Source organism: Scyliorhinus canicula, chromosome 2 (genome assembly GCF_902713615.1).
Source record: "Scyliorhinus canicula chromosome 2, sScyCan1.1, whole genome shotgun sequence".
NCBI lineage: Eukaryota > Metazoa > Chordata > Chondrichthyes > Carcharhiniformes > Scyliorhinidae > Scyliorhinus > Scyliorhinus canicula.
The window spans coordinates 246662238-246806416 of NC_052147.1; positions in this window are offsets into that span (position 1 = coordinate 246662238).

Consider the following 144179-nt stretch of genomic DNA (forward strand, 5'->3'; position numbering starts at 1 on the left):
GGACATGGCGGTGACCATGCACCGAGCCCCATTAGGGCGGCCATCTTGTTGGCCACCCACCCCGGCCCCTGGGTAAACGCAGGGTTAACGGCCGTATGGGAGGATCCTGCACGTCTGCGTCCGATTGCCAGGCACTGTGCATGACTCGTTCGTGTTGGCACAATCTGTGATCCCTGGCATGTTCGTTGGAGCCCGCCCCCCCCCCCCCCCCCCCCACTCCCCCCCACTCACGCTGCGGGGCTTGTTGCTGGGTTGCTGGACAACAGGGGTTACCAGTCGCGGTCATGGCTGATGACGCCTGTACAGAGGCCACAGTCCGACGCGGAGACTCGCTATAACGATGCCCATTATGCGACCAGCGGTGTGATCGAGAGTTGCTTTTGGATCCTGAAAATGCGCTTCAGATGCCTGGACCGCTCTGGAGGGGCACTCCAGCACGAGGCCAGCAGGGTTGGCTGCATCGTGGTGGTCTGCTGTGGCCTCCACAATATAGCCCAGCAGAGGGGCAATGTGCTGGAGGAGGATGAGGAGCAAGGGCAGGCCTCATCAGACGAGGAGGATGATCGGGAGGGGAACAATGAGCGGGACATGGGGGCTGGCCAGGCACTGGAGGCTGCACTACGCTATCGCCAGGGCCAGCGTGCATTGGACGCATTAGTCGGCAACTGGGGAGGGGCGTGTTGCTCGGCAGGGTCAGAGACACCACAATACGGCACCCCTTCACCACCGAACACCCTCACCTTCTACACCACCGAACACCCTCACCTTCCTCACCACCGAACACCCTCACCTTCCACAGCACCGAACACCCTCACCTTCCACAGCACCGACCACCCTCACCTTCCACAGCACCGAACACCCTCACCTTCCACAGCACCGAACACCCTCACCTTCCACACCACCGAACACACTCACCTCCCACAGCACCGAACACCCTCACCTTCCACAGCACCGAACACCCTCACCTTCCACAGCATCGAACGCCCTCACCTTCCACACCACCGAACACACTCACCTCCCACAGCACCGAACACCCTCACCTTCCACAGCACCGAACACCCTCACCTTCCACAGCATCGAACGCCCTCACCTTCCACAGCATCGAACGCCCTCACCTTCCCACACCACCGAACACCCTCACCTCCCACACCACCGAACACCCTCACCTTCCACAGCATCGAACACCCTCACCTTCCACACCACCGAACACCCTCACCTTCCACAGCACCGAACACCCTCACCTTCCACAGCATCGAACACCCTCACCTCCCACAGCATCGAACACCCTCACCGTCCACAGCACCGAACGCCCTCACCTTCCACACCACCGAACACCCTCACCTCCCACACCACCGAACACCCTCACCTCCCACACCACCGAACACCCTCACCTTCCACACCACCGAACACCCTCACCTCCCACACCACCGAACACCCTCACCTCCCACACCACCGAACACCCTCACCTTCCACAGCACCGAACCCCCTCACCTCCCACAGCACCGAACACCCTCACCTTCCACTCCACCGAACACCCTCACCTTCCACACCACCGAACGCCCTCACCTCCCACAGCACCGAACACCCTCACCTTCCACAGCATCGAACACCCTCACCATCCACAGCACCGAACACCCTCACCTCCCACAGCATCGAACACCCTCACCGTCCACAGCACCGAACGCCCTCACCTTCCACAACACCGAACACCCACACCTTCCACTACACAGAACACCCTCACCTCCCACAGCACCAAACACCCTCACCTTCCACAGCACCGAACGCCCTCACCTTCCCCCACCATCGAACACCCTCACCTTCCACAATATCGAACACCCTCACCTTCCACACCACCGAACGCCCTCACCTTCCACACCACCGAACGCCCTCACCTTCCACAATACCGAACACCCTCACCTTCCACACCACCGAACACTCTCACCTTCCACAATTCCGAACACCCTCACCTTCCACACCACCGAACACCCTCACCTCCCACAGCACCGAACACCCTCACCTCCCACAGCACCGAACACCCTCACCTTCCCACAGCACCTAACACCCTCACCATCCACAGCACCGAACACCCTCACCATCCACACCACCGAACACCCTCACCTTCCACAGCACCAAAGACCCTCACCTTCCACAGCATCGAACACTCTCACCTTCCACAGCACCGAACACCCTCACCTCCCACACCACCGAACACCCTCACCTCCCACACCACCGAACACCCTCACCTCCCCCACCACCGACCACCTTCACCTTCCACACCACCGAATACGCTCACCTCCCACAGCATCGAACACCCTCAACTCCCACAGCATCGAACGCCCTCACCTTCCACAGCATCGAACGCCCTCACCTTCCACAGCATCGAACGCCCTCACCTTCCACGGCATCGAACACCCTCACCTCCCACACCACCGAACACCCTCACCTCCCACAGCACCAAACACCATCACCTCCCACACCACCGAATACCCTCACCTTCCTCACCACCGAACACACTCACCTCCCACAGCACCAAACACCATCACCTCCCACACCACCGAACACCCTCACCTCCCACAGCACCAAACACCATCACCTCCCACACCACCGAATACCCTCACCTTCCACAGCACCGACCACCCTCACCTTCCACAATACCGAACACCCTCACCTTGCACAATACCGAACACCCTCACCTTCCACAACACCGAACACGCTCACCTCCCACAGCATCGAACACCCTCACCTCCCACAGCACCGAAGACCCTCACCTTCCACAGCATTGAACGCCCTAACCTCCCACAGCACCGACAACCCGCACTTTCCACAGCACCGAACACCCTCACCTCCCACAGCACCGAACACCCTCACCTCCCCCACCACCGAATACCCTCACCTTCCACACCCCCGAACACACTCACCTCCCATACCACCGAACACCCTCACCTTCCACAATACTGAACACCCTCACCTTCCACAATACCGAACACCCTCACCTTCCACACCACCGCACGCCCTCACCTTCCACACCACCGAACATCCTCACCTCCCACAGCATCGAACACCCTCACCTCCCACAGCACCGAACACCCTCACCTCCCACAGCACCGACCACCCTCACCTCCCACAGCATCGAAAACCCTCACCTCCCACAACACCAAATACCCTCACCTCCCACACCACCGAACACCCTCACCTTCCACAGCACCGAACACTCTCACCTCCCCCACCACCGAACACTCTCACCTCCCACAGCACCGAACACCCTCACCTTCCACAGCATCGAACGCCCTCACCTTCCACAATACCGAACACCCTCACCTTCCACAATACCGAACACCCTCACCTCCCACAACACCGGACGCCCTCACCTCCCACAGCACCGAACACCCTCACCTTCCACACCACCGAACACCCTCACCTCCCACACCACCGAACGCCCTCACCTCCCACAGCACCGAACACCCTCACCTTCCACACCACCGAACACCCTCACCTCCCACACCACCGAACACCCTCACCTCCCACACCACCGAACACCCTCATCTCCCACACCACCGAACACCCTCACCTTCCTGCACCACCGAACACCCTCACCTCCCACACCACCGAACACCCTCACCTTCCACAGCACCGAACATCCTCTCCTCCCACAGCACCAAACCACCCGCATGCACACCCTCGTCCATTATACATACCTACAGCACCAAGAGCTGGTGGCACTGGGTTGGCAGTGACTGTGGGTCTGGTCCATGGGATGGAGGATGATGATAGTCCGCTCTGCAATCAGCTCCATGCTCCACATTGTTAGACAATGTCTGACTCATGCCCACAGTAGCACCTTCCACCTGGATGAGCACTGCCTGCGGGCTGGCCAGTCCATCACATGGTCCTGTCGAATCGCTGGGGACGGGGTAATGAGGATAGTCGGGTGAGAGGGGCTGCGCGGTTCACCCACTGGGCTGCACTCGTCCATCAATCCTCACCCCCAGTGGCCATCACTGACTACCCCGCCCCCACACTCATCAGACAGAGAGGCAGGTTTGAACAGTGTTAGCAGGTGTTTAATGTGAAGAGGTATATACAGTCTTTGCCCGAGCCCCTACAACTAAACTGTGCCCTGCACCCATGCCAACTTAACTGTTGTCTAACTTTCTGGCCTTCCGGGCCCTAACACTGCACCTAGGTGGTTCCCCAGACGGTACAGCAGGAGTGGAGGCGGACTGCTGTGAGCCCTGTCCTGCGACGAGGGTTCCCGATGGCTCACGTCTCCTGAGGCTGCCCGGCCTGGGTGAACCTGGCTGCTCCTCAGACGTTCCGGGTGGCGTGATGCCGCCCTGTTCTGCCCGCTGCCTACCAGATGCACCAGGGACAGGAGGGGGGGGGGGAGTCTGAGGTGCTGAGGTGTTCCGGCATCTCCCCTGCAGGGGTCACAGGCACAGGCCAGTACCCCGTCCTCCCTCGGGGTGCCCGATGGCCCCTGGGTTTCTCCATGGGACGGGGTGCGAATGGAACCAACCCCCCCCCCCCCCCCCCCCCCCCCCCTCCCCCACGACACCTGGCACTGCCAGTCCTGGATGGTCTCAGATAGTCTCTGAGATGCTTGAGAGTGTTGGAGACGGCAGTGACGGAAAGTCAGTGTCCTTATCTGACCCGGAGTCCGGGGTCTCCAGGGTATTGGTCCCTGGGTAGTGGCCTCCTGGGTAGTGGTACCCTGGGTAGTGGCCTCCTGGGTAGTGGTCTCCTGGGTTTTGGTCATAGGGTAGTGGTAGCTGGGTAGTGGTCCCTGACAATTGATCCCCAGGGTATTTGTCCCCTGATTGGTGGTCTCCTGTGTATTGGTCTCCTGGGTAATGGTCTCCTGGGTATTGGTCTCTGGGTATAGGTCTCAGGGTATTGGTCTCCTGGGTATTGATCCCTGGGTATTGACCCCTGGGCATTGGTCCCTGGGTATTGGTCCCTGTGTATTGGTCTCTGGGTATTGGTCCCTGGGTATTGGTCCCTGGGTATTGGTCTCTGGGTATTGGTCCCTGGGTATTGGTCCCTGGGTATTGGTCCCTGTGTATTGGTGCCTGGGTATTGGCCCCTGGGAAATGGTCTCCTGGGTATTGGTCTCTGTGTATTGGTCCCTGGGTATTGGTCCCTGGGTATTGGTCCCTGGGTATTGGTCCCTTGGAATTGATCCCCTGGGTATTGGTCTCTGGGTATTGGTCTCTGGGTATTGGTCTCTGTGTATTGGTCTCTGGGTATTGGTCCCTGGGTATTGGTCCCTGGGTATTGGCCCCTGGGTAATGGTCTCCTGGGTATTGGTCTCTGGGTATTGGTCTCTGGGTATTGGTCTCTGGGTATTGGTCCCTGTGTATTAGTCCCTGGGTATTGATCCCAGGGCATTGATCCCTGGGTATTGGTCCCTGTGTATTATTCCCTGGGTATTGATCCCTGGGTATTGATCCCTGGGTATTGGTCCCTGGGTATTGATCCCTGGGTATTGGTCACTGGGTATTGATCCCTGGGTATTGGTCTCCTGGGTACTGGTCCCTGGGTATTAGTCCCTGGGTATTAGTCCCTGGGTATTGGTCTCTGGGTATTGGTCCCTGGGTATTGGTCTCTGGGTATTGGTCTCTGGGTATTGGTCTCTGGGTATTGGTCTGTGGGTATTGATCCGCTGGGTATTGGTCTCTGGGTATTGGTCTCTGGGTATTGGTCACTGTGTATTGGTCCCTGGGTATTGGTCCCTGGGTATTGGTCCCTGGGTATTGATCCCTGGGTATTGGTCACTGGGTATTGATCCCTGGGTATTGGTCTCCTGGGTATTGGTCCCTGGGTATTGGTCTCTGGGTATTGGTCCCTGGGTATTGATCCCTGGATATTGGTCACTGGTTATTGGTCTCTGGGTATTGGTCACTGGGTATTGATCCCTGGGTATTGGTCCATGGGTATTGGTCCCTGGGTATTGGTCCCTGGGTATTGGTCTCTGGGTATTGGTCCCTGTGTATTGGTCCCTGGGTATTGGTCTCTGGGTATTGGTCTCTGGGTATTGGTCCCTGGGTATTGGTCTCTGGGTATTGGTCCCTGGGTATTGATCCCTGGGTATTGGTCTCTGGGTATTGGTCTCTGGGTATTGGTCCCTGGGTATTGGTCTCTGGGTATTGGTCCCTGGGTATTGGTCTCCTGGGTATTGGTCTCTGGGTATTGGTCCCTGTGTATTGGTCCCTGGGTATTGGTCTCTGGGTATTGGTCTCTGGGTATTGGTCTCTGGGTATTGGTCCCTGGGTATTGGTCCCTGGGTATTGGTCCCTGGGTATTGGTTTGTGGGTATTGATCCCCTGGGTATTGGTCTCTGGGTATTGGTCCCTGTGTATTGGTCCCTGGGTATTGGTCCCTGGGTATTGGTCCCTGGGTATTGGTCTCTGGGTATTGGTCTCCGGGTATTGGTCTCCGGGTATTGGTCTGTGGGTATTGATCCCCTGGGTATTGGTCTCTGGGTATTGGTCTCTGGGTATTGGTCCCTGTGTATTGGTCCCTGGGTATTGGTCTCTGGGTATTGATCCCCTGGGTATTGGTCTCTGGGTATTGGTCTCTGGGTATTGGTCCCTGGGTATTGGTCCCTGGGTATTGGTCTCTGGGTATTGGTCTCTGGGTATTGGTCTCTGGGTATTGGTCTCTGGGTATTTGTCTGTGGGTATTGGTCTCTGGGTATTGGTCTCTGGGTATTGGTCTCTGGGTATTGGTCCCTGGGTATTGGTCCCTGGGTATTGGTCCCTGGGTATTGGTCCCTGGGTATTGATCCCTGGGTATTGGTCCCTGGGTATTGGTCTCTGGGTATTGGTCTCCTGGGTATTGATCCCCTGGGTATTGGTCATAGGGTATTGGTCCCTGGGTATTGGTCTCCTGGGTATTGGTCTGTGGGTATTAATCCCCTGGGTATTGGTCTCCTGGGTATTGGTCTCCTGGGTATTGGTCCCTGGGTATTGGTCCCTGGGTATTGGTCTCAGGGTATTGGTTTCCTGGGTATTGGTCCCTGGGGATTGGTCTCTGGGTATTTGTCCCTGGGTATTGGTCTCTGGGTATTGGTCTCCTGGGTATTGGTCTCCTGGGTATTGGTCTCTGGGTATTGGTCTCTGGGTATTGATCCCTGGGTATTGGTCACTGGGTATTGGTCACTGGGTATTGGTCTCTGGGTATTGGTCCTTGGGTATTGATCCCTGGGTATTGGTCCCTGGGTATTGGTCTCCTGGGTATTGGTCCTTGGTTATTGATCCCTGGGTATTGGTCTCTGGGTATTGATCCCTGGGTCTTGGTCTCTGGGTATTGGTCCCTGGGTATTGGTCCCTGGGTATTGGTCCCTGGGTATTGGTCTCTGGGTATTGATCCCTGGGTATTGGTTCTGGGTATTGGTCCCTGGATATTGGTCCCTGGGTATTGGCCCCTGGGTATTGGTCACTGGGTATTGGTCCCTGGGTATTGGTCTCTGGGAATTGATCCCTGGGTATTGGTCTCTGGGTATTGGTCCCTGGGTATTGGTCCCTGGGTATTGGTCCCTGGGTATTGGTCCCTGGGTATTGGCCCCTGGGTATTGGTCCCTGGGTATTGGTCCCTGGGTATTGATCCTTGGGTATTGGTCCCTGGGTATTGGTCTGTGGGTATTGATCCCCTGGGTATTGGTCTCCTGGGTACTGGTCTCCTGGGTATTGGTCCCTGGGTATTGGTCCCTGGGTATTGGTCTCTGGGTATTGGGTCTCTGGGTATTGGTCACTGGGTATTGGTCCCTGGGTATTGGTCCCTGGGTATTGGTCTGTGGGTATTGATCCCCTGGGTATTGGTCTCCTGGGTACTGGTCTCCTGGGTATTGGTCCCTGGGTATTGGTCCCTGGGTATTGGTCTCTGGGTATTGGTCTCTGGGTATTGGTCTCTGGGTATTGGTCTCCTGGATATTGGTCTCCTGGGTATTGGTCTCTGGGTATTGGTCTCTGGGTATTGGTCCCTGGGTATTGGTCTCTGGGTATTGATCTCTGGGTATTGGTCTCCTGGGTATTGGTCTCCTGGGTATTGGTCTCTGGGTATTGGTCTCTGGGTATTGGTCCCTGGGTATTGATCCCTGGGTATTGGTCACTGGGTATTGGTCCCTGGGTATTGGTCGCTGGGTATTGGTCCCTGGGTATTGGTCCCTGGGTATTGGTCCCTGGGTATTGGTCCCTGGGTATTGGTCTCTGGGTATTGGTCTCCTGGGTATTGGTCACCTGGGTATTGGTCCCTGGGTATTGGGTCCCTGGGTATTGATCCCTGGGTATTGGTCCCTGTGTATTGGTCCCTGGGTATTGGTCCCTGGGTATTGGTCCCTGGGTATTGGTCACCTGGGTATTGGTCTCTGGGTATTGGTCCCTGCGTATTGGTCTCTGGGTGTTGGTCCTTGGGTATTGATCCCTGGGTATTGGTCTCTGGGTATTGGTCCCTGGGTATTGGCCCCTGGGTATTGATCTCTGGGTATTGGTCCTTGGGTATTGAGCCCTGGGTATTGGTCTCTTGGTATTGGTCACTGGGTATTGGTCCCTGGGTATTGGTCCCTGGGTATTGGTCTCTGGGTATTGGTCCCTGGGTATTGGTCCCTGGGTATTGGTCCCTGGGTATTGGTCCCTGGGTATTGGTCCCTGGGTATTGGTCCCTGGGTATTGGCCCCTGGGTATTGGTCACTGGGTATTGGTCCCTGGGTATTGGTCTCTGGGAATTGATCCCTGGGTATTGGTCTCTGGGTATTGGTCCCTGGGTATTGGTCCCTGGGTATTGGTCCCTGGGTATTGGTCCCTGGGTATTGGCCCCTGGGTATTGGTCCCTGGGTATTGGTCCCTGGGTATTGATCCTTGGGTATTGGTCCCTGGGTATTGGTCTGTGGGTATTGATCCCCTGGGTATTGGTCTCCTGGGTACTGGTCTCCTGGGTATTGGTCCCTGGGTATTGGTCCCTGGGTATTGGTCTCTGGGTATTGGGTCTCTGGGTATTGGTCACTGGGTATTGGTCCCTGGGTATTGGTCCCTGGGTATTGGTCTGTGGGTATTGATCCCCTGGGTATTGGTCTCCTGGGTACTGGTCTCCTGGGTATTGGTCCCTGGGTATTGGTCCCTGGGTATTGGTCTCTGGGTATTGGTCTCTGGGTATTGGTCTCTGGGTATTGGTCTCCTGGGTATTGGTCTCCTGGGTATTGGTCTCTGGGTATTGGTCTCTGGGTATTGGTCCCTGGGTATTGGTCTCTGGGTATTGGTCTCTGGGTATTGGTCTCCTGGGTATTGGTCTCCTGGGTATTGGTCTCTGGGTATTGGTCTCTGGGTATTGGTCCCTGGGTATTGATCCCTGGGTATTGGTCACTGGGTATTGGTCCCTGGGTATTGGTCGCTGGGTATTGGTCCCTGGGTATTGGTCCCTGGGTATTGGTCCCTGGGTATTGGTCTCTGGGTATTGGTCTCCTGGGTATTGGTCACCTGGGTATTGGTCCCTGGGTATTGGGTCCCTGGGTATTGATCCCTGGGTATTGGTCCCTGTGTATTGGTCCCTGGGTATTGGTCCCTGGGTATTGGTCCCTGGGTATTGGTCACCTGGGTATTGGTCTCTGGGTATTGGTCCCTGCGTATTGGTCTCTGGGTGTTGGTCCTTGGGTATTGATCCCTGGGTATTGGTCTCTGGGTATTGGTCCCTGGGTATTGGCCCCTGGGTATTGATCTCTGGGTATTGGTCCTTGGGTATTGAGACCTGGGTATTGGTCTCTTGGTATTGGTCACTGGGTATTGGTCCCTGGGTATTGGTCCCTGGGTATTGGTCTCTGGGTATTGGTCCCTGGGTATTGGTCCCTGGGTATTGGTCCCTGGGTATTGGTCTCTGGGTATTGGTCCCTGGGTATTGGTCCCTGGGTATTGGTCCCTGGGTATTGGTCTCTGGGTATTGGTCCCTGGGTATTGGTCTCTGGGTATTGGTCTCCTGGGTATTGGTCTCCTGGGTATTGGTCTCTGGGTATTGGTCTCTGGGTATTGATCCCTGGGTATTGGTCACTGGGTATTGGTCACTGGGTATTGGTCTCTGGGTATTGGTCCTTGGGTATTGATCCCTGGGTATTGGTCCCTGGGTATTGGTCTCCTGGGTATTGGTCCTTGGTTATTGATCCCTGGGTATTGGTCTCTGGGTATTGATCCCTGGGTCTTGGTCTCTGGGTATTGGTCCCTGGGTATTGGTCCCTGGGTATTGGTCCCTGGGTATTGGTCTCTGGGTATTGATCCCTGGGTATTGGTCTCTGGGTATTGGTCCCTGGGTATTGGTCCCAGGGTATTGGCCCCTGGGTATTGGTCACTGGGTATTGGTCCCTGGGTATTGGTCTCTGGGAATTGATCCCTGGGTATTGGTCTCTGGGTATTGGTCCCTGGGTATTGGTCCCTGGGTATTGGTCCCTGGGTATTGGTCCCTGGGTATTGGTCCCTGGGTATTGGCCCCTGGGTATTGGTCCCTGGGTATTGGTCCCTGGGTATTGATCCTTGGGTATTGGTCCCTGGGTATTGGTCTGTGGGTATTGATCCCCTGGGTATTGGTCTCCTGGGTACTGGTCTCCTGGGTATTGGTCCCTGGGTATTGGTCCCTGGGTATTGGTCTCTGGGTATTGGGTCTCTGGGTATTGGTCACTGGGTATTGGTCCCTGGGTATTGGTCCCTGGGTATTGGTCTGTGGGTATTGATCCCCTGGGTATTGGTCTCCTGGGTACTGGTCTCCTGGGTATTGGTCCCTGGGTATTGGTCCCTGGGTATTGGTCTCTGGGTATTGGTCTCTGGGTATTGGTCTCTGGGTATTGGTCTCCTGGGTATTGGTCTCCTGGGTATTGGTCTCTGGGTATTGGTCTCTGGGTATTGGTCCCTGGGTATTGGTCTCTGGGTATTGGTCTCTGGGTATTGTTCTCCTGGGTATTGGTCTCCTGGGTATTGGTCTCTGGGTATTGGTCTCTGGGTATTGGTCCCTGGGTATTGATCCCTGGGTATTGGTCACTGGGTATTGGTCCCTGGGTATTGGTCGCTGGGTATTGGTCCCTGGGTATTGGTCCCTGGGTATTGGTCCCTGGGTATTGGTCTCTGGGTATTGGTCTTCTGGGTATTGGTCACCTGGGTATTGGTCCCTGGGTATTGGGTCCCTGGGTATTGATCCCTGGGTATTGGTCCCTGTGTATTGGTCCCTGGGTATTGGTCCCTGGGTATTGGTCCCTGGGTATTGGTCACCTGGGTATTGGTCTCTGGGTATTGGTCCCTGCGTATTGGTCTCTGGGTGTTGGTCCTTGGGTATTGATCCCTGGGTATTGGTCTCTGGGTATTGGTCCCTGGGTATTGGCCCCTGGGTATTGATCTCTGGGTATTGGTCCTTGGGTATTGAGCCCTGGGTATTGGTCTCTTGGTATTGGTCCCTGGGTATTGGTCCCTGGGTATTGGTCCCTGGGTATTGGTCCCTGGGTATTGGTCTCTGGGTATTGGTCCCTGGGTATTGGTCCCTGGGTATTGGTCCCTGGGTATTGGTCTCTGGGTATTGGTCCCTGGGTATTGGTCCCTGGGTATTGATCCCTGGGTATTGGTCTCTGGGTATTGGTCCCTGGGTATTGGTCTCTGGGTATTGGTCCTTGGGTATTGATCCCTGGGTATTGGTCTCCGGGTATTGGTCCCTGGGTATTGGTCCCTGGGTATTGGTCTCTGGGTATTGGTCCTTGGGTATTGATCCCTGGATATTGGTCTCCTGGGTATTGATCTCCTGGGTAGTGATCTCCTGGGAAGTCTCGGGCAGAGGGCTGGCATTCCAGCTGCTCTCCCCATTGGTGCTTGAATTTCTGGGACCCGCTGGGGGTAGGAGGCCCCGGACGTGCTGGGACCATCCCTGGCTGGTCCTGTAGTACACAAGACAGCATGTATAGTTAGACAGCCAGACGGGGGTGAGGCGTGAGCTGGTGAGTGCTGTGGTGAGGGGGGTTGAGGTTAAGGGGGTTGGGGTGTGGGTCAGGGGTGTTAGAGTGAGAGGGGTTGGGGTGTGGGGTGAGGGGGTTTAGGGTGTGGGGTGAGGGGGGTTGGGTGTGGGGTAAGGGGGGTTGGGGTGGCACACATGCGTCGTGTTGAGCCGCGAGCAGACCTCCCTCTCCTCTGGACCGGCAACAATGTCTCGTGCCCTCTGCTCGGGCATGGTGAGGTGATGCAGGTCTTCTGGTCCCCCTCCGGTCTTCTCCCGCTTCCGGCGGTTGTGCGCAGCCTTGTCTGGGAGGGAGGGGGGGGGGGGGGCTGAAGGCAAACACACAAACTACAACAGTGTTAGACGGTCTGGCGCAAGCAGTCTATGGGTTGGGTCTCTGATTGCATTGGTGCACAGGGCACACGGCTGCTGCAGCTGGCATGGATGGGTGCAGCCATGTCGGTCAGGGTGGGGGTGGGACCGTCCCCCTGGGGGTGGGGGGGGGGGGCGGGTCAGATGCGTGTGGTGGGTAGGGGGTTGATGCTAGGGGTACAGTGCAGGGTACTCACCCTAGCCGCCCTGAGGAGGTCGTGCAGTTTTTTCCTGCACTGGTCTGCAGTCCGGGGCACCGCCCCGACGGCGCTGACGGCGGCTCCCACCTCTGCCCAGGCACGGTGAACAATGGCACCTGCTGATCACCGTCCCTGCCCGGGGTACAGTATCAGCCTCCTCTCCTCCACGGCTTCCAGGAGGGTCTCCAGTTCGGCATCCCAGAATCACGGTGCTGCTCTCCTTGCGGCCAACTTGCCTGCGATGCTTCTGTGTGTGACGGGGAGAATCCATTATGTGAAGCCACGGCGTGGCGTCATTCAGGGAACTGGTGAATGGGCCGCCGGTCCGTTAACGCAGTGTTGTGATTCATGATCCGCCCAAGCTAGCCCCTTGTGAGTGGTTGAATCGCTGCAGCTGGTGACCCGATGACACCGTCATGAAACTCCACCGTTTTCACGATGGTGTCAACACTTAGCCTCAGGAATGGAGAATGACTTCCGGTTGCGGCTATGACCAGCTAAGTCGCACGTTTGGCTGCTCCTGCTACAAAGGTGTTTTCGGGCCGATTGGAGGGCCCCAACGGCGCTGTAAGGACAAATCCCGGTGGGGGAAGGCTCCCTGAAGAGAACCAGACCAACTTTATGGTCGGTACCCGGAGTGGGGTGGTAAAGAAAGCAACAGCAGCTCCCAAAAAAAAGCGGGGGAAGAAGACCAAAATGGCGGCCGGTGGCGCACCCGAGGAATGGAGGAAATGGGCGGAGGAGCAGCAGGCCGCTCTCCTGCGCTTCTTTACGGAGCTGAAAATGGAGCTCTTGGAGTCAATGAATGCGACGACCACCAGGCTGATGGGAGCCCAGGCGACCCAAGAGGCGTCGATTCGGGAGCTGCAACAGGAGATGACTGTGAGGGAGGAGGAGGCCACGGTCCTCGTGGGAAAGGTAGAGGTGCACGAGGCACTCCACCTGAAATGGCAGAGCCGTTTTGAGGAGCTGGATGCCCGAATGAGGCGGAAGAACCTGAGGATCTTGGGCCTGGCAGAAGGCCTGGAGGGGTCAGACCTCCCGGGATATGTAGCAGAAATGCTGAGCTCCCTGATGGGGGCAGGGGCCGTCCCTTCGCCCCTGGAGCTGGAAGAGGCCTACAGGGTCATGGCTAGGAGGCCAAGAGCAAATGAGCCCCCGAGGGCGGTGCTGGTGCGGTTCCAGCGACTCAGCGACCGTGAGAGAGTGCTGGAGTGGGCCAAGAGGGAAAGGAGCAGCAAGTGGGAGAATTCGACGGTGAGGGTCTACCAGGACTGGAGTGCGGAGGTGGCAAAGCGGCGGGCCCGGTACAACCGGACGAAGGCGGTGCTACATGCAAAACGGATCAGGTTCGGAATGCTGCAGCCAGCGCGCTTGTGGGTCACCTACAGGAACCAACACCACTATTTTGAGTCCCCAGAGGAGGCGTGGGCCTTTGTACAGGAAGAGAAACTGGACTCGAATTAGACCCAGGGGATACTTGGCGGCCGTAGCCGCTCGGGTACTTTCAGCTGAATTCTTTGTTTGGATTTTGAACTCTTGCTGTGGTTTTTCTTCTGATGTTTTTTCCCCCTTTGCCAACTTCCCTTAGTTATTGTTATTGTGGTTATTCATGGTTATTTATGGTTATTTATGCTGTTTGGTAGAGGGCGACTGTTAAGTACATTGTTATTTGTTATTTAGCTGTTATTTATAATGTTAAGTTGGGGAGGTGGGACGGGGGGGAGAGCAGATCGGGGATATGGGCCCCTAGGGGGGGTTCTTTTACAGGCATGGACGGGGACGGGGGTGGAACTGAAGATGGCGGGGTGGGGTGTGGCAGGGCGAAAGCGCGGGCTTTCCTCTGTTTTCCCGCGCGCGGGGCAGAGGAGGGGGGAGGGGAGGAGTGCGGGGCGTGGCTAGCAATGGCGACCTTTCCCGCGCTGGAGCGGGGCCAGGGAGGAGTGGCAAGGGGGGGGAGGCCCCCCCCCCGAGCCGGGGGGAGTCGGAGTGTGGCAGGAGCAGCCGGGTCAGCGTGAACCAGCTGACTTACGGGAGTACGATGGAGGGTACATCGCGGCTAGGAGGGGTCCTAGCCTGGGGGGGGGGGGGGGGGGGAGGGGGGTTAGGGAGGGACACCGGGTTGCTGCTGAAAAGACCAGAAACGGGAAGTGGAGGACTGGAGAGGTGGGGGGAGGGGGACATCGCCATGGGGAGCGGGTCAGAAGGGGAGGGTCGACCCGGGGCGAGCAGGGAACAGGACATGGCTAATCGGCAGGGGAAGGGGGCGGGTCGTCCCGCGACCCGGCTGATCACTTGGAACGTGAGGGGGTTGAATGGGCCGGTCAAGAGATCAAGGGTATTCTCACACCTGAAGGGACTGAAGGCTGATGTAGCAATGTTACAGGAGACCCATTTGAAGGTAGTGGACCAGGTTCGCCTGAGAAGGGGGTGGGTGGAACAGGTGTTCCACTCTGGATTGGACGCAAAGAACCGGGGGGTGGCGATTCTGGTGGGAAAGAGGGTGTCGTTCGTGGCGGAGGAGGTGGTGGCGGATAAGGAGGGTAGGTATGTGATGGTGAAGGGTAAGCTGCAGGGGGAGAAAGTGGTGATGGTCAACGTATATGCCCCGAACTGGGATGACGCGGGTTTTATGAGGCGCCTATTGGGCCTCATTCCGGGACTGGAGGCAGGGGGCTTGATCATGGGGGGGGACTTTAACACAGTGCTGGACCCCGGGCTAGACAGATCGAGCTCAAGGACCAATAGGAGGCCGGCAGCGGCAGAAGTGCTGAGGGGGTACATGGAGCAGATGGGAGGAGTAGACCCATGGAGGTTTGGTAGGCCGAGGGCGAGGGAGTACTCCTTTTTCTCCCACGTCCATAGAGTGTACTCCAGAATCGATTTCTTCGTGTTGAGCAGGGGGCTGATCCCGAGGGTACGGGAAGCTGAGTACTCGGCCATTGCGATCTCTGATCATGCACCGCATTGGGTGGATGTGGAAATGGGGGAGGCGCGGGACCAGCGCCCGCTGTGGCGGCTGGATGTGGGGTTGTTAGCGGACGACGAGGTGTGTAAAAGGGTCCGGAAGAGCATTGAGAGCTATCTGGACTTGAATGACACGGGTGAGGTGCAGGTGGGATGGTCTGGGAGGCCCTGAAGGCAGTGATCAGGGGAGAGCTGATCTCCATAAGGGCGCACAGAGAAAGAAAGGAGAGGCAGGAGAGGGAGAGGCTGGTGGGGGAGCTATTGGAAGTGGATAGGAGATATGCGGAGGCACCAGAGGAGGGGCTGCTGGGAGAACGGCGCAGCCTGCAGGTCAAGTTCGACCTGCTAACCACCAGGAAGGCAGAGACGCAGTGGAGAAGGGCACAGGGCGCGGTCTATGAGTATGGGGAAAAGGCGAGCAGGATGCTGGCACACCAGCTTCGCAAACGAGATGCGGCTAGGGAGATTGGGGGAGTGAAGGAGAGGGGCGGGAAGGTAGTGCAGAAGGAGCAAGAAGTGAACGGGGTCTTCAGGGATTTTTACAAGGAGTTGTATCGGTCTGAGCCGCCGACGAGGAGAGGGGGAATGGAGGACTTCCTAAACAAATTGAGGTTCCCAAGGGTCCAGGAGGGGCTGGTAGAAGGGCTGGGGGCGCCAATAGGGCTAGAGGAGCTAGTCAAGGGAATAGGTCAGATGCAAGCGGGGAAGGCGCCGGGGCCAGATGGGTTCCCGGTGGAATTCTATAAGAAAAATGTGGACTTGGTGGGACCGGTACTGGTACGAGCCTTTAATGAGGCGCGAGAGGGGGGGGTTCTGCCCCCGACAATGTCGCAGGCTCTGATCGCCCTGATATTGAAGCGGGATAAAGACCCCGTGCAGTGCGGGTCCTACAGGCCTATCTCGCTTCTGAACGTGGATGCCAAGTTGCTGGCAAAGATCCTGGCAGCTAGAATAGAGGATTGTGTGCCAGGGGTAATCCATGAGGACCAGACGGGGTTCGTGAAGGGGCGGCAGCTCAACACGAACGTGCGGAGATTGCTGAATGTAATTATGATGCCGGCAGTGGAGGGGGAGGCTGAGATAGTGGTAGCGCTGGACGCAGAGAAGGCATTCGATAGGGTGGAGTGGGAGTACCTGTGGGAGACGTTGGAACGGTTTGGGTTTGGGGAAGGGTTTATTAAGTGGGTGAAGTTGCTCTACTCGGCCCCGACGGCGAGTGTAGTGACAAACGGGAGGAGGTCGGAGTATTTCGGGCTCCACCGAGGGACCAGGCAGGGATGTCCCCTATCCCCCCTACTTTTCGCACTGGCGATTGAACCGTTGGCGATGGCACTGAGGGGTTCAGGGGGGTGGAGAGGACTGACTAGGGGAGGGGAGGAACATCGAGTATCGCTGTATGCGGATGATCTACTGCTGTACGTGGCAGACCCAGAAGGGGGAATGCCGGAGATAATGGAACTATTAGCAGAGTTTGGGGACTTTTCGGGGTACAAACTAAATTTGGGCAAAAGCGAGGTTTTTGTGATACACCCGGGGGACCAGGGAGAGGGTATTGGGAGACTCCCCTTCAAGCGAGCAGGAAAGAGCTTTAGGTACTTAGGGGTGCAGGTGGCAAGGAACTGGGGGACCCTCCACAAGTTGAACTTTTCCAGGCTGGTGGAACAGATGGAGGAGGAATTTAAGAGGTGGGACATGGTACCGTTGTCGCTGGCGGGGAGGGTGCAGTCAATCAAAATGACGGTCCTCCCAAGGTTCTTGTTTTTATTTCAGTGCTTGCCCATCTTCCTCCCTAGGGCCTTCTTCAAAAAGGTGACGAGTAGCATCATGAGCTACGTGTGGGCGCATGGCACCCCAAGGGTGAGGAGGGTCTTTTTGGAGCGGAGTAGGGACAGTGGAGGGCTGGCACTGCCCAATCTCTCGGGGTACTACTGGGCGGCAAATGTGTCAATGGTGCGCAAGTGGATGATGGAAGGGGAGGGGGCAGCTTGGAAACGAATGGAGAGGGCGTCCTGTGGCAACACAAGCCTGGGGGCCCTAGTAACGGCACCATGGCCGCTCCCCCCCACGAGGTACACCACGAGCCCGGTGGTGGCGGCCACCCTCAAGATATGGGGGCAGTGGAGGCGACATAGGGGGGAAATGGGAGGTCTGTTGGCGGCGCCAATAAGAGGGAACCATAGATTCATCCCGGGGAACATCGACGGGGGATTTCAGAGCTGGTACAGGGTGGGCATACGGCAGCTGAAGGACCTGTTTATAGAGGGGAGGTTTGCGAGCCTGGGAGGGCTGGAGGAGAAGTTTGAGCTCCCCCCGGGAAACATGTTCAGATATTTACAAGTGAAGGCATTTGCTAGGCGGCAGGTGGAGGGGTTTCCCCTGCTCCCCAGTAAGGGGGCGAGTGATAGGGTGCTCTCGGGGGTCTGGGTCGGAGGGGGGAAGATATCAGACATCTACAAGATAATGCAGGAGGCGGAAGCAGCATCAGGGGAGGAGCTGAAAGCCAAGTGGGAAGGGGAGCTGGGAGAGCAGATAGAAGACGGGACGTGGGCGGATGCACTGGAGAAGGTCAACTCTTCCTCCTCGTGTGCGAGACTGAGCCTCATTCAATTTAAGGTGCTGCATAGAGCTCACATGACGGGGACAAGGATGAGCCGGTTCTTTGGGGGTGAGGACAGGTGTGTCAGATGTCTGGGAAGCCCAGCGAACCATGTGCATATGTTCTGGGCATGTCCGGTGCTGGAAGGGTTCTGGAAGGGGGTGGCAAGGACTGTGTCGAAGGTGGTGGGGTCCAGGGTCAAACCAGGATGGGGGCTTGCGATCTTTGGGGTCGGGGTAGAACCGGGGGTACAGGAGGCTAGGGAGGCCGGAATACTGGCCTTTGCGTCCCTAGTGGCTCGACGAAGGATATTAATTCAATGGAAGGACACGAGGCCTCCAAGCGTTGAAACTTGGATTAACGATATGGCTAGCTATATTCAGCTAGAAAGGATCAAATTTGCCCTGAGAGGGTCGGTACAGGGATTCGCCAGGCGGTGGCAACCTTTCCTTGACTTTTTAGATCAGAGATAGACGTTCGGGGTCGTGGCAGCAGCAACCCGGGGGGGGGGGGGGGGGGGGGGGGGGAGGGGGGGGGGGGGGGGGCAGCAAGGGTCGTGGGGGGACATGCACGACTGTAACGCGGGCAAGTCTGCTCGCTGCTCATGTCTGAAACTGTAGGCTGCCTTGTTTGTTAAGGTTGCCTGGGGGGGGGGGGGGGGGGGGGGGGGAGGACTGGTGCGCGCGAGAGGGCGGGCGAGGGAGGGACATTTGCCTAGAGGGATTGTGTTGTAAATAATTTAAAAATTAGTAGGGGTAAATGTCTGTATGGAAAAACTCTTTCAATAAAAATTATTTAAAAAAAAAAAAGGAATGGAGAATCCAGCCCCTTGTCTTTCAGGACTTGTGGGAGGAAACCAGAGCACCCGTAGGAAACCTACGCAGACACTGGAGAACGCGCAGACTCCGCACAGACAGTGACTCGAGTGGGAATCGAACCTGGGACCCTGGCGCTGTAAAGAAGCAGTGCTAACCACTGTGCTACCGTGCCGCTCCTTTTGGTGAATTGTGTCAGAAACAAACTTGTTCATGGTAGCAGATTGTACAATCTGAATATCCACTGGGCATTAGCTCCTGCTATGTATCAGTGTGTCCTGCAAGAGAGAGAGAGATGTGTTCCTGAATGTGGTGCAATATGTTTGACTGATGTGACTAACGTGGTTGAATAGTCGCCAGTGTGTGCACATTGTGAGATTTGGGTGTAAGGCTTGCTGGCTGCGAGGGAGGATGAGGCAGAGCATATGAATGTTAAGCATGAATCCTGATGGATAGATGACTGTTAGGTGAGTGATTGGGGTGTGGTGAATTGAGCACCTTCTGAGGTTAGTAACTGGTAGAATATGGCATTGAAAGATATGTCGACTGACCTTGACCACATATAGGAGGTCATCAAACTTTTTGTGGCACTGCATCCAGCTCCTCAGGGCTTCACCCTGGCATTGACCAGCACAGTTATATGTTGCCACTGCTTTCTGAGCGTGTGTCTGCAGAGCAGTCTGGCCTCCTGCAGGTGCAGATCATCTTTCCACCTCCTCTACCAAAGCCTCAAGTGCAGTGGTCAAAAACCTTGGACTTTCTGTCCACTATTTGTGCCTCTCTTCAATGTTTTCAAGGTCAGATTCACTTCCTGCATGCCTACCAAACCCTGCTACTGTCACATTGCACCTCTCTTGTGCAGTCTAGCTTTATCGGGCACTAGTCACTCAGAATATGAATCCCCTAGCCGATGCATTCTGTTGGCCAGCAGTATGATTATGCTGGTGGACACTGAAATCATCTGAAGTTAACATGCTGTTGACATTGAAATGAGTGGTTGAGGGATAATTACAATCATGATCCCTGTGACCATATTCAGGGGAACCCTATTTAGCAACTGAGCTGCTCTAAATCCTACAAAATAAATGTAAGAATATGGCTATGACATGATCTCTGTGAGTAATGTCGAATACAAAAAATCAATGCATTTCGTAGCATATCTGGACAGGTAAAAATGATGGAATTATTCGCAAGGTACAATGAATGTGTAAATATGAGAGAATATCTAACATATAATAATGAGATTAAATTTTACATTCCTATGCTATTATAATATGCATTTTTTTTACTTTTAACCAACTCTATATATAGCTCAGAATTGTTCATATTGCTTTCTTAATGATATGTGAAATGAGCTATGAAGTACGGTAAAAAATGCCAGTGGGCAATGAAACATGGGAGCATCTGCTACAAAATTTTCTACTGTATAATCACAGATCTCATAAAATCATTACCAGAACAAATAATCGTTTTATTCTCTTGAACACAGCTGCTTCCATACAAATACCAGGGATTGAACAGCTTTTTAAAGAATCTACGACAAACCAGTTGGAGTTTGATTGAACCCTTTTGTTATTATCAATTACAGATTTAACAATTGCAGATTTATGACTTGAAATGTTGAAATATTGAAAATAACACGACAAGGTTTTCTCGCAGCATGTTAGAGGTTGTAACCATTGGTGAGGGGATTCCCTCCAGTCACCATGGGCAGACCTTTCCCAGCTCTGCGGTGATAGGCTTGGAGGCAGCAGGGCGAGGAAAGATGTGGGGGTGATTCTCCAAAATGGAGACTAAGTGTTTGCGCCGTCGTGAACGCCATCGCATTACGGGGGATACGGGGACGACCGATTCTGTCCCCCACAGGGGGTCAGCACGGCGCTGGAGCGGTTCACACCGCGCCAACCCACGCATGCGCAGTTGGGCCGCGCCAACCTGCGCATGCACGGGGGACTTCTTCAGAGCGCCAGCATCTACGCAACATGGCGTGGGGGTTCAGGGGCCGGGCGCGCGACAATGTAGGCCCGGGGGGAGAGGCCGGCCTGCCGATCGGTGGGCCTCATCGGACGCCCCCCCCCCCCCCCCGGTGAAGGAGCGCTTTCCCCGCCCCACAGGCCGCCCCCCCCCCAACCCTTCGCGTAGAGTTCCCGCCAGCAGCGACCAGGGGTGAATGGCGCCAGCGAGTCTCTGCTTCTTCCGCACGGCTGCTTGGCCAGCGCCACGTCAAACTCGCCACCCCAAATGGCGCCGCTTCTCCGCACCTCGGAGAATCGCGCGCCGGCGTCGGGGCGTCGTGGTGCTTTTGCGCTGATTCTCCGATAACTCACACACGACCTATGGGGCTGGAGCAATCAGTCTGTCCATGAGTCTTGCCGGCTATGAGCTCCCCCCCACCCCTCCAGCTAAAGGGGCAGGGAGCCCGATGACCTTCATGATTAAGTTCTATATAAAGTCGGCCAGGTATGAAACCGACAGAGCAGGACCCGGTGGAATGTATATTGTAAATTACTTTGCAATAAATCTAGTTTTCTTTATACTAGCTCCATTCGGACTCTTTTGTTGCCAACAAAACTGGCGATGAGGATAAAACTGGATGCCTGTCAATGTTGCTGCACCATCGGATGAACAACCATCTCCTTTCCACTGTTGGATTAAGGTTGCAGTAATTTTTTTTAGAACGCAAAATTTCCTCTGTTCAGAAGATTGGACATGGTCAATGTGCAAGCATAAAGGATTGGACACAGTACGCAGAAAGCATGCGGATAAATTCTGTCACAGACGATGACTGACAGACATTGATATTGCTGACTGCCTGTGGAGCTCATACATCTGGAGTGATACAAAGTTTTACATACCCTGCAGCTCCGGACACTCAGACTTTTGAAGAATTGAGTCTATAGAGGGAGAGACCCAGCATTCATAGAATCATAGAATTTACAGTGCAGATGGAGGCCATTCGGCCCATCGAGTCTGTACCGGCTCTTGGAAAGAGCACCCTACCCAAGCCCACACCTCCACCCATACCAGCCTCACCAGACAGGCGCCGGAATGTGGCGACTAGGGGCTTTTCACAGTAACTTCATTGAAGCCTACTCGTGACAATAAGCGATTTTATTTATTTTTTATTTATTTTATTTTATTTATTATCTCCATAACCCAGTAACCCCACCCAATGCTAAGGGCAATTTTGGACACTAAGGGCAATTTATCATGGCCAATCCACCTAACCTGCACATCTTTGGACTGTGGGAGGAAACCTGAGCATTCGGAGGAAACCCACCACGCACGGGGAGAACATGCAGACTCCGCACAGGCAGTGACCCAAGCCGGGAATCGAACCTGGGATCCTGGAGCTGTGAAGCAATTGTGCTCACCACTATTCTACCATGCTGTGGGTCTTGTGCATGCAGGATCACCAGGGAGTGCAAGGCACAGGTCAGCCAGCAACCCTGGTGCCCCGGTAGAGGCAGGCGCCAACCAGGGGCTCACACCTTCCACTTGGAACAGCCAGAGGACAAGTGCATTTGCTGAATTGCATTACAGCACCCCGAGTGACCCACTACCAGGGAAGCCTTCCAGGGTGGGCAGGAATGTGGTCACTGCCCACGCCTCCCAATTTAAATACTTAAGGCCCACCAGCATTTTCCTACTATGTACAGAGGTTGCCAGCATAATGAAGTGGGCAGAAGGGTGACAGGTACAATTCAATGCTGAGGTACATGAGGTAGTACATCTGGGAAACATCACCCTCAGGTGTAAGAGTGGAACATTGATCTTTAAAGGAGAAGTGAAGAGAGATAGACCATCATATGGCAAATGGGATTCAGTCATCATATATTGAGCAGAAAAGCTAGGATTTGACGTTGAATTTGTACAACAGATTGATTAGCTCATGGTTGAACAACCAAATCAAATCAGAGCAGGACCTACTCTGTTAATGGTAGGGAGTTGGGGAGAGTTACAGAACAAAGAGATCTAGGGGCACAGTTTCATAGCTCCTTGAAAGTGGAGTCGCAGGTGGACAGGGTGGTGAAGAAGGCGTTCAGCATGCTAGGTTTCATTGGTCAGAGCATTGAATACAGGAGTTGGGACGTCTTGTTGAAGTTGTACAAGACATTGCTAAGACCAGACATGGAATACTGTGTTCAGTTCTGGTCACCCTATTATAGGAAAGATATTGTTAAACTAGAAAGAGTGCAGAAGAGATTTACGCAGATACTGCCAGGACTTGATGGTCAGAGTTATAAGGAGAGGCTGGATAGGCTGAGACATTTTTCCCTGGAGCGTAGGAGGCTTAGGGATGATCTCATAGAGGTCTATAAAATAATGAGGGTATAGATAAGTGATGTACCATCAATTGGACACGAGTCGAGATGAAGATCCAAACATTAGGCTTTAATCGACTAGTTGTGTGCCCGGCAGTCGACTTACAGAGAAAGGCCGACTGCTGGGTCCTACGGGTTCTTATACCCCACCTCGTAGGCGGGGCTACTTGCCTCCCGACCAGTCGGTGAGCAGTCACATGGCTAGTCTCAACCAACCAGCCGAGAGGCACATGACCTGCCTGAGCCAATGGGCAGCGAGTGTTCTGCACCAATGGCAGATAGATACCGTAAACCTCCTAGTCATATCACCACAATAAGGTAGATAATCAACATCTTTTCCCAAAGGTAGAGGAGTCTAGTACTAGAGGGCATTGGTTTAAGGTGAGAGCGGAGAGATACAAAAGAGACCAGAGGGGAAATTGTTTCGCAAAGAAGGTGGTGAGCATCTGGAACGAGCTGCCAGAGGCAGTGGTAGAGGCAGGTACAATTTTCTCCTTTAAGAAACAGTTAGACAGTTACATGGGCAGGGTGGGTATAGAGGGATATAGGCCAAATGCGGGCAAGTGGGACTAGCTTAGTGATAGGGTGACATGGACAAGCTGGGCTGAAGGACCTGTTTCCATGCTGTAAACATCTATGACTCTATGACTCTAAATGAGGTTTTGGCACCTCAATATGAAAAAGGATATTAAAGCCCTGGAAAGGGTGCAAAGACTGGCAAAAGCAATTTAGCAAATGTATTTATGAAGAAAGGCTTGTAAAACTAGGGCATTTTAACTGGAATGGAAAAGGTGAAGATGGGATCTGATAGCTGTTTTCAATATCACGAAAGGCTTTGAGAGGATAAACAGGGAAATATTGCTTCTACTGTTTGCTGAATTGATTAAAAAAAGATCTAAACACAATAATTGCCTTTAGAGGAACAAAGGGAGGGGTTAAATAAACATTTTTCATACAGGGGCATGGAATGCCTTATCACACATTTCTATTAAGGCAATATTACATCATCATTTAAAAGGAAATGGATAACCAATGACACACGTTAATGTGCTGCCTGACATATTTCTGTGCTGTCATTTCTATAATCCTCTGACTGACTAACTGAAGTATTTTCCTTTATTTTTCTCCACAGAAACATCAATTTTAATAGAATCATTCATTACTTAATGGCCAAGGCCAAAATGGTAGCTGCAGCATGTTTAAACAATGCATTTTTCATAAAGTTCTCATAAGAGTTATTGCTAAACAGAGAGTGTTTGAAGTGCATTCTTCCTTTAGCTGGAGTATAATTGTCAAACGTGAATGTATCCCTTCTGCAGCTTAAGGGCCAATGTGTGTTTATGTGCTGTTCCAGAAAAATATTACAAATGGTGAACATCTGCCAGACCACGGCTTAGTGAGCAAAGGCAATTAAAATCATCCACTGTCCTCATTTTCAAGAACATGACAGACAAGGCCCTAAAACTCTGTTCCTGGCCCAACATTAGCTAATAGGCTAATCAGAGCAGAACATTTTGCTTCCCGCAATCATTCAATGGCATGATATTTTGCAAATCAAAATATGCCATTGGCAAAAGAAAGTTTTCGACCAAAGAGACAATGGTGTGTATTTAAAAGCTTTTTGGGTTTCACATTGCCGTTAAATCGAACATATTTGAGCATCAGTGCATTGTTGTGCATTGATGCATTTTATGCCTATTTTAATTGAGCATTACTTTGCGAAAAACACCGCTCCATAGTCGGTTCCGTAATAGAGTAACTGATGATCAGGATATAAATGGTTGCCTTTTCAAAATGTGTATGAGCATGCTGGAAATTGGGGGGGGGGGGGGGGGGGGAAACCTCATTTATACAGTTTATTAATTAGGCAAATACCCAATGATATTTGAGAAAGACATTTATCTGAATTTTTTGACTTTACATTTAGTTTATTAATTTGTCAAGAGCCCATTATATTTCAGTATTTAAGTTCAATGAGTCAGTGCGGGTAATGAGTTAAAATCTGGAATGCCAGGTTGATACCAACGTTCTGGTTTTTTAAAATTCTTCCTTGGGACATGGACATCATTGGCTGGGCTATCATTGGTTCCCATCTCTAATTGCCCTTGAACTGAGGTCATTTTAGAAGTCAATTAAGAGTCAACCAAATTGCTGCGAGTCTGGAGTCACATGTAGGCCAGGCCAGGTAAGGATGGCAGATTTCCTTCCTTAAAGGACATTATTTCACCATTTAACAAACTTATTAGCACTCCCAACTTTTGTCTCCTTCTTGCTTTTCATGTATTTATGAAACAACTTTGGTTTTTTTTTGTTGATTTTACTTCTGATATTTTTTCATGCCCTCTCTTTCATAGAATCATAGAATCCCTACAGTGCAGAGGGAGGCCATTTGGCCCATCAAGTCTGCACTTACCCCCTGAAAGAGCACCTTACCTAAGCCCACTCCTCTGCCCCACCCCCATACCACCTAGCTTGCAAATCTTTGGGCACTAAGATATAATTTAGCATGGCTAATCCATCTAACCTGCACACCTTTGCTCTCCTAATTTACACTGTGGATGCTCAGAGTAAAATTCATTCCATATGAATAGTTAGTACTTCAATTATTCGTGAGAAAAGAGTTCAGAAGATGCCACTTACAGTGTACAACTTCCCCTTAAGGTCCTCATTGCCCAGGTGGCACACCTCAGTGATAACCTCCCTGGTAACGTTTGGCCTCTTCACGCACTGCCTCTGCCTAGCCCAGAACCAGAAAACCAAGTGGCACTCCCCACAGGCACATTACACCTTAGCACACTGTGCCTGTACCAAGCGTGGCCCAGAGAGCGCAATTATCTCCCAGGAATAAGATACTCACTTGCTGATTTGCCAGTACAGTTGCAAAATGTTGCATTATTTCACCATTTAACAAACTTATTAGCAGTCCCAACTTAAATTTAATGATATCTGTACTTTCATAAAATTAACCTGGTGTTGTAAGACTTCTTACTATGTTCATAAAATTTGTGATTTGAGGAAAATATATCCCGATGGCGTAAGATGTCAATCATGAGTTACATAACATCTCCTGACACTGCTGGCTGAGTTACTTCCACCTAAATGAATTAAGCGAGAACTAAAGACAGTGACTGCTGATGTCGCAATGTTAAGACTATTCCCTGATAGGTGTTAGAGTTCTAGCTAGTACTGGATTTTGGTCCACATGCAAAAAAGTAAATACAGAAAATGCATTTTGCTGCCAGAAATGCTGAAATGTTTAGACTGACGTTTGAAGAGTTCCTCATACTGCTGCTCAGTGCTGCATAGCTATAAAAATATAGATTCCTGTGCAGCTGCCCTAAGAAATCATTAGAAATTGCACAAAGTCAAATTGAAACACATTATTTAATATTAAAAGCAACTGGCCAGCTCTGAGAAATGAGAGCTGCATTCAGACATTTCGAGAAGGTGTTTCTGAGATATGTGACAAACCACAGTATAAATCACGTTATTTAATTTTAACTTCACCCACACTATTTGTTTCCTACATTCTACTTCATTTAGCTCCTATGTCATTTTCCTCTAATAATTCCACCCCTAATTTGGGTTTTCTTATTTTATACGTTCTTTGATTTTATTTAACCATTGTTGACTATTTGTTTCTTTTTACTTCAATTCATTTTGATTTTGTTCTACTTTGCAGTTGTCCATTCTGTGAGAATTATTTCACCCTAACTGTGATACCTTAAGTTCCTTTTTAATCCTGGAAAGGGAGGATTGGGAGAGGGTGCAATTCACAGTCGGCCCATGGCCATTCCTAATGAGGCAGATAGTAAACTCTATGCTATCTCCTTATTTCCTTGATTTTTGCAGTTAAGGATGCCCTGCTAGCTGGCTGATGCACAACAGGGGACCTGACAGCACATAGGATTAGCAAGGTTGTAACTATCCTCCAGCTCTTAAAGGCAGTCTGTCCCTCTTGAAGGGGAGCTACAATGAATCAAAGGGGGCTGCTGCTGCCTGTCACTGCTACAATAGAAGAGAAAAGAAATGGAGCACCAGGACAGAGCGAATATACTGCAGTTCACAAATGCAGCTGTGAAAGATGTCTTGTGGAAGATGATGGAAAAGAGACCCCATTTAGCCACAGGTGCCAGGAGACCCGCAAGGCAAGCACTTTGTTGGGAATGGGAGTATGTGACTCCGTAAGTCTGACCGCGAGGACAGGCAGCAGTGCCAGGAAAGGCTTAATGACCGTATAAGTGGTCAAGGACAGTGAATGCATACTTACATAACACCTCTTATCCTCCAGATCAAATTCTTACACTGCTCAATGCACAACAAACACCCCCATCACTCAACCACCAGAAATGCCTGAAACTCAGGACTTACAACTAACATTCAGATGCGCCTCCTCACCTTCACATACATTTCAATGATGCAAACCGCTCACCCGCCTCTTGCTCCCTCCACATGTCTGCAGCTATTCAGAAATGGTGGGAATATCACCCAAATTCAGCACAATACCATCACTGACCTGCTTCTCTCTCTATCACAGGACAAGGTTTCCCACAATAGGTGGAAGCAAAACTTAATAGTGGGGGAAAGGCACGCCTTCATCCCCGAGCCTGACAGAGGAGCATAGGGCCACTCGTGACCGAGCCCGTAGCACCAGCATTACTAAGAGCATTCAGGAGGATGGTGTGTCACTGTCATCGGGCCCTTCTCAATTTCTGAAAGTGATGTGGCCACGGCAGATGGTAGCAACATACTGTCATTTTGCAGCTCTCAGTCACACTGGGTGCTACAAGCTCTTTGCAGCTGGCCCCATGTTGTGCAGCACCACCTCCTCTGCTGGGCTCAGGGAATGAGGCATGTTTTCCAACCCACCTCCACACTTCCCCACCATTTCTGATGTTAAGCTTTCAGAAAACCGAGAGCCGACGTCGGCCCAGCTGAAGCAACCCCAAGAGCAGCAGACTGATTTGGAAGAAACACTGTCACCTGACTGGCTCTCGCAGTCATCAGTTTACCCACTGACACCATATAAATTTTAGAGTCGAAAATAAGATTGGGACCACATGGGGTGAATCAATGGGCATTTCTTTAGTCTCCCCTGCAGACCATCACATTTCCCTCGCTTTGCTGGTCGCCAGCTGTTTCTGGGTGGTCCCGGGATCCGATGGAAAAGGTCTAATCTTGATGAAGGTAGGTCACTGCATCTGGTGGGGCCGGTGCGCAGGTTTCGTTTTCGGGGTCTTGTCTGGCAGGGTCCCGGTTGCTGATTAAGATTTTGGGTTACCCGTGGACGTGTTCGCAATTCGGTCGGGCCCTGGCATTTTGCGAGGCTGGGGCTGCCTTATGGCATGCTCAGGTCCTCGCACAGAGTCTCTGCTCTTTCCGGGATCTTTATTCCAGGCTTGGGTCACAGGCAGGTGCTTCCTGGGTCAGGTTGGGCCAAGTCCTGTGTTTTGTTCCAGCGTTGGTCGTCCTGGAGTCGGGCCCTGGTGTAGGCCTGGTCGGGCCTCCACATGGATTCTCCTTCCCATCCCCCGGTAAGTCAGGTCGCTGAGCGGGCTTCTCCAGGTCGGATCGAGCCAGGTCTCATAGTCAGGGGTGGGGTCTGGTGCTCCGATGGCTGGATTGGGTTCAAATCGGGGTTGGGTCAGACTTCCGGTTTAGGCCTCTTCAATGTCCAGATTGGCTCATTGGAGTAGTCAGGTCGGGTCATCCAATCTAGTCCACAGGCTTCTGAGGATCTTCAAATCTGCAAGAGAACATAAAAGAGAAGTGTGAGCGACAGTGTTTGTGTTGGAATTAAGTTTTAAGAGATTAGTACAGCTATAGGAGATATAAGAAGAGGATCTGTGTTGAGAGAGCTCGCAGAGTTGCCACGCTCTGGCGCTATCTTGCATGTCCCTGACCTATAGACCACAATCAGTAAGGATAAACAACAACACCTCCTCCACGATAGTCCTCAACACCGGGGCCCTGCAAGGCTATGTACTTAGCACCCAGCTATACTCCCTATACACACACGACTGTGTGGCAAGATGTGGCTGCAACCCCATCTACAAGTTTGCTGATGACACAACCGTAATGGGTCGGATCTCCAAGTGTCAGGAATTTCAGTAGTCATTCCCACCACCAGCTGTGGGCCCGTGTCTATGAGGAGCTCATCAAGCTCACGAGCCTATTCTGAAATGTATGTCCACTGAGGTGAATGTTGCTGTGCTGGTAAAGAGTCAAGGTGAATGCGGTGACAGTGCATCCTCTGAGGAATCATTATCCTCAGAAGTGTGGTTGGGGATGAAGCTGTGGGTCATCCAGCTTCTTTTCCGCCCCCTTTTCTTGCTGCTACCTGGAGTGGAGAATAAAAGTATTCAATAGATGCCTGAGCCGGCTCCCTGATTAAAACTATGAGCTAGATTCTACGTTCCTGAGGTGAAGTGCCGATGCCAGTGGAGGATCCAAGGTGTTTCACGGTGGGAAAATCAGCGCAAAACCCTCACTGATTCTGCTACCGGTGAGGGGCTAGCACCAGCGCTGTGTGAAACACCCTGGGAACGTGCGGAAAACAGTTGGAGAATCACCGGGTCCTTGCTGCACATGCGCAGGGCTGACAAGTTGCAGCCACATGTATGCCTACACCCACCCACCGCCCACACGCAACGATAACGCCGGGAAATATGGCGCTGGCTGTGCTGGACCGCGTACCCGCCCGCCGCAACCCAACATCCCACCTCTTGGCCCCCTCCCACCACTCCCCCCCCCTGCCCTGGAAGAAGGCCCCCAAACAGAAGCATGGATTTTGGCTGAGTGTGGCGGTGATGGATACTATCCGGACAGCCTTTCTCTCTCTCCGCAGCCACCATGCCGGGCTCCTGACCACTCAGACCACACGTTGGGAACTCAGCCCATCGGAGGCGGAGCAGCACAGGTGGTCCCGCCAATGACATTCCAATGGCACCTCGATAACACCGATTGAGAAGGGCAGAGCATCGTGACCCGTTGTTAAACGGGCGCCTTCCGCGATTCCGGCGTCGGGAGCCATTCTCCGCCCAATTGCCATTCCAATTTTGGCGTCAGCCAACAGAGAATTCCACCCCATGCCTCACTCAGTCAGCACACCTGACAACTGCAGACTGGAGGCATCTTCACTTGGGGGATTCCTACTTTGCCTTCAGCGCAGGCATGGCTAGTTGGGCGACTGCCTCCTCGAAGATAGTGAGGACTCTGATATCTGTTATGCCACAGCCGGTCTTGGCCTGTTACCTTCTGTTGTGTGGGTTCTTGTCCTGCCAACAGCCAGAAACTTTGAGCCGGATTCTCCGATTCTGCGGCTAAATGCCGATGCCGGCATGGGAACTTTGGTGTTTTATGACGCCAAAATCAGCACCAGACCCTCATCGATTCCTGGACCAGTGAGGGGTCAGCAGCAGTGTAGAACTCCCGGCTCCCACGCCAAAAATGGCCGGAGAATGGTCGGGTCCGTGGCCACGCATGCTCAAAGCGACGTCTTGCTGGTGGTTACATTGTACAGCATGGCGCCGGCCGCACCTGACCCGACAAGCCAGAAAGTGCCTGGAAACCCCATCTGGGCCACCCCCCATCAGTTCCCCCAGCCCTCGCCGAAACCCCGCCCTCGGCCAGTGGCACAGCTCCTCCCCAATTCTGGCGGCTCTGGATACAGTTCGCAGCCGCCACGCCGGGTTCATGAAAACGGGGAGCACACGTGCCTCGCGCCGTTGTGAACTCGGCCCATCAGGGGTCAGCATTGGGGGAGAACCTTTCCAATGAAGCCGTTTTGGAGGGGGCGGAGCATCCCAAAACAAGCGCCGCCCCCATTTTGGTCGTAAAAAGGGATTCTCTGCCCGATCGGAGTCAGCAAAATCGGCGTCAGCAAGCAGAGAATCCCGCCCATTCTGTGTCACGCTAATGGGTGCAGAAGCAGTTTAGGAGTATGCATGCCTCTGTCAGTGAGCCCTCCCCAGTGTGTAATTAAAAAGCAGTATGTCCTGGAACTTATAGAACACTGCCAGCGTGAATTGATTGCCACATATTCAGTGCACATGTTCCATCAGCAACCCAAACTCCTGTCTCACACTCACACACTTGTACTGACTGACATCCTTATGAGTGTCACTTTGAAGTGAGTAAAGACGCCACTTACCCTGGTGGAGAACAACACTGCTGGACAGATCTTTTGTGGGCCCCATGACCGCTAACTTGTACTTTGCCCTCCACCCAGGCCACCTTGGTCAGGACTCCTGCTGTCATCTCAGGAAATGGGGCAACCCCCCACCCCCACCCCGCCTCCTTTCCTGGACAGCCTGGAAGAGAACCTGCAGGGCGGCAGCAAAGAGCTGTGGGGCTGCTGCTTATCTTCTCAGAAACATTCTGATAGATGCAGAAGCTAGAGCATCTGTGCTGTTTTTACAATCCTCGTCCCTCTGATTTGGAGCTTCGAGATCAAATATATCCTGATGTGACCATCAATTCACTCGGAACACGATTGGAAGTAAACTGTGGTTTTAATAGTCTTACAACTGAGCCTACCTACGACCAGAAGAACTGAGGCAGGCTCACACGGCTGCAGTACTTTATACTTCCGGTAGTGGGAGGGGCCATGGGCGGAGCCGAGGGTGGAGCCCTGTACAAGCTCCTCATCTCCCCTATGGGAAGAGCCACGCAACGGCTCACAGACAGAGCCCAGAAGGACACAATACCATACAGTACAATACAGTGTGAATTACATTCACCACATTCACCCCCTGTAAACAAAATCAAGTCTGGCGGGGGTGACGGGTCTACAGGTTGAGCCGGTCCGGTGGGCGAGTCGTCCTTTGGGATCGGCGGAGCACTGGGGTTGCAGCCTCTTCGAGTGTTGGGTGGTGACGGTCGGTGTGGGTATGGGTGTTGACTTCGGGGGTGTTTCGGTCCGAGCTCCGTTCCTGACCGGTGCGACGGGCGAAGGGGGGTGCAGGAAATCTATAGGCGCGGGGCGTGTGTAGGAAACCTATAGGTGCGGGGGAGTGGGGGGTTGGTGTGAGGGGTACCTCGGCGGTGGTGGTGAAAGTGGTGGATCCTGCAGGCGCCAGGTCCCGGAGGGAAACGGTATCCTGACGGCCGTCGGGGTATTCAATAAAATCGTAGTGTGGGTTTGAATGTAGCAGTAGTACCTTCTCTACTAGGGGGTCCGTTTTGTGTGTCCGGACGTGCTTCCGGAGGAGAACCGGGCCCGGTGTCCTCAACCAGGATGGGAGCGAAGCCCCAGTGGTAGTGCCCCTAGGGAAAACAAATAATCATTCGTGAGGGGTCTGGTTGGTGGCGGTGCACAGGAGGGACCTAATTGCATGGAGCGCGTCGGGGAGGACCTCCTGCCAGTGGGAGGTCGGGAGATTCCTGGACCGGAGGGCCAGTAGGACGGTCTTCCAGACCGTCACGTTCTCCCTCTCCACCTGCCCGTTCCCCCTGGGGTTGTAGCTGTTAGTCCTGCTCGAGGCGATGCCCTTGACGTAGTGGGCGAGCTGGGTGACCCCCCGGGTGGCAGAGGTCATTGTGAATAGCCTTCAGGTGGTCGTCTTGCGCGCAGGCACATGTGCCGCGGGACAGGGCATCTGGGGGCGCGTTGAGCTTCCCCGGTCGATATCTGATGTATAATTATAGATGGAGAGTTCGATCCTCCAACGCAAGATTTTATCGTTTTTTATTTTGCCCCTTTGCAAGTTGTCGAACATGAAGGCAACCGATCTTTGGTCGGTGATGAGGGTAAACCTCCTACCTGCGAGGTAGTGCCTCCAGTGCCGTACGGCTTCCACAATGGCTTGAGCTTCCTTTTCGACTGAGGAGTGTCGAAGTTCCGAAGCGGAGAGGGTCCGGGAGAAGAAAGCTACTGGTCACCCTGCCTGATTCAGCGTGGCAGCGACAGCGACCTCTGAGGCGTCGCTCTCCACCTGAAAGGGGACGGATTCATCCACCGCCTGCATGGCGGCTTTGGCGATGTCCTCCTTGATGCAGTTGAAGGCCTGGCAGGCCTCAGCTGACAGTGGGAAGAATGTGGTCTTAAATAGTGGGCGGGCTTTGTCCGCATACTGGGGGACCCACTGGGCGTAATAAGAGAAGAATCCCAGGCACCTCTTGAGGGCCCTGGGACAATGAGGGAGAGGGAGTTGCACATGGTCAGGGTCGGGCCCCAGGACTCCATTTTCCACGACATAGACGAGGATGGCTAGTCTGGTAGTGCGGAAAACGCATTTCTCCTTATTGTAGGTGAGATTGAGTTTCTGGGCTGTATGGAGAAATCGGTGAAGGTTGGCGTCATGGTCCTGCTGATCATGGCCACAAATGGTGACATTGTCCAAGTACGGAAACGTGGCCCGCAGCCCGTACTGGTCCACCATTCGGTCCATTGTTCGTTGGAACACCGAGACCCCATTCGTGACGCCAAAGAGGACCCGGAGGAAATGGAAGAGGCGGCCATCTGCCTCGAACGCCGTGTAGTGGCGGTCCTCCGGGTGGATTGGGAGCTGGTGGTAAGCAGACTTCAGATCCACCGTGGAGAATATGCGGTACTGGCCGATCTGGTTGACCATGTCTGCAATTCTGGGGAGGGGGTACGCATCGAGGTGCATGAACCGGTTAATGGTTTGCCTATAATCAATCACCATCCGGAACTTTTCCCCGGTCTTGACGACCACCACCTGAGCTCTCCAGGGTCTGTTACTGGCCTCTATGACTCCCTCACGTAGGAGCCGCTGGACTTCGGCTCTGATGAAAACTCTATCCTGCAGGCTCTACCGCCTGCTAAGAGTGGCTACTGGTTTACAGTTAGCCGTTAGGTTAGCGAAGAGTGGAGGGAGGTCGATTTTTAGAGTCGCTAAGCTGCATATAGTGAGTGGAGGTAGGGGTCCGCCGAAGCTGAGTGTGAGGCTCTTGAGATTACATTGGAAATCGAGCCCGAGTAAGAGTGGGGCGCCGAGGTTGGGGAGTACGTACAGCTGAAAATTAGAGTAGCTGGCGCCCTGAATCGTTAGGGTCGCAACGGTGCGCCCTTGTATGTGGACCGAGTGTGAGCCCGAGGCGAGGAGTTTGCCGTGCAGGGAAGATAGGGAGTGAACAACGTCTTACCAGGTCAGGATGTACGAAGCTCTCGGTGCTTCCGGAGTCGAAGAGGCACGGTGCCCTGTACCCGTTGATTCGAACGGACATCATTGAGCTCTGGAGGTGCTGCGGACGCGACTGGTCCAACGTGACTGCGTTGAGTTGCGGGTAGTCGGCGGCTCGATCAGCAGTGCTGGAGTGGCCCCGTGATGACTGTCCACTAAGGTCGTAGTCGTCGAGATGAACATCGGATGATGGCCAAGATGGCGGCCCCCGTTGATCGCACGTAGCGGGTGATGAAGAAGATGACGTCCAAGATGGCCACCCCCGTGGATCACACATGGCGGGCGGCGAGGAAGATGTCATCCAAGATGCCGCCCCCATGACTGGCACATGGCCGGCTGCGTGGGGGAGGATTGCCAAGATGGAGGCCCCCATGAGTCGCACATGTCGGGCGCAGGGGGAGTCGCCAGACATGCTGCAACATTACGGGGTCTGCGGGCCTGCAAGTTGGGGGAGTGATTGTTCGCGACTGCGGGGGAGTTAGAGAGTTTTGATTTCGCCAGGCATACTCTGGCATGATGTCCTTTGCGACCGCAGCTACTGTGGGTGTTGAGGTTGGCCACACAAATGGCACGCTGGCGCTCCGTGGTGAGTGGGTGGCCGCGCGGCGCAGGCCTAGGGCAGTTGCTGGTCGGGGGTCCACGATGGGGTCGCTTGGTCCGCGGGGAATGAGTTTAGACATCGGGACGCGACCTCCATGGTAGTTGCTAGCTCTACCGTGTCCTCCAAGTTCTGGGCCCCTTTCTCGAGTAGTCGCTGGCGCACATAGTTAGACCGGAGCCCCACAACGTATACATCACGGACAGCGAGTTCCATATGCTGGGAGGCCGTTACAGCCTGAAAATTGCAGTCCCGAGCAAGGGCTTTTAAGTCGCGCAGGAAGTCCTCTAGCGACTCTGCGGGGCGCTGGCGGCGGGTAGTGAAATTGTGCCGCACGTAGACCTCGTTTATCGGCCACACATACAATCGATCGAGCATAGCAAGGGCCTCAGTATAGGAGTTGGTAGAGATGCGATGGCTCACCCATGCATGCAGTAGGCTGAGTTTCTGCTCCTCTGTAGTCTCGGAGGTGGTCGATGCAGCCAGGTAGGCCTTGAAACACCGAAGCCAGTGTAGGAAGATTTCCTTCGCCTCTGCAGCCTGCGGGTCGAATTCTAGTCGATCAGGTTTGAGGGCTGATTCCATAGTAGTTTGCTTCAAGTTTTCTAAGACTTGATTTCTGCTCCCGCTACCCAATTTACTTATTGGAGCTAGTATTGTGGTTTAGCATGGACGATAGAATGCTATTTTATTATGTTTGTATTTCTTATCAGTAAATTCACATTTGTTGTGATTGGAGTTGACCATGCTATGTGTTCAGAATAGTTTTGACCCCTGTTAAAATATGCTTTACTGTGTGTTTACCCAAAGTAATTTTTAAATGAATGAAATGAAAGTCACCACAGCCCCAGAAGACCATTGGCTGTTCTCCCCTTTGAGGGCTGACTGGTGGTGATGTAACCTCAGGGTCACCACACCTCAGTCACGGATGAGGTTGAAAAGGCAGGGCTTTCAAGGTAACCAGCTGCCACGGGAATTGAACCCACACTGCTGGTGTTCCTCTGGCATCACAAACCAGCCACCCAACCATCTGAGCTAACCAACCTCCCAATTCTGTATTAATGTTATATTATTTGACTGTTTTCCTTCACACATCAAGCTTGCAGTGAGTGAATGGCTATGTAAATACCATTTAAGTATCGCTCCCAACGTTCAACCCAATCTGGTAATGATGGGGACGGTGACTTCCTGCCCATCCCCGTCACAGGATTTGCCTGCTCCTCATAATGAGATGAAAATACAAGATTACAGGGAGGCAGCTGTCCTGTCCCCGAGTGCAACTCACTCTCATTTCTGCTCCCGCTACCCAAATTATACTCCAGAACTGAAGATAGCACCTCAAGTTTGTGGAATTGCATCAAACAAGCCAGAATATTGGCACAGCATCACAGGCAGACCTCTCCTCATGCTGCCAGCTCATGCACAGCATGGGTGCACTAGTGCCTTGCCAGAAGCATTGCCGTGCAATATATGCCGGAAGTGGCCAGTAACACGGCCTGTGCCATGTTATTACTTTGGACTTCCACAGTGTCAGTATTAGCGGTGGCACAGAGACCCAAATCACAGCCATAGGCCATGTGGGAGGTTACAGCACAATGTTGGGTTGAGAGCAAGGGTGGGAATATTTTTTTTTAAGTACAGTTTTCTCATGAATTTTAACACGGAAACAAGGATATCATTTTTGATCCAGTTTTGCTTTCATGGATAATTAAGTGTGTTTGTAAAACTGAATCTCAAGTCGGATTGGTTAATGTGCATCTCAACAAATGGGGTAGAGTTTTCACTTTGGGTGCAGTCAGTGATGTGGGCACAAATCACTCCTAAAATTGCATTAGTTCTGTGAATTGAATTTTTTGTTCCAGTTTCGTTCAAGCACACTTGCAACGCTGAACATAAAATCTGCCACAAACAAAAGCAATCAGGCAGCGTTTTTGAAAATAATTGCTTTCTCTTCCTGCATTAAAAAATATTCCAGGTATAATTTGATAAATCCAGTTTAAAATGGGTTTATCACAGAAAGTAAGCATTTTTCCAATACTATTGAGTAACCTTAATTCACTGAAAATAATGACAAATCTAGACACAAACATGAACACTTTGTTGTTGTCATCTTGATGCACTGTAGTCAGTTTCTTAGTAGTTCAAATATACTTTAATATTTATAAACTTTTAAAAGATGCCAATTAGTGTCCTTGCATATACAACAAATTTTAATTTTAAAAGTCTCCTTGGAGGCCCATAATTCCTGGAAAAATGCACCAGTGATATATTAGTTCATTTCCAAGCGCAGCAAGTGAATCCAGGGGAGAGGAAAGTAATCTGGAGGAGGGCAGGCGATGGCCCAGAGAGGCCCACAGACAGCCAGCAGTTTAAAATTGGGGGAGTTGTCGGAGAATCTTGACACTCCCTTTGATGCTTGAGGCCCTACCTGATAAAAATTTAGACAAGCCTGTAAATGGATAAGCATCCCACCTGCCTGAAACAGTCATAAGTCTGTAAATTATTTCCCTTGTAGGATTTCAAAGATCGGACACAACTAGACCTGCAAAGGAAGAGCCCTGATAAATAAGATGCCTGCCCACCTTCTATGTGTAAAAATAAGGGGATTAAAGAGCGGGGAAGTTAGTGAGCTGTCATACACTTTGATATAATTGCCTTCATAAGGATCTTATCTTAAATGTTTCCTGAGAAAGTTTCTAAGCTCCTGGCTGAATTGCTTTGGCTCAAAAAGAGTATTCTCTCAGCAGCAAAATAAGATCCAAACAAAGCTGTTGCAGACACTAACAATCTCTCTGGATTCTAACCCTGCTATAATAATGTGGTCATAAAGCACACAGAGTCATTCAAGTACACAGGGGGTTGTTCTGTTCTCCACATGATAAGCTAAAGGATTTACTGTAACTTCACACAGGCAGTTATTCTGTTACAATTAAGGAATTATCTCACAAGATCCGTTTGGAGTGCCAGCATCTCGTTTTTTTTTGAGCAGAAGTCTGATTGTGATATATCCCAGAAGCACATTCTTGATATTTTCACATAGTAGAACTGGTGGAAAATCAGATTTATTTTTCATTATCCTCAAGCATTGAAAGTTGATTTCCAAGAGGTGGAGAACATTAGTCTCTGAAATTTTTCTAAATAGTTTTGGATTTTGCGACACCTCATGACCAATTTCTAGAGCAAGCGATTGTAGATTCTGCAGCAAATCTTTGCAGGTTGGCTCATGGGAGAAGTTGGTGGGGGCGAGGGGAGGAGTTGGTGGATGGTGGGACCCCTAAACAAATATTTATAATCTCATCTGTCAGCAAATATAGATCATTTTAAATAATTTATATTTGTTTCTCTGGGTATTAGAAATAAGGTATGGCTTGTGATGGAGATCACGCTTGCAGCAGAATTCGGTTTAGAATAAGGACAAGTATAAGCGCAGAATTTAATACAGCAAGTATTTTTATTCAAAATGGAATAATAGGTCTTTCAAACATCACCATTTGCTGCAAGAAACTTTAGCTGACCCCAAGGATCATTGAGCCATTCCAGACAAATGTGGAATGAGGAAGATCCTTAAATTGACAGCCTGTAAATTCCTTTAAATTACCTCCCTGCAATTATAACTGAAACTAGACCGTGGGAAGAATATTCTAAGATAGCAAGTAAAAATAAATTAACAATTGCTTCCTAAGCTATATAACTTTTGATACTTAAGAAAACATCCTTCGGAGTAGTGTCTATATATCTAAGAAACTTGACACATTGAAAATAGACAGAAGTAGAAAGATCTCTTAAACAACTCCCTATCCAACCATATCTTAGACAAGACATTCAAGCAGACACTGAGATCATTAAAGCACATATTTTGATAAGACAACAAACCTGACCATTTGGCTATATGAAATTAGCAAACATTAAGTGATATGATAACAGAAAAACTCTTCACTAAATAGAATTTTTTATGTATAATAAGAGCAGCATTTTGGGAGAACTGGGGTCCAGAGTGATCAAAATATTGTTGACTCTTTCATACAGCCTGTGAAGCAAGATGATCGGATAGCATGTCTGGATACCTGAGGATTACGTGGAAACTTTAATGCGTGTGGCGATCCAGGGTGGAGGTATACGAGAAGGAGAGGTTGAAATCATGGTGATAGATACATTGTGAAGCTATCCAAGAGAAATCACTGTTTGGGAGATGATTCCAAGGTGTGTTCTTTCAGAGCGGAGTTTGGAACCACTGTGTAAATGGCAGAGTTCCAGAGAGATCAGCTGTTTCCCAGTGTGACAAGTGTCAGGGGGAATTAATAACAAATCAATGGAAGCTCTTTTGGGTAGCATCTGAAACTTGGTTTCAGAGTGTGGTGTGTCTGACCAGAGTTTCTCTATTTGTTTACATAGACTGTGTACTTACTGAGAACATTAGAGTACAAGATGGATTGTTTTAACCTGTGCTACCATTACAAATCTGTACATATCTGCAAAGGTGTGACTGGGGTGAAGGAGTAATGTATTACAGTTCATCTTAACCTCTTTAGTTAGTCAGCAGTCCTGTGACTGTTCAGCAACCACCCGCCACGTATCTAAACAAACAATATAAGTTAGGATTAAATAATATTTATTGTCACAAGTAGGCTTAGATTAACACTGCAATGAAGTTACTGTGAAAAGCTCCTAGTCGCCACATTCCGGCACCTGTTCGGATACGAAGAGAGAGAATTCAGAATGTCCAAATTACCTAATAGCACATCTCTCGAGATTTGTGGGAGGAAACCGGAGCACCTGGAGGAAACCCACACAGGCAATGTGCAGACTCCACATTGACAGTGACCCAAGCCGGGAATTGAACTTGCAACCCTGGTGCTGTGAAGCCATTGTGCACTATGCTACCGTGCTGCCCAAGTCGGGATAGAACATAGAACATAGAACAGTACAGCACAGAACAGGCCCTTCGGCCCTCGATGTTGTGCCGAGCAATGATCACCCTACTCAAACCCACGTATCCACCCTGTACCCGTAACCCAACCTTAACCTTACTTTTTAGGACACTACGGGCAATTTATCATGGCCAATCTACCTAACCCGCACATCTTTGGACTGTGGGAGGAAACCGGAGCACCCGGAGGAAACCCACGCACACACGGGGAGGACGTGCAGACTCCACACAGACAGTGACCCAGCCGGGAACTGAACCTGGGACCCTGGAGCTGTGAAGCATTTATGCTAACCACCATGCTACCGTGCTGCCCACGGGATCTGGCTTGTTCAGTCGTCATGTCCGCTGGGATCGTAACACATCCTCAAAGTAATTATTGTTAGAAGCAGTCCTTTTGTTTAGAAAGTTGGGTACTTAAATTTGTCTAAAAGCAACTTACTGCGCACAGTTTCTAAGAGGTGAAATTAGAACCCCCAGGCAGGAAGCTGAACCTTAATAAGGAAAGTTTTTGCTTTATCACATGAACGGTTTCTTCTTCTTCCTGCTCAGCCTCAGTAGGCTACTGAAATGCAATGGGGACTCTCATGATATCATGGGGCTCCATTTTGCCTTTGGTTATTAACATTAATAATTGGCTATATTCATGAGGCTCCAAACGGAGTCAAGCAGGTGGTAAACCGTCTGCAACTTGCAACATTTATCACTCCTCAATACTGCCCATTCCCAGCCTGGCTGACACACAAAGCATTATTCATAGTTTACCGCGGAGAGAGAGGATTACGAGCTCATCGATCAGCATTTCTTTCTTTCTGATTGACGAATCAATATGTGCAGTAATTCTACTGCAGGTCCAAGAATGAACAATGCATTAACCTATGCACGTGTTGCCGAAAAAGAGTGCAACAAAGAGGATGGGGTATTCAGTCTCATTTTACTTACTAGCAGTGGGCCAGAGGAAAATAAAACTGGCTGTGTGCTGGGCAATTGTTGTCTGTTCTGATTTTCAACTCGGGTGGTATGAAGATTTTATACCACCAAATATATATCACTATATATCACGTGGCGCCAAAGGCCGTTCCCATCGGCCGGCGGAGCGCCAACCACTCTGGCACGGGCCTAGCCCCTCAATGTTAGGTTCACGCCACTCCATCATGCCGGAACCCCCCACCCCGCCGGGTAGGGGAGAATCCTGCCCATGGTCTTGTGCGCAGCAAGTGTTGGACAATATTCAGGCTTGGACGGATAAGTGGCTATCCGAGGTAAGTTCTTGACTCAGAGAGTGGTTAGAGTGTGGAATGGACTGCCTGCTGTGATAGTGGAGTCAGACACTTTAGGAACTTTCAAGCGGTTATTGGATAGGCACATGGAGCACACCAGAATGACAGGGAGTGGGATAGCTTGATCTTGGTTTCGGACAATGCTCGGCACAACATCGAGGGCTGAAGGACCTGTTCTGTGCTGTACTGTTCTACGTCTATGTCTATATGTCTATGTCTAAATAGAATGTATTTGGAAGTGCCCACTCTCTGGATTCTTGGAAAACACAATAAGAGGTTCATTAAGGGTGTTGCTCGTACAATCAATATGGTGATCTGCTCCAAGCCCACGCATATACTTTGCTGACATCACTATATATCACGTGACACAGAACCAGCAATAATGTATCCCCAGATGCATAACAAGAATCTAACTATTGACGTTTAATGGCATTACCATCACTGAATCGCCCATTATCAACATGGGGTTACCATGGACTAGAAACTGAACTAGACCAGCCATTCCACCACTGTGACTACAAGAGCAGGTCAGAGGCTGAGAATTATGTGGCAAGTAACTCACCTCTTTATTCCCAAAGCAGTCCACTATCTCCAAGTTAGAAGTCAAGAGTGTGTTTAAATACACTTACTAGGATGAGTGCTAGCATCAACGACGCTCAATATACTTGACAGCATCCAAAACAAAGCAACCCACTTGATTGGTGCCCCATCCACCACCTTCAACATTAGCTCCCTCCACCACTAACTCACAGTTTCAGGCAGCAGTATGTACCATCTACAAGGTGCACTGCATCAATTCACCAAGGCTCCTGAGACAGCACCTTCAAAAACCACGACTTTGGCCTCCTAGAAGGCCAAGGGGAGAAGATGGAAACAAACAACTTGCAACTTCCCCTCCAAGCAACATACCACTCTGACTTGGAACTATATCACTGTTCCTTCACTGTCACTGTGTCAAAATTCTGAAACTCCCTTCCTAACAGCACTGTGGGTGTTCCTACAACACACAGACTGCAGAGATTCAAGAGGTCAGCACACCAGTACCTTCTCAAGGACAATTAGAGTTGGGTAATAAATGCTGGCCTAGCAAATGATGCCCACTTACCACGAACAAATAAAACTAAAGTTTATAACTGTGGGAACTGTTCTAGGATTGGAGGAATTTTGGAAGGTCAAAGCTAATGCATTCACTATCTCTACAGCCATAATTTCTAAAACTTTAGGTTGCAGCTCATTAGGTCCAAGAGCTTTGTCACCACTTATTTCCATTAATTTCTTGAGTCCTATGACTTATATTCATTTTCTTAAGATCCTGATTGTCACAAGAATGGGGAACCAAGAGGCAAGGCTGGCAACCTATACAGGGGGAGCCCTGGACATCGCGGGCACAATGATGACACCAGTTACTTATGGGCAGCAGTCGGTAGGCTGTTAATAATAGTGCAGGGTCTAGACTGAGTCTGTTGGACTGTGATTGGCTGCAACGCCTTTGGCAACAGGTCTTCCGAATGGGCACTGGAAGACTTTATGAAGTCTTGTTGAAGTTTTGTATAAACACCCAGAAGTCTTCCAGGAGGGCCTCGGCAAAATTAAGGCGGCCATATATGTAGATCCTGAGGGCCAGCCAAAATACATCAGAAACGCCCCCCCCCCCCCCCCCCTCTCCCCCAGCCCCCTATGCATTGCTGGTGAAAGTCGAGGACGAGCTCAGCAATTGGAAGGCCTCAGTATCATCCGGCCTGTAGGATTGACTGATTGTGAGTGCCGGTAGACCCGGTACCAAAACATGACAAACCGCTCACCTGTGGGCAGCACGGCAGCATAGTGGTTAGCACAATTGCTTCACAGCTCCAGTGTCCCAGGTTCGATTCCTGGCTTGGGTCACTGTCTGTGCCGAGACTGCACGTTCTCTCTGTGTGTGCATGGGTTTCCTCCGGGTGCTCCGGTTTCCTCCCACAGTCCAAAGATGCGCAGGTTAGGTGGATTGGCCATGCTAAATTGCCCTTAGTGTCCAAAATTGACCATTGTGTTGGATGGGGTTACTGGGTTTGGGGATAGGGTGGAGGCGTGGGCTTGGATAGGGTGCTCTTTCCAAGAGCAGGTGCAGACTCGATGGGTGAATGGCCTCCTTCTGCACTGTAAATTCTATGATCTATGATCTGTGCAGTTTTATAAATTGACCATAAACAAGGCCTCCCATCTGGACAGGTACCCAAAGCCATGGATAGAAGACCTATACATGGAGTTAGCTGAGGGTCATTCCTTTTCCAAGCTTTGTATGAGACACGCCTATCTCCAGCTGGAGCTGGATGCCAATTCCAGACATTATTTAACCATAATACCCACAGGGGCCACTATGAATATACAAGGTTGTCACTTGGAGTGTTGTTGGCTTGCGTAATTTTCCAGCACACTATGGAGAGCATCCCGAGAGGGCTACCACGCATGGCGGTCTACTTGGATGAGGTCCTGGTCACCAGAGCCATGGAAAGGGAACACCTGAGCAACCTGGAGGAAGTCCTCTGCCAGTTTATGGAGTCAGATGTCCTCCTCAAGAGGGGAAATTGCGCTTTCCACACCAACGAAGTCACGCACTTGGGGTATTCAGTTGATCGAAACAGCCTACATCCAGTTGAGGAAAAGGTGAGACAGCTAAACAAGCCCCCACTTCAGAAAATGCGAGAGAGTTGCAGTCATTCTTAGGTCTTGTAAGCTACTATGGAAAATTTATTCATGGCCTAGTGACCATCCTCGCCCCACTACACACATTGCTGAAGAAGCAGCAAGAATAAGCGTGGACAGTGCCTCAGGAGCAAGCCTTCGCCAAGGTAAAGCATTAGGTTGTTGACCCTTTGCGAGCCTTCCAAGCTCCTTAATAATAATCTTTATTGTCACAAGTAGGTTTACATTAACATAGCAATGAAGGTACCGTGAAAAGCCCCTAGTCACCACATTCTGCCGCCTGTTCGGGTACAAGGGAGAATTCTGTACGGTGAGGCGTTGCAAGTCACTTTTGGTGACTTGCGATGCCTCACAATATGGAATTGGGGCAGTGCTATTCTACTGCATGGTTGATGGATGGGAAAGGTGGATAGCGTACTCATCACCGACTTTGGCCACTGTGGAACGTAATTATGCCCAAATCGAGAAAGAGCTGGCCGTCATTATTGCGGTGAATAAGTTTCATCAGTACGTGTTTGGGCATTGATTCACTATTGTGACGGACCACAAGCCATTGCTAGGGCTATTTAAAGAGGACAAGGTGATCCCGTCAATAGCTTCTGCAGAGTACAGCGATGAAGCCTATTGTGAGCAGCATATGCGTAAGTGTTTGAGCATCGACTTGGCACACAGATTATAAATGCGGATGAGCTGGCTACTGCTGCTGACATGCCCCCCATCCCCACCACGAGCTAATAAAGTCATTTCAACACTTAACTTCACATAACACCTTGCCAGTCACGCAGCCCAGATACGTAACTGACGCAAAAGGACTCAGTATTGACAAAAGTACATCCCATCGCCTTACAGGGGCCAGCAAGAGAAGCTGCCCAAATAACTATGGGCCTTTGAAGTGAAGATGCAGGAGCTCAGAGTGAAAGGCGCCATCCTCTTCGGGAGGGGGGCTCGCATTGTGTTCCCATGCCAGGGCAAAACAGGCCATACTCCAGGATTCACAACGGACACCCAGGCTTGTCGAAAACGAAGTTGCTGGCCAGAAGCCATATGTGATGGCCAGGCCTAGATGGCACGATCAAATGACTGGTCCAAAAATGTACCACATGCCAGGAGCACCTGAAGCTGTCACCAGTCTCCCCGCTATGTCCGTGAGAATGACCAGGCCAGTCTTGGGCAGGCCCGCACACCAATTTTGTTGGGCCTTTCCAAAGGTCCATGTTTTACTCATGGTAGACACACATTCCAAGTGGCTGGTCATCTATTGGATGTCTTCCACCACATCGAAGGCTACTGTTGAGAAGCTACAGCTCTCCTTCAGCACCCACGGCACCCCGGAGGTGCTAGTCATCAACAATTGTACTCTGTGCACCAGTGACAAGCTTGAACATTTCATAAATGGGCAGCATGGTAATACAGTAGTTAGCATAGTTGCTTCACAGTTCCAGGGTCCCAGGTTTGATTCCTGGCTTGGGTCACTGTCTATGCGGACAGTGCATGTTCTCCTCGTGGCCGCATGGGTTTCCTCCGGGTGCTCCAGTTTCCTCCCACAGTCCAAAGATGTGCAGGTTAGGTGGATTGGCCATGCTAAATTGCCCTTAGTGTCCAAAAATGTGGGGTGGGCTTACAGGGTTACAGGGATAGGGTGGAGGTGTGGGCTTGGGTAGGCTGCTCTTTCCGGGGACCGGTGTAGACTTGATGGGCCAAATGGCCTCCTTCTGCACTGTACATTCTATTATAAAGACGAACGGGTTGATGCACAGCCGCATGGCCCTTCTGTGAACGGGCTGGCTGAACGAGTGGTGCAGACCTTCAAGGGAGAGATGAAGAAACAGACCACAAGATCCGTGGAAACGAGGTTAGCCCAATCTTTGTTTAGTTACCAGACCATGCCGCATGCCACGACCGGTGTAACACCGGTGGAACTGTTGATGGGCCGGATGCTCAGGACTCACCTCAGCCTCACGTTCCTCGATATTGGCTGGAGAATGGAATGTGGTCAGGACCTGGAGAGGTGTGTTCATTGCAAGTGGACACTGACTGGAAATTTCCAACCAGGGGAAGCAGTGTATGTCTGAATCTTCGAGGACGGTGTCCGTTGGATTCCAGGGACAGTGATACGACAGACCGGACCGGTGTCGTGCCAAGTAAAGGCTCACGAACAGACAGTGCGGAAGCACCTTGGTCACCTCAGGAGAAGGGAGCCAGTGTTAGGATACCCACCAGAAGAACCGTCTTCCAGCCACATTGCCCCAGCACAAGGGGACCTCGGGTGATGCTCCCCCGGGGACGCTGACACAGAGATGCAAATGCCGATGGACTCGGACTCCAAGATGGAGACCCAGGCATCCGAGGTTTCCAACGGCGATCTTACCAGTGATCAGTATGAGCGGCACCCTCCAAGACAGTCATTGCGGAAATGCCATTCCCCAACATGCTACACACCTCCCCGACCCAGCCCCACAGCCGCCAGAGTGCAGTCACGGGCAAAGAGGAGCAGTCATCCATCTTCACTCCCTTCTTTCGAGGAACTTATGGACTTCAGGGGGCAGGGATGTTATAACTCCCATGAGACCCATGGGGATGACCCAATTAATCTCCCCATGAGCCTCATGGAGCACGAACCCTCCGCTGAGGGGTGGAGGCCCATTTGCGTGCTCCTTGATTCATTTCCACAAAGGTAGGGGCAGAGTTGCATAGTTGCCCCGGCTGGGACTTGGACTGTCGCATGGAAATACTTTGCTTGTGGAAATAAACCATTGTTTGACTCTCCTTTCCAGACTCCACCTTGTCTACTAAAATTACTTTCAGTAATTGCTTCCTATTTACATATCTATAGAAATGTGCATAACCTGTTTATTCACAAATTCTCTTTCGTCTTGCTTTGTCATTTCTTGGCTCTGAGTTCAAAAATCCTCCTAATCTCTAGGGTTTCTACTCTTTTCTACAACATTGTAAGACTCTTCCTTTCAAATAATACTAACTTTAACTCCTCTTGTCAGTCATGGTTGGAGCTTGGAGCATTTACCTTCAAAGTTTTTTGTACTTTACAGGAATTTGCATTTTTTGTAAATTATATGTTAATTCTTTAAATGCTAGCCAATGCTTCCCTTCTGTCAAATATTTCAATGTATTTCACCAATCTACCATAGTTAATTCATCTCTCATAACTGGGTATGTTGCTTTGATTTAAGTCCCCAGTTTCAGATTTCACAAAATCATTTTCAAACTCACTATGCAATTTCAGCATATTCTGGTCACTCATTGCCAGAGGCCTTCTCCCTACAAGGTTATTAATTAACCTTTTCTCATTGCACAATACTAGTACCAAAATAACCAGTTCCATAGCTCATTCCTCGACATACTAATCTTGAAAACTGTGCTGCATACAATCTATAAACTTACCTTTCACATTATTATAGGTAGAGTATCCAATATTCGAAATGCTTGGGTCCGAGAGTATCTCTGATTCTGGAATTTTTAGAATTTTGGAATACCAAGTTGCAAAGACACTGCCCGGAGTCGCTGGTCGGTGCTGTGTCTGACAGTGGGGCATGTGGCTTCCCTCCCGACAGGCCTAAGGAACAGGACAAGTGCTAGGAACAGCTGAGGACCCGGAGTTGTGAAACATCACATAGCCAGCGGATCTCGGGTGAACACCATGTTATTTTTTACTAGAAACATAGGGCAGGATTCTCTGTTTCCTGACTCCGATTTCCTAATCGGGCGGAGAATCCTTCTTTACCACCGAATTAAGGGCGGCGCCTCTTTTACACAGGTTGCGCATGCTCCACCCCCTCCAAAACGGCGTCATTGCAGTGCTCACCACACACCATTGGGACAGCATCAAGACGTTACCTGAAGGCCTTCCCCCGATGCCCCACCCCCGATGGGCCAAGGTCCCGCCCCAACCCTCTCCATTTAACTCTAGCTATACAGGTGCTACCTGACAGTTTTCTAATTTCTGTTTTTATTTCAGATTTGCACCACCTGCAGTGTTTTGCTTTTCTATTAATTTCTACCTGTGGTATTAATTCAAATAATTTGTTGTAAATGACTCCTGCATTTTGTAATGGAATCCATGTTTTAAGCTTGGTTTTTGAGACAGATCCTAATTGAACAGGGAAATTAAGAGGAACCTGACCCTTCGATCTAAGAAAACAAAGACTGAAACTGAGATTGGAAATCAAAACATCTGGAAAGACTGAAACTGACGGAAAGCATGCAAAAGGACACAGAGCCATCAGTGGTCAGATGATGATCCCAATGGCAGGCTGAAGAAGATAGACACTTGATACAGAAGCTGAGAATAGGCAAATATACAGTTGCTGCGGCTGTTTATGTTACTTGGCGCCAAGACTATTGAAAGCAGAGTTGAGGAGGTTCTGCGGATATTTGCCGTGTATGGTGAAGACTGTGCCCATGAAAACTTGGGTTGGCTTTGTGCTGTTCGCAGCTGACGATCAGGCAAAATCATAAAAAAAGAGGAGCTTAAAATCTTCTGAGGAAGTTTGAAAGACTTTGTGAGATTGATGACATATATGCTGAGTGAACTGCTGAGTCAAATCGTAAGATCTGTCTTAGTTGCGTCTGGCATTCAATGCATAGTTTATAGTTTATGATTGACAGCAATTCATGTTTAATTTATATTGATTCTAGGTTGTGACTAGTGGTGTTCCGCAGGGATCAGTACTGGGACCTTTGCTGTTCGTAGTATATATAAATGATTTGGAGGAAAATGTAACTGGTCAGATTAGGAAGTTTGCATACGACACAAAGGGTGGTGGAATAGCGGATAGCGATGAGGACTTTCAGAGGATACAGCAGGATTTAGATCGTTTGACTTATAGACTTGGGCAGAGAGATGGCAGATGGAGTTTAATCCGGACAAATGTGAGGTAATGCATTTTGAAAAGTCTAATGCAGGTAGGGAATATACAGTGAATGGTAGAACCCTCAAGAGAATTGAAAGTCAGATAGATCTAGGTGTACAGATCCACAGGTCACTAAAAGGGGGCAACACAGATGGAGAAGGTAGTCAAGAAGGCATACGGCATGCTTGCCTTCATTGGCCGGGGCATTGAGTATAAGAATTAGTAAGTCATGTCGCAGCTGTATAGAACCTTAGTTAGGCCACACTTGTAGTACAGTGTTCAATTCTGGTCGCCACACTACCAGAAGGATGTGAAGACTTTAGAGAGGCTGCAGAACAGATTTACCAGGATGTTGCCTGGTATGGAGGGCATTAGCTATGAGGAGCGATTGAATAAACTCGGTTTGTTCTCACTGGAACAACGGAGGTTGAGGGACGGGTAGCATGGTCGGCACAGGCTTGGCGGGCCGAAGGGCCTGTTCCTGTGCTATATTTTTCTTTGTTCTTTGTTTCATAGTATATGTGGCTACCCAAGATGTTTTTTGTATTGTTTGACTCCTGTATAGTAAAAATTATTTCATTTTAAATAGTGTAGGTTTTGGCTTCATTCTTTCAGTGAACAACTAAGATCTTAAATTTGTTCCTCTTCAAAAACATTTCACCTGTCACGACCAAGACCATAACAATTCAGATACAGTGGGCTGGATTCTCCGCACCCCGACATCAAAATCGCGGCCAGTGTCAGGGCAGAGAATCCAGCTTGACGCCGAAACCGGGCTCCCGCCAGTTCGGTGATTCTCCAGGCACCGAAACTCAGTGTTACCGGGGAGTATGCCGCGCTGCCGGGGAGCCATTGCCAGAGGCCCACTCAGCAATCCACCACCCCTGACCAGCCGAGTTCCCAATGGCGTGGAAATAACCCGCTGGTCGGAATGCTCGCATGGCGGCTGCGTGCTCAGTCCACACGGCACCATGATCGGGGGCGGGCAGATCGGAGAGCAGGGGGTCCTTATAGACGGCAGGGGAATTAATGTGAGGTCTCTTTCTTGGGTCTGGCTCCGCAGTCCAAGTCTGCCATGGAGCACGGCACAGCCACTGGAGGCCGCCGCCGTGCGTATGCGCGGCCTCTGATCCAGAAGTGCGGGGGCCCGGATCTGCTGCAAAAGCTGTGAGATTCACTCTGGGTCCCTGCTAGCCCCCTGCAGGGCTAAGAATCTGTTTCACGTTTTGGCAGGAATTTCAGGAGTAAATCTCCACTGTTTTGATGCTGGCATAGGGATCAGTAATGGAGAATCCAGCCCAGTGCCTTTTATCTTTTGCTTTGTTTCTCGTTTTCTCCTGATGTTACCATGATCATTAATGGTCTATTATCTTTGTTGCTTCACTGTCCCTTCCTAAACAATCTGCTTGTTTTTATCCAATATCCTATTCTGGTCTAGAGTGGTGCCATTTCCCTTGCTCCTTTTAAATGTTCCCTTTCCTGAATCCTCCCATCCTCACTTCCTGAAGAATAGCCACCTGGGCGATCAGATTCCTGAACTAAACCAGGGCTTCTATTGTAAGGGAAGAGAAACAAATAGGATTAAATATCTGGTTAGATCAGCCACAATAGCATTGCTCCAAAAACCATACAATTTATTGAAACTTGGGAAAATGAAAAGTTGCTTTGCCTTTTCAACTGCAGTTTTTTTTAATCCATTCAATTTCAGCCTCAAGAAAGCTCTAAATAAAAATAAAAATCAATTAGGCTTTGAAATATGGGGCTTCCATATTCCAATGAGGTATGGCATCCTGGTCTTATTGTAAGCTGCTTTCCTTTCATAAATCTATTACATATAACTGTTACAAATACGGTTGACAAGATACAGACCCAAATTGTCACATGGGGTTATCTTATAATTGTAATAATGGAGACCTGGATTAAACATAGGTAGGCTGATGCGCTATCAATTGCACTTAAAGACTCGAATCGGTACAAGAGAGGCTTTATTACAGTGAGATTTTTAACCTCTGACTGCAGCTGGTAGAATGGCAGCTCAGGAGAACTCATACATATTTATACGGCTCCCTGTGGGCGGAGCTAGCCGGCAGGGGCTACCGATGAACCTGTAATACAGGTACTGCTGTACATCCCCTAATACAGGCACACACACAATTACACAGTGGTGGATCACCACATAGGCATGGAAATTAAAGATTCTTGGTTACAATGTATTCGGGAGGGATAGAGGAGGGGGAAAGATGAAGGGCTGATAGCAGTATTGATTAAGGATAACATCACAATTCTACTAAAGGCTTAATGACTGAATATATTTAATTAGAATGAGGAAGAGAAAAGGATTTGTTATTGGATGATTGCTGCAGATCAACAAATAGTGAAAAGGAGATAGAGGAACCAATCTGTATGCTAATTACAGGGGAATATAAAATAATAGGAAACTTAAATTTCTCTAACATAGACTGAGGGGTTGGGGGGGTGGGGCGGAGAGGTAAGGGCATGGAAGGATAAGAATTCCTAACAGGTCTACAGGAGCATTTTTACAATCAAGTTGACATGACTTTTGGGAACTAGAGCTACATTCAGCTCTAAATGTTTCCCACCCTGCCTGAGACGATGCCCACCGGTCAGACCTGGAAATTCCTGCCCATTAACTCTGTTACTTTCTCCACAGATGCTGGTATGCTGAGATTTATGGCAACTGCTCGGCCCAAGACCCGCAAGAAACTTCAGAGAGTCGTGAACACAGCCCAGTCCTCGAACCTACCTCGCATCCATTGACTCAATCTACACCTCCCGCTGCCTGGGGAAAGCGGGCAGCATAGTCAACTCTTCCAACTTCTTCCATCGGACGGGAGATACAAAAGCCTGAGAACACGCACGAACAGACTCAAAAACAGCTTCTTCTCCATTGTCACCAGACTCCTAAATGACCCTCTTATGGACTGACCTGATTAACACTACACCCATGTATGCTTCACCCGATGCCGGTGTCCATGTATTTATATTGTGTTCCTCGTGTTGTCCTATTATGTATTTTCTTTTCTTTTCTTTTCTCGTACTTAATGATCTGTTTGAGCTGCTCGCAGAAAGATACTTTTCACTGTACCTTGCTACACGTGGCAATAAACAAATACAATCCATTTAATAATGCACATTTTTGGAGCAGCAAAAGGAAGAAAGATAGGAACAGGACTCTGGCTAAGAACCATCAACAATAGAGAAGTAGCTTTGGCTTTACCTCTCTACATGAGGAACCAAACCAGGTTTTCGCTGCAGGGGTTTGACTGAACCTCACCTGGTGTGGAGCTAGAGAAACCTGCTATAGCAAGCAGTAAACCACAGCAAATTCATCTTCTTAAACCTCCAGACTCTCGTGGACCACAACAGGAATGACAGCCATGCAACCTTTCAAGACTTCATCTCAGGGAGAAGCTAGTGCGACAAAGAACGTTTGAACTTTTAAGAATTAAGTGCATACTACGTTTTGTAATCCCAATTTTTTCTTGAGTGTGTCTGAATGAGTGTGTGAGCTTGTATGGTTGTGAATACATTTGGACATTAAAAGATAAAGCATCTTCCCTTCAATATTGTAGATGAATTAAAATTATTTGAAAGGTTTTCCTTTCATTTTCCGATTTCTCAGAAATGTCCAAAAACACATGTCATCAATTACTTTGAAGTGCAGTAGCTGTTGTTTTAGGCAAATATAATTAATTTGCACACACCAAGATTTCACAAAAGTCAATGAAATACGTGACAAATCAATCTGTTTTTTAGAGCGTTTGTTGAGGGAGACATGTTGGGCAAGACATTGTGAGGGCTATCTGCTCTTCTTTGAATAGTGCCATGGGATCTTTAATATCCAAATGAACAACTAAATCAAACAGATAGCTCCTTGGCAATACCTCATTTGAAGACCATAATCTAACAAAGCTGGTTTTCATGAAGAAAGCTATTCGTCGCATTTATCAATCCAGAAAATCATATTTTGTCTCCTCTTTATAACATTGAGCTATTGTCTAAGTTAAGAGTCCTCTAACCCGTCCACAAGCAGCCTTGCTAGGAATCCATTCCATTCGTTGATCCATCTCTGCATCTGCCTATGTGCTGCACTGGCAATAATGAAAGTATTTTTAGAGATCCCAATAAATTTCTTCTGTAAACCTATGAAGCCACCTCTAAGATATTTCATTTCAGAACTGAAGAGGACCTTGCTCTGTGTATATTGGCTGCTTTGTTTCTGTGTAAAGTACTTTTGGACATTCTCAAATCGTGGAAAGTACTGCAGAGATGGAAATATTTGCTATTTTTTAAAGCTGATTGTACAAACCAGCACATTTAAGAAGTACTGATACTCTACCACATTTCAGATCCCCTTTACCATTTGTGTAGATAATTTAAAGTAACATTTAAGAAAGATTCTAACTTTTACGAGTTTTTCCATTGGAGAAAATCCTTTTTTAATTATAATTATTTCAGCAGATTGTTAGTTCAAGGTTTCCAAGCCTCATAAATCACAAGCTGAAAGATCATCTAAACCGTTCATTATTATTTAATTCATTGTTATAAATAATTAATAGATACCTGAAGCACACAGATTTACAGAATCTGCAAGAAGAGACCCGAAAGTTTGATTGCAGCGTTATCTCTTTTGTTAAAAATGAAAGTAAATATGACCACCCTTGCCAGCCATGACATTATAAAATCACACTAAAGGTACCTTGATTTCAATAACCTATTTTGCATGTTGCTTGTGTAAATAGAAAGAATAGATCAAACTCACAACCGTGGGAAGTAACTATGTTTAGCAATTGAAAAATATTTCATATGATTTTCCTTTCACCCTTGAGGATTCCAGAGCAATAAGGCTAGCCCACTAAGAAGCTAGGCACCTCGCAGCATCAAGAAGAAGTGGCCTTTGAGATGATCTAATGAATGCGTGGAAATGCAATAAGTTGTAATTGAGCAGAGAGTCAACCCTCTCAGTCAAATGCCTGCCCTTAATTATAATCTACACAAATCCTGGAAATAATTCATCAGTGCAAACTAATTAGTTTTTAATATTTTTTAAAAATGTTGTGAAGGGTTTTTATAAATCGCATTTTCTTTTGTATGGTCTCTGGTGGAATTAAGACAGCTCAATTAAATAACCTCTCACAGTGCCGTCATAACATCATAATCAATATTTTTCTCAGTTTTTTTTATCTCTTCCTTTGGATCCATCAGCACCATCAGACGGATGGTAATTTGTGTTAATTTGGACATCTATATGCAAACCATTGTGCCTGTGATGATCTCACCTCCTCAACTGGAATTGTTTTCTCTCTTCTTTCCCATTCCCATTCTATCATTTCTGTATTTTTTTCCTTTCAAAGTACTTATAAACTTTTTTAAAAACTATATATCTTTAATAATACCTTCCAACATTTTCACTGTGACAGACATTAAGCTAACTGGCCTGTAGTTTCCTGCTATCTATCTCCCTCTCTTGATGAATAAAGGCATTTTTAAAAATTCAGCCAAGGGATGTGACCAGCATCTACTGCCATTGGTAATTTCCCTGAAGAAGTTGGTGGTGAGCTGCATTCTTGAACTGCGACAGTCAATGTGGTGTGGGTACACCCATAGTGCTGTTAGGGATGGAGCTCCAGGATTTTGACTAAGTGACAGTGAAGGAACAGCGGTTTAACTTCCAAGTCAGTATGGTGACTGGCTTGGACAGAACTTGCGGAGTGGTGTTCCCAAGTACCTGTTACCGTTGTCCTTCTAGATGGTCGTGGTCGTGAGTTTCTTAGGTGCTGACCAAGGAGTCTTGGTGAGTTCCTGCAGCACATCTTGTAGATGATACACACTGGTGCTACACACGGCGGTGGTGGAGATAGGAGTTGTATCTGCCATTTAAAAATCTTCTCCGAATCTCAGCAATTTGGAAAATTAAAATTAATTTTGGAAAATTAAAACCAACGGAAGAATTATTTCACAAGCCACTTCTTTTAAGGCTCAAGAATTAAGTTCATCAGGACCCAGAGACTTGTAAGCCCACAGCATCAACAATTTGCTCAGCACAACTTCCCCAGTGATCGTACTTTTCTTGAGTTCCTCCCCCAATTCCAATTCCTGATTTACAGCTATTTCTGAGATGTTACCTCCACCCTCTGTAATGAAGACCGATGTAAAATACATGTTCAATTAATCCGCCATCTCCTTATTCCCATTATTAATTCCCCAGAATCATTTTCTGCAGGGCCAATGCTTGTTAACTTTCTTAATTTTTCCTTTTTTAAAGATCTATCGAAATTCTTACTATCTGTTTTTCTATTTCTAGATAGCTTTCTCTTGTACTCTGATTTTTCCCTCCTTGTTGAACTTTTAGTCATCCTTTGCTGTTTTTTATATTCTATCCTGTCTTGTGACCTCCCACTGATACTTGCGCAATTATGAGGACGATTTTCCAGTCACGCTCACCCCGAGACCAAAATTCTTCTCGGGGTCAACGGAACTTTAAATGGTCGGTCAAATTTCCCATCCCACCCACGACGATTACCGTGGTAGGTGAGAGCAGATCATTTATCCGTATATGTCTTTTCTTTAAGTTTGGTACTATCGGGGCAGCATGGTGGTGCAGTGGGTTAGCCCTGTTGCCTCACAGCGCCGAGGTCCCCGGTTCGATCCCGGCTCTGGGTCACTGTCCATGTGGAGTTTACACATTCTCCCTGTGTTTGTGTGGGTTTCGCCCCCACAACCCAAAAATGTGCAAGGTAGGTGGATTGGCCACGCTAAATTGCCCCTTAATTCGAAAAAAAAATTAATTGGGTACTCTAAATTTACTTTTAAAATGGTTTGGTCCTATCTTTAACATTTTTAGTTGACCATGATTGGTGGGTCCTCACCTTGGAAGTTTCATTTCTTAGTGGAATATATCTATTCTGTGTCGTGTACAACCCTATTCCTGGCCAAAGTGTTCTTCTGCTAGCCGGAGTCTGTCGTCATCGTTAATCTGTTGACAAATTCTCCTTGCGAGACTTTTGAGTGACTGACCAAAACACTCCAACCAACTGCAGCTTGAATCATTCTCTGGACTCTTTCTTCATATCTTTCTCTGTTATCGTCCTGTTGTGCCAAATAAGGTAATACCTGTTTTTCAGGTTGATTTTCAATTACATAATTGCCTTTTCCCTTGTTCTTATATCCTGGGCCTCTTTCGAGGTTATGCTTGATGGAATAGAGCCTGCCTGACTCCACTTTCTTGTCTCGTAGTCCAAAGATGTGCGGGTTAGGTGGATTGGCCATGCTAAATTGCCCGTAGTGTCCTAAAAAGTAAGGTTAGGGGGAGGGGGGGGTTGTTGGGTTACGGGTATAGGGTGGATACGTGGGTTTGAGTAGGGTGATCATGGCTCGGCACAACATCGAGGCCCGAAGGGCCTGTTCTGTGCTGTACTGCTCTATGTTCTATGTTCTATGTATATGATTATCAATATCCAGGCTAGTATAAATAGACATCTTTATTACCTCTAACATGCAAAATGGTTTTATCATTCTCACAGATCGAGGCCAGTTCCCCTGCACAATTTAATTCATTTTTCTGACCTTCCTTATTCTGGCAAGGCTGTGACTTGTCTAAATTGACCAGGATGCTTTGCATTTTGAGCCCACGGTGCAGGTCCGTACACTTCTCCAGATATTGTTGATCTGTGTTCTCCTTTCATCTCAATGTTCTATGTTGCCAGCATGGGACAGACTTCACGCACAGGGTTACACCACAACCAGTCTACACTGTTTAATATAAAATAAAGAAAGAAGAGTTACATAAGTTAAAAGTAATTAATATGTTAAAAGAAATTAAATAGTACATTGACTTACGGTAGCCTGAAATCTCCCTTTAAAATGTCTGCCAATGCATCTCTATTGACCTATCCCTGAACCTAACTTGCCAGTTCACTTTTGTTAGCTCTGCATTCATGACCTGTCATATCCCGCACGGGACTTGCGGGTTGGGAATGATTATCTTCCCCATGGTTCTCGTGGAGTACAAGCTCCTCTGCTGAGGGGCGGGGGAACTCCATTCAGCTATGTTAAATGGTCGGCCAGAAAGGCACCGACAATGAAGAGACCTGGTAGGATATACCGGGATGTGTATATAACATAACTGTAAATAAACCAAAGTTCTTTATTCTTACTCAGTGTGGGCTCCCAGTGTCATTATTAAAGCCCATAACTGCAGTTATTGAAGTCTAAAATACTAGTCTTGGACCCACTCTTCTCTCCCTCAAACTGGCTTACTCATGCTCCTAACATGTGCGCTCATATGTTTGTAGGTTTCTCATTTCCCATATAAGTATATTTCTCCCTTGCCTTATCTCCATTCCTTGGTTTACCACAGCTTCCCAAATTTGACTCCTTGTACCCACTATTTAGTTTAAAACCCACACTACGTCCTGAGTTATGCAATTTGCTGCGACACTGGTCCTAGCACAGTTCCGGTGTAGACCATCCCAACAGTATAGCCCCCATTTGCCCCAGCACTGGTACCAGCAGCCCATGAGGTTAAACCCACTTCTCCCATACCAGTCTTTGAGCCACATTTTTGTTTCTCTAATCTTATTTGCCCTGTGCTAATTTTCCACTGGCTCAGTAAATAATCTAGAGATTATTATCATTGAGGTTCAGCTCCTAATATTGACTATGACCTCTTTCTTTGTCATGCCTATGTCATTGGTGTCTCCATGGACCACAACAACTGGATTGTGCACCTCTCACTCCAACTTCCTTTCCAGCCCTGAACATAGACAAAGAACAAAGAAAATTACAGCACAGGAACAGGCCCTTCGGCCCTCCCAGCCTGCGCCGAAACAGATCCTTTATCTAAACCTGTATCCTATTTTCCAAGGATCTACTTCCCTCTGTTCCCTATCCATTCTAGAGAATACAACAAAATATAGATAGATTGGCGAGTTGGGCAGAGAAATGGCAGATGGAGTTCAATCCAGGCAAATGCGAGGTGATGCATTTTGGAAGATCAAATTCAAGAGATGGAGAACATAGAACATTGAGATGAAAGAGATCTATATGGAGATCTGGGAGTTCAGGTCCATTGTACCCTGAAGGTGGCAACGTAGGTTGATAGAGTGGTTAAGAAGGCATATAGCATGCTTGCCTTCATCGGACGGGGTATTGAGTACAAGAGTCGGCAGATCATGTTACAGTTGTATAGGACTTTGGTTAGGCCACATTTGGAATACTGCGTATTTTGTTGTATTCTGTATATTTTGTTGTATTCTCTGACAGTCCTCCTCGCTATCTGCAACTCCACCAATCTTAGTATCATCTGCAAACTTGCTAATCAGACCACCTATACCTTCCTCCAGGTCATTTATGTAGATCACAAACAACAGTGGTCCGAGCACGGATCCCTGTGGAACACCACTAGTCACCTTTCTCCATTTTGAGACACTCCCTTCCACCACGACTCTCTGTCTCCTGTTGCCCAGCCAGTTCTTTATCCATCTAGCTAGTACACCCTAAACCCCATACGACTTCACTTTTTCCATCAACCTGCCATGGGAAACTTTATCAAATGCCTTACTGAAGTCCCGGGCGGAATTCTCCATAACAGCAGACGCCGTCGTGAAACCCGGAGTGTTTCACAACGGCGTCGGAGGCTGCTCCTCACCCCCTATTCTCTCCCCCCACCCCCCACCCCCAGGGGGGCTAGGAGCGGCGTTTCGTGCATCTCGGCCGCCGGGCCTTGATTCTGGCGTCAAGGCGGCACGCCGAGAATGACACGGCCGGCGGCGCTGAATGACGTCAGCCGCGCATGCGCGGTTGCCGTCTTCCCATCCGCTGCCCTGCAAGACGTGGCGGTTTGATCTTGCGGGGCGGCGGAGGGGAAGGAGTGCGTCTCTTGGAGACGCCAGCCCGACGATCGGTGGGCACGAATCGCGGGCCAGTCCCCTCCCGAGCACGGCCGTGGTGCTCGATCCCCTCTCCGCCCCCCACAGGCCCCAAACTTACCTTTTGCGCTATGTTCACACCGGCAGCAACCAAGTGTAGTTGCCGCCGGCGTGAACAGGTCGGGAAAGGCAGGCCGCTCGGTCCAACTGGGCCGGAGAATCGCGGGTCGCCGTGAAAAAGGCGACCCGCGATTCTTCGAGCGGCATATCGCAAAATGAAACATGCCATTTTGGGGGGGGTGGGAGAATCACGGGGGGTGCCAGAGCGGCCCTCCAGCGATTCTCCCACCCGGCCTGGGCAACGGAGAATCGCGCCCCATGTATATGACATCTACAGCCCTTCCCTCATCAATTAACTTTGTCACTTCCTCAAAGAATTCTATTAAGTTTATAAGACATGACCTTCCCTGTACAAAACCATGCTGCCTATCACTGATAAGTCTATTTTCTTCCAAATGTGATTAGATCCTATCCCTCAGTATCTTCTCCAACAGTTTGCCGACCACTGACATCAAGCTCACAGGTCTATAATACCCTGGATTATCCCTGCTACTCTTCTTAAACAAAGGGACAATATTAGCAATTCTCCAGTCCTCTGGGACCTCACCCGTACTCAAGGATGCTGCAAAGATATCTGTTAAGGCCCCAGCTATTTTGTCCCTCGCTTCGCTCAGTAACCTGGGATAGATCCCATCCAGACCTGGGGACCTGTCCACCTTAATGCCTTTTAGAATACCCAAAACTTCCCCCTTCCTTACGCCGACTTGACCTAGAGTACATAAACATCCATCCCTCGCCTCAACATCCGTCATGTCCCTCTACGTGGTGAATACCGATGCAAAGTGCTCATTAAGTATCTCACCCATTTCCTCTGACTCCACGCATAAATTCCCTCTTTTGTCTTTGAGTGGGCCAATCCTTTCTCTAGTTACCCTCTTGCTCCTTACATACAAATTTTCCTTAACCCTGTTAGCCAAAGATATTTCATGACCCCTTTTAGCCCTCTTTATTGCGCGTTTGAGATTTGTCCTACTTTCCCAATATTCCTCCAAAGTTTCATCAGTTTTAATTCGCCTAGATCTTATGTATGATTCCTTTTTCATCTTAGCTTGTCTCACAATTCCACCCATCATCCATGGTTCCCTAATCTTGCTATTTCTTTCCCTCATTTTCACAGGGACATGTCTATCCTGCACTCTAATCAACCTTTCCTTAAAAGACTCCCACAATTTCAAATGTGGATTTACCTTTAAACAGCTGCTCCCAATCCACATTCCCTAGCTCCTGCCAAATTTTGTTATACTTGGCCTTTCCCCAATTTAGCACTCTTCCTTTAGGACCACTCTCATCTTTGTCCATGAGTATTCTAAAACTTACGGAATTGTGATTGCTATTCCCAAAGTAATCACCGACTGAAACTTCAACCACCTGGCCGGGATCATTCCCCAATACCAGGTCCAATATAGCTCCTTCCCGAGTTGGACTATTTACATACTGCTCTAAAAAACTCTCCTGGATGCTCCTTACAAATTCTGCTCCATCTACGCCTCCAACACTACATGAGTCCCATTCAATGTTGGGGAAGTTAAAATCTCCCATCACCACCCACCCTACATTTTTCTATAATCTGTCTACATATTTGTACCTCTACTTCACGCTCGCTTTTGGGAGGCCTGTAGTAAAGTCCCAACAATGTTACTGCACCCATCCTATTTCTTAGCTCTTCCCATATTGCCTCAGTGCTCGAATCCTCCATCGTGCCCTCCTTAATCACAGCTATGATATCATCTCTGACGAGTAATGCAACTCCTCCACCCCTTTTACCTCCCTCTCTATCCCTCCTGAAGCATCTATACCCTGAGATATTTAGTTGCCAGTCTTGCCCTTCCCTCAAACAAGTCTCAGTAATACCAATAACATCATATTCCCAGGTACTAATCCAAGCCCTAAATTCATCTGCCTTACCTGCTACACTTCTCGCATTAAAACAAATGCACCTCAGACCACCTGTTCCTTTGCGTTCATCATCTCTTCCTGTCTACTCTTCCCCTTAGTCACATTGAGTTTATTATCTAGTACCTTACTGGCTTTAGTTGCTGCCTCTTTACTGACCTCTAACTTCCTAATCTGGTTCCCATCCCCCTGCCACATTAGTATATATGTTCTGAACCCTGGTACGGAGTAGGCAGTACAACCTCCTGGACTCTTGTTCTTTGTTCCAGAGAACAGTGTCAATCTCCCTCACTATACTGCCCCCTACTAATCCACCATTCCTTTTATCGCCCCTCACTTTAATGGTTTCCTGTATCACAGTGCCATGGCCAATCATCGCATCCACCCTGCAACCCCCACTCTCATCCAATAAAGGCCTCAAACCCATTGGGCAATTGTAAAGCCTGAGGCTCCTGCAGTCCTGCCCACTGGCTCCCCTTACCTGCCTGATTCGCAGTTACACCCTCCAGTCCCTGACCACTGACCACATCAGAAAACCCTATCCGCAGGAGTGTGACCACCTCCAGGTAGAAAGTGTCCACATAACCTTCCCTTCCGAGATGCATCGCAGTGCCCGCAGCTAAGCCTCCAGCTCAATGATTAAGTCAAAGCCCCTCAAACTGCAAACACTACTGCAGACATGTTTGCTCTGGATCATACTGGCATCCAGGAGCTCCCACATGTTGCAGCCATGACACATCACCTGTCTTGACTTCCTTAATATGTTTTAATGAACTACTTAGTTATTTATTCAATTAATTATTTTCATTTGTTTATACATTTTATTAAACTTACCATCGGTTTGTGTACTACAGTATTTTAAATCTTAGGAATAGAATAGACCTTAACCACTTACCAGATATTCACCAAATACTCACTAAACAGCTGGCTGTTTCCCCTGTAGTAGAGTAAGAACCAATTGCTGCATGATGAAAAAGTTAGAAAAAATCAAAAGAACATCTTCTGCCCCTTTTCACCGAACCCCCTCACTCACCAACTCCCAGCACTCTGTTCAAAGTTGCATTCAGTGAAAGTAAACTGAAAAACGCCAACCAACCACTATTTTCCAATGGCCTCACTACAGCGGAAAAAAGGCCCATGGTCTCAAAGAATACTCTGTCTGAATTGCACAGTGCCGTGGGTTTGGAAAGATCAGTTAGTTTAAAACAGCGTTCCACTCAAAGAAACCTGTGCTAACAAAATAGAAGGAGGAAACGACTAAAGAATTTACCATGCAAGAGATAAAGGAAACAGACAACAAGGGAATCAACCTCTGAAGAGAATTTTTTAAAAATAAAAGCCAAAGCTGAAGTCAATGGACATTATCCAGAATTTAAATTTGATCCAGGTGCCAGAGGCTCAGTTTTATCCAGTGGAGTTCAATGGCTACAAAACATTATTCTGTCACCTTCCTCAATCTAACTGCAAGGACCAAAGCCAATGGTTCTATCTGAATGTGTGTTGAATTGAAGCAACTGACCAAATGGTGAAACAAAAAATACACCCAAATGCATTGACAAGAACCTATTAAAACTCACACAGGGTACAATGGTTACCACGCCAGACACAAATAGTGAATGCTGCCAGTTGCCACAGGAAAAAGAGACAAAACCCCAAACTACCTTCATAAAACTCTTTGGATGTTACCAACCACCTTGATAATGTCCTTTGTTTGTCACTAACCACCTTCACAATGCCCTTTGGATGTTACTACCCACCTTCATAATGCCCTTTGGATGTTACTACCCACCTTCATAATGCCCTTTGGATGTTACTAATCACCTTGATAATGCCCTTTCAATGTTACTACCCACCTTGATAATGCCCTTTGGATCTACCTTCCGTCGGAAGTAGAGACACAAAATTAGCAAACGTGATGCCACTGTTTAAAAAAGGAGGTAGGCAGAAAGCAGGAAATTATAGGCCAGTGAGTTTAACTTCGGTAATAGGGAAGATGCTGGAATCTATCATCAAGGAAGAAATTGCGAGGCATCTGGATAGAAATTGTCCCATTGGGCAGACGCAGCATGGGTTCGTTAAAGGCAGCTCATGCCTAACTAATTTAGTGGAATTTTTTGAGGACATTACCAGTGCAGTAGATAACGGGGAGCCGATGGATGTGGTATATCTGGATTTCCAGAAAGCCTTTGACAAGGTGCCACACAAAAGGTTGCTGCATAAGATAAAGATGCATGGCATTAAGGGTAAAGTAGTAGCATGGATAGAGGATTGGTTAATTAATAGAAAGCAAAGAGTTGGGATAAATGGGTGTTTCTCTGGTTGGCAATCAGTAGCTAGTGGTGTCCCTCAGGGATCCGTGTTGGGCCCACAATTGTTCACAATTTACATTGATGATTTGGAGTTGGGGACCAAGGGCAATGTGTCCAAGTTTGCACATGACACTAAGATGAGTGGTAAAGCGAAAAGTGCAGAGGATACTGGAAGTCTGCAGAGGGATTTGGATAGGTTAAGTGAATGGGCTCGGGTCTGGCAGATGGAATACAATGTTGACAAATGTGAGGTTATCCATTTTGGTAGGAATAACAGCAAACGGGATTATTATTTAAACGGTAAAATATTAAAGAATGCCGCTGTTCAGCGAGACTTGGGTGTGCTAGTGCATGAGTCACAGAAGGTTGGTTTACAAGTGCAACAGGTGATTAAGAAGGCAAATGGAATTTTGTCCTTCATTGCTAGAGGGATGGAGTTTAAGACTAGGGAGGTTATGTTGCAATTGTATAAGGTGTTAGTGCGGCCACACCTGGAGTATTGTGTTCAGTTTTGGTCTCCTTACTTGAGAAAGGACGTATTGGCACTGGAGGGTGTGCAGAGGAGATTCACTAAGTTAATCCCAGAGCTGAAGGGGTTGGATTATGAGGAGAGGTTGAGTAGACTGGGACTGTACTCGTTGGAATTTAGAAGGATGAGGGGGGATCTTATAGAAACATTTAAAATTATGAAGGGAATAGATAGGATAGATGCGGTCAGGTTGTTTCCACTGGCGGGTGATAGCAGAACTAGGGGGCATAGCCTCAAAATAAGGGGAAGTAGATTTAGGACTGAGTTTAGGAGGAACTTCTTCACCCAAAGGGTTGTGAATCTATGGAATTCCTTGCCCAGTGAAGCAGTTGAGGCTCCTTCATTACATGTTTTTAAGGTAAAGATAGATAGTTTTTTGAAGACTAAAGGGATTAAGGGTTATGGTGTTCGGGCCGGAAAGTGGAGCTGAGTCCACAAAAGATCAGCCATGATCTAATTGAATGGCGGAGCAGGCTCGAGGGGCCAGATGGCCTACTCCTGCTCCTAGTTCTTATGTTCTTATGTTGGGTTTTCTTGACTGTTGCGTCAACGTAAGTGGACCAGGACAGACTGTTGGTGATGCTGACCTCCAGGAACTTAAAGCTATCGACCATCTCCACTTTGGAGCCATTGATGCAGATGGGGGAATGCGTCGTGCTATGCTTCCTGAAGTCAATGATTAATTCCTTGGTATTTTCAACATTTAGAGAGAGGTTGTTTTCGGTACACCATGCAACCAAGTGATCTATCGCCCTTCTGTAGTCTGATTCGTGTTGTTTGAGATACGACCCACCACAGTCTTATCATCCACAAATGTATAGGTTGAGTTGGAGTTAAATCTTGCCACACAGTGATGTGTGTATAGGGAGTAGAGTAGAGGACTGAGCACACATCCTTGTGGGGCTCCGGTGTTGAGGACTATTATGGAGGAGGTGCTGTTGCCGATCCTGACAGATTGCGGTCTGTTGGTGAGGACGTCAGGGATCCAGCTGCGAAGGGAGGGGTCAAGTCCAAGATTGCGGAGTTTGGTTATAAGTCTTGTCAGGATAATGGTGTTGAAGGCGGAGCTGTCGTCTATGAACAGCAGTCTCACATAGGTGCCCTTGTTGTTGAGGTGTTCGAGTGTTGATTGTAGAGCCAGGGAGATAGCATCTGCTGTGGACCGGTTGCAGTGATAGGTGAACTGCAATGGATCGAGACCGTCTGGGAGGCTGGCATTGATTTATCTTATGACTCGCCGTTCAAAGCATTTCATGATAACAGATGTCAGGGCCACCAGTTGGTAGTCATTGAGGCAGGCTACTTTGTTCTTCTTTGGTACTGGTATTATGGTGGTCTTCTTGAAGGAGGTGGGGACCTCGGATTGGAGGAGTGAGGTGTTGAAGATATCTGCGAATACGCCCGCCAGCTGGTCTATGCAGGCTGAGTGCTCGCCCAGGGACTCCATTGGGGCCCGTCGCTTTCCGTGGATTCAATTTCAATAAGGCAGCTCTTACCTCTGAGGCTATAATAGTGGGTATGGGTGTGTCCAGGGCTGCTGGGGCGGGTGGCACTGATGCATTGGCTGACTGTTCAAAGCGGGCATTGAACTTGTTCAGTTCATCGGGGAGGGATGCTCCAGCCCCAGATATTCCGCTTGGCCTTGCTTTGTAGCCTGTGATATCGTGTAAGCCCTGCTTAGATTTAGAACTGAGATGAGGAGGAACTACTTCTCATAGAAGGTGGTGAATTTGTGGAACTCGCTGCCCCAGAGTGCAGTGGAATTAGAGTCATTAAATGGTTTCAAGAAGGAGATAGATATATTTCTGACTTTAAAAATGAGTAAAAGGGATATGAGGAAAGGTGGGGAGCTGGATTTGAGACCAGGAAAAATTAGCCATGATCTGATTGAATAGCGGAGCAGATTGAAGGGCTGAATTTCCTACTTCTGTTTCTAATTCCAATATTCCCATGTTCCTCTGTTAATCTTCGACATGCTTATTGATGAAGTCTGTGACGGTGGTGACATCCTCGTCTAGATTGGTCGCTGAGTTCTGGAATGTGGACCAATCCACTGACTCCAAGCAGTTGTGTGGGAGCTCTTCTGCTGCCTCAGACCAGCATTGCACGACTTTCTCCCGCCCGATTCTCCTGCTTAAATTTCTGCTTATATGCCAGGGGAAGGCACACCATCCTGTGGTCTCATTTTCTACAGTGCAGTCGGGGGATGGATCGGTATGCGCACTTGATGTTTGTGTAGCTGTGGTCAAGGATGTTGGGGCCTCTGGTGGAACAGGAGATATGCTGGTGGAATTTTGGCAGTACACTCATGAGATTGGCTTGGTGAAGTCTCCGGCCACGATGAACAAGGTCTCCGTGTATTCTGTTTCATGGTTATTTATAATGATGGACAATTCATCAAGAGTCTTCCTCACTTCCACCTGGGATGGCATGTAGACCGCTGTGATGATGGCATAAATGAACTCTCGTGGAAGGTAGTACGGACGGCACGTCACAGTCAGGTATTCCAGGCCCGGGGAGCAGTAGGCCGCCAGGGTCTCCACATCTGAGCACCAGGAGAAGTAGAGAAGGAGGCAAACCCCTCCATTCTTCGCCTTGCCCGATGCCACCGTGCGTCCATCCTGTGAATTGAGAAGCCATCAGGTTCTACGGCACGGTCCGGTGAGGCAGGGGTGAGCAATGTCTCTATGTAACAGAGCACACAGCAGTCTCTCACTTCCCTCTGACAGGTATGTCCAGTGTTAAGCCCTTCCAGTTTGTTTTTGATCGCTTGGACGTATGCCAGGGGTATGCTGGGTGGAGAAGACTTGAAACCACGTCGTTTTAGTCTCACCTTCAGACCGGTGCATTTCCCTGCTTCCTCGGTTAGCGGCTGCTTCAAGGTGGTCCCAGGATCCAATGGGAGAAGTCTGACTTTGTGGAAGGTAAGTGGTTGCATCAGGTGGGGTGCCGGGCGCTAGTTGCGATTTAGGGGTTGCCGAGGGGGGTGGTGGCACGCTTAAGATCCGGTCGGGTCCTGGGGTTCCGCGAGGACAAGTCAACCTTTTGGTGAGTTCAGGTCCTTGTGTGGGGTCTTCGCTGTTTTTGGGGTGTTTATGTCAGGTTTGCGTCGCAGGCAGGGTCTTCCTGGGTCAAATTGGGCCGGTCACACGGTGGGTTCCAGTATTGGTGATCGAGTCGGACGTTTCTGAAGCTAGGCCTCCATCTAGGCCTGGTCAGGCCTACTCATCGATTCTCTTCTCCTGCTGGTGGTTCAGGGTGCTGGGCGGGCCTCTCCGGTTTGGATCGGACCGGACCTCGTGGTTGGGAGCCGGAAATGCTTCGTAGGCTGGGTCGGGCGCTCCGGGAGCCGGGTCGATTTCTACACGAGGTCGGAGCCGGACCTCTGCACCAGGCCTCTTCCAGGTTGAGGTCAGGGTCGGGTGCTGGACGAGTCTTGCCAGGTTGGTTTGTGTCGGATCATGGGGTTCGGCCTATGAATGTTGGAGGATCTCCAGACCTGTAAGTAAACATAAAAGAGCATGGTTAGAGATAGTATTCGTTTTGGAATTAAATTTTACAAAGGTTAGTCAGGTTCTAAGAGATGCAGGAAGAGGATCTGTGGGGTGAAAGCTCGCAGAGAGTCACCAGGCTTTGGCGTCATCTTGGATCAAGACTTTGAAATGTCCAATACAGCATCTCTGGCTAAAAATGAGCCCAGGTTTCAACCCACCATAATGGTGTCTTAGGAGTACAGCTGATGCCTGTGAAATAGGTGTGAGTATCACAGGATGAAGCATTTAATATTTAAAAGGAGTGAGAAAAGTTACAAATGATTAACCTGTAAATATCTCATGAAAATTGAAAAAGCATTCAAACCCCTGTGTACTAAATTTTGAATCAATCACAATTCACATCTTTACCAATAATGTATCTGATCTGTCAGACAAGTTTTGTTTGCCATGAAATATCTTCCTATTTAAATTGAATCCCACATTCAGATAGTTTTTTATGCGGTCGCATGTTAACACATATGCTCCAGTAACGTGGTCGACAACCTGCGGCCTGTGGGGCACATATGGCCCATGAGACATTTTCTATCCCAGGGGCAGGGTTACGAGCTTCCACCAGTTTTAATCCGAGTAGTTTTATTTCCTATTGGCATGACTAAAGTGATATGTGCGTAAAGCAAAGGCAGGTGAAGTGAGGTGCGTGCTGATTGCACACAACATTAACTGTGAGAGCCATGCACTCGTTTTGCATGTAATTGAAATGTAAATATTTATTTTGCTTTCACCATTTTAAGTTGATGACAGTTCTATTAATAATATATGTGAATGACTAGGTATTTTCTATAACTCGTTATAAAATATTTGCCAGGTATTAAATGTATTCATTCTTATTCATGTGCTCATGGTTAGTGAACGTACCCGATTTCAATCTTGCAGCCTGCTGAGATGCAGAAAGACCACTCACGTGACCCACTTATTAGCCTAGGTTGATGAGGAGGAACTACTCACAGAGGGTGGTGAATTTATGGAACTCACTGCCCCATAGTGCATTGGAATCTGAGTCATTCAATGGTTTCAAGAAGGAGATAGATATATTTCTGGGGGAAAAGGGGATAAAAGGAATATGGGAAACAGGTGTTGAGGTGTATTTGAGACCAGGAAGAGATCAACCATGATCTCATTGAATGTGGGAGCAGTCTCGAAAGACTGAATTGCCTACTTCTGCTCCTAATTCCAATGTTCCTCTGCCGATCACTGCTCACGTAGCATTATTATGAAAACAGCACATTTCGTCCGGTAATGTTATTTTACTGTGTTGGTGACTTGTATCAGGAGCTGGCATTACTGGTTTGAAAGACCTAAAATTTATTTATTTATTTTCCTATAATGTCCTCTTGATGTGAGTTTGCAAGCTCCTTTAACTAACAGTAAATTCAAGAACAATGTGGCTGACATTAAAATCAATATTCAATCTAGTTTGTTTAATATGCTAATTCAAACCTCAACATTGAGCATTGCTCTTGATTGATCTCATACATGTTGTTGAATTTCTTGCATTTTGGCCTTTTGGTCCAGTGTTTGTTTGGTTTACCACAGGAGGCCTGGAGTACCTCACAAATACATGTGCACCATTGGCATTAGCTTATATTTATTTCACTGTACCAGTTCAAAGGTAACCCAAAAGATGCACTGAAGAACTCCTCAGAAGCCCCTATACAAGGACTAAACCAGAGTTGCCCTGGAAGTTCAAACTTTGAAGGTGCAATTATCTTGCACTGAGAAACATTCAAAACTCAGAATTAAATTGGAAACTTCAGGTGGCTCCGTCTCCTTAGCAGAGTAGCTACCCAGGAATTATTAAAAGAATTAAAAGCCCTTTTAACTCCTGGTTACTTATAATACTGACCCCCCTCTGATTCACCCACTGGATGCCCCAACTACCCTCCCAAATCCCCGACTACCCTACCCACCACCAACTAAACCCCACCCTCCTATACCCCGTAGCCATCCAGACTAACCTCCTGACCCCCTAAGAGCCCACAAGCCCCCAGCTAACCTCCCACCCGCCTGACTACCTTCTCACTTCTCCACTGTTCCCGCGTCCCCACAACTACCCTCCCATCTTACAGACTGACTCCCACCGACAACTGACCCATAACAGGGCGGTGCGGTAGCACAATGGTTAGCACAATTGCTTCACAGCTCCAGGGTCCCAGCTTCGAATCCCAGATTGGATCACTGTCTGTGCAGAGTCTGCATGTTCTCCCCGTGTCTGCGTGGGTTTCCTCCAGGTGCTCTGGTTTTCTCCCACAGTCCAAAGATGTGCAGGTTAGGTGGATTGGCCATGATTGCCCTTAGGTTAGGTGGGGTTGCTGGGTTACGGGATAGGGTGGAGGTATGGGCTTGGGTGGGGTGATCATTCCGGGAGCCGGTGCAGACTCGATGGACCGAGTTGCCTCTTTCTGCACTGTGGGTTCTATTCTATGACCACCTGACCACCTCAACACATCCTACCCCTGCCCCAACTGACAGTCTCAGCACTCCCAACCTATCTTACCCCCCCAACAGACCACCCAATTCCCCCTCCCCATTCTACCTACACTAGCAAACCCACCAGCAATGATGTTAGTCCCGTTGTGGTTCAGAATTAGACCGTTCTGCTTGTACAAGTCCCACCTTCCCCAAAAACGACCCCAATGGTCCAGGAATCTAGAACCTTCCCTAACTGTGCAACAATTCTTAAGCCATGCATTCATCTGTTCTCCTATTCCTGTACTCACTAGCACGTGGCACTGGGTGTAATCCAGAGATTAAAAACCACAAGGTCCTGCTCTTTAGTCTATTGCCTAATTCCCTGAATTCTTGATGCAAGACCTGATCCCTCTTTCTACCTAAATAATTGGACCAACATATACCATGATCTCTGCCTTATCATCATCCCCTTCAGGATGCCCTGCAGAAGTTCAGTGACATCCCGGACCCTGGCACCAGGGAGGCAACACACCATCCTGGAGTCTTTTTCATGATCACAGAGGCGCCTATCTGTGTCCCTGACTATGGAGTCCCCAATAATGCTCTGCGCTTTGACCCTCCCTGCTGCACAACAGAGCAGAGCCGTGGTGCCATGCTCTGGCCACTGCTAATGTTTTCCCCCGATAGACCATCCTCCCAACAGTATCCAAAATGCTATACTAGCCACGGGGATCCCTGCACTGACTGCCTGCCCTTTCTAGTGGTCACCCATCTGTCTGCTTACACCTTGGGTGTGATCACGTCTCTGTAGCTCCTGTCCATGATGCTTTCTGCCATCTACATGTTCTTAAGTGCATCCAACCGCCGCTCCAACTGAACCACGCGGTCTGTGAGGAGCTGCCATTGGATACATTTCCTGCAGACGTAGTCGCTTGTTAGGTGAATTGGACATCGTGAATTCTCCCTCAGTGTACACAAACAGGTGCCGGAGTGTGGGGACTAGGGGCTTTTCACAGTAACTTCATTGCAGTGTTAATGTAAGCCTACTTATAACAGTAATAAAGATTATTATTGTCTGGAATGCTGGAAGCGTCATGGACCTCCCACATCTCACAGTTAGAGCACTGCAGCCCGCAGACTGACATTTCTAGCACTAATTAATTAATGACGTCAAAATATGAGTGGCATGGTTGCACAGTGGTTAGTGGGTCCCAGGCTCGATTCCCGGCTTGTGTCACTGTCTGTGTGGAGTCTGCACGTTCTCCTTGCGTCTGCATGGGTTTCATCCAGGTGCTCCGGTTTCCTCCCACAAGTCCCGAAAGACATGCTGTTAGGTAATTTTTGCATTCTGAATTCTCCCTCTGTATACCCGAACAGGCGCCGGAATGTGGCGACTCGGGGCTTTTCCCAGTAACTTTATTGCAGTGTTAATGTATGCCTACTTGTGACAATAAAGATTATTATTATTATATATAGTTATTACATTTTGTAACAATTAATTAATTACATCAAAATAAGTACTTATCAAATTTAGCACTAATTAATCAATTACGTTAAAATAAATACTTATTAAATTTAAGTTAAAATTACCTTCATGGCCCATTGCACTACCTTTCTCCGATAACTATTAAATGCTAAATATACCTAATCTGCTAGTTACTCCTCTACTTAGTAAATTACTCTAGTTTTTCAAATTTAGAACAGATTCCCAACCAGCCAATCAGGTCACAGCTTTACTGTAATGTCACTTTTCAGGTTTTTTCCCAGTCCACGGGGATTCGTGGCCTAGTCGGCAGGGAACAAATTCACAACAACTTTGTTCCATGCCGACTAGGCCACGAATCCCCGAGGTAAGTTATTTATACTTACTGTTCCGAAGCTCCCCCTCCCCGAGTTCACACCAACTCCATTCCCTGGCGACTAGGCCGCAAATCCCTGAGGTAAGTTATTTATACTTAGTGTTCTGAAGCTCCTCCTCCCCGAATTCACGCCAACTCTGCTCCCTGCCGACTAGTTAGATTAACTCTAATTTTCTATGGCCCTTCTTTGCTTGTCCCCATTACTACCAATTAGAGCCCTCACAGATTATAAACCACAAAACATATTTTCAAACTATAATTGATGAAAGTTGTAAAGACTTACAAACCTTGCCCACTGCTTACCAACCAGTACTCTACTCTGTATCCTCAGCTGCAGCAGTGCAAGATCACTCTCTGAAGATTTAAAAGTTACAAAGCAAGGAGAAAATGCAAAGAGCACCTCTCTTTGCTCTGCAGCGAATCTCCAATCTGCTTCAAATTTCCAAGTCTGAAGCTTAAAACTTACTCTGCCTGTGGTATCACTCTAGATATGGTCTCTCTACCACTGCCTGTGCACAAAGCTCACTATGAGTGCTTTTTACTTAAATAAAGCTGAGACTGTCTGAGATGACCAACACTGTGATGACCTTTGATCCAGAAGAGCTACAGTAAGGAAAATTTGTAATTTTTAAAAAAGTTTGTAATTAGTTTTAATAATATTTGAAAATGCTTTATAAAAGTTTGCATCAGATGTAAAGAGATCAGTTGTAATTAATTGGATAATAAGTGTGGTGCTCTGCACCCATTGATGGGCAATCTTTCATTGGCCATGAGGCAGCTGGAGCACAATGGAACCCAGCGCTGAAGGTTGGCAGTTTGTGCCAGGGTGTTGTTAGGAGTAGACCTATATAGATGTGCTGTTAAAACCCTCAGTGTATAAAGTTGTTCTTGATCAATAAATCATTTGATCAATTACTACCACATTGAATAATTGCCACATTGAATCACCTGGAGTTATTATAATAAGAAATATTGGTCCATGTGACCTGGTGAACCTTGGGCCTGGAGGCAGTATGAATCATAAGACCATAAGAAATAAGAACAGGAGTAGACCATTCTGTACTCCAAACTGCTCTGCCATTGAATAAGACCAAGGCTGAGCTTACACTCATTAAGTTTACTTTCCTGCCTACTCTCCATAACCTTTAATTCCCCTATTGATTAAAAACCACAATCTCAGCCTTGAAAGTGTTCAAGGACTCGGCCTCCACAATTTCCTGTGGTAACGAATTCCAAAGATTCACCAGAAAGAAAATGCTGGAAAATCTCAACAGGTCTGGCAGCATCTGTAGGGAGAGAAAAGAGCTGATGTTTCAAGTCCAAATGACCCTTAGTCACAGCTTTGACAAGTGGGGCTCTTTCCAAGGGCTGGTGGAAACTCGATGGGTTGAATGACCTCCTTCTGCACTGTAAATCCTGTGATTCTATGATTATCGGCCATGCTGCGCAGCGGGGAGCTGTTTTACGGGTGCAGCGCGGCCGTTGGCTCACGCCCATAGGTTACAGCACTGATCCCTGTGGCACACTGCTGGTTACTACCCTCCAACATGAGAAAGACCCCCTTCTTGCTACTCGCTGCTTCCTGTTCATTAGCTAATCCTCAATCCATGCCAGAATATTGCCTCCAACACCATTTTACCTTTTCAAATGTCTTTTGAATTTCCAAATATACAACATCAACTAGTTCGCCTTGCTCTACTCCGGCTGATACTTCCTCAAATAACTCGAGTAAATCTATCAGACATGATTTCCCCTTCATGAAACCATGCTGACTCTGCTTGTCCAGATTATGACTTTCTAACTGCACTGCCATTTTTTCCTTAATAATCGATTCTAATATTTTTCCAATGACTGAAGTTAGACTAACTGGTCTGTAGTTTCCTACATTTTGGCTGCTTCCCTTTTTGGACAAGGTTACTGTGTTGGCAATTTTCCAATCCTTTGTGGCACAGTTCCAGAATCCAAGGTTTTTTGAAAAATGACGAACAATGCATCCACGATCTCTGTAGCTTCCACCTTTAAGATCCTTGGGTGCAAACCATCAGGTTCAGGGGACCAATGAATTTAAGTAAAAATCCACATGGCCAGACTTAGAATTGGCACAGGGTGGAATTTTCCAGCCTCTCCCATCAGCGGGATCCTTGGGAAAATGCGGTAGATATCGGCGGGTCAGAAAATCCTGTCCATGGAAACTGCTGCAAATAATAATAATCTTTATTGTCACAAGTAGGCTTACATTAACACTGCAATGAAGTTACTGTGAAAAGCCCCTAGTCGCCACATTCCAGCGCCTGTTCGGGTACACAGATAGAGAATTCAGAATATCTAAATTACCTAACCGCACGTCTTTCAGGACTTGTAGGAGGAAACCGGGGCACCCCGAGGAAAACCATGGAGACACGGTGAAAATGTGCAGACTCCGCACAAAGAGTAACTCAAGCGAGAATCGAACCTGGGACCCTGGCACTGTGAAGCAACAGTTCTAACCACTGTGCTACCGTGTCATTCAGATGTAGCCTTCGCTTAGAGAAGTTCGTTCGTTAGCAGACCCCAAAGAACTATTAACTGATTTATATTTTTAACAGATAACAAAGGATTGTTAACCAATTCATATTTTTAACTTTGTATTTCTGTGTGTATAAATTGAGAGTATTTTATAATAAATTACTATTAGAAATAAACTGTGCAGTCTTACTTTAAATAGGTTTTAGATCCTAGACACTCATTTAGGAAGTCTCAGATGACAATGATTCATGACCGACAGAGGTAGGGGGTTTAATTATGAGCCACGTATCCAAATATCGCCCATTACAACATAACTGAAATGCTGTTTAACACACAGAAAAGTAAACTCCCTCTTGAGAGCTAGTCTTAACAGAGAAACAGATTTCCTTCTTTCGGTGGCTTAGCCTGATATAGGCTTGTAATATGGACCCTTCAGGTCTGGAATACCTAAACTGCTCACACCTGCATCATGAATCAGAGGTCCAGCTAACTAACCCCTGTCAACTATGTCATAATTGCTTAAATATTAGCTATTGCCTGCCTCCCGTTGTACCATATAATGTATGCTATAAAGAACAAAGGAGAATGGAAGCAGAGGAGAGAAGAGAGGAGGCGCATTAACAAGGAGCTGGGTGCTTTTAATAGCATAGAAAGCTGAAGACAGGGTTAGAGCTCAAATTGTGAATTGAACAATTCGAGGCACTGCATCAGTTTTGCCACAGCCAACCAGATAATTTAACAAGGTTTATTGAAGGAATTGGATAGAGTAAGTCTCCAGGGAATCTGTCGTATTTACCTGGTCTGGCCTCCATATGACTCCAGACCCACATCAATGTGGCTGACTCTTAACTGCCCCCTCAAGGGCAATTAGGGATCGGCAATAAATGCTGGCACAGCCAACAACACCCACATCCCATGCACAAACAATTTTATCCGGGGTCTCAAATGGAGTTTGGATTGGATTGGATTTTTTTATTGTCATGTGTACCGAGATACAGTGAAAAGTATTTTTCTGCAAGCAGCTCAAACAGATCATTAAGTACATGAAAAGAAAATAAAATAAAAAGAAAATACATAATAGGGCAACACAAGTTCCACAATGTAAATACATAGACACCGGCATCGGGTGAAGCATACAGGTGTGTAGTATTAATCAGGTCAGTCCATAAGAGGGTCATTTCAGAATCTGGTAACAGCGGAGAAGAATCTGTTTTTGAATCTGTTTGTGCGTGTTCTCAGACTTTTGTATCTCCTGCCCGATTGAAGAAATTGGAAGAGTGAGTAAGCCGTATGGGAGGGGCCTTTGATGTGGCTCATGGACCACATCAACTGAGTGAGAAAAGTGAGAGATCCTACATTCTAGAGGCTGAATTTGAAAGGCTGTGGGACTGGTTTAGCACAGGGCTAAATCGCTGGCTTTGAAAGCAGACCAAGACAGACCAGCAGCGCGGGTTCAATTCCCATACCAGACACCCTGAACAGGCGCCAGAATGTGGCGACTAGGGGATTTTCACAGTAACTTCATTTGAAGCCCACTTGTGACAATAAGTGATTTTCATTACATTTTCAATTGCACGTGGTGCCCCTTTTGTGCAGGGAGGAATATGATTGCTTGTAATCTTGTGGGGTAATATCTGTTATTCCATGTGATTGATCATTTGCACCGACTGTGATTTGCCGGATGGTCATTCTGATTCATGTTAAAATGAAAGCGACAAACAAGTGGAAACTTGTTGCCAATTTCTTCATTTAGGGCTCATTCAGTAAATTATGATATTTTGGTTTCTAGTTCCCCTGCAGGGATCACAACAACTCGCCCAAAAAGCAAGGCAAACCACATTTTTAGGCTGAATTGAAAATTTTACTAATCTCTGCACTTTTTTGTGGAATCTCTGCAATGTAAATTGAATGAATTCCACACCACTCGAATGTCAAGACTTTTACCAAGCTGCTTTTTACTTTGAACATTTATGTAAATATGATGCTAAATCCTTCAGCAAATTATGTTCACACCATCTGCTATCAATGAGAATTTCCTAAAGCAGTACCTGAGGGGTGATTCTTTTTAGCCAAGAGTTTACATTCTGCGGCTTGTTTCTTGGCAGTTACAGTAGTTGGTCACTTTAACACAGATGAACTATCTCCACCGATGCAACACAAATTGCTTATTGATGACTCATTAATTGAGTAACAACAAAAACCGCCTTTCCAAAACATGCCTGTTGCTTAAAATTTAATTTGCATATATCTACAAATGATTAGATCTGAGCTGAATTCCAAAAGCAAAGTGGAGCTATTTTTCTTATTAATGCACAGATCGTCAAACGTTGACACATTTGGACCATTTAAAGTTTTGTTTGCTTATCCTGTTGAAGAATAAATGCTGAGAAACACCAATTGTTCCCCTTTACTGTGTCTTTTTGCCTCTCCAATAGAGAAAATCCATTTTTTTCCGATCTTCAGCAGTTGTTTTCTTTGTTTTTGTCTGCAATGGCATTTTAGAATGGCTGATTCTCCATGAATGTTTGAAATGGGAACAATTTTGATGAAATCAATTCCAAGGTAAAAGATGTTTCTTGCTACATTCGGCTAACTTGCAAACGCCAGGAATAATGTTCACACATTTCCCGGAAAAGCATTGGGAAATTGTCACAGACAACTTTGGCAATTTAAGTTAATTAAAATGTGTTTTGAAGTCTTAATGGGACTTCTACTGGAAAGTTGAAAACTCTTCTGCCCTGCGGCCCCCACCTGTGGGAGACATCGGAAAATCAGCCCTTTCATTTCTTAAAAGTGAAATGAATTAAAAGTGCCTCTTTGATCTCATTTGGATTTATCTGTTGTTATGTCTTGAAAAGCGATATTTGCATGATAGCTTACTTATCAAGAGCACATCAGTTTCATGCTCATTTACATGGTAATGAAGTATTTGAACATATCAAATTTTTATCCAGAAAGCAATGTTTGGATTAAATAGTTCCAGCGTCAACTTTTATTGAAGAATAAAACTTTTGCTGCAGTGAATTATTTGAAATCTCAAGGGGGATTTTAATTCCACAAACTGGGCAGGTTAGGGTTGGTTGGGATGTAAACCTAAAGCCAATGTCACCTCCAATCCTGCACCCACTTCTGTTTGAAGAGAAATGGCCAGGCGGGCAGCCAATGCACTCTCAGGAGGTAGTTGCACATTTAATTAATTTCCTGAGGCCACATGCCTCTGATTGGTTCTTCATTTTTAGTTGATCTAAGCGGAGGCAAGGAATGCTGCCTTTCCACCACTACTTCTGGACCAGAGTGCTTCATTCTGGCCCACCAGGCTAACCCACTTCCTTCCCCATGATTGCAACTCATCCCACTGCAATATCACCCCTCACCCCGACGGTTGTATCCCACCACGAAGCAATTGCCCAATTCAGCCACCACAAAACTCTCTACCCGACATATCTCTAATCCGACACCATCACCCCGCCCTCAACCCCATCCCTGAAGCCATCGTGGTCTCTGCCCCCAGTCTACTCCTAGGCTATGACCCCCGCTGCAGCATTCGCCACTCTACAAGGAGCCAAGCCTGTCAGTCAGGCTGGCCTCTGAACAGGCTGCCTTTTAAATAGGATGCACATGCTATAGAATACAAATTCCGCAGCATCCAAGAAAATACCGGTTTCTGGGGACCATGGGCTGAATTTTTAGATCCTTCTGAAGTGAGCAATGGAGGTGGGGATGCAATGGAAATACCTGCAGTGTGTCAATTTCCAATCTCTGATCCTGGCACCGGCAAAAATCACCAAGGCAGGAGGGAGAGTGGGGCAGGAATCTCACCGTCTTCCCATTAAAGTCCAATTAAACTTGTGAAAAACTCATTTACAGCTTTTCGGGGTCTGAAGGTCAAATTTCTAAAGCACTGGGAGCTTACCCATGTCTTCAGAAGCTGACCAGCTGAAGGGAGGCAAGTACAAAGTGGGGAGCCAGTCATGGCCATGCCAGGGCATCATCCTGGCCCCAGAAGGTCAGCCACACAAAGGGCATCTGGGCAGTTGGTCAGGAGGTGCCCTTAGGAACATAGGAATTAGGAGCAGAAGTAGGCAATTCAGCCCCTCAAGCCTGCTCCGCCATTCAATCAGATCATGACTGATCTCTTCCTGGTCTCAACGCCATAATGTGGATATGTCGGCATTGGACTGGGGTGGGCACTCACCTGATGAAGGAGCTGTGCTCCGAAAGCTAGTGACTCCAAACAAACCTGTTGGACTTTAACCTGGTATTGTAAGACTTCTTACTGGTCTCAAAGCCACCTTCCTACCTGTTCCCATATCCCTTAACCCGTTTTTGAAATGAGAAATGTATCTATCTCCCGCTTTAAACCATTTGATGATTCAGGCTCCATTGCATAATGGGGCAGCAAGTTCCACAAATTCACCAACCTCTGCGAGAAGTAGTGCCTTCTCATCTCGGTTTTAAATATACTACCTCTCAACCTATATCTTGTTCTAGATTGGCCACAAGGGAGAACATTTGGTCTACATTTACTTTATCAATCCCTTTTAGTATTTTATGTACCTCGATCAGATACCCTCTCATCCTTCTAAACTCCAGCGAGTATAAGCCCAAACTGAGTTTCCAATATGTACAGAACTCAAAAGCCTAATAAAAACATTAGGAAGACTCTGAGGTGCTCATAAAATTAAAAAACCATTTGAGAAAAACATTATCATGTTAATAGTTCATAAAACTGTCAATATAACCAAGCTCACCATCACCTGAACGGCAGCATCCACAATGCTTTCTGAGTTGAATCCATTCATGGGTTTGAAGCTCAGCCAAGCATTCATAATGAGATTTCATAGTTCAACTGTATAAACAAAACTTCCAGAGCTGAATACATTAAAACCTTTGAAGTCATCCAAGAACTCTATCATCTGGTCAAGCTTTGAAGCAGTGAATCAGGTGGCTGAGTTGAATTAAATGAAAAGATTAAAGCACAAGTGACAATTGACACAGTCAAATCTGAATTTCAATATTGTTCAATGTTTTATATTGTTCACTTTAGCCAGTGAATAATATATGCATCAGAAAACATTTCTACCATCGCAATATTGATCAATTTAATCATCACTTAGATTTTAAGAACAAACACTCATCACCAATCACTGTATTAAAGAGATATACAACATATCATACAGCAGATCATTCTGACATGTGAAGTTGGCAACATCTTTTGAACTCAGCTGTCAAAATGTTCCTGACTGCAGAACAGATATCCCCCATGGTTCATGACATCTTAGTGTTGGTGAAAACCATGGCGCCTTCAAATGCCAGCCCGACTTGATGGAAATTGGGGGCATCTGAAATACCCACCTCTGCAATGGAACTAGCAATGTCAGGATGCCCACAGGTAGGCCCGTGACACATACCCTTACCCTGGGACTTTCAAAATAGCCACTGGCTGAACTAAAGGGCAGGAATCCTGGAATCTGGTTCCGTCCACCACTTTAAAACCCTCCTCACACACATTGGTTCCACACCAGGAAGGGAATATCTGGTCCTCTGAAAGTCCACTCCATAGGAATTGAGAGAATAAGCAATTGTCTCTGGAATGCAAGTGCACGCTAACAGCAATCCATCGTTTCAATTTGGCTCCACTTTCAGATAAGTAGTTTTATTTGTTTACTTTTCGGTACCGGCCAGGAGGAATCCCTTTAAGGAATGCTGACTTCTCTGTTCTACACCCAACAAAACTGATCTCAGTATGCATGGTGCATGCTGTGATCAGTCACAATCAAGTATGGATTAGGTGCAAACAAGCCCAAATTTGCATCAGTTTCGGACATGTCCCATAACCAATTTGACATGTTGCTCTCTAGACTGCCACATTAGAACTCATTGCAACCCTTTTTATCCATAAAGCAAATGATTTATCTTGTGCACATTATATTATGGGCAGCACGGTAGCACAGTGGGCAGCACTGTTGCTTCACAGCTCCAGGGTCCCAGGTTCGATTCCGGGTTTGGGTCACTGGCTGTGCGGAATCTATATGTTCTCCCTGTGTCTGCATGAGTTTCCTCCGGGTGCTCCGGTTTCCTCCCACAAGTCACGAAAGACGTGCTGTTAGGTAATTTGGACGCTCTGAATTCTCCCTCAGCGTTCCCGAATGGGCGCTGGAATGTGGCGACTAGGGGACTTTCACAGTAACTTCATTGCAGTGTTGCTCTAAGCCTACTTGTGACAATAAAGATTATTATTCCTATACAAAGTGCAATATCACTTTGCGTATTATTGCCTTGTATTTTTAGTAAACCGTAGGGTTAGTCACTGAGCTTCTCTACCTCCTGTTACTGCAGAAATCAACTCAGTTTAAATTAGTAACAAAAGTGAAACAGCTCATAATTATGACTCAAAGAACAAGAAGAAAGAGCTCTTATTGTCTGACTCACAGCTGGGTTTGCATGATGGTGGTGCGCCATCCTTCTGCAGGCCAAAGTTTGACTTCTTGCAGCATTGCTACTAATTAGCAACACGCAAGGATCTGTAGTTTAATCCCTCCGTTAGCAGCACTGTGCGATTTCCACATCATGCTGTGATGCAGAGAGGGCAATGCAGACAGCTGTCCTTTTGCACAATGCAAAAATGTGCTGCAAGTGTTATTTGAACCTCAAGGTGGGATTTTCTAAGTCATTATTTGTGCTTGAAAATGTTGTCCATCATATTCTGGTAATTGGAAATGACAAAATTACATCAATTGCATTCTCCTCAGTGGCCCAGAGACTCGGCACAGAATATGTCCGGCAGCACAGAGTTACTGGAGTATTAATCTAGGTGTGTGATGACAATCTTCAGAGCTTCCAGCCTCCCAAAACCTGGAAATGCTGCTATGACAACAGCTTTCATCCCAAGGATCATTGAATGTAAGAACATTTTATCTAGAATTTAAAAAGAAATCCAATTATTTTTCACGGATGTGGTTTTTCTGCAGCATTTTGTCTCCTTATCTAAAGATGCCGGGCGACATCAACCCTTTGATACCTCACTCCAGTAACCAATGAGCTGCTAAAGGGTATTCTATGGTAGAGAAGCATCAAGCCCAAACTGTGTTGACTTCTGACCCAACATTTACATGGCCACTTTCCAACTGGGTCACTTGAATATTGATCAGAAGCTGAAAACTGTCCCTGGCTGATATTTTTCTCTTCATCGTTAACGAAGGGTGCTCAAGGTAATTCTAAAATTGATTGAAATATAATCAAACCTACCAAGATAGCCCCTGTAAAGATCTAGTCCCTGTGCTAATTCTTGAAAGGCCATGACCACAGTAACAACAGAGAGCAAGAACAGGAGATGTGACAGTTTCTCCAGTATATTGGTGACCAGTGAAACAAATTTCCACAGATCCTCTAACCGTTAGTTCCTTAACTGATAGCAGTAAAGCTTCTTTAGCTTGTGAGGTGTCAACCTTAAATTAGTGACAGCACTGAAGATCCTATATCAGCAAGGTGTTGGTTCAAGCCTCAACCCAGAATAAATAATTTAGGCTGACACTTCAGTGCAATATTGAGGGAGTGTTTTATGGTTGGAGGCGTTAGTTTTTTGATGAAATGTTAAACTTAGACTTTCTGCCTGTTCAGGTGGCCGTAAAAGATCCTGTGGTGCTGTGCAAAGTAGAGAATGTTGTTCTTCTGCTGTCTTGGCCAGAATTTATCCTTCAGCCAAAACCAGTAAAATGTTTTCTCTTCTTTTTGGGATGATGTTTTGGGACCATGCTGCCTGAAAATTGGCATAAAGATTAAGATAGGAACATAGGAACATAGGAATTTCATGACTGATCTCTTCCTGGTCTCAAATCCACCTCCCTATCTGTTCCCCATGTCCCTTTAACCCATTTTTTATCAGAAATATATCTATCTCTTTCTTGAAACCATTTAATGATTCAGATTCCACCGCTGAGGGGTTTCTGGCAGGGGTTTGCTGACGTCCTGTCAGAGGTATTACAAAGGAGGGTGGTGTCAAGTCCAGAGGTGGCAATCTTCAGGTGTCAGAAGACCTGGGAGCCCAGGGGTTGAGAGAGGCCGACGTCCTTGCCTTTGCCTCCCTGGTGACCCGGAGACGGATCTTACTAGGTTGGAGGGAGTCAGAGCCCCAGAGGTCAGGGGTGTGGGTTAGTGACATGGCGGGGTTTCTCAGACTAGAAAAAATTAAATTCGCCTTTAGGGGTTCGTTGCAGGGGTTTGCTCGGAAATGGCAGCCATTCATTGATTTATTTGAGAAAAATTAAACTATCAGCAGGGAGGGTGAGGGGAGGGTGGGAAGGGGAGGCATGGGAGGTGGTTGGGGAAGGTGGCACAACTTGTGTAAGCCATGTCAGCTCGGGTTTGTTCCCCGGGGGGGGGGGGGGGGGTTAAAATTGCAAAAATTATAAATGCCTCAATAAAATATTTTCTAAAAGAAAAATAATCTTTATTGTCACAAGTAGGCTTACATTAACACTGCAATGAAGTTACTGTCAAAAGCCACATTCTGGCGCCTGTTCGGAAAACCCACGCAGACTAAGGGAGAATGTGCAGACACCACACAGGCAGTGACCCAAGCCGAAATCGAACCTCGGATCCGGGTGCTGTGAAGCAACAGTGCTAACCACTGTGCTACCGTGTGCCCACTATGGAACAAGTTGCTGCTTCAGGCAGTGAATGCTGACTCACTGTAGAGCTTTAAAAGAGAGCTGAACAAATTCTTGGCTGGAGCATTGATAATTTCTTACGAAAGGAGTGCCAAATCATGGGGCTGGATTCTCCGAAAACCGGCGCATTGGCCGGGAACCGACACCAAAAACGGTGCGGATCACTCCAATGTCGGGCCCCCCCAAACGTCGCAAAGTCTCCGAGCCCGGATGGGCTAGCAGCGGCGTGACGCCATTCATGACGGTGTCACCCGCTGTGGATGCGCCGCGTCACTTGATGCCGCGCGGCGTAATCAATGCCGTGTGGTGGCACAGCACAAAAGACCCCCCCTCCCCCCCCCCACCCCGGAAGACTCGCTAAGATGGCAGCCCGCCACACAGCCCCGAGGTTCCAGGAGCGCGACACATTGAGGTGCTCCTGGACGCAGTAAAGGAGAGGAGGGAGGCCCTGTACCCCAGACATGGCCGCAGGGTCACCCCACGCCTCAGGCGGCGCCTGTGGAGGGAGGTGGCAGAGGCCATCAGCGCTGCGGCTGTGACACCGAGGACAGGCACCCAGTGCCACAAGAAGGTGAACAACCTTGACTTCCGGTTGCGGCTATGTGGAGCTAAGCCGCATATTCGGCAGCTCCCGCTGTAAAAGGACTTGTGGGCTCTTTTAAGGGCCCCAAACGGCGCTGATTCGACGATTCCCGGTGGATAAAGGGGTCTGGAGCAAAACCCCCTGGGATTTATGGTTCGGACTCGAAGTGGGGCGAGGAGAAAAACGGCAGCAGCTCCCCTGGAAAAGCGGGAGAAGGTGAACAAAATGGCGGCCGGTCGAGCTCCTGAGGAGTGGAGGCATTGGGCTGAGGAGCAGCAGGCGGCCCTTCTGCGCTATTTCACGGAGCTGAAAGGAGAGTTGTTGGAATCCCTGAAGGTGACGACGAGTAAGCTGCTGGAGACCCAGACAACCCAGGGTGCAGCGATACTTGAGTTGCAGCAGCAGGCCTCTGAGTGTGAGGAGGAGGTTTCGGCCCTCGTGGGAAAGGTGGAGATACACGAGGCACTTCATCAAAAGTGGCAAGATCGGTTCGAGGAGATGGAGCTTCGGCCACGGAGGAACAACCTGCGGATCCTGGGCCTCGATGAGGGGCTGGAGGGGTCGGACCTGCCGGCCTATGTGGCCGTGATGTTGAACTCGCTGGTGGGGGCAGGATCCTTCCATCTGCCCCTGGAGCTGGAGGGGGCCCACAGAGTACTGGCCAGGCGGCCTAAGGCGAATGAACCCCCGCGGGCGGTGCTGGTGCGGTTCCATCGGTTCAGTGACCGGGAGTGTGTTCTCCGATGGGCCAAGAAGGTGAGGAGTAGTGAGTGGGAGAATTCGGTATGTTCTGGAAAATACAGAATGTGTCATTTGAAACATAGAACTCTGCCAATATCTGATCTGGGAGAGTGCAGGGAAAGATCCCACAAGAGGTTGGTGGCAGCTGGAAAGAGCAGAAACTGTGGCCAGCTCTTCTGGCAAAAATGCAGTCAATTTCAGTCTGTCAGAATTGTTAATACAACCTGCAGCAGGAGAAAGGGAAAAAGAAAAAAAACAGAGTTTGCATACATTTCTTTGTGTTGTTGAAATATTGGAATGGACTGCCCCTTTAAGCCCCGTAGTCCGTTCCCTATCGGAGGTCCCGATCTCCCGCCAAAAAAGCTAAGCGCGGGCTTCCCTCGCTCCTCCCCCCACGTGCGAGGCAGCAGACATCGGGAGAAAAGCAGAACGCGAGGGAGCAGCAGCTGGAGAGGTCAGAACGGAGCTCAGAGGAAGGAGGACAGAAAACAGAGAACCAGCATCAGGAGAGAAGAGGAGGAGAGAGAGAGAGAGAGAACTCGGTTATGGGAAAGGCAAAGCAAACAGCTGACTGTAAACGGCAATAGATTTAAAGAAGGCTAGGATTTAAAGGTAAAATGTTAAGTTTGGGTCTGAAGGTCACCAACCAACCAGACAACATCCAGAATCACTAATCATTTTTTCCTTTCTGTAAAGAAAGTGTTTGCAACTTAAAGAAAAAAAAAAAGTATAATAATAAAATAACTTAACCTGAAAAAGTGGTTATTAGCTTACTTCACTTCCTTAATAACGCAGGACCCAGGACATCGATGCTATTAAGGGGTAAGTAGGTAAAATTCTTCGGTGAAGGTATGGGTTATACCGGGGAATAACTTGGAAATATAGTTTGACCTGAATGGCACCCACTGAAGCCTGCATCAGAGTCAGGGAGTGAGAATCCCTGTTCACCATTTGGAATATCGGCCCTTTTTGGTATAGGGGGAATTCTAAGACAGAGTGGTGGATTTACAAAAACATGGAGCCCAACGTGGGGCAGAAGCCCATAATTACGCCCAGCCTGTTTTTTTGCTTTCTCCATGGCATCCAGCGTGGAGGCCTAGAATATTAGAAGTTTCTAGGTAAAGTGAGGCTGGAATATTAGAAGTTTCTAGCTGAGCAGAATGGGGGCTAGAGTAGGGGCTAGAATATTAGAAGTTGCTAGTTCCCAAGAAACGGTTGGAATATTAGAAGTTTCTAACCGGCACAAAGGCTAGAATATTAGAAGTTTCTGGTCTATGTGGGAATCAGACTTTACCTGCCGAGTTTAGTCTGGAAAGGATATTCTGTGGATCGAGGGGACTGAAACTCAGGTTGGGTGTGAATCAGCAGACTAGAAGATGCTGACCCTGAGTAAAAGTCTGCAAGACATCTTGGTGACAGCACTAAAAATCTTGCATCCATTACTGGTAAAAGGAGGCCAAAAAATAAATCATCCTTAGAGTAAGGCAGATTGTGCGGAAAATTTTCTGGAAAATGGGGACGCCTAGAATTCAGAGACCAATAACCAATCGACCCTTAACTAAAACAGGAAGATAGTGCCTTAGTCAGCCTTGGATAGGGCCCAGAAAGGGTACTTATCCTTAATTTCAGATTGCAACTGAAAGGGACAACCAGGAACAGAACTTGAATTCCGAAAAATGGCAATGAGAATAATCCTCTTGCTCTGAAACATGGTCAAGAGAGTTGAAACAATGAAACAAGAGTAGAAAAGCTTAACAGAGGCAAAACAAACTCCTGCAGAAGTGAAACTTAACCGCATGGAGGGGGTCTCAAAATTTTGTTAAGAATAACTAAAACCCTACAGAATAGAGGTCCAAGATCTCAGTGGATAAATGTGTATGCGTGTGTTTAATAAGGATTTGTGAAATCCTACAGAGTAGAGATCCAAGATCTGAGTGGATGAATGTGTGTGTGTATGTCTAATAAGGAATTGTGAATTTCCTTTAATGTTTGTATTTAAAAAAAAATGTTGTATTTTGTAAAGCCGATTTTCACATAAATTGGAAGTTATAAACAGCAGGCAGCAGTCAGCTGCTTTGCAGACTTTGAAATTGCTGCGTTGAAATTGAAACTGCATGGCTCCGCAGGGTCCTAGTGCCTGGCGATCACACAAAGTCATCACACAAAGTCATATGCAGAAATAATGATGTTTAGAATGCTAAATACCTTGAAGAAGGAGCTTTAGAAAATAAAGATATTAAAACCAATTGATAATACAGAGGAAATTTGGGTGAAGCTACCCACTGAGACTGCAGGGAAAATAATCTGTGAAGCTGTAAAATGTAAAGACAAGATTGTTCAGATTCTGGGTACACATACAGTTGAATTAGAGAAGCATGGTATCTGGAGCAAAATAAATTGTATCACAATTTCTCACTCAGGGGTGCAATGACAGAAGGAGGAGGCTTAACAGGCCTTAATTGTATGATGTACATCAATGATAAGGAAAATAAACCAGTTCAAAAAGAAATGGTGGCAAAAGAAATCCGGAAGTCCTGGAGAGGGAACTTCTGGGATAATCCAAATGAAAATAGAAAGTACAAATTAAAGAATAGGGCCCTCTCCACCCTTGATCTGTTCATTTGATTTTCAGATGGAAAAAATAAATAACGAACCAGTTCACAAGAAGGAAGAGAACTACACTCCAGAGAGGAATCCTTTAGACAGGATTGGGGGGGAAACTAATGATACAATTGGCTACCTATTTGAGGAAATTAAATGACAAGAACCCGGAGGAAAACTTTACGGGTTAGAAACAAATTAAAATATCAAATTATAACTGGACAGTGAAACCTCCGGTCAGACATCTCTAACTGGACATTAGCTGATGGGTGATCTGCGGTCTCCATGGAGTATGTACTACGCGGTGGAATTATTAAGGGTCTCGGCAGATAAAAGCGACTGACGAGGAGCCCCAATATGATAAATGACAATAGTTTAAGTATTTTAGTAGCTTGATACTGCGGCGGGAAAATTGTTACCAATGCAGCAAAACAATATTGCATTGGAGAGATGTAATCGTTATTATTTTAAAAAAAAAATTTCATGTAAATTGATAGGGACTGTTATATATATATATGATAAGGGGGGTATGTGTGTCGTTAAAGAACTTGATCCGCATTTCTAAACTGTGTGAATGTTTTAATAGAGGGGTAGTTTAGTGTGTTTTCTTGATTTAACTATATAGTACATTACAAATAATATTGATGTTGTTTATATGCCATATTTAGCATGTAATAATTATTGTTCCCAAAGCCAAGAAGGAATGTTTCGATATTGATATTAAATTTTGTTAACAGTTGAAAATATGTAAAGTTGTAGCACACAGTCTATTTGTGTGGTTAAGTAATGAATAATGTGTTAAGATAAGATTTTTTTTTACTATGTATATAACAATAGGGAGAATTTGTTTGAAAAAGAGACGGTTCAATGTGGTTTTGCAAATGCTGTAATGAAAAATATACACTTTGTCAGAAAGATATTCTCTCATGTAAACCAGAGGCTGGCAGACTTACATGATTCACGACAATGTTAGACATTAATGGGGAAGTTAGGAATACAAGCAGGATCAATTGAACATTTTAAATTAATAAGACAAGGGGATCAGTGGGTGGTACATGATATCACAATTACCCCATTCCAATCAGAAATGGAAAACTATTTGGATGACGGAAAAATGGGGCACGTAACAGCCAGTGATGGACAAAAGATCTGTTTGGTTACTGATGAACTGAGTTATGTGCTGGTTCTAAGGGACATGAAGAAGCTTATACGGTGCTGCTATCCCAAAGAAGTAAAATGCTTTGGAGGTAGTGGAACACACGGAAAGCTATTGTGTTACCTTCCTGAGCGGCTATGGCTATGGTTCACGGTAATTGGACTGGAACGGAAAACAAGACTCGTATTGACACTGGTCTGTGATATGCATACAAATGACAAAGATCAGGGATGTATGTTAGTACAATTGGATGGGGGGAAAATAAAATAAATTATAGTAATGTTTCAAATGTCAAGACGGGGTGTTCTGGAAAATACAGAATGTGTCATTTGAAACATAGAACTCTGCCAATATCTGATCTGGGAGAGTGCAGGGAAAGATCCCACAAGAGGTTGGTGGCAGCTGAAAAGAGCAGAAACTGTGGCCAGCTCTTCTGGCAAAAATGCAGTCAATTTCAGTCTGTCAGAATTGTTAATACAACCTGCAGCAGGAGAAAGGGAAAAAGAAAAAAAACAGAGTTTGCATACATTTCTTTGTGTTGTTGAAATATTGGAATGGACTGCCCCTTTAAGCCCCGTAGTCCGTTCCCTATCGGAGGTCCCGATCTCCCGCCAAAAAAGCTAAGCGCGGGCTTCCCTCGCTCCTCCCCCCACGTGCGAGGCAGCAGACATCGGGAGAAAAGCAGAACGCGAGGGAGCAGCAGCTGGAGAGGTCAGAACGGAGCTCAGAGGAAGGAGGACAGAAAACAGAGAACCAGCATCAGGAGAGAAGAGGAGGAGAGAGAGAGAGAGAGAACTCGGTTATGGGAAAGGCAAAGCAAACAGCTGACTGTAAACGGCAATAGATTTAAAGAAGGCTAGGATTTAAAGGTAAAATGTTAAGTTTGGGTCTGAAGGTCCCCAACCAACCAGACAACATCCAAAATCACTAATCTGTTTACCTTTCTGTAAAGAAAGTGATTACAACTTATAAAAAAAAAAGTATGTTAATAATAAAATAATTTAACCTGAAAAAGTGGTTATTAGCTTACTTCACTTCCTTAATAACGCAGGACCCAGGACATCAATGCTATTAAGGGGTAAGTAGGTAAAATTCTTCGGTGAAGGTATGGGTTATACCGGGGGATAACTTGAAAGGAGAGTTTGACCTGAATAGCACCCACAGAAGCCTGTATCGGAGTCAGGAAGTTAGAATCCCTGTTCACCATTTTAGAATATTGGCCCTTTTTTGGTATAGGGGGAATTCTAAGACAGAGTGGTGGATTTTGAAAAACAGGTAGTGCGTATCTACCAGGACTGGAGTGCGGAGGTGGCCAAGCGGAGAGCCGGGTTTAAACGGACGAAGGCGGTGCTCCATGGAAAGCAGGTGAAGTTCGGTATGTTGCCGCCTGTGGGTCACCTACAAGGACCGGCATCACTACTTTGAGTCCCCGGAGGAAGCGTGGGCCTTTGTGCAAGCTGAAAAGCTGGACTCGAACTAGAGATTAGGGGCTGTGGGAGTTTTACTATTTCTGTATCATTGTTTATGCTATAGCGGGTTATTCTGTTTGTTTTTGTTTTTTCTCTCGCTTTCGGACGATGTGGGTTATGGTTTTGTGCTCTAAGGGGGGTACTGGGGTTTGTGGTTGATCTGTGTCTTTGTTTGTACGGAGTTGGTGGTTGGGTTGGGACTGCGGTTTGGGAGCTGCATTGGTGGGGTGGGGCAGTGTGAAAGTGCGGGCTTTTCTCTGGTTTCCCGCGCTGCGGGACGAAGGGGTGGAGCTGGTGGCAAGGGGCGTGGTTATTAGACCGGGTTTCCTGCGCTGAAGCGGTGCCCAGGAGCTGATGCAGGGGAGGAGGGGGGACCTCATATCGGGAGGGGTCGGAGTTAGAGCGGGAGCTGCTGGGGTCAGCAGAAGTCAGCTGGCTCACGGGAGTACAGTGGAGGGAGAGTCGCGGCTAGGAGGGGTCCTAGCCTGGGTTGGGGGGGGGGGGGGGGGGGGGAGATACCGGGTTGCTGCTGGATTGGCCAGGGAGGAGTTCCGGGGGGTCAGGGTGAGGTTCTATCGCCGTGGGAAACGGGCCGAATGGGTGATGGCCAGGGGCGACCAGTCGATGGGTTATGGCTAGTCGACGGGGGAGGGGGGCGGGGTGCCCCCTAATCCGGCTGATTACGTGGAACGTGAGGGGGTTGAATGGGCTGGTTAAGCAGGCCCAGGTGTTTTCGTATCTGAAGGGGCTGAAGGCGGACGTGGCCATGCTCCAGGAGACCCACCTGAAGGTGGCGGACCAGGTCTGTCTGAGGAAGGGGTGGGTGGGGCAGGTTTTCCACTCAGGGCTCGACTCGAAAAACCTGGGGGTGGCGATCCTGGTGGGGAAGAGGGTGGCGTTTGAGGCGTCTGAGGTTGTGGCTGATAGTGGCGGCAGATATGTGATGGTGAGCGGTAAGCTGCAGGGGGAGAGGGTGGTGTTGGTTAATGTGTACGCCCCAAATTGGGATGATGCTGGTTTCATGAGGCGTATGTTGGGCCGCATTCCTGGCCTGGAGGTGGGGGGCTTGATCATGGTAGGGGACTTCAATACGGTGCTGGATCCCCTACTGGATCGTTCTAGTTCAAGGACAGGCAGGAGGCCGGCAGCGGCCAAGGTGTTGAGGGGGTTTATGGACCAGATGGGAGGAGTGGATCCCTGGAGGTTCGGGAGGCCTAGGGCTCGGGAGTACTCTTTTTTCTCCCATGTGCCCAAGGTTTATTCCCGCATTGATTTCTTTGTTTTGAGCAGGGCACTGGTCCCGAGGGTGGAGGAGGCCGGGTATTCGGCTATCGCAATTTCGGACCATGCTCCGCATTGGGTGGATCTGAAGATGGGGGAGGTGCGGGACCAGCGCCCGCTTTGGCGTCTGGACGTGGGGTTGTTGGCTGATGAGGAGGTGTGTAAGAGGGTTCGGGGATGTATCGAGAGGTACCTCGAGGTCAATGATACTAAGGAGGTCCAGGTGGGGATGGTGTGGGAGGCTCTGAAGGCAGTGATTAGTGGGGAGCTGATCTCCATCCGAGCCCATAGGGAGAGGGGGGAGAGGAGGGAGAGGGAGAGACTGGTGGAGGAGCTGTTGAGTGTGGATCGGAGGTACGCGGAGGCCCTGGAGGAGGGATTGCTGGGGGAACGGCGTAGCTTGCAGGCCAAGTTTGATTTATTGACCACCAGAAAGGCGGAGACACAGTGGAGGAAGGCGCAGGGAGCGGTCTATGAGTATGGAGAGAAGGCGAGCAGGATGCTGGCTCATCAGCTTCGTAAGCGGGACGCGGCTAGAGAGATTGGTGGAGTGAAGGATAGAGATGGGAATGTGGTGCGGCAGGGGGTAGAGGTCAATGAGGTCTTTAGAGACTTCCGTAGGGAACTGTACCGGTCGGAGCCGCCGGTGGTGGGAGGGGGAATGGAAAGTTTTTTGGACAGGCTCCGATTTCCAAGGGTGCAGGAAGAGCAGGTGGAGGGACTGGGGGCGCCGATCGAGTTGGAGGAGCTGGTCAGTGGGATTGGCCACATGCAGTCGGGGAAGGCGCCGGGACCGGATGGGTTCCCGGTTGAATTTTATAAGAAATATGCGGACCTGCTGGGCCCCCTGTTGGTCAGGACCTTCAACGAGGCATGGGAGGGGGGTGTTTTGCCCCCGATGATGTCTCGGGCACTAATCTCCCTGATCCTGAAGCGTGATAAGAACCCCTTGCAGTGCGGTTCATACAGGCCGATTTCACTGCTGAATGTAGACGCCAAGTTGCTGGCGAAGATCTTGGCCACGAGAATAGAGGACTGTGTGCCGGGGGTGATACATGAAGATCAGACGGGTTTTGTGAAGGGGAGGCAGCTGAACACTAACGTGCGAAGGCTGCTAAATGTGATAATGATGCCGGCAGCAGGAGAGGCGGAGATTGTGGTGGCGTTGGATGCGGAGAAGGCCTTTGACAGGGTTGAGTGGGGGTACTTGTGAGAGGTGTTGGAGAGGTTCGGGTTTGGGGTGGGGTTTATTAAATGGGTGAGGTTGCTGTACGAGGCCCCGATGGCGAGTGTAGCGACAAATGGGAGGAGGTCCGAGTACTTCAGGCTCCACCGTGGAACGAGGCAGGGGTGACCCCTGTCCCCCTTGCTTTTTGCGCTGGCCATAGAGCCTCTTGCCATGGCTCTCAGGGAGTCGAGGAGATGGAGGGGTTTGGTGCGAGGTGGGGAGGAGCACCGAGTGTCGCTGTATGCGGACGACTTGCTGTTGTATGTAGCAGACCTGGTGGGGGGAATGCCGGAGGTGATGGAGATTCTTGCTGAATTCGGGAGTTTCTCGGGGTATAAATTGAACCTGGGCAAGAGTGAGCTGTTTGTCGTACACCCGGGAGATCAGGAGGAGGGGATTGGTAGGCTCCTGCTAAAGAGGGCAGTGAGGAGTTTTAGGTACCTGGGGTTTCAGGTGGCTAGGAGCTGGGGGACTCTGCACAAGCTCAATTTTACTAGGTTGGTGGAGCAGATGGAGGAGGAATTTAAAAGGTGGGACATGCTGCCGTTGTCGTTGGCGGGTAGAGTACAGTCCATTAAAATAACGGTGCTCCCGAGGTTTTTGGTTTTGTTTCAGTGCCTCCCCATTTTCATTCCGAGGGCCTTTTTTAGGAGGGTGAACAGCAGCATTCTGGGATTTGTTTGGGCGCACGGGACTCCGAGGGTAAGGAGGGTCTTTTTGGAGTGGGGCAGGGATGGAGGTGGGCTGGCGCTGCCCAACCTCTCTGGGTACTATTGGGCGGCTAATGTCTCGATGGTACGCAAGTGGGTAATGGAGGGGGAGGGGGCAGCATGGAAAAGGATGGAGATGGCGTCCTGCGGAGGCACGAGCCTGAAGGAACTGGTAACGGCTCCGTTGCCGCTCCCTCCAACGAGGTACACCACGAGCACGGTGGTGGCGGCCACCCTCAAAATCTGGGGGCAGTGGAGGCGACACAGGGGGGAAGTGGGGGGCTCGGTGGAGGCCCCATTGCGGGGGAACCACCAGTCTGTCCCAGGGAACATGGATGGCGGGTTCCTGGGGTGGCACAGGGCGGGCATTAGGAAGTTGGGAGACCTGTTTATTGACGGGAGGTTCGCGAGCCTTGGTGAACTGGAGGAGAAGTTTGAGCTCCCCCCGGGGAATATGTTCAGGTACCTTCAGGTCAAGGCGTTTGCTAGGCGACAGGTGGAGGGGTTCCCTTTGCTGCCCCCACGGGGGGTAAGGGATAGGGTGCTTTTGGGGGTGTGGGTCGGGGATGGGAAGGTGTCTGATATCTACCAGGTAATGCAGGAGGTGGGGGAGGTGTCGGTAGAGGAGCTGAAGGCTAAGTGGGAGGTGGAGCTGGGGGAGCAGATTGAGGAGGGGACATGGGCGGACGCCCTGGAGAGGGTGAACTTCTCCTCTTCATGTCAGAGGCTTAGTCTCATCCAGTTCAAGGTGCTGCATCGGGCCCACATGTCCGGATCTAGGATGAGTAGGTTCTTTGGGGGCGAAGACAGGTGCGTCAGGTGTTCGGGGAGTCCAGCAAACCATGCCCATATGTTCTGGGCATGCCCGGCACTGGAGGAGTTCTGGAAGGGAGTGGCGGGGACGGTGTCGAGGGTGGTGGGATCCAGGGTCAAGCCAGGCTGGGGACTCGCGATATTTGGGGTTGGGGTGGACCCGGGAGTGCAGGAGGCGAAAGAGGCCGATGTCTTGGCCTTTGCGTCCCTAGTAGCCCGGCGGAGGATCTTGCTGCAGTGGAAAGATGCGAGACCTCCGAGTGTGGAGACCTGGATTAATGACATGGCGGGATTCATTAAGTTGGAGAGGGTCAAGTTCGCCCTGAGGGGGTCGGTACAAGGGTTCTTCAGGAGGTGGCAGCCTTTCCTCGACTTTCTGGCTCAACGATAAGGTACTAGGTCAGCAGCAGCAGCAACCCGGGGGGGGGGAGGGGGGAAAGCGGCGGGGGGGGGGGGGGGGGGGGGTTTAGGGGGATAGTGTTTAAGTTAATTTGCTTATTGTTAATTTATTTTGTTGTTTATTAGGGTTGGGGAGGGGTGGGGGGGTTTGTTATATGCGTTGTTACGGGTGCCGGGGGGTGTTTATTATTATTATTGTTATTGTTATTATTGTTTTGTTGATATATATTTTTCAAAAAATTCCAATAAAAATTATTTTTAAAAACAAGGTGAACAACCTCGTCAGCGCAGCCAGGGTGAGTCCTCCCCCCCCCCCCCCCCATCCCCCCTAATGTGCGGCACACCCCCAGGTGCAACCAACCCTAACACTAACCCAATCCTAACCCTAATGTGCTGCGCATCTCTGCCAATATACGCGCAACCGCTGGCGTGCATTCATATACCTATCTAACACTGTTGCCCTTTACCCCTGCCACCCACCCGCCCGTCCCCCACAGGAGAAGTACACACACAACAACGAGGAGCGTCAGAGGACTGGAGGGGGCCCAGCTTATGAGAGACCACTCACCATCCATGAGGAAAGGGCCCTGGAACTGGCAGGCGGACCTGAGGACCGGGAGGTTGCCGTTGCAGAGGTCAGGGGCCCGCCAGCGGGGGGTCGGAGAACCCTGCCTATGAAGTCTTATCTGAATAACAAACTGCACATCCCCATTTGGTGCTGGAGTTCTTCCTCCACTCGTATGACTACCATGAGAAACGTCGCAATCAGGAATGAAGAGACATTCAATTAGATAAAATGTAAAGGTCTCATAAGACATGGTATCAAACTATGTACAGCATCAGTACAAAAATACATTGGCTGGATTTCAAGATTTTCTGCAAAGCAATAATGAGGGGCTGATTTAGCACAGTGGGCTAAACAGCTGGCTTGTAATGCAGAACAAGGCCAGCAGTGCGGGTTCAATTCCTGTATCGGTCTCCCCGAGCAGGTGCATGAATGTGGCAACTAGGGGCTTTTCACAGTAAATTCATTGAACCCTACTTGTGACAATAAGCTATTATTATAATGTACACCGATGATCTAGAAGAAAGCTGTACATCAAGATCCAGCGATCTCTCTAGCGTGGACTTGCCCTTTTCCCAAGGCAGTTTGAATCTGGTACCAAGAAGCTCCAGGTTTCCAGCAACAGTGATGTCATCAGGCAAGGTCAGCAATTAATCAAATTGAAGTATTCTCACGATAGGCGAACCAGGAAGTAAAACCAGGATTCAGAGGAAGTAAAACCTCTGAATCCCCTCACCTTTAATTTTGAATGTTATAGGTCGTGAAATAAATAAATAGAATTTTTGGAGACCTTAAAATACAATAAACAACATTATAAAATGTTATTTTAAAAATATGTGTAGTTTCTTATCATAATGGAGAAATTTACATTCAATGAATGTGAAATTATTCTTTCAGGGCCAGCGAGGGTATTTATCAAAAAGTAGGAACATAGAAACAGAAGCAGGCTACTCTTGTATGGGCAGCACGATGGCGCAGTGGGTTAGCCCTGCTGCCTCATGGCGCCGAGGTCCCAGGTTCAATCCTGGCTCTGGGTCATTGTCTGTGAGGAGTTTGCACATTCTCTCTGTGTTTGCGTGGGTTTCGCCCCCACAACCCAAAGATGTGCAGGTGAGGTAGATTGGCCATGCTAAATTGCCCCTTAATTGGAAAACATGAATTGGGTACTCTGAATTTATTTTTAAAAAAGAACCTCGAGTATGTTCAGCCATTCAACCAAACCAATACCTAATCTGTGACTTAACTCCATTCTCACCTTTGCCCCATACCCCTTAACACATTTGGTTTACAAAAATATATCTTTTGTAGACCACAAAGGAGCCGACACCGAGCTGTTAAAAGATAATAAAGCTTTATTAAGATAGCTATTATTTACACAGCAGAAAAGATGCAGCCGGGTCTCTCCCATCGGTACCCAAACTGGCCGATTTTATAAGGAAAATAACAGTGCATGCTTTAGGATTCCCTGCCCTCTTTAATAATAATAATCTTTATTATTGTCACAAGTAGGCTTACCACTGCAATGAAGTAACTGTGAAAAGCCCCTAGTCGCCACAATTTGGCGCCTGTTCGGGTACACAGAAGGAGAATTCAGAATGTCCAATTCACCTGACAAGCACGTCTTTCGGGACCTGGGGGAGGAATCCGGAGCATCCGGAGGAAACCCAGGCACACACGGGAAGAATGTGCAGACCCAAGCCAGGAATCGAACCCGGGTCCCTGGCGTTGTCAAGCAACAGTGCTAACCACTATGCTACCGTGGCGGAGCTCGCATTCGGCGAGGCTCACGTGGAGTTTAATCATTGCCACTTCATAAGTCTCATGCAAGTTATGACACCCCCCCCCCCAAAGTCCGAAGAATCCTCCGACGATTGCGGAGGTGGAGGGCGCCGGACTCACTATGTATCTGGCTGTTTGTTGTGTACCCAAGGCGCAGGATCGGAAGGCGAACATCGATTTAGATTGGATTTAGAGGTGGATTCTCTGCCAGAGATTGCTGTAGTGTGGACTCCCCATCGGAGACCACAAATGATTGGGTCTCCCTATCCGAATCTATATGGATTTCCGAAAGAAAAATCAAGCTTGACAATATTATTACAATTCTTCAAAGATGTAACTAGTAGCGTTGACCAGGGAGAACCGGTGGATGTGGTTTATTTAGACTTTCAGAAGCCTTTTGACAAGGTCTCACACAGCAGATTAACATGTAAAGTTAAAGTATGTCTCGAGATGGATAGAAAAGCTGGTTAACAGAAAGGAAGCAAAAAGTTGGAATAAATGAGGCTTCTGATTGGCAGGCAGTGACTAGTGGGTGCTGCAGAAATCTGTGCTAGGTCCCCAACTGTTCACATTATATATGACAGAGTCATGAAAACAGCCCAGCCCATCACACAATCCCGCCTTCCATCCATTGACTCTGTCTACACCTCCTGCTGCCTTGGGAAAGCAGGCAGCATAATCAAATACCCCTCCCACCCAAGTTATTCTCTCTTCCAACCTCTACAATTGGACAGAAGATACAAATGTCTGAGAACACGCACCAAAAGATTCAAAATCAGCTTCTTCCCCGATGTTACCAGATTCCTGAATGGTCCTCTTTTGGATTGAACTGATCTTTCTACGCATGTTCTCTACAGTTGTAGCATTACTTGGTATGCTTCACCCGATGTCTGTATCTATGTAATTACATTGTGCATCTATCATATGTTCAGTATTTTTAATGTATGGAGCGATCTGCTTGGACTAGTGGAACAATACTTTTCACTGTACCTTGCGACACGTGACAATAAATCTAAATCTTGGATTGGATTGGATTTGTTTGTTGTCATGTGTACCGAGGTACAGTGAAAAGTATTTTTCTGCGAGCAGCTAAATAGATCATTAAGTACATGGGACGAAAAGGGAATAAAATAAAATACATAATAGGGCAACACAACATATACAATGTAACTACATAAGCACTGGCATCGGATGAAGCATACAGGGTGTAATGTTAATGAGGTCAGTCCATAACAGGGTCATTTAGGAGTCAGGTGACAGTGGGGAAGAAGCTGAATCTGTTCGTGCGTGTTCTCAGACTTCTGTATCTCCTGCCCGATGAAAGAAGTTGGAAGAGTGAGTAAGCCGGGTGGGAGGGGTCTTTGATTATGCTGCCCGCTTTCCCCAGGCAGCGGGAGGTGTAGATGGAGTCAATGGATGGGCGGCAGGTTCGTCTGATGGACTGGGCGGTGTTCGAGACTCTCTGAAGTTTCTTGAGGTCCTGGGCCGAGCAGTTGCCATACCAGGCTGTGATGCAGCCAGATAGGATGCTTTCTATGGTGCGTCTGTAAAAATTGATAAGGGTTAATGTGGATATGCCGACTTTCCTTAGTTTCCTTAGGAAAACTAAGGAAAAACTTGGTGATAGCGTCGACGTGGGTGGACCAGGACAAATCTTTGGAGATGTGCACCCCCAGGAATTTGAAACTTCTAACCATCTCCACCTCGGCCCCGTTGATGCAGAGAGGGGTGTGTACAGTACTTTGCTTCCTGAAGTCAATGACCAGCTGTTTAGTTTTGCTGGCATTGAGGGAGAGATTGTTGTCGCTACACCACTCCACTAGATTCTCTATCTCCCTCCTGTATTCTAACTCGTCGTTATTCGAGATCCAGCCCACTATGGTCGTATCATCAGCAAACTTGTAGATGGAGTTGGAACCAAGTTTTGCCGTGCAGTCGTGTGTGTACAGGGAGTAAAGTAGGGGGCTATGTATGCAGCCTTGCGGGGCCCCAGTATTGAGGACTATTGTGGAGGAGGTGTTGTTGTTCATTCTTACTGATTGTGGTCTGTTGGTCAGAAAATAGAGTTGCAGAGTGGAGAGCCAAGTCCTAGGTTTTGGAGCTTTGATATGAGCTTGGCTGGGATTATGGTGTTGAAGGCAGAGCTGTAGTCAATAAATAGGAGTCTGATGTAGGAGTCTTGTTTTCAAGATGCTCTGGGGATGAGTGTAAGGCCAGGGAAATGGTATCTGATGTGGACCAGTCGCAACGGTATGCGAATTGCAGTGGATCAAGGTGTTCTGGGAGTATGGAGGTGATGCGCTTCATGATCAACTTCTCAAAACACTTCATTACGACTGAAGTCAGTGAGGCACGTTGCCTGGTTCTTCTTTGGTACCGGTATGATGGTGGTCTTCTTGAAGCAGGTGGGGAACTCGGAGTGGAGTAGGGACAGGTTAAAGATGTCCACGATTACCTCTGCCAGCTGGACCGCGCAGGCTCTGAGTGCACGTCCGTCCCGTCTCCGTCTGAGGATTCACTTTCAGGAAGGCCGATCTGACTTCGGAAGCTGTGGTGGTAGGTATGGGTGAATAATGGGCTGCTGGGGCACTCGACAGCGGATTGTTGGTTACCTGCTCGAACCGAGCATAGATTCCATTGAGTTCATCGGGGAGGGGTGCGCTGCTGCCAGAGATACTGCTCGGCTTCGCTTTGTAGCCCGTTATGTTGTTTAGTCCTTGCCACAACCGCCAAGAGTCTGTCTGTGACTCTAGCCTGGTTTGATATTCTCTCTTGGCATCTCGGATGGCTTTGCGGAGGTCGTACCTGGATTTCTTGTATAGGTCAGGGTCGTCTATCTAATCTAAACCTGATAAATCTACACTGCGCTTCCTTGAAAGGTAAAACACGCTTCCTAAGGTGTGATGCGCAGAATGCTCACAGTACTCCGGGTGTGATCTAACCAGGGTTACGTACTGATGAAGCATTCAATGTTTCTAGCTTTTCACCAACTAGAGAGTTGAATTATCCGCTTCCCAGAAGCGGCAGTGGGAATTGCAATCGGGCGAATAGTGTGTAGTGGAAAACCCGTGATTAGCGGCTGGCACTGATTCTCACACCATGCACCGATCCCCCGTTGCCAACTTTAGCGAAGTTTGTGTCCCGTGCCAGCCGTGTCCATGCAGAACCATCATTGGCATGGATTTAAACCTCATTACCCGTTCATACTCCACCCCACCAAGATGTTCCACCCCACTCAGGCGGAAGTCACACAGGTATGAATTGGTGCCAATGTTTACAAGTAGAGACTGGGCACCATGGCTGCTGAGGGGGAACGATAGGGTAAAAAAACTCACAAAAATTCTCAAGAACTTGCTGAGCTTGTTGGGGGGTGGCTACCTGGGCCAGGGAGAGAAGCGAGGAATCACTTGGTGCTAAGTCTGTAGACTCAGGGCATCTCACTCTGGTTCGGGGTGACCTGGCTCAGACCGCCATTGTTCCAGTATGTGATTTAAACACACTCCTCTGGTGCTATTTACAGGTTCCTGATTGTTCACATTGCTGACTGCTTACTGTGTCCTGTAAATGTTCAGAGATCCTCTCGTCATCTGGGAAGCCACACTGGCCGCCCCTCTGGAAACCCTCATACCCCAACGGTGCCATCAAGAGGATGGGTGTGGACATGCTCAATCACTGCCCACCAGGTGTTGGCATTCCTCAGTGCACTCCTGAGAAGCACAGCCCCACTGCAGAGGGAGCAGGGGGTTAGCAGAGTTCATCCCAACCAAATGACACCTGCACCATGGCCATTCGAACCCTCCTTGGCACACAGCAGAGGCCTCACCCCTCAGGATCACGAGCTGTCTCCTCCTGGTGAGACTGGCAGCACTGACTGCCTCTGCCACCTCCTCCCAGATGCTGAACAGAAGGCTGGGCTTGGGACTGTGGCCCATCCTGAGGAAGAGGGTGTCGCTCCCCCCCTCATTGGCATAGAGCCGGGGGTCCACTTCAGACTCCTGAAATCGGGGGTGGGTGGGGGGGGGGGGGGGGGGGGGGGGGGGGCAGGTCTTCTCTGAGTAACCTTCGTGGCTGCAATGAGTGTGTGTGGTGAGTAGAGTGCTTCTAAGCAGCTCCATCTGTCAGACTCGTTAGTGCTAATTCCAGTCCCAGTCATTGCACCGCCCATTGGGCTGGGAATTGCTTCCAATTCACGCCGGCAGAGTGCTCGCCTATTTGCATGTTCTTAAATCATGGAACAGGTAGAACCCCCAACATGAACGTGAATCGCACGTTATCCGGTTGTGGTGGGAACACTTAGCACAGAATTCTCCGGCTGTTGGGATTCTTTTTCCCCACTGGCAGCACATCCCGATCCACGGGCTTCCTGGCAGCATGGGGTGGCTTAAATGGGAAATCCCATTGACAAGCGGCGGGAAGAGAGAATCCCTCCACCAGAGAACGGCGCGCTGCCGAGAAACACGGGGCTGCGGGTCCGGAGACCCCGCTCTCAGTCTCCCAAATAGAGAATCCAAGTAAGCTTTTCACTATATACAACGTCATAATTCAAATTATGAACGCAGTACGCCTTCTGATGATGCCATTGCAAAATGTAGGGCACGTGAATCTGTGGAATGGGCACCTGGGACTTTAATAGCACAGCAGGGGCACAAATTCCTCTGAGGTTCTAGAACTTAGAGAAATACCCCTCCGCCCAAAGTGGGACACCCAGAGGCCCACCTCAGGCTGAAAAAAATTATTCCGAAACACAACCCATTAAGCCTCATTCGTTAACCCGTTTTGTGTATCATCCCTTCTCACAACTATCATTGATTCTTTTTTTATATAAATTTAGTTTACCAATTAATTTTTTCCAATTAAGGGGCAGTTTAGCATGACCACTCCGCCCACCATGCACATCTTTGGGATGTGGGGGCGAAACCCATGCAAGCATGGGGAGAATGTGCAAACTCCACACGGACGGTGACCCAGAGCCGGGAGCGAACCAGGGACCTCGGCGCCGTAAGACAGCAGTGCTAACCACTGTACCACCATGCTGCCGTAACTATGATTGATTCTTAACTAATAATGCTACGCCTTATTTTTTTGTCGCCCATTCTATCCTGCCTGAAAATTCTACATTCAGGGATGTTGAGCTGCAAGTTTTGCCTTCCTTTAGTCAGGTTTCCGTTATAGCAACAACATCCTTCTACCATCTGTCTATCTGGCCCTTAGTTCTTCCACCTTGCCTGTAATACTACTTGCATTAAACTTTTTAACCCTCGTCTATTTTGTCTTTCTGAGTCACTGACTACATCACTAATCAATGTTCTACCTCCTGTTTCCTGATCTGAATCTGACCCATCTACCCTTGGGTTCCCATCCCCCTACCATACTAGTCTAAAACCTCCCCACCAGAACTAGTAAAAGCCCCCGTAAGATTATTGGTCCCAGCTCGGCACGGGTGCGACCCGTCCGGCTTGTACAGGTCCCATCTTCCTCAGAGACCATCCCAATGCCACAAGAATCAACAATCCCTCTCTAGCACACTATTTCTCCAGCCACACATTCATCCTGCTATTCCTGCTCTCGCTAGTGCGTAGCACTGTGAGTAATCAGGATTGCTACCAGTGCCACGAGCTAGTCATAGTAGGAATGTCAGTATAGATAGGATGAATGTGTGGCTCGAGAGATGGTGCAAGAGGGAGGGATTCAAATTCCTTGGGCATTGGAACCGGTTCTGGGGGAGGTGGGACCAGTACAAACCAGATGGTCTGCACCTGGGCAGGACTGGAACTGATGTCCTAGCCCCCCTAGTGTTTGCTAGAGCTATTGGGAAGGGTTTAAACTAATGTGGCAGGGGGATGGGAACCGATGCAGGAAGTTGGAAGGTAGTAAAACAGGGACAGAAGTTCGTAGTATTCGTAGAATGCTCGTAGTATTCGGAATAAGGTAAATGAGTTGATGACGCAAATCATCGTGAATGACTATGATTTAGTGGCCATTACTGAAACATGGTTAAAGGATGGTCACGAGTGGGAGTTAAATATCCGAGGGTATCAAACTATTCGGAAGGACAGAGCGAATGGTAAGGGAGGTAGTGTAGCTCTGTTATTTAAGGATGACATCCAAGCAATAGTAAGGGATGACATCGGGGCTATGGAGGATAAGGTTGAATCCATTTGGGTGGAAATCAGGAATAGTAAGGCAAAAAAGTCACTGATAGGAGTAGTCTATAGGCCACCCAATAGTAACATTATGGTGGTGCAGGCAATAAACAAAGAAATAACTGATGCGTGTAGAAATGATACAGCAGTTATCATGGGGGATTTTAATCTACATGTCGATTGGTTTAACCAGGTCGATCAAGGCAGCCTTGAGGAGGAGTTTATAGAATGTATCCGCGATAGTTTCCTCGAACAGTATGTAATGGAACATACGAGGGAACAAGCGGTCCTAGATCTTGTTCTGTGTAATGAGACAGGATTGATTCATGATCTCATAGTTAGGGGTCCTCTCGGAAGGAGCGATCACAATATGGTGGAATTTAAAATACAGATGGAGGGTGAGAAGGTAAAATCAAATACTCGTGTTTTGGGCTTAAACAAAGGAGATTACAATGGGATGAGAGAAGAACTAGCTAAGGTAGACTGGGAGCAAAGACTTTTTATGGTGGAACAGTTGAGGAACAGTGGAGAACCTTCCAAGCAACTTTTCACAGTGCTCAGCAAAGATTTATACCAACAAAAAGGAACGACGGTAGAAAGAGGGAAAATCGACCGTGGATATCTAAGGAAATAAGGGAGAGTATCAAATTGAAGGAAAAAGCATATAAAGTGGCAAAAGTTAGTGGGAGGCTAGAGGACTGGGAAATCTTTAGGGGGCAACAGAAAGCTACTAAAACAGCTTTAAAGAAGAGTAAGATAGACTATGAGAGTAAACTTGCTCAGAATATAAAAACAGATAGTAAAAGTTTCGACAAATATATAAAACAAAAAAGAGTGGCTAAGGTAAATATTGGTCCTTTAGAGGATGAGAAGGGAGTTTTAATAATGGGAGATGAGGAAATGGCTGAGGGTCGGTCTTCACAGTGGAAGACACAAATAACATGCCAGTGACTGATACAAATGAGGCTATGACAGGAGAGGACCTTGAGAGGATTGTTATCACTAAGGAGGTAGTGATGGGCAAGCTAATGGGATTAAAGGTAGACAAATCTCCTGGCCCTGATGGAATGCATCCCAGAGTGCTAAAAGTGATAGCTAGGGAAATTGCAAATGCACAAGTGATAATTTACCAAAATTCACTAGACTCTGGGATGGTCCCGGCGGATTGGAAATTAGCAAACGTGACACCACTGTTTAAAAAAGGAGGTAGGCAGAGAGCGGGTAATTATAGGCCAGTGAGTTTAACTTCGGTAGTAGGGAAGATGCTGGAATCTATCATCAAGGAAGAAATAACGAGGCATCTGGATAGAAATTGTCCCATTGGGCAGACACAGTATGGATTCATAAAGGGCAGGTCGTGCCTAACTAATTTTGTGAAATTTTTTGAGGACATTACCAGTGCAGTAGATAACGGGGAGCCAATGGATGTGGTATATCTGGATTTCCAGAAAGCCTTTGACAAGGTGCTACACAAAAGGTTGCTGCATAAGATAAAGATGCATGGCATTAAGGGTAAAGTAGTAGCATGGATAGAGGATTGGTTAATTAATAGAAAGCAAAGAGTGGGGTTTAATGGGTGTTTCTCTGGTTGGCAATCAGTAGCTAGTGGTGTCCCTCAGGGATCAGTGTTGGGCCCACAATTGTTCACAATTTACATAGATGATTTGGAGTTGGGGACCAAGGGCAATGTGTCCAAGTTTGCAGATGACACTAAGATGAATGGTAAAGCGAAAAGTGCAGAGGATACTGGAAGTCTGCACAGGGATTTGGATAGTTTAAGTGAATGGGCTAGGGTCTGACAGATGTAATACAATGTTGACAAATGTGCGGTTATCCATTTTGATAGGAATAACAGCAAACGGGATTATTATTTAAATGATAAAATATTAAAACATGCTGCTGTGCAGAGAGACCTGGGTGTGCTGTGCATGAGTCACAAAAAGTTGGTTTACAGGTGCAACAGGTGGTTAAGAAGGAAAATGGAATGTTATCCTTCATTGCTAGAGGGATGGAGTTTAAGACTAGGGAGGTTATGCTACAATTGTATACGGTGTCAGTGAGGCCACACCTGGAGTATTGTGTTCAGTTTTGGTCTCCTTACTTGAGAAAGGACATACTGGCACTAGAGGGTGTGCAGAGGAGATTCACTAGGTTAATCCCAGAGCTGAAGGGGTTGGATTGCGAGGAGAGGTTGAGTAGACTGGGACTGTACTCGTTGGAATTTAGAAGGATGAGGGGGGATCTTATAGAAACATATAAAATTATGAAGGGAATAGATCGGATAGATGCAGGCAGGTTGTTTCCACTGGCGGTTGAATGCAGAACTAGGGGGCATAGCCTCAAAATAAGGGGAAGCAGATTTAGGACTGAGTTTAGGAGGAACTTCTTCACCCAAAGGGTTGTGAATCTATGGAATTCTTTGCCCAGTGAAGCAGTTGAGGCTCCTTCATTAAATGTTTTTAAGATAATGATAGATAGTTTTTTGAAGAATGAAGGGATTAAGGGTTATGGTGTTTGAGGCGGAAAGTGGAGCTGAGTCCACAAAAGATCAGCCATGATCTCATTGAATGGCGGAGCAGGCTCGAGGGGCCAGATGGCCTACTCCTGCTCCTAGTTCTTATGTTCTTATGTAATCCTGAGATTACAAGATTTGAGTTTCTGCATTTTAATTTATCGCCTAACTTCTTATAGTCAGCTTGCAGATCCTCATCCCATTGTTACCTATGCTATTGGTATCAATGTGTACCACAACCACAGTCTGTTCGCCTTCCCTCTCCAGAATGCCCTGCAGCCATTCCAAGACATGCCTGACCCTGGCACCAGGGAGGCAAAATATCATCCTGGGTTCATGTATGTGGCCACAGAAGATCCTGTCTGCATCCTTTACTATTGAATTCCCTGGACAGCACGGTGGCGCAGTGGGTTAGCCCTGCTTCCTCAGGGCGCCGAGGTCCCAGGTTCGATCCCAGCTCTGGGTCACTGTCCGTGTGAAGCTCGCATATTCTCCCTGTGTTTGCCTGGGTTTTGCCCCCACAACACCAAGATGTGCAGGGTAGGTGGATTGGCCATGCTAAATTGCCCCTTAATCGGAAAAAAATAATTGGGTACTCTAAATTTATTTTAAAACACTATTGAATTCCCTATCACTAAAGCCCTGTCACTCTTGCAGCAGAGCCACCCATGGTACCATGAACTTGGTTGTTGCTGCTTTCCCCTGAGAGGCTATCCCCGTCAACAGAACCCAAAGAAGTATATCTATTTGAAAGGGGTATGACCATAGGGGACTTCTGCACTTCCTTCCTAAGCCTTTCACTTTGTCAGATGGCCACCCCTTCCCTATCTGCCTTAGCAATCCTCACCTGCGATGTGACCACCTTGCTAAACATGCTATCCATGACGTACGCAGCATTGTGGATGCTCCCCAGTGAGTCCACCTGCAGCTCCTACTCCAAAATGTGGTTAGTCAGTAGCCGCAGCTGGACACACGTTCTGCACACATGGTGAATAGGGACACCGGAAGCGTCCCTTATTTCCCACATTGTGCAGGAGGAGCATACCATGGGTCGAAGGTCTCCTACCATGACTTCTCGCTAGAATAAGATAGTCACCCCCTTTCAGATAATGTAATTAAGCAATGACCTTTCTCCATTTCAAAACACTTCTATTCTAATCAAAAGTCACTTTGCTCCCTCCTCACTGAACTCCCTCAGTCACCAACTTAATCACTCAACTGCAGCCCAACACTCCAGTGCAAAATCAGCACTGTCAGATGGCCTGATTTTATACTGTCTGAATCTAGCCTCTGAAAACCTGTTGAAGCCAGTTATCTAATTGACTAGTTGCAGCTACAAGCAGAGCCTGTAGGAGCCGTTTTAAAGCTGGCTGAAAACTCACATTCTCCAACCCAAATAGCAACTTTTAGTTAATTACTAAATTAGACAAAGACTAGACTTTAGATAGAAATCAACACTTAAATTCTCTCAGTCACCAAATTCCAACTTAAGCACTCTACTGCAGCCCAAAGTAGCATTCCAGTACCCATGGGCACCTTTTCTGTGAGGTCATTAATTAATCCTGTCTCATTGCACATTACCACATCTCTAGTCTGCTCTCTGGTTGGTCCTAGAATGTGCTACTCTAAGAAAATGTCCTGAAAATACTCTATAAACTCATCATGCAGACTACCTTTCCCATACCAGCCTCCCCGAACAGGCGCCGGAATATGGCGACTAGGGGCTTTCCCCAGTAACTTCATTTGAAGCCTACTTGTGACAATAAGCGATTTTCATTTCATTTCATTCATTCATTCATTCATACCTTTGTCAATCTGATTCATCCAATCTACATGTAAATTGGAAACACCAATAATTATCACTGTAGCAGCTCCCAAGCGCCTGTTCTTTCTTCCTGCTGTGACCTGCTGGGTTTTTCCAGCGTTTCTTTGTTTTCATATTTGTGTATTCTTCAATAGTTAAGTGTTTATTTTTATAAACAGAGGAACGACCAAACTAAAATAGAACTGCCCCTGTGTTACGTTCCTTGTCTATTGAAACCTGCAGGGAAACCAAGAAAAGAGCTCCAGTGGATAACTCAGGCAACATAGTCTTTAGCCAGATTTACACAATTACAAAGTTGAATAAGCAAACCACCTGGCAAAAACAAAAATTTGGAAATGTGGTATCTGGAACCTAGTCTTCATGAATGGCATCAGCAATTCAACCCAGATGTTACTGAGAATTTTAATGGAATGAAACTTGAGCACATTCACATGATAAAGTAGAAATAACTGAACAATGCAGTAAATCTTTTCTTCATGCTTCACATCACTGGCTTCTTGATTATGTTCAAAGTGAAAAGCATTGTAATAGTGAGTGGGTATAATGTACTAGTCATCAGAAGTCATTGTAAAGAAATGTAAAGCGTTCGGATCATTTTTAACTAACTAGATACATTAATTGAGGTTATTTTCCCCAGTGGGGCTGAATTGGATGATGTAGAACCTGTTTTCAGGCTATACCTGGGCAGCTATGGGGTGGACCTTTGCCAAAAGTGGTGCAAGTCTGATTGAGGGGGATGGTTTTTGGCTGGCTGGCACATTCAGGGGAGGGCAGAATTTTCCCAATCATATTGCCAGGAGGAAACAACTAAAAGCCGATAGCTGAGGGAGGTAGCAGAGTAAGGCAGCAGATGAAGGCTGACACAGCTATAGAGTCATGGAGTCAAAGATGTTTATAGTATGGAAACAGGCCCTACGGCCCAGCTTGCCCATGTTGCCCAGTTTCTATTACTAAGCTAGTCCCACTTGCCCGCATTTAACCCATATCCCTCTATACCCACCCTGCCCATGTAACTGTCGAACTGTTTTTTAAAAGAAAAAAGTGTACCCGCCTCTACCACTGCCTCTGGCAACCCGTTCCAAATGTTCACCACCCTCTGTGTGAAAATATTTCCCCTCTAGTCTCTTTTGTATCTCTCCTCGCTCACCATAAACTTATGCTCTCTAGTTCTAGACTTCTCTACTTTTGGAAAAAGATGTTGACTATCTACCCTACAATAGAACATAGAACATGTCATTTGGCCCATCGAGACTGCACCGACCATCGCTTCTCGGCCTTTTGGCTAAGATTGAGCGTAGATTGAGCCTTTTGGCTCAAATCTGGTATGTCTCCTTTATGGGGACCATAAATTGGATTCAATTTGAATAGTCTTTTGGAGCAGGCAAGGAGCTGGATTAGGGGTTCACCTCTGTCCACACTCTGAGCCCTGGCTGTGTAACTAAGATAAAGTAATTAGAAAAAAAAAAGAGACTGCACCGACCCACTTAAGCCCTCACTTCCACCCTATCCCCGTAACCCAATAACCCCATCTAACCTTTTCTTTTGGTCACTAAGGGCAATTTATCATGGCCAATCCACCTAACCTGCACATCTTTGGACTGTGGGAGGAAACCAGAGTACCTGGAGGAAACCCACGCAGACACAGGGAGAACGTGCAGATTCCGCACAGACAGTGACCCAGTGGGGAATCGAACCTTAGACCCTGGCGCTGTGAAGCCATAGTGCTATCCACTTGTGCTACCGTGCTGCCCAATCTTCAGGCACCTTTCCTGTGGCTGTCGATTATTCAAATATCTCAGCTTGGGGACCGGCAATGTCCTCCCTCGCTTCCCACAACGTCCTGAGATACATTTCATCAGGTCCTGGGGATTTATCTATTTTGATGCGCTCTAATACCTCCAGAACCTCCTTCTGTGACAGATGTAGCTGCTGCCAAAGCAGCAAGGAGAATGTGAGGGTGCCTCCATTTTGAAGTGCTTTCGAAAGGGTGAGCTTTATTTTTCTCTCCCCCACAGAGAATGAAGAGGAAGCATTGAGTCCACAGGATTGTCATTTGCTGCCGGTAGTGACATGGAGCTTCTGGTGAGCCACTCTGTCACTCTTAAAATGTGATCAGCCCAATAAAATCTCCCGTAATTGCCGCATTAATCATTCAATTTGGCTGCCTGCCTCTTCTCATCTGAGCCTCTGTTATTTCCACCATTCAGATGCTGGAAATCTTCGAGGGGAACTTCCCAATCTGACTCCCCATTTTACTAGCTCCCTCAGCTCCATTACCGCCTCCTGGGAGGCGGGTAAAGACCCTCCACTGGGATTTGGAGGTGGTATATGTGCAAATCCCATGGGAAATGTGTAAAAAACCACCTTGGTAAATGGGTCTGAGTGTGAGCAGCAAACCACATACAGGGCAGCAAGGTGATGGCACAAAGGAGTGTGCAACACTGACTTGATGCCACCACTGTCATTCCACTCTCCAGCCAAATGCCTGACGGAGCCATTCAAAGTTATACATGATGTTAAACCTTGTGGAAGACCCAGCGCCAGAGCTATATAAAGGGATTAGTAAATTCTTCCAGGTTAGTTGCTGGATTATTTATTCTGGCTGGACACAATTTTAGAAATTTAGAACCTTGAGCTGGATTTTCCGACCCCCCCCCCCCCCCCCCCCCCCCCAACCGGGTCGGAGAATCGCCCGGGGCCGGCGTCAATCCCGCCCCCGCCATGACCCGAATTCTACGCCACCTGAGATTCGGCGGGGGCGGGAATCGCGCCGGTTGGCGGGCCCCCCGCGGCGATTCTCCGGCCCGCGATGGGCCGAAGTCCCTCCGCTGACAAGCCTCTCCCGCCGGCGGGAATCAAAACACCTACTTGACCAGCAGGATTAGCGGTGCAGGCGGGCGCTGAGGTCCTGGGGGGCGATCTGACCCCAGAGGGTGCCCCCACGCGATTAGGGCCCACCAATCAGCGGGAGGGCCTGTGCCGTGGGGGCTCTCTTTTTCTTCCGCCTTAGCTATGGTCTTCACCATGGTGGAGGCGGAAGTGAACCCCTCCCCTGCGCATGCGCCGGGATGACGTCAGCAGCCGCTGACTCTCCGGCGCATGCGCGCAGTTACGCCGGCCGGCCAAATCCTTTCGGCCCTGACTGGCGTGGCGCCAAAGGCCGTTCACGCCAGCCGGCGGAGCGCCAACCACTCCAGCGCAGGTCTAGCCCCTCAATGTGAGGGCTTGGCCCCTAAAGATGCGGAGACCTCCGCACCTTTGGGGTGGCCCGACGACGGAGTGGTTCACGCCACTCCAATACGCCGGGACCCCCCGCCCCACCGGGTAGGGGAGAATCCCAGCCCTTATTTTTTAAGAATTCATGTACAGGATGTGGGTGTCGCCGGTTAGGCCAGCATTTATTGCCTGTTGCTAATTGTCCTTCAGAAGGTGGTGGTGAGTTGCCATATTGAACTGCTGCAGTCCTTGAGGTATAGGTACACCCACTGGGCTGTTAGGGAGGGAGTTCCAGGATTTTGTCCCAGTGTCAGTGAAGGAATGGCGACATATATCCAAGTAAATATCTTTAGAGGTTCCTATATTGGCTAAAATGTGGATACTCCCTCGGGTGTGGTCTGGCCGGTATTCAAGTAGGTAGTTAGTCATTTAAAATGATGTTCTGAAGCAAGGTTGTTTTAGAATGTTTGACCTTTTAGGGCTTCCTCTGGTTGTTGAACAGGACTTGGAGAATGAAGAGAAGTCACACAGAGCAGGGCAAGATTATAGAAGAGAAAAGAATGGGAGAGAAGGGTTCACAGCAAGAGGTCACTTCCACTGAGGATCTTCAGGGAGCAATGCTCTTATTTCAACTTTAGTGAGGCCAATGGATGAGATGTATTCACTTCACAAAATAGGACTTGAGTGAATGCTGCCAACTGCTAAAGCCACACCTACTGCCTCAAGGAACACATGCTCAGCATTATTTGTGGCTACCAAGGCGGCCCTGGTTCTTGATTTTCATGCACCTGTTTCATTTCAGGCTGCTGCTGGAACGATAAGTTACATTTAGTCCTGCTGTAGAGCAGAGAAGGTTGAGGAGGGATATGATTGAGGTGCATAAGATTGTGAGGCGTTTGGACAGGGTACATAGGAAGCAGCTAATCTCCTTGGTTGAGGGGGTCAATCACGAGGGGCATAGTTTTAGGGTGAAGGGCAGGAGATTCCGAGGGGATTTGAGAAAATAACTTTCACTCAGAGGGTGGTGAGAATCTGGAATGTAGTGGAGGCAGGAAACCTCACAATCTTTTTAAAAAACCACTTGGATGAGCACTTGAAACACCATCACATTCAAGGAAATGTAGCAAGTGCTGGTAAATGGGATTAGCACGAGATTCAGGCAAATTATTGTCGGTGCAGAGCGATGGCCCAAAGGGCCTTTTCTGCACTGGATGACTATCTGACAGGGATTCCACTCCCTCAATAGAAGTGAATCCCTATTACTGCAGTATCGGTCAGGGATTTTTCATTTTGAAGCAGTCCGCTCTGTCCCATTACTATGTGAACTGTTCCAGCCTTTACTGTATCTCTCTTTCCTTTTAAACTACCATGATTACCTGTACTTTCAGCCATCTAGGCCGTACACAATAAATTCCCTTCCCAGACTGCATCACTTCTCTCCCACCCAGTATTCCGTCAAGACTGTCCTTAAAATCCGCCTCCCTGACCAAGGCTTTGGTCACCTTTCCAAATGTCTGCTTCTTTGGTCGAGCGTCCATCATTTCACCCTTACAGCTCCCTGACGTGCAATGGGATATTTTTCCTATTTTAAAAAGAGGCTGTTGTTAACACTAAATTGCTTATTCGGAACTAAAAATTAAATCGGCAGAAACATCCTAATGACTAAAAGTTTGGTTTGCCTTCTTTTGTTGCCAGTTTATGGAGGGCTGGATCAGAAACATTAACAAATTAAATAATTTAAAACAAACAATTAAAATTAGGTGTTGGCAATAAATGCTGGCTTAGCCAGCAACACCCACCTCCTGGGAACAAATAAAGTGTTGAAATCTCTGCCCATAAACAACACTCCTAAACATTCCCTTTTAATGGTCTGCAGGAGATCAAAGGAGTAAATCAATTTTCCCAGACAGTACAAGGCTCAGAAGATTCACTTTGTTGGTCTGCCTGTTTGGACCAGGCGATTTGCCAGTTCAATTTAAATGAAGCCCAGGACTCAAATTGGCTCCGTCCTCTTCGCACAACGCGGGGCCAGCCAGCAATCTTCATTGGTCACTTCTTCAAACGTTTTAAAAAATTCATTCTTGGTACCTGAGTGTCACAAGCAAGGTCGAGACCAGGATGGTCTCTTAGCAAGAACTTAAGAGGTGGAAATTTTACCATGCGCCTGCTACACACACACACGCAGATGTCTGATGCAAAAGTTGGCAATGAATTCAAAATTAGTGCTCCTCGATCCTGTTGACAAGCTACTTTTTACGTTGTCATGTGAATGGCAAACCATCTGTGATAACTGACACTCACAGAATTTGAATATAGCAATAACGATGCCTCTTTTGTCTTCCATGCATTGGAATTAGGCTACAGTTAATTGCTCAGCTTTAAAGAACCATGCAAACACACATGCTGAGCTATATCAAAGACATGATTAGATTCATCTGCTGCCCTGATATAGATATTTACTCTTTTTTTTTAGCTGCAATAGCAGCTGGTCATAAACATCTGGATACGAGATAAAAGCTGATAAAATTCCAGTCACAGATTACAGTGGGATCTTCTGAACTCCTTGCATCTCATTAATTTTATAAACAACAAATCAACAAAAATATTCCTTTACATTTTCAGTGGTGCTGGCATTTATCTTGATTTTACCAGGTTCCTTTGAGTAATGCAATGGAAAGCTGGCTTTCACCTCAAATTACAGGACCAGAGTTTCCCATTATCTGTGGCATGTTGTTTTTTTTAAATTTTATTTATTCACAGGATGTGGGCATCATTAGTTGGGCCAGAATTTATTGCCCATCCCTGGTTGCCCTTGGAAAGGTGGTGATGAGCTGCTTTCTTGAACTGCTGCAGTCCATTTAGGGCAGCACGGTAGCATGCTGGTTAGCATAAATGCTTCACAGCTCCAGGGTCCCAGGTTCGATTCCCGGCTGGGTCACTGTCTGTGTGCAGTCTGCACGTACTCTCCGTGTGTGCGTGGGTTTCCTCCGGGTGCTCCGGTTTCCTCCCACAGTCCAAAGATGTGCGGGTTAGGTAGATTGGCCATGCTAAATTGCCCGTAGTGTCCTAAAAAGTAAGGTTAAGGGGGGGGGGGTTGTTGGGTAACGGGTATAGGGTGGATACGTGGGTTTGAGTAGGGTGATCATTGCTCGGCACAACATCGAAGGCCGAAGGGCCTGTTCTGTGCTGTACTGTTCTATGTTCTATGTTCTATGTCTTTTAAAATTCATTTACAGGAGGTGGGCGTCGCTGGTTAGGCCAGCATTTGTTCCCATCATTGTTGCCTTTCAGAAGATGGTGGTGAGTTGCTTCTTGAATCGCTGCAGTCCTTGAGGTGTAGGTACACCCACTGAGCTGTTAGGGAGGGAGTTCCAGGATGTTTCCCCAGCGACAGTGAAGGAACGGCGATAGATCTGTTGCGCTGCTCGTAGAAAAATACTTTTGACTGTACCTCGGTACACATGACAATAAACAAATCCAATCCAATTATCTGAGGAGATGAGAATGGTGCTGAACATTGTGCAGTCGTCCATCAACATCCCCACTTCTGATCTTATGATGGAAGGGAGGTTATTGATGAAACAGCTGAAGATGGTAGGGCCTAGAACACTACCCTGAGGAACTCCTGAAGTGATGTTCTCAGCTGAGATGATTGATCTCCAACCATCACAACCATTTTCCTTTGTGCCAGGTATGACTCCAACCAGCAGAGAGTTGCCCCCTGATTCCCATTGGCTCCAGTTTAGCTCGGGTTCCTTGATGCCATACTCAATAAAATGCTGCCTTGATGTCAAGGGCAGTCACTCTCACCTGACCTCTAGCATTCAGCTCTTTTGTCCATGTTTGAACCAAGGCTCCAATGAAGTCAGGAGCTGAGTGACCCTGGTGGAACACAAACTGAGAGTCCGTTTGGTGTCCGTAAATGCCAGTGTTGTAGCTGTACTCGAACTGCTTGCCAAGGGGTGCAGCAAGTTCTGGAGCACACGTCTTCACTACTATTGCTGGGATATTGTCAGGGCCCATAGCCTTTGCAGTATCGAGTGCCTTCAGCCATTTCTTGACATCATGTGGAGTGAATCGTATTGGCTGAAGCCTGACATCCGTGATGTTCAGCCTGGAGTTCAGTTACTAGTGGTGTACCTGAAGGATCTGTTTTGGGGCCACTGCTGTTTGTCATTTTTATAAATGACCTGGAGGAGGGCGTAGAAGGATGGGTGAGTAAATTTGCAGATGACACTAAAGTCGGTGGAGTTGTGGACAGTGCGGAAGGATGTTGCAGGTTACAGAGGGACATAGATAAGCTGTAGAGCTGGGCTGACAGGTGGCAAATGGAGTTTAATGCAGAAAAGTGTGAGGTAATTCATTTTGGAAGGAGTAACAGGAAGACAGAGTACAGGGCTAATTGTAAGATTCTTGGTAGTGTGGATGAGCAGAGAGATCTCGGTGTCCATGTATATAGATCCCTGAAAGTTGCCACCCAAGTTGATAGGGTTGTTAAGAAGGTGTACGGTGTATTAGGTTTTATTGGTAGAAAGGATTGAGTTTCGGAGCCATGAGGTCATGTTGCAGCTGTACAAAACTCTGGTGCGGCCGCATTTGGAGTATTGCGTGCAGTTCTGGTCGCCGCATTATAGGAAGGATGTGGAAGCATTGGAAAGGGTGCAGAGGAGATTTACCAGAATGTTGCCTGGTATGGAGGGAAGATCTTATGAGGAAAGGCTGAAGGACTTTAGGGCAGCACGGTAGCATAGTGGTTAGCATAAATGCTTCACAGCTCCAGGGTCCCAGGTTCGGTTCCCGGCTGGGTCACTGTCTGTGCGGAGTCTGCACGTCCTCCCCGTGTGTGCGTGGGTTTCCTCCAGGTGCTCCGGTTTCCTCCCACAGTCCAAAGATGTGCGGGTTAGGTGGATTGGCCATGCTAAATTGCCCGTAGTGTCCTTAAAAAAAAGTAAGGGGGTTGTTGGGTTACAGGTATAGGGTGGATATGTGGGTTTGAGTAGGGTGATCATTGCTCGGCACAACATCGAGGGCCGAAGGGCCGAAGGGCCTGTTCTGTGCTGTACTGTTCTATGTCTATGTCTATGACTTGAGGCTGTTTTCGATAGAGAGAAGAAAGTTAAGAGGTGACTTAATTGAGGCAGACAAGATGATCAGACGATTAGATAGGGTGGACAGTGAGAGCCTTTTTCCTTGGATGGTGATGTCCAGCACGAGGGGACATACCTTTAAATTGAGGGGAGATAGATATAGGACAGATGTTAGAGGTAGGTTCTTTACTCAGAGAGTAGTAAGGGCGTGGAATGCCCTGCCTGCAACAGTAGTGGACTCGCCAACATTAAGGGCATTTAAATAGTCATTGGATAAACATATGGGGCTGGTTTAGCACAGGGTTAAATCGCTGGCTTTGAAAGCAGACCAAGGCAGGCCAGCACCATGTTCAATTCCCGTACCAGCCTCCCCGAACAGGCGCCGGAATGTGGCGACTAGGGGCTTTTCACAGTAACTTCATTTGAAGCCTACTTGTGACAATAAGTGATTTTCATTTCATTTCATTTCATATGGATGACAAAGGAATAGTGCAGATGGGCTTTAGAGTGGTTTCACAGGTCGGCGCAACATCGAGGGCCGTAGGACCGGTACTGCGCTGTAATGTTCTATGTTCTATGCTGGGGACCTCCAGAGGAGACTGAAATGGATCATCCACTCGGTACTTCTGGTTGAAGATGCCTGAGACTCGTCTTTTCCACGTAAGTGCTGGGCTCCTCCATCATTGAGGATGGGTATATTGGTAGAGTCTCCTCCTCCAGTGAGTTGTTTAGTTGTCCACCACCATGCACAGCTGGATGTGGCCGGATTACAGAGCTTAGATCTGATGCATTCGTTGTGAAATTGTTCAGCTCTGTCTGTTACTTGCTGCTTATACTATTTGGCACACAAGTAGTCCTGTGTTGTAGCTTCACCAGGTTGACACCTCATTTTTCAGTATGCCTGATGTTGCTCCTGGCATGCTCTTCTGCACGCTTCATGTGGGGGTAGGTACATCCACAATGCTGTTAGAAAGGGAGTTCCAGGATTTTGACCCAGCAAAAAATAAGGTACAGCAATATAGTTCCAAGTTAAAATGGCGTACGGCTTGGAGGGGAACTTGTAAGTGGCAGTGTTCCAATGCATCTACTGCCCTGGTCTATTTAGATGGTAGGGGTCATGGATTTGGAAGGTGCTGTCAAAGGAGCCTTGGTGAGTTGCTGGAGTGCATCTTGCATGTGGGACGCATTGCTGCCAGTGTACATCGGTGGTGGAGGCAGTGGATGTTAACGGTGGTGGATGGGGTACCAATCAAGCAGGCTGCTTTATCTTGGATGGAGTTGAGCTTCTTGAGTGTTGTTGGAGCTGCACTCAACCAGGCAAGTGGAGAGTATTCCATCACACTCCTGACTTCTGCCTTATCAATGGTGAACAGGTTTGAGGAATCAGCAGGTGCGTAACTCACCACAGAATTCCCAGTCTCTGAACTGCTCTTATAGCCACTGTATTTGTATGGCTGGTCGAGTTTGGGTTCTGGTCAATGGTAACCCACCAAGATATTGAAGATAAACTTAATGTATTGTTTGCTAATCAGATGTCCTTTAATTGATTCCAGAAACTTTGACTGAGTAGGTGCTGCAGTGCACTGTCAGATGCAATCCCAGTGCTGCAGTGTACTGTCAGATCCGAGTGCTGCAGTGTACTGTCAGATCCCAGTGCTGCAGTGTACTGCCAGGCGCTATCCCAGTGTTGCAGTGCACTGTCAGATTCCAGTGCTGCAGTGCACTGCCAGGCGCTATCCCAGTGTTGCAGTGCACTGTCAGAAGCAATCCCAGTGCTGCAGTCTACTGTCAGTCGCAATCCTAGTACTGCAGTCAGGCGCAATCCCAGTGCTGCAGTGCACTGTCAGATGCAATCCCAGTGCTGCAATGCACTGTCAGATGCAATCCCAGTGCTGCAGTGTACTGTCAGATCCCAATGCTGCAGTGCACTGCCAGGCGCTATCCCAGTGCTGCAGTGCACTGTCAGAAGCAATCCCAGTGCTGCTGTGCACTGTCAGGCACGATTCCAGTGCTGCAGTGTACTGCCAGGCGCAATCCCAGTGCTGCAGTGCACTGCCAGGCGCTATCCCAGTGTTGCAGTGCACTGTCAGAAGCAATCCCAGTGCTGCAGTGTACTGTCAGAGGCAATCCCAATGCTGCAATGCACAGTCAGATGCAATCCCAGTGCTGCAGTACACTATCAGGCCCAATCCCAGTGCTACAGTGTACTGTCAGATGCAATCCCAATGCTGCAATGCACAGTCAGATGCAATCCCAGTGCTGCAGTATACTGTCAGGCCCAATCCCAGTGCTACAGTGTACTGTCAGATGCAATCCCAATGCTGCAATGCACAGTCAGATGCAATCCCAGTGCTGCAGTGTACTGTCGGGCACAATCCCAGTGCTGCAGTGTACTGTCAGATGCAATCCCAGTGCTGCAGTTTACTGTCAGTCACAATCCCAGTGCTGCAGTGCACTGTCAGATGCAATCCCAGGGCTGCAGTGTACTGTCAGATGCAATCCCAGGGCTGCAGTGTACTGTCAGGCACAATCCCAGTGCTGCAGTGCACTGTCAGATGCAATTCCAATGCAGCAGTGTACTGTCAGGCACATTCCCAGTGCGGCAGTGCACTGTCGGGCACAATCCCAGTGCTGCAGTGCACTGTCAGATGCAATCCCAGGGCTGCAGTGTACTGTCAGGCACAATCCCAGTGCTGCAGTGCACTGTCAGATGCAATTCCAATGCAGCAGTGTACAGCCAGGCACAATCCCAGTGCTGCAGTGCACTGTCAGATGCAATCCCAGGGCTGCAGTGCACTGTCGGGCACAATCCCAGTGCTGCAGTTTACTGTCAGTCACAATCCCAGTGCTGCAGTGCACTGTCAGATGCAATCCCAGGGCTGCAGTGTACTGTCGGCCACAATCCTAGTGCTGCAGTGCACTGTCAGATGCAATTCCAATGCAGCAGTGTACAGCCAGGTGCAATCCCTGTGTTGCAGTGCACGGTCAGATGCAATCCCAGTGCTGTAGTGTACCGTCAGGCATAATCCAAGTGCTGCAGTGCACTGTCAGACAGAATCCCAGTGCTGTAGTGTACTGTCGGACGCAATCCCAGTGCTGCAGTGTACCGTCAGGCATAATCCAAGTGCTGCAGTGTACTGTCAGACGCAATCCCAGTGCTGTAGTGTACTGTCGGATGCAACCCAGTGCTGCAGTGTACTGTCAGGCGCAATCCAAGTGTGCAGTGTACTGTCAGACGCAATCCATGTGCTGCAGTGCACTGTCAGACGTAATCACAGTGCTGCAGTGCACTGTCAGGCACAATCCCAGTGCTGTGGTGTACTGTCAGACGCAATCCCAGTGCTCCAGTGTACTGTCAGGCACAATCCCTGTGCTACAGTGTACTGTCAGACGCAATCCCAGTGCTGTAGTGTACTGTCAGATGCATTCCCAGTGCTGCAGTGTACTGTCAGGCGCAGTCCCACTGCTGCAGTGTACTGTTAAACGCTATCCCAGTGCTGTAGTGTACTGTCAGATGCAATCCCAGTGCTGCAGTGTACTGTCAGATGCATTCCCAGTGCTGCAGTGTACTGTCAGGCGCAGTCCCACTGCTGCAGTGTACTGTTAAACGCTATCCCAGTGCTGTAGTGTACTGTCAGATGCAATCCCAGTGCTGCAGTGTACTGTCAGATGCAATCCCAGTGCTGCAGTGTACTGTCAGAGGCAATCCCAATGCTGCAATGCACAGTCAGATGCAATCCCAGTGCTGCAGTACACTATCAGGCCCAATCCCAGTGCTACAGTGTACTGTCAGATGCAATCCCAGTGCTGCAGTGTACTGTCAGAGGCAATCCCAATGCTGCAATGCACAGTCAGATGCAATCCCAGTGCTGCAGTGTACTGTCGGGCACAATCCCAGTGCTGCAGTGTACTGTCAGATGCAATCCCAGTGCTGCAGTACACTGTCAGGCCCAATCCCAGTGCTACAGTGTACTGTCAGATGCAATCCCAATGCTGCAATGCACAGTCAGATGCAATCCCAGTGCTGCAGTTTACTGTCAGTCACAATCCCAGTGCTGCAGTGCACTGTCAGATGCAATCCCAGGGATGCAGTGTACTGTCAGATGCAATCCCAGGGCTGCAGTGTACTGTCAGATGCAATCCCAGGGCTGCAGTGTACTGTCAGGCACAATCCCAGTGCTGCAGTGCACTGTCTGATGCAATTCCAATGCAGCAGTGTACTGTCAGGCACATTCCCAGTGCGGCAGTGCACTGTCGGGCACAATCCCAGTGCTGCAGTGCACTGTCAGATGCAATCCCAGGGCTGCAGTGTACTGTCAGGCACAATCCCAGTGCTGCAGTGCACTGTCAGATGCAATTCCAATGCAGCAGTGTACAGCCAGGCACAATCCCAGTGCTGCAGTGCACTGTCAGATGCAATCCCAGGGCTGCAGTGCACTGTCGGGCACAATCCCAGTGCTGCAGTTTACTGTCAGTCACAATCCCAGTGCTGCAGTGCACTGTCAGATGCAATCCCAGGGCTGCAGTGTACTGTCGGCCACAATCCTAGTGCTGCAGTGCACTGTCAGATGCAATTCCAATGCAGCAGTGTACAGCCAGGTGCAATCCCTGTGTTGCAGTGCACGGTCAGATGCAATCCCAGTGCTGTAGTGTACCGTCAGGCATAATCCAAGTGCTGCAGTGCACTGTCAGACAGAATCCCAGTGCTGTAGTGTACTGTCGGACGCAATCCCAGTGCTGTAGTGTACTGTCGGACGCAATCCCAGTGCTGCAGTGTACCGTCAGGCATAATCCAAGTGCTGCAGTGCACTGTCAGACGCAATCCCAGTGCTGTAGTGTACTGTCGGATGCAACCCAGTGCTGCAGTGTACTGTCAGGCGCAATCCAAGTGTGCAGTGTACTGTCAGACGCAATCCATGTGCTGCTGTGCACTGTCAGACGCAATCCATGTGCTGCTGTGCACTGTCAGACGTAATCACAGTGCTGCAGTGCACTGTCAGGCACAATCCCAGTGCTGTGGTGTACTGTCAGACGCAATCCCAGTGCTCCAGTGTACTGTCAGGCACAATCCCTGTGCTACAGTGTACTGTCAGACGCAATCCCAGTGCTGTAGTGTACTGTCAGATGCATTCCCAGTGCTGCAGTGTACTGTCAGGCGCAGTCCCACTGCTGCAGTGTACTGTTAAACGCTATCCCAGTGCTGTAGTGTACTGTCAGATGCAATCCCAGTGCTGCAGTGTACTGTCAGATGCAATCCCAGTGCTGCAGTGTACTGTCAGATGCAATCCCAGTGCTGCAGTACACTATCAGGCCCAATCCCAGTGCTGCAGTGTACTGTCAGAGGCAATCCCAATGCTGCAATGCACAGTCAGATGCAATCCCAGTGCTGCAGTACACTATCAGGCCCAATCCCAGTGCTACAGTGTACTGTCAGATGCAATCCCAATGCTGCAATGCACAGTCAGATGCAATCCCAGTGCTGCAGTGTACTTTCGGGCACAATCCCAGTGCTGCAGTGTACTGTCAGATGCAATCCCAGTGCTGCAGTACACTGTCAGGCCCAATCCCAGTGCTACAGTGTACTGTCAGATGCAATCCCAATGCTGCAATGCACAGTCAGATGCAATCCCAGTGCTGCAGTTTACTGTCAGTCACAATCCCAGTGCTGCAGTGCACTGTCAGATGCAATCCCAGGGCTGCAGTGTACTGTCAGATGCAATCCCAGGGCTGCAGTGTACTGTCAGGCACAATCCCAGTGCTGCAGTGCACTGTCTGATGCAATTCCAATGCAGCAGTGTACTGTCAGGCACATTCCCAGTGCGGCAGTGCACTGTCGGGCACAATCCCAGTGCTGCAGTGCACTGTCAGATGCAATCCCAGGGCTGCAGTGTACTGTCAGGCACAATCCCAGTGCTGCAGTGCACTGTCAGATGCAATTCCAATGCAGCAGTGTACAGCCAGGCACAATCCCAGTGCTGCAGTGCACTGTCAGATGCAATCCCAGTGCTGCAGTGCACTGTCAGAAGCAATCCCAGTGCTGCTGTGCACTGTCAGGCACGATTCCAGTGCTGCAGTGTACTGCCAGGCGCAATCCCAGTGCTGCAGTGCACTGCCAGGCGCTATCCCAGTGTTGCAGTGCACTGTCAGAAGCAATCCCAGTGCTGCAATCTACTGTCAGTCGCAATCCCAGTACTGCAGTCAGGCGCAATCCCAGTGCTGCAGTGCACTGTCAGATGCAATCCCAGTGCTGCAGTGTACTGTCAGATGCAATCCCAGTGCTGCAGTGTACTGTCAGATGCAATCCCAGTGCTGCAGTGTACTGTCAGAGGCAATCCCAATGCTGCAATGCACAGTCAGATGCAATCCCAGTGCTGCAGTACACTATCAGGCCCAATCCCAGTGCTACAGTGTACTGTCAGATGCAATCCCAATGCTGCAATGCACAGTCAGATGCAATCCCAGTGCTGCAGTATACTGTCAGGCCCAATCCCAGTGCTACAGTGTACTGTCAGATGCAATCCCAATGCTGCAATGCACAGTCAGATGCAATCCCAGTGCTGCAGTGTACTGTCGGGCACAATCCCAGTGCTGCAGTGTACTGTCAGATGCAATCCCAGTGCTGCAGTACACTGTCAGGCCCAATCCCAGTGCTACAGTGTACTGTCAGATGCAATCCCAATGCTGCAATGCACAGTCAGATGCAATCCCAGTGCTGCAGTTTACTGTCAGTCACAATCCCAGTGCTGCAGTGCACTGTCAGATGCAATCCCAGGGCTGCAGTGTACTGTCAGATGCAATCCCAGGGCTGCAGTGTACTGTCAGGCACAATCCCAGTTCTGCAGTGCACTGTCAGATGCAATTCCAATGCAGCAGTGTACTGTCAGGCACATTCCCAGTGCGGCAGTGCACTGTCGGGCACAATCCCAGTGCTGCAGTGCACTGTCAGATGCAATCCCAGGGCTGCAGTGTACTGTCAGGCACAATCCCAGTGCTGCAGTGCACTGTCAGATGCAATTCCAATGCAGCAGTGTACAGCCAGGCACAATCCCAGTGCTGCAGTGCACTGTCAGATGCAATCCCAGGGCTGCAGTGCACTGTCGGGCACAATCCCAGTGCTGCAGTTTACTGTCAGTCACAATCCCAGTGCTGCAGTGCACTGTCAGATGCAATCCCAGGGCTGCAGTGTACTGTCGGCCACAATCCTAGTGCTGCAGTGCACTGTCAGATGCAATTCCAATGCAGCAGTGTACAGCCAGGTGCAATCCCTGTGTTGCAGTGCACGGTCAGATGCAATCCCAGTGCTGTAGTGTACCGTCAGGCATAATCCAAGTGCTGCAGTGCACTGTCAGACAGAATCCCAGTGCTGTAGTGTACTGTCGGACGCAATCCCAGTGCTGCAGTGTACTGTCGGATGCAACCCAGTGCTGCAGTGTACTGTCAGGCGCAATCCAAGTGTGCAGTGTACTGTCAGACGCAATCCATGTGCTGCAGTGCACTGTCAGACGTAATCACAGTGCTGCAGTGCACTGTCAGGCACAATCCCAGTGCTGTGGTGTACTGTCAGACGCAATCCCAGTGCTCCAGTGTACTGTCAGGCACAATCCCTGTGCTACAGTGTACTGTCAGACGCAATCCCAGTGCTGTAGTGTACTGTCAGACGCAATCCCAGTGCTGTAGTGTACTGTCAGATGCATTCCCAGTGCTGCAGTGTACTGTCAGGCGCAGTCCCACTGCTGCAGTGTACTGTTAAACGCTATCCCAGTGCTGTAGTGTACTGTCAGATGCAATCCCAGTGCTGCAGTGTACTGTCAGATGCAATCCCAGTGCTGCAGTGTACTGTCAGAGGCAATCCCAATGCTGCAATGCACAGTCAGATGCAATCCCAGTGCTGCAGTACACTATCAGGCCCAATCCCAGTGCTACAGTGTACTGTCAGATGCAATCCCAATGCTGCAATGCACAGTCAGATGCAATCCCAGTGCTGCAGTTTACTGTCAGTCACAATCCCAGTGCTGCAGTGTACTGTCAGAGGCAATCCCAATGCTGCAATGCACAGTCAGATGCAATCCCAGTGCTGCAGTGTACTGTCGGGCACAATCCCAGTGCTGCAGTGTACTGTCAGATGCAATCCCAGTGCTGCAGTACACTGTCAGGCCCAATCCCAGTGCTACAGTGTACTGTCAGATGCAATCCCAATGCTGCAATGCACAGTCAGATGCAATCCCAGTGCTGCAGTTTACTGTCAGTCACAATCCCAGTGCTGCAGTGCACTGTCAGATGCAATCCCAGGGCTGCAGTGTACTGTCAGATGCAATCCCAGGGCTGCAGTGTACTGTCAGGCACAATCCCAGTGCTGCAGTGCACTGTCTGATGCAATTCCAATGCAGCAGTGTACTGTCAGGCACATTCCCAGTGCGGCAGTGCACTGTCGGGCACAATCCCAGTGCTGCAGTGCACTGTCAGATGCAATCCCAGGGCTGCAGTGTACTGTCAGGCACAATCCCAGTGCTGCAGTGCACTGTCAGATGCAATTCCAATGCAGCAGTGTACAGCTAGGCACAATCCCAGTGCTGCAGTGCACTGTCAGATGCAATCCCAGGGCTGCAGTGCACTGTCGGGCACAATCCCAGTGCTGCAGTTTACTGTCAGTCACAATCCCAGTGCTGCAGTGCACTGTCAGATGCAATCCCAGGGCTGCAGTGTACTGTCGGCCACAATCCTAGTGCTGCAGTGCACTGTCAGATGCAATTCCAATGCAGCAGTGTACAGCCAGGTGCAATCCCTGTGTTGCAGTGCACGGTCAGATGCAATCCCAGTGCTGTAGTGTACCGTCAGGCATAATCCAAGTGCTGCAGTGCACTGTCAGACAGAATCCCAGTGCTGTAGTGTACTGTCGGACGCAATCCCAGTGCTGCAGTGTACCGTCAGGCATAATCCAAGTGCTGCAGTGTACTGTCAGACGCAATCCCAGTGCTGTAGTGTACTGTCGGATGCAACCCAGTGCTGCAGTGTACTGTCAGGCGCAATCCAAGTGTGCAGTGTACTGTCAGACGCAATCCATGTGCTGCAGTGCACTGTCAGACGTAATCACAGTGCTGCAGTGCACTGTCAGGCACAATCCCAGTGCTGTGGTGTACTGTCAGACGCAATCCCAGTGCTCCAGTGTACTGTCAGGCACAATCCCTGTGCTACAGTGTACTGTCAGACGCAATCCCAGTGCTGTAGTGTACTGTCAGATGCATTCCCAGTGCTGCAGTGTACTGTCAGGCGCAGTCCCACTGCTGCAGTGTACTGTTAAACGCTATCCCAGTGCTGTAGTGTACTGTCAGATGCAATCCCAGTGCTGCAGTGGACTGTCAGGCGCAATCCTAGTGCTGCAGTGCACTGTCAGGCGCAATCCCAGTGCTGCAGTGGACTGTCAGGCGCAATCCCAGTGCTGCAGTGCACTGTCAGGCACAATCCCAGTGCTGCAGTGCACTGTCAGGCGTAATCCCAGTGCTGCAGTGCACTGTCAGGCACAATCCCAGTGCTGCAGTGCACTGTCAGGCACAATCCCAGTGCTGCAGTGCACTGTCAGGCGCAATCCCAGTGCTGCAGTGTACTGTCAGGCACAATCCTTGATGTCACATCCAAAGTTTCCAGTTTGCAATATTTATTGTTGCATCAGTAAACATCTGGAAATCCACTTTAGTATTCGGGCATGCCTTTAATCCACTGCCATCCTGAAAAATACCCAAATATGGACTTCATCAGTATTTTAACATCATTAGGTCAAAATCCGAGAACCCCAATTCAACAGCTCTTGTTGTGAGTTTTTTGTGCGATTTTCTTCTTTCAGACAAAAGGCATTGCTTTTAACTTTGAATTTTACAAAATATCATGGGAATATTTGGTAGACTTGAGAACAGGAGGAGGTTCAATTGGAACATAAAGACTGGCATTGACTGATTGGGTCAAATGGCCTGTTTCCGTGCTGTATATCCTCCATAATCATATATAATCTATGTCATTGTGATTTTTGTAATTTTGTGAAACATGTGACAGCCAATTGGCAGCCTGTTCTGAATGTGTCAAATTTAAATTTCTTTTGCAGTCAGACGTGTTGTTGATACAACTGGAATTGGATGCAGTGTTGGGTGACTTCATGCTCTCGTGGCATTGTTTCAGAATGATAAACTGTTTATGTTTGACTGTCACCTCCCCCTCATATCATCAACATGCAGAACTACTATCTGTCACACACCTAGTCATCCATTATAGATTTAACGACACACAGTGCAGCGCACCAGTCAGGCACTTGAGTCACATGATGAAAAAGCTGAGCAACAAACAGTGGTTGAAACTAGATCAGAGGCTGCCATTGAAAGTACATGGACACTATGATGCTTCATCAATTGCACTTAAAGACTCGAATCGGTACAAGTGAGGCTTTATTATAGTTAGATGTTTATCCTCCGACTGCAGCTGGTAGAATGGCAGCTCAGGAGAACTCATACATATTTATACGGCTCCCTGTGGGCGAAGCTAGCCGGTAGGGGCTACCGACGAACCTGTAGTACAGGTACTGCTGTACATCCCCTAATACAGGCACACACACAATTACACAGTGGTGGATCACCACATTCACCCCCTGTTAAAAATGAGTCCGGCGGGGGTGACGTGGAACTATATACAGAATCCGTTAATTATTTGCAGAGAGAAGGGGGGAAAAAATTAAGTGTCCATCTTGCAACCCGGTGCCCGTCAGAGGTTAAGCCTGTCCGGTGGTCTGACAGTTCACGGGGAGCGACGCAACAGTGGTGGCGACGCCTGTACAGGCGGTGTCGGCGACGACAGCGTCGGTGCTGGCGGTGTTGGTGCTGGCCAGTGGCTGGATGACTCCGGGCGCGTGCCTAAATCTTCCTTGTCCTCTAGCGTGGGCAGTGGAAGGAGGGATGGACCTGGTGGGGCTGATGCTGGGAGTGCAGGGGAGGGAAGGGTGGTGCGTGGGTGGGGAGGTGTGTGGGATTGGCACCCGAGGGAGCCAGGTCCCTGAGCGAGACCGTATACTGGCGGCCATCGGGGAACTCCACGTCGGCATACTGGGGGTTTACGTGGAGCAGGCGTACCCTGTCCACCAAGGGGTCCGCCTTGTGGAGTCGGACATGCCGACACAGTAGAACCGGCCCTGGAGCTGCGAGCCAAGTCGGGAGCGACACTCCGGATGTAGACTTCCTAGAGAAGGTAAAAACACGTTCATGGGGCGTGTTATTAGTGGCAGTGCACAGTAGAGACCGGATGGAGTGCAATGCATCCGGGAGGACCTGCTGCCAGCGAGCAGCTGGGAGGTTTCTGGACCGTAGGGCCAGCTGGACGGCCCTCCAAACCGTCCCGTTCTCACTCTCTACCTGCCCGTTTCCCCGGGGGTTGTAGCTGGTCGTCCTGCTGGAGGCGATACCCCTGCTGAGCAGGAACTGACGCAGCTCATCACTCATGAATCAGGATCCCCTGTCACTATAGTCGGTGAAACCGAACAGAGCGAATATGGAATCGAGGGCCTTGATGACGGTGGGAGACGTCATATCCGGGCATGGGATGGCGAAGGGGAACCTAGAGAATTCATCGACCACGCTAAGGATATAAGTGTTGCGGTCGGTGGAGGGGAGGGGCCCTTTGAAATTCACACTGAGGCGTTCAAAGGGGTGGGACGCTTTCACCAGGCGCGCGCAGTCCAGCCGGTAGAAGTGCGGCTTGCACTCAGCACAGGCCTGGCAGTCTCTGGTGACTGTCCGTACTTCCTCAACGGAGTAGGGCAGATTACGGGCTTTGACTAGGTGGTACAACCGAGTGACCCCCGGGTGGCAAAGGCTGTCATGCAGGGCACGGAGCTGGTCCACTTGTGCGCTGGCACATGTACCTCGGGAGAGGGCGTCTGGGGGCTCGTTGAGCTTGCCGGGGCGATACAAGATCTCGTAATTATAGGTGGAGAGCTCGATTCTCCACCGCAAGATTTTATCGTTTTGATCTTGCCCCGCTGCGTGTTGTTAAACATGAAGGATACGGACCGTTGGTCAGTGATGAGAGTGAATCTCCTGCTGGCCAGGTAATGCCTCCAGTGCCGCACCGCTTCAACGATTGCCTGGGCCTCCTTTTCAACAGACGAATGTCGAATTTCGGAAGCATGGAGGGTGCGGGAAAAGAATGCCACGGGTCTGCCTGCCTGGTTTAGAGTGGCGGCAAGGGCGACATCTGAAGCGTCGCTCTCTACTTGAAAGGGCAGTGTCTCGTCTACTGCACGCATCCCGGCCTTGGCTATGTCTGAGCGAATACGGGCGAAGGCATGTTGTGCCTCGGCCATGAGGGGAAATTGAATGGACTGTATCAGTGGGCGGGCCTTGTCCGCGTATTGTGTGACCCACTGGGCATAGTAGGAGAAGAATCCTAGGCAGCGTTTGAGGTCCTTGGGGCAGTGGGGAAGGGGGAGCTCCAAGAGGGGGCGCATGCAGTCGGGGTCGGGCCCCAGGAGTCCGTTTTGGACTATGTAGCCGAGGATCGGCAAGCGGTCAGTGCTGAACACACACATCTCCTTGTTGTAAGTGAGGTTGAGGAGAGGTGCGGTGTGGAGAAATTTGGCAAGGTTGGCGTTGTGGTCCTGCTGGTCATGGCCGCAGATAGTGACATTGTCTAAGTATGGAAACGTGGCCCGCAGTCCGTACCGGTCAACCATTCGGTCCATTTCTCTTTGGAATACCGAGACCCCGTTAGTGACGCCAAAGGGAACCATAAGAAATTGATAGAGGCGACCGTCCGCCTCGAAGGCAGTGTAGGGACAGTCCGATTTGCGGGTGGGGAGCTGGTGGTATGCGGATTTAAGGTCAATCATTGAGAAGACCCGGTACTGTGCAATCTGATTGACCATATCAGATATGCGAGGGAGGGAGTACGCGTCGAGCTGCGTGTACCGATTGATGGTCTGGCTGTAGTCCACGACCATCCTGTGTTTCTCCCCAGTTTTAACCACCACCACTTGGGCTCTCCAGGGGCTGTTGCTGGCCTCAATAATACCCTCCCGAAGCAGCCGCTGGACTTCGGACCTGATGAAGGTCTTGTCCTGGGTGCTGTACCGTCTGCTCCTGGTGGCGACGAGCTTGCAATCTGCAGTCAGATTGGCAAAGAGGGAGGGAGGGTCAACCCCGCTGGCCCGTGAGGTAGGTTTTAGACCCAGGTATCAAGCTGAAAATAGAAGCGCAATCCTTCTGCATCAGTAAGTTAAGTGGGTAACATAACCTTTTGAATCATCGGGTGGACAAGATTATGATGTAGATGATAGTTATATCTGTATGTACCTGCTATAAATGCACACATTTTATAATAATATTTATTAGTCTCACAAGTAGGCTTACAGTAACACTGCAATGAAGTTACTGTGAAAAGCCCCAAGTCACCGTTCTCCGGCGCCTGTTCAGATACAGTGACGGAGAATTCAGAATGTCCAATTCACCAAACAAGCACGTCTTTCGGGACTTGTGGGAGGAATCTGGAGCCCCCGGAGGAAACCTACGCAGGCACGGGGAGAGCGTGCAGACTCCGCACATACAGTGACCCAAGCCGGGAATCGAACCTGGAACCCTGGCACTGTGACATAACAGTGCTAACCGCTGTGCTACCGTCCTCCCGATTAGAGGCAATGGGTGCAAACACAGCCATGATAGTAGCCACAGACCTCTAACGGTAGCTAAAAAGGTAAGAATATGTGATAGCCTTACGATGACCTCGGGGGATCTCATGGTGGACTTTGTAAAATACAAATTCCTGTGGTGAGTGGGTGGAGACCCGCCCAGCTGGGGCTCGTTAACGAGATCTTTAAATATAGGTCCCAGACCGGGACCAAGAGTTCCCAATGTTCCAGGCTACGACATTTGTTTTGTGTGCCATGGTATTGGCTTTATTTTCCGTTTAAAATAAACCAGTTTAGCCTTTCACACCACACCTCCTGCAATTATTTCATTCACGATGAGGATCAAGCAAGGCATTCTAAGCAGCCTTTTCGAAACTCCCCGACTACAACTCCAGTGAGAAACAAAGCAAAAAGAAAAAGCCGAAAGTGCCCTTGATTGGGAAGCTTCAGCCTTATGATGTCTACATGGAGAACTTCTTCCGCGCTGGCAGCATAGAAGGGGATAACAGGCAGGGTGGGATGCTCCGTTTGGGAGATTCTCCTGCCGGAGCTGAATTGCACCAGTGAGATTATAAAGCGGCCTGATAGCGAGCTCCCTATAGCCCTGACCACACCCCCAGCACTGCAAATCAGTCTGTGCTGGGGGGGGTCTGTGTGTGAGGGTGGTCTGTGGAGGGGCTTCCTTTAGGCAGTGGGTCCCTGTGAGGTGTCTCCCTATTACAGGGGTTTCTGGGGAGTCCCCTAGTTACAGGGGTCACGAGGAGTGTATGGGGGAGTGGTCTGGTAGAGGAGGTGTGTGTAGGCAGTGCATTCTTGGGGGGGGACACCCTCAGTTGGGCTTGGAAGGTCTCTACCAGACCTGGCATGATGAACCTCGTGGTTGGCCAAGGGGGGCAACCCCCTTGAACCACTACGAGGTCTACCATGTCAGAGCAAGCTGGTAAAAACCACAAGTGGTCCGTGTCCACATGGGGATGCCCTGGCCGTGGGGATCGGAGAATCGCGGGAGGCTGGAGCAAAGGGCACTGGCCCGCTACATAGATGCAAATGGGTCATTAAGACCCATTGGCATTCATTTACATCCCGCCACTGGCGCGCATCGTGGATGCCACTAGCGGTGGGGTCTGAGCATTGCTTTCGGATCGGCACCAGGCCCCAATGCCAAATTTTGCCCCGATTCTCTGTCGCACCGGGAAATGCATTCCTGACATCTGGGGATGGAGAATCCTGCACATAATGTTTTGGACAGCATGCGGGCCCCAACGTCAGCATTATTCAGAGGTTAATGTACCCTGCACCAAAACATTCAACGAGCTTGTGGATCTAGTAAACAACCAATACAACCCAAAGCCCTTTGTAACCTTCCATGATGTGGAGATGCCGGAGTTGGACTGAGGTGAGCACAGTAAGAAGTCTTAAAACACCAGGTTAAAGTCCAACATGTTTGTTTCAAACATTAGCTTTTGGAGCACTTATCCTTCCTCAGGTCAATGAAGAGGTATGTTCCAGAAACGTATATATAGACAAAGTCAAAGATGCAAGACAATGCTTTGAATGCGAGCATTTGCAGGTAATTAAGTCTTTACAGATCCAGAGATAGGGGTAACCCCTGGTCTCAAGCCAGGACAGTTGGTGGGATTTCGCAAGCCCAGGCCAGATGGTGGGGGATGAATGTAATGCGACATGAACCCCAGGTCCCGGTTGAGGCCATACTCATATGTGCGGAACTTGGCTGTAAGTTTCTGTTCGGCGATTTTGCGTTGTCACACGTCCTGAAGGCCACCTTGGAGAACGCTTACCCGGAGATCAGAGGCTGAATGCCCTTCACTGCTGAAGTGTTGCCCGACTGGAAGGGAACATTCCTACCTGGCGATTGTCACGCGATATTCGTTCATCCGTTGTCGCAGCATCTGCATGGTCTCGCCAATGTACCGCGCTTCGGTACATCCTTTCCTGCAACGTATGAGGTAGACAACGTTGGCCGAGTCACACGAGTATGTACTGCGTACCTGGTGGGTGGTGTTCTCACGTGTAATGGTGGTATCCATGTCGATGATCTGGCACGTCTTGCAGAGATTGCCATGGCAGGGTTGTGTGGTGTCGTGGCCATTGTTCTGAAGGCTGGGTAATTGGCTGCAAACAATGATTTGTTTGAGGTCGCGCGGTTGTTTGATGGCAAGTAGTGGGGGTGTGGGGTTGACCTTGGCAAGATGTTCATCTTCATCGATGACGTGTTGAAGGCTGCGAAAAAGATGTCGTAGCTTCTCCGCTCTGGGGAAGTACTGTAAAACGAAGGGTACTCTGTCGAGTGTGTCCCGTGTTTGTCTTCTGAAGAGGTTGGTGAGGTTTTTTGCTGTGGCACGTTGGAACTGTCGATCGATGAGTTGAGCGCCATATCCCGTTTGTACGAGGGGATCTTTCAGCGTCTGTAGATGTCTGTTACGCTCCTCCTCATCTGAGCAGATCCTGTTTATACGGAGGTCTCATCCATAGCGGATGGCTTCTTTCATGTGTTTAGGATGGAAGCTGGAGAAGTGGAGCATCGTGAGGTTATCTGTGGGCTTGCGGTAAAGCGAAGTGCTGAGGTGACCGTCCTTGATGGAGATGAGTGTGCAAGAATGCAAATATTTTGGAGAGCACTCCATAGCAAGTCTGATGGTAGGATGGAACTTATTGATGTCATCGTGTAGTCATTTCAGTGATTCTTCGCCGTGGGTCCAAAGGAAAAAAATGTCATCAATGTATCTGGTGTATAACGTCGGTTGAAGGTCCTGTGCAGTGAGGATGTCTTGTTCAAACTTGTGCATGAAGATGTTGGCATATTGAGGTGCGAATTTGGTCCCCATGGCTGTTCCGTGTGTCTGGATGAAGGTCTTGTTGTCTTAGGGTAACTACAAAGACCTGAGGGAGGAGCTGGCCAGAGTTCGTTAGAAAAGGAGCCTAGCAGGGAAGACAGTGGAACAGCAATGGCAGGGGTTTTTGGGGGTTATTAGGGAGGCACAACAGAAATTCATCCCAAGGAGGAGGAAACATGCTCAGGGGTGTACAAGGCATCCATTACTGATGAGGGAAGTCAAGGACAGTATAAAAGCTAAAGAAAAAGCATACAAAGTGGCGAGGATTAGTGGGAAGCCAGATGATTGGGAAGCCTTTAAAAGCGAGCAGAGGACAACTAAAAAAGCAATAAGGGAGGAGAAGATGAAGTATGAGTGCAAACTAGCTAGTAATATAAAAAAAAGATAGAAAGAGCTTTTTTCAATATATAAAAGGTAAGAGAGAGGCAAAAATAGACATCGGACCACTGGAAAATGTGGCTGGAGAAGTAATAATAGGAAACAAAGAAATGGCAGAAGAACTGAATAGTTACTTTGCATCAGTCTTCACGATGGAAGACACCAGTGGGATGCCAGAGCTCCAGGAAAACCAGGGGACAGAAGTGAGTGCAGTGACCATTATTAAGAAGGTTTTGGGGAAACTGAAAGGTCTGAAGGTGGATAAGTCACCTGGACCGGATGGTCTACACCCCAGGGTCCTAAAAGAGATAGCTGAGGAAACTGTGGAGGCATTGGTGATGATCTTTCAGGAATCACTGGAGGCAGGAAGGATCCCAGAGAACTGGAAAATGGCTAGTATAACACCACTGGTTAAGAAGGGAGGGAGGCAGAAGACGGGAAATTATAGGCCGGTTAGCCTGACTTGAGTCATCGGTAAGATTTTAGAGTCTGTTATTAAAGACGAGATCGCAAAGTACTTGGAAGTGCATGGTAAAATAGGACTGAGTCAGCACGGCTTTGCCAAAGGGAAGTCATGTCTGAGAAATCTATTAGAGTTCTTTGAGGAGGTAACAAGGAAGCTAGACAAAGGAGAACCAATGGACGTGATTTATTTAGATTTTCAGAAGGCCTTTGACAAGGTGCCGCATAGGAGACTATTAAATAAGTTAAAAGCCCATGGTGTTAAGGGTAAGATCCTGGTATGGATAGAGGATTGGTTGACTGGCAGAGGCAGAGAGTGGGGATAAAGGAGTCTTTTTCAGGATGGCAGCTGGTGACTAGTGGTGTGCCTCAGGGGTCTGTGATGGGACCACACCTTTCCACAATATACATAAATGATCTGGAAGAAGATACTGAAGGCACTGTTGCTGAGTTTACAGATGATACAAAAAAAGATTTGTAAAGGGACAGGTAGTATTGAGGAAGCAAGGGGGCTGCAGAAGGATGTGGACAAGCCAGGAGAGTGGGCAATCAAATGGCAAATGAAATACAATGTGGAAAAGTGTGAGGTTATGCACTTTGGAAGGAGGAATTTAGGCATAGGCTATTTTCTAAATGGGGAAGTGTTAAGGAAATCAGAAGCACAGAGGGACTTGGGAGTCCTTGTTCATGATTCTCTTAAGGTTAGCGTGCAGGTTCACTCGGCAGTTAAGAAGGCAAATGCAGGGCAGCACGGTGGCGCAGTGGTAGCACTGCAGTCTCACGGCGCTGAGGTCCCAGGTTCGATCCCTGCTCTGGGTCACTGTCCGTGTGGAGTTTGCACATTCTCCCCGTGTTTGCATGGGTTTCGCCCCCACAACCCAAAGATGTGCAAGGTAGATGGATTGAACATGCTAAATTGCCCATTAATTGGAAAAAATTAATTGGGTACTCTAAACTAATAGGTACTTCTGAGGCTGTATAAGGCTCTGGTCAGACCCCATTTGGAGTATTGTGAGCAGTTTTGGGCCCCATAACTATGGAAGGATGTTCTGGCCTTGGAAAGGGTCCAGAGGAGGTTCACAAAAATGATCCCTGGAATGAAGAACTTGTCATATGAGGAACGGTTGAGGACTCTGGGTCTGTACTCGTTAGAGTTTAGAAGGATGAGGGGGGAATCTTATTGAAACTTATAGGATACTGCGAGGCCTGAATAGAGTGGATTTGGGAGAATGTTTCCACTTGTAGAAGAAACTAAAACCAGGGGACACCATCTCAGACTAAAGGGACGATCCTTTAAAACAGAGATGAGGAGGAATTTCTTCAGCTAGAGGGTGGTGAACCTGTGGAACTCTTTGTCATAGAAGGCTGTGGAGGCCAAATCACTGAGTGCCTTTAAGACAGAGACGGATAGGTTCTTGATTAATAAGGGGATCAGAGGCTATGAGGAGAAGGCAGAAGAATGGGGATGAGAAAATATCAGCCATGATTGAATGGCGGAGCAGACTTGATGAGCCGAGTGGCCTAATTCTGCTCCTATGTCTTATGGTCTTATGGTGTTATGACTTTTGATCTTCCTTGATACCTTGCCAGTATCCGTGAAGCAGATTCAAGCGTGGACCCAGAAGGACCACACTAACAAAATTGCGCCATATAATTCTCAGTGGCAGAAACCGAGGACAACCTGCGTATAACAAGAAACCCTTCCTCACTAAACAACAAGAGTTGACTTTAGAAGATGGCATCATCCTGTGAGGAGCCCAGGTTGTCAGTGCCCTGATGGAATTACACAAAGGGCACTCCAGGATATCCAAGATGAAAATGCTGACAGGGCGCTATGTCTGGTCAACCGGGCTCAATTTCGACTTCGAGAATCTGGTGAAGCAGTGCTCCTTGTGCCAGGAGAACCATTGCACCAATGGGAATATCTAGGAAGACCATGGGTACAGGTGCGCTTGAACTTCACTGGTCCATTCCTGGGATTGCTGTTCTTTATTATGGTCGACACCCACTCAATGGTTAGTACGTCGTGTGTCCTCTATGACCTCTCATGCAACAGTAGAAAAGATCTGGCAAAGTTTCTGTACTCACATCATTACAGATGTCTTCATATCTGCTCATGGTACCCCCTTTATAAGTAGAGAATTCCGGGCATTCATAGTTGAACAATATTAAATGCATCTGAATAGTGTTATGCCATATTTTGTCTAATGGCCTAGCCAAAGGGCAGTTCAAATATTCAAATGTTTGATGAAGAAACAGCTGCTGGTCCCCTGGAATTAACATTTGGGCCTGGTTCCTCTTTGATTATTGAACTACGCCGCCCCAGCGGAATTGTTAATGGGTCGACGACTGCGCGCTAGACTCAGCCTGCTGTTTCCCAACTTGGGGGAGAAGGTTAAGTCAAAGCAGAAGACCCAAAAAAGAAACTGCAACACCAGAAGACCCGAAATGACCTTCAGAACAAGAGATGCCATCTATATGTGGAACTTTGGAGAAGGCTCCCAATGATCCCAGGAGCCGTGTTGGAAATGTCTGTTCTGGTTTCTTTCAAAGTCAAAGTCCAAGGAAATGCCGTTAAAAAACACCTGGACCATCTGAGAAGCAGGGAACCAACAGCAACAGAGATAGCTTCAGCGGAGACAACGTCCTTGACATGTCTCCCTCCGGCAAGTCTTTCCCCCTGACAATGAAGATGCAGGTCCAAAATATAAACTGAGGAGATTGATCCTCCGCTGGAGGTCAGCATTGGAGACAAGACTCCATCTGTGGCCCAGTGACACTCAACAACGAAGCGATGGTCACCTGTTTGCTTCATACCCCCTGATCCGGCTCCATTTGCTGCTGACCCGAGGCTTTGTGCCAAGTGACAAAAGAGGCCTTGTCACCGCAGGACTGAGGGTGATGATTTTGACTTGAGGGAATAGGTATGTACTAACCCTCACCAGGACCATGGCGATTGCTGATTGATCTTACCATGAGTTTCGTAGAATACTAGTTCCTCTGGTGAGCGCGGGAAGGCCCGTCCAATTGGGGCTCATTAGCGAGACTTTTAAAGGTAGGCCCCAGAACCGGACCAGCAGTTTCCGATAGTCCTGGGCTGGAATGGTTTTTTTAAATTTAGAATACCCAATTCCTTTTTTTCCCAATTAGGGGGCAATTTAGTGTGGCCAATTCACCTACCTTGCACATACCTTTGGGTTGTGGGGGCGAAACCCACGCAGACATGGGGAGAATTGCAAACTCCACACTGAGAGTGACCCGGGACCGGGATCGAACCCGGGTCCTTGGCGCCGTGAGGCAGCAGTGCTAACCACTGTGCCACCGTGATGCCTTAGGGATTTTTGTTTTGTGTGCCGCAATAGCGGCTTTATTTTCAGTTTAAAATAAATTGAAGTTTGGCCTTTCGCTCCGCACCGAGTTATTACAGAATGGAAAATCTTTTATGTATTTTCACCAAAAATGGAGGCTGCAAAATGCAGTGGAGTAGTGGTATATTTTTGTTGCTATGGGAACAATTAAGTACCATGATGACATTTGGACATATGCACACACTTTGGCAAGGGCTGTGTCACAAGCCATTTTGGATAGGTCATTAACTGGATGTGTATGCAGTATGCTAAGTAGGCTGATTGTGACATCAGTGATTGTATAACACTAATTTGACTCTAGCGGTGCCATTTTCAACCGCAGTGCTTCAACTATGGCCATTTTATAACCTTGAATGTGCATTCAGCAACATCAAGGATGCCCCACCAGCTCTATTTAAGAGGATCATTAACTACTTTCAGTTAGTAGAAGTGTTTCATGGTTGATGCCATGATCTGAAATTCTTGAAGTCTACCCAGGGAGTGGTGCGACATGTGCTCAAGGACTTGGCTGTGACTTCAAATGTTCTATTCGACCAATTCATTCTAACCAGGGGTGCAACTGTTTCTAATTCCATTGGCCTGCAGCCTGAGAGAGGCATCAGGAAGAAGGCAATTTGCTTGCAGGGGAGGAAGAGAAGAGGAATGCATCTTGGCAGGAGGCCATATCCATTCAGGGTCTTCAGGGAGCATTTCACCCGCCTCAACCTCAGCGAGAAAGAGTGCATTCAACATTTCCACATCACTAAGGAGGTGCGCCCTGAAATCTGCCACCTGTTGCAGGTAGTTCAGTGAGGGAAACACATGAATAAATCAGTAGAATTCTTATGTATTTCGGAAATTGTACTTCAGAATTGAGAAAGTAGACATATATTCATGTATAGCCATTTTTACCTTCGTCCTTAAAGCATATACAGGTTCACAGCATGGAAAATGAAACCATTTTAAAAATAAAATCATAGTGAGTAAGGGCATATTTTACAGGAGGAGGTGATCAAAGAGACAACACACATTGCTGCTAAAGAATGATGTCATCTGGTTTACAAGGGTATAAATGTTCCAGTTTTCTTCAGAAAATCGGAATTGTAGAAAGGTGTTGGGAGCACTCTCGTCAATATTTATCTGGTTGTCGAGGGAGTAGATGTAGTAAAGCTTTTGTATCCAACTGCCCAAGGACTGATTCACTCAGGAATTCAGATAAAACATTACTTTGATGGATATTCTTGAATTGATTTTAGCAGTGGCGTTGAATTCTTGAAGTTTTATTGGATTCTGTATTTGAACTATTAATACTAAGGTCATGTCTTTTTTATATGTTATTGTCATTAACATTATGATGTACCTATCTACTTTCAGGTAATACATGTTTCAGTTAAATAGTTATGTAGTAAACTTAGAAAATAAGTTGGTAAAGTAAGAGCCCACCTACCTGCATTTTCTTAAAGTGGGAAGGCATCAATTTTGAAGTGACCCCAGGGCCCCTATAATATCCGGGTATTTCTAACTTGGCCAACAAATTATTTAATAGGCTATTTGGGAAAAGGTAATGGGCTGGATTCTCCGCCGTTGTGATGCTCCGTTTTGCCGGCAGCCCAGGGGTTTGCCGTCGGCATGGGCCTGCCCCACAATAGGAAACCCCATTGACCAGTCGGCGAAATGGAGCAACCCGCCAGCGTGCTGAACCAGAAATCCCGCACGACGGGACGCAGAATCCAGGTCAATATCTCTGAATAGCAACTTTCCTTGGGGACAATGTAGTTCACTTTCTCAGATTCAAAATAAGTGTCCATGTGAAGTTACTGCCTTGAACTCAGATGAGGGTGATTCATGAGGGAGTGCTGCTAATCTAGGGAAATCTATATTTCGATCTAGAGTTATAATCCATTTCAGGCCGATGGTCTGGAAGGAGGACGTGATGACATTATCAATAGCTATGAAAAGGTAACTGTGACTGTGAACTTTTTAAAATTGGGCTCATGAAGACTGGAGCAAGTGATATTTTCAATGTCTCCAAGATTACTGTCAACTCTTGTGCGAGGAGGCGGCACAATGGCACAGTGGTCAGCACTGCTACCTCATGGCGCCAAGGAGCTGAGTCCGATCCCGGCCTCAGGTCACTCTCCGTGAGGAGTTTGCATATTCTCCCCGTGTCTGCATGGGCCTCACTCCTCCAACCCAAAGATGTGCGGGGCAGGTGTGTTGGCCACGCTAAATTTCCCCTTAATTGAAAAAACTTTTTAAAAAAAGAAAAAAACCTTTTGCAAAGGAGGCCACTATGCTCAGAGAGCTGAATACATTTAATTCGTTCTTGTCAGAGAGAAGCAGGTGGTGCAAGAAAGTGGCATGCCAGGAGAGCGGGCTTCCTCATAGTACATGTTGCATTGTCGGCTCTTCATGTACGTTTTGAGACCTACCACCATTCAAAGTGATTTCTTGAAGGGATTTCACTCCCACAATGTCCAGCTGGTGTGCCACTGTATCCAGCATCTCATGCAAAAGAATGCTCACTACCCTGACAGCAATCATAATGCCTTTATTCCTCACTCTTCACTCTGCCAGCTACATTTGAATCACCACAAGAAAGTGATATGTAGCTACTAAACAACAGGGTCTGTCTTCTGACCACCTGGCACTTGGCTTTGATGCACAACCAATGCACGATCATGTGCATCGTATATAAACGAAAGCCATGCTGCCAGACAAAATGTCATCAAGCAGACCTTTTGAGTGCTTAAGCAATGTTTCCACTGCCTGGAGCACTCTATACTCCCCAGTGCATTTGTAATACAGCGTGGTCTGTGGCGTCCTCCACAACTTCACCAGCATGAAGGCACAGCCCTTGCCACCAGGTTATCGGCCAGCAGAGGAGAAGGAGGAGGAACAGAGGACGCAAGCAACATATTCACTTTTCAGTCAGGCTCTCCGTGATCAACTCATACCACTGTGCTACCGGTGAACACAACCCTGATTCTCCTTTCACCGAGGAATCCACGCCTTACCTTTTGTTACTGACCATTACAGTGTTCTCTTGACCACAATGTTGAAATAAATCTTGAAATAAAAGCCAACTCAAAATAGACATTCCAAACCAAATTTACAAGTCAAACAATCCAACATTCTATACAAAAGTCAACAAATGACCCCTGTGGGTTCCTTTACAGCCTTTTTTCCATATACCTTTACCATCCTGGTGTTCCTGTACAACTACCCCAGTGGGTGCTGCATGGCTGGTGGAAAGCTGCTAACCTTCAGTAGCCATGATGTGGAGATGCCGGCGTTGGACTGGGGTGAGCACAGTAAGAAGTCTTACAACACCAGGTTAAAGTCCAACAGGTTTGTTTCAAACACAAGCTTTCGGAGCGCAGCTCCTTCCTCAGGCAAAGTTACTAACCAGTAACTTTGCGTCTACGTTGATCAAGGAGATCGACCTGTATGACCCACAGGCCTCCGGGTCCTTATCCCATTTCAGAATGAGCGAGATGGTGGCCTGCGACATCGTCGGGGGTAAACTCCCTCTGTCTCTTGCCTCGTTAAAGACCCTGACCAACACCAGCCCCACTATCCTGGCAAATTTTTTGTAAGACTCCACCGGATACCCGTCTGGCCCCGGGGCTTTACCCGACTGCATGACCTTCAGGCCCCCCAATACCTCTTCGATCCTGACCAGGGCCCCCAGTCCGTCCACCAACCCACTCCCCACTCTTGGGAAGGTCAGTCCGTCCAGGAATCGTCTCATTCCCCCCTCGGTCCCCCGGGTGGTTCGGAAGTGTACAGCTTCCTATAAAAGTCCCTAAAGACCTTGTTGAGCCCTGCTGGATCACCCACTAGATTACCTTCCCCATCCACTACCCTCCCTATTTCCCTAGCCGCTTCCCTCTTTCTCAGTTGCTGCGCAAGCATTCTACTGGCCTTCTCCCCATGCTCATAAACCGCGCCTTTTACCTTTCTTTTTTTTTAAATAAACAATTTTATTGAGGTAGTTTTTGGCTTTGTAAAGAGTTACAGACATCAACAGAAAGAAGACAAAAATATGCAAACATCCACGTACATTCAATACTTCAATCGTAACATACTGCACAAGCCTGCTCCTCTCCCACCGGTACTATCCGCCATTCCATCCCTCCTACACTACTCTACTCTACCCCCCCATCCCCCCCCCCCTCCCCCCTGCTGACGCTCACTCTCCTGCAAAGAATTCAATAAATGGTTGCCACCTCCGGGCGAACCCCTGTACAGATCCCCTCAAGGCGAACTTAATTTTTTCCATGCCCAGGAAACTCGACATGTCCGCAAGCCACAACTCAGTCTTCGGGGGCATTGAGTCCCTCCACGCCAATAGTATTCGTCGCCGGGCTATCAGGGAAGCAAAGGCCAAAACATCGGCAACTTTCTCCCCCTGGACTCCCGGGTCTTCCGAATCCCCAGAAATTGCCACCCCTGGACCCATCGCCACCCTTGTTTTTAGCACCCGGGACATGACGCCCGCAAATCCCTCCCAGTACCCCCTAAGCTTAGGGCATGCCCAAAACATGTGAACGTGGTTCGCTGGTCCTCCCACGCACCTGGCGCATTTGTCCTCTATCCCAAAGAATTTGCTCATCTGAGCCACCGTCATGTAGGCCCGGTGAACGACCTTAAATTGAATCAGCCTGAGCCTGGCACATGTCGCAGTCGAATTTACCCTACTCAGGGCCTCTGCCCACAGCCCGTCCTCCATTTCCCCGCCTAGCTCCTCCTCCCATTTAAGTTTCAGTTCCTCCGTCTGGGACCCTTCCTCCCTCATGAGCACCTTATAAATATCAGAGACTCTACCCTCCCCTTCTTCCCCCCTAGAGACTATTCTGTCTGGGATCCCCATTGGCGGGCGGCGTGGGAAAGATGGGACCTGTCTACAAACAAACTCCCGCAACTGTAGGTACCTAAAATCATTTCCCCTTACCAGCCCAAATTTCTCCTCCAAGCTCCTCAAACTCGCAAAGCTCCCTTCCAGGACCATATCGCCCACCCTTCCCACCCCCGCCCGCCGCCATGCTCGAAACCCCCCATCCATACTCCCGGGGGCAAACCGATGGTTGTCGCAGATTGGCGCCCAAACCGACGCCCCCGTCTCCCCTACATGCCTCCTCCACTGGCCCCATATACCGCAGGGTCGCCACCACTACCGGGCTGATGGAGTACCTGGCCGGCGGCAGCGGTAGAGGAGCCGTGACCAGGGCTGCCAAGCTGGAGCCCCTGCACGAAGCCGCCTCCACCCGCTCCCAGATAGACCCCGTACCCACCATCCACTTCCTTATCATAGCGATGTTGGCGCCCAGTAATAATTAATCTGACTCGGCAAAGCCAGCCCTCCATCGCTGCGGTTCCTCTCCAGCATCGCCTTGTTCACCCGTGGGGATTTTCCCGCCCAGACAAAGCTCATGATCATCCTGTTAACTCTTTTGAAGAAGGACTGTGGGACAAAGATCGGGAGGCACTGAAAAACAAACAGAAATCTAGGGAGGATTGTCATCTTTACAGTCTGCACCCTCCCTGCCAGCGAGAGCGGGAGTGCATCCCATCTCCGAAACTCTCCCTTCATTTGCTCCACCACCCTGGCCAAATTTAACTTGTGCAGCCTGCCCCAGTCTCGTGCCATCTGGATTCCTGTCGGCTGTCTGGCTCTCCAGGGGTCCACTGCCCCCATTTGCTCCATAAACCCTTTCAGCTCCCTTGCCATTGCTGGGAGTCTACCCGTTCTGGGACACGACCGATCCAAAGCCGGGTCAAGGACCATGTTAAAGCCCCCCCCCCCCCCCCCCCCCCCCCCCCCCCCCCATTATTAGCCTGCGAGAGTCCAGGTCCGGGATCTTCCCCAGCACTCTTTTAATGAAGTCCACGTCATCCCAGTTCGTGGCATATATATTCACCAGCACCACTCTTCTCCCTTCCAGTCTGCCCCTTACCATCAGGTATCTGCCCCCACTGTCTGCGGCTATGCCCTCCGCCTCAAATTGCACCCGCTTGTTGATCATGATTGCCACCCCCCTGGACTTCGAGTCCAAGTCCGAGTGGAAGACCTGGCTAATCCAGCCCTTCCTTAGCCTGGTCTGGTCAGACACTTTCAGATGTGTCTCCTGCAACATAATTACGTCCGCCCTCAGAGCCCGCAAGTGCGCGAACACCCGTGCCCTCTTAACCGGCCCAATCAGTCCCCTGACGTTCCAGGTGATCAGCCTGGTCGGGGGACACAACCCCCCCCCCCCCCCCCACGCTGGTCAGCCATAGCCTTTCTCGGGCCGGCCCCCGTGCGTCGCGCCATTCCTAGCCCGCCTGTTGGCTGCCTCCACCCTCGACCTTCTTTCCAGTGCTTATTTCAAGTCCCTCCCACGTCAGCAGAACAACCCCCCCCCCCCCAACAACATCCCCCGATACCCCCACCCCTGCCATCCACTGGCTGTGATCTCCCACCCCCACCTGACTCCCTTGACTAGCCAATCTGCTAGCCCGGTGACTCAACACTCCGGCGCCTTCCTGTCTGATTCCCATTGTTTCCCCGTCCTCCTCCCCACTCCCCGGCACCCCATCCCCCTCTCCAACCCACTGGAGCAAACTCACTGGCACAGGAAGGCACAGAAAAAACACCCAACACACGTCCTTGGCCTCCCTTGCTGACCGACCCCTCTTCGTTACCGTGCCGGCTCCAGTGTCCTCCACGAGCTGCACAAAAAGTACAAATCCGCCCAAAAGGAAAATAACAGAAAAAAGAGGAAAAAACAAAAACATAAGAGAAAAAAAAAACACAAAAAAAAACCCAAACCAATGTCCATGAACAAAGGAAAGAGTCCCAAATGTTCCGCTTGGCACCTTTGACCCAGCAAACCGTTGAACAGCAGCCCAGGCCCATTCGGGGTACCTTCCTACGGTAGTCCTCGGGCCCTAATTCGCGTCCGTGGGGCCTCTTTTCGGGACCAGCCCCTGATCCCTCGCAAAGTCCATCGCTTCTTCAGGCTCGGAGAAGTAGTGGTGTTGACCCTGGTGCGTGACCCATAAACGAGCCGGGAACAGCCGACCAAACTTCACGTGCTTCTTGAACAGCACCTCCTTGACATTCTTAAAGGCTGCTCGCCGCCGAGCCACGTCCTGGCTTAGGTCCTGGTAAATGCAGAGGATACTGTTGTTCCACGCGCTGCTCCTGGCGCTCTTTGCCCACCGCAGCCCCCGCTCCTTGTCCACGGACCTGTGGAACCTAATCACCAACGGGCCGGGGGGGTCCGCCCGGCCACCCCTGCCTCGCCTGCACTCTGTATGCCCCCTCCAGCTCCAGCGGTCGCGGAAAGGCTTCTGCCCCCATTAGCTACATCAATAGGTCTGCTACAAACGCTGCAGCATCAGCTCCCTCAGCCCCCTCCGGGAGGCCGACCATCCTCAGGTTGTTCCGGCGGGCTCTATTCTCCAGCTCCTCCACTCTGTCTAGCAGTCTTCTCTGCCGCTCCTTCAGCCCGTCAACTTCTAGCGCCGCAACCGTCTGCGCACTGAAGGCAGTGGTGAGAGGAGAGCTGATTTCAATCTGGTTGTACAGGGACAGGACGGACAGGGCAGAGACGGACCAACTTCCAGCCTCCATGATGGGCGCTGAAAGCTGTCCTTACAAAACTGCAGGTCTACCCAGTGCGTAGCATGGTCCAATATGGCAATTGCCGAATATTCTGCCCCCACCATTCCGGTCAGCAGGTCCCGACTCACCACAAAGTAGTCAATTCGGGAATACACCTTGTGGACGTGGGAGTAGTAGGAGAACTCCCTCGCCGTCGGTCAGCTAAATCTCCACGGATCTGCTCCCCCCATTTGCTCCATGAACTCTCTAAGTTCCTTTGCCATCGCTGACAACCTGCCCGTTCTTGAGCATGACCAATCCAGGCTTGGTTCCAGGACTGTATTAAAGTCCCTGCCCATGATCAATTTACGCGAGTTCAAGTCGGGGATCTTCCCTAGCATCCTCCTAATAAAATCCACATCATCCCAATTAGGGGCATACACACTGACCAGGACTACTCTCACCACTTCGAGCTTCAAATTATACCCTTTTATTAATCAGGAACGCAACCCCCCTCATCTGAGAATCAAGCCCCGAATGAAAGACCTGACTGACCCAGCCCTTCCTTAACCTAGCTTGGTCTGCCACTTTCTCCTGCAACAAGACTATGTCCACCTTCAGAACCCACAGATGCGCAAACACATGCGCCCTCTTCACTGGCCCGTTCAACCCTCTAACATTCCAGGTGATCAGCCTGGTTGGGGGGCACTTCACCTCCCCTCCCCCAATCAGCCATCCCCTTTCCTTGGCCACCCCTCCCAGCCATGTGTTGCACTTCCTCTGGCCCACCTCCTGGCCGGCTGCACCCATGACCTCCTCACTGTTACCATGCCCAGTTTCCATCCCCGTCAGCAGAACAACTCCCCCCCCCCACCTCCCCCCCCCCCCCCCCCCCCGAGCAACACCATCCTATCACCTAACCCCTGCTCTAATATAACTATATGGACATCCCCCTACCTCGCCTCCCATTGACTAGCCGCACTCAGCTAGCCTGGGGCTGCCAGCCTCGGCACCAGCCCGTCTCCCATCCATTGTTCCAGTCACTCCGAACCCCGACCCCTCCACGCCACTTCCCCAGATCAGCCCTACTGAAGCAAACACTCTATACAAGTCATAAACAACCCCCACAATAGCACAATTCAAGTTAAACAAGAAAAAAAAGAGATAAGAAATAACAGGCACTCTTCAGTCCTAGCCATACAGACACAAAAAAAGATGGCACAAAGTTCCCCTGAAGCATCCATTTTAATCCACCCCTTTTAACTGTTTTCTTTATTAATTCCCCCCCCCCCAAGGCAAACTCCAACTAAGCAAAGAGCCT